This window comes from Xiphophorus hellerii, chromosome 5 (assembly GCF_003331165.1).
Source record: "Xiphophorus hellerii strain 12219 chromosome 5, Xiphophorus_hellerii-4.1, whole genome shotgun sequence".
Classification (NCBI taxonomy): Eukaryota; Metazoa; Chordata; class Actinopteri; order Cyprinodontiformes; family Poeciliidae; genus Xiphophorus; species Xiphophorus hellerii.
Window position 1 is genome coordinate 31,113,097 of NC_045676.1, and position 120,269 is coordinate 31,233,365.

Sequence of the window (120,269 nt, forward strand, 5' to 3'; positions counted from 1 at the left end):
CTTGTTGACATGTGAAACTGTCCTGTGTGAAGCAGCGTGTCCCTGACGCAGACATCTGTTTCTTGCCGATACATACAAATTCCCGGCATCAACAGTAATGAGAAATCATCCGCTGTCGGAGGTTGCCCTGCAAAACGACGGCCTCTTATTACAAGACTTTACTAATCCGGCCATGAAAATCCATGTCCAAAATGTGCCTTTTGTGTATAATCCTGACACAGTTTCTGTGGGACTAGGATTTAGCAAGGAAAAAAAATGACTGGTGGGATATAGCACATCTAAAATATCAGGAAATGTTGTGTTCAATTGTTGATTTATCCTGCAATGTGCCTTTTCTTCTCTTCTCTTTTCTTTCTTTCTTTTTTTTGCTGCGTCACATCAAAGAGCTGTCCTCTTGGAGCGGGTGGAGGGAGGGGGAACTGCATCGGAGATTATTTAATCAGAAAACTGTATGTTGACGTGCTCCCCTGCATGCGCGCAAAAAATAATATTTGCCCGGGAGACAACAGAACAAACCTGACAATTTATTCTCCGTCAGTCTAGTTCTCTGCTCCACGCTGCTCAGACAGGCTGCTCTGCATATGTAAGCAGTCATGGTAGGTTTAGTACTCCTCAAAGACAGGCCATTATCTTCCCAGGCCATCTGCTCCAGTCAGTGAATGAGCACAGCACAGTTCAGACTGAGGAACAGAGGGAAGGTTTCCTGGGGGGCTGAAAAAGCTGCTGCACCTCATCCCAGCTCAATGAACAAGCCAAATAACAGTTGGCTTTTTTTTCTTTTTTTTTTACTGAATGGCTGGGTGCATGTATTATTGACAACCATACTTGCCTGGTTTCATGATGATGGTCACACAGAAAGTAATATGCCCAGAATCAAATGCGGAAACCAAAGCAAAATGAGTGTCAACCTAAAGCAGAATCTTAAAAAAAAAAATAAAAAAAATAGTTTTAATAGGTTTTAATCAGAACAGTTTAAGAAGAAAAACATAAAACAAACGAGAATTTAAATGAAAGCATTTTAATTCTTTATTTTATGTGATTATGTTTCCAGCAAACTGTCTCCTAACAGTTTGCTGAATACAGACTCTGTGTTGGACCAGCAACCTGCCCCCTTGTTCTACATGTTGGTTCGTCCAGACGATCTGGACCCTCAGCGCTGAGGAAACGGTGACTTGCTGGAGGCGTTGTGACGGCCCCTGCTGTGCGGTCTTGTGTGTGTGTGCTATGTGGCCGGTAAACTGTTTGTCAGTTAAGGTCCTCGATTGTGGGAGGCGCTGGGTTGTATATAAGGAGCGCCGTTCCACCCATGAGATCATGGCCGACGCAAGAACCAGGCGCAGACGACCCGGAGATCCAGGCCCAGCCGAGATCTGGACCCAGAGATGGCGCCGGCAGATCGCTTGACACATTGTGGGAGCTTGGAGCTGAGACCTGTGGGGGCCAACCAGGTCCATGACGCCGAGCCGGGCTGTAACAGCGTGAACTCTGTTTAGGTTTTAAACGACTGGATCTGATTTTAAGTTGTAGGGTCACAACATCTTTGCCAACAATAAAATGGCTTAAACATTCTTTCAGCTCCGGATTTAATACCTTAATATTTGGAAGCAACACGACTCAATGGCTTCGTTCTTTTCCTCCGATGCCAAACTACAACCCTGTTAAAGGCAGATTACAATTCTAAAACATCACAGAAAGTCAGCGTCAGTGTTCACAACTCCTCCTTCTGTTCGCTGATTGGCCCGATTAAAATTTATCCATAGAAATCCCACTCAATGGGAGAAATTCCAGATGGAGCACTGAAGGGTGATGAGAATTGAGAGAAACTATGTCAGAAGGGAATATTTAGTGGTGCGTTTGATTGCAGTCTTTCAAAAATAATTGCTATCTAAGTCATTGTTTCAGTGTAGTTTTGCCTTCCTTTTTCAGCTTTTTACATTTTTATTTCTTTTCTATGAAGGCCACATTTAGTTGTGCATCTCTGCAGCTCCTCCATTGGCTCTCTCTGCATAATGCCGTCCCTTCCCATGCACTGACGAAAGAAAACAGGTGATCCAACTAAAAATGTGCTACAAGTACGGTAATCAAATTAACTTTAAGTAAATGTATTAAGTTTATGAATTTTTCATGTTGAACAAACATAAATAAAGTAAGTTTGACAAACTTGATTACATGTAACAAATTAACTAAAATATTTTTAAGTTGGAGCTCCAGTCTTTTTATTTCTCTTTTTTTTTTCAGTGTATCTTTGTGGTTTTGCAGTTATGCCATATTCTATTTTTTGATTTTCTCTCTACCTGTGACCCTCGGTTCTTCTTGTTTGATCACTAATATTTGCTACCAGAAAACGGAGGCCTTTTAAGAACAGCTGCATTCAAACTGACAATCAATTCATCTTAAATTGACTCTGTCTGCCTCAGCTAACCTCTGAAGTCAACTGAATCAGAATAAAGGGGGTGAATACTAAAGCACCCAACACTCTTTGGATCATAATCAGTAAAAAAAAAATAAAATAAAATTCCTTCCACTTCACAACAAAGACAGATTTTGTTTCCCAGAGATATGACATAGACTCTGTGGTTAATATATAAGTGAATATACACTGTATGAGTCCAGTTTATTATTTTTGCTGGATACAGAGAGCTGTATGTTTAGAGGTGTCTGAAGCAAACATGCTGCCTCAAAGGGAATACTGCCTTACAACTGGAACCCCCTGCACAAGTTTAAGATAACGCCACCATCCATCTCTGCCTCATTCTCTGTCATACTGACATGAGAGGGATAAGAAAGAGGAAAAAAACTGACACACTCCTTTTTAAAAACATAAATTATCACCAGTGCCCTGAGAGCAACATGGACTTTGATTTCCTTTTTTTTTTTTGTGAACCATAAAGCAAACAAAGCTGTGAATTACAACCGTGAGCCATCTGAGTCCGTCTCATGGGAGCGCAACCTTATTTGGACTACGAGCTATTGTAGCTAATTGCAAAGCAATCCAAGTCAAATGTAGAGTTTAAAGGAGGAAAAAGAGCTTATTAATTTCCCCGAGGACTCAGAACAACTCTTCGTGATTCTACCTTGCACTCGCACTCTCTCAAGACAGCAGCTCCAGTAAATAATGCAGGAGTGTTAACTCTCCAAACAGGTTGCTCCAGATATAGCTCAGTGTATTTTTGTGTCATCTTTTAGGTAATTACAGGAAGGGGCTTCAGTAAGCTAATCTCTTGCTTTGCTTGAGGCATCTCCGGGGATGAAAAACTATTTTCAGAGCACAGCAGTTTGTCTTTCGCTTCAGGGCGGGAAAGAGAATGTCAATAGTTTTTTTTTTTTATGATTTCATTTAAATTTCTTCAATTCAACTAGCAGCGGCTCCATTATGTAAAAGGCTAAAGCTGAATATAAAGAGCTCTGGCTTTTGAGAAATGTGCAATATTGCAAAGGTCTGGTTCCCCAGAGAGCTTCAGCAGCAGCAGCCGCCTCCTGTTGCAGGTCAGTTTATGTACATGCGGACGCGTCACAAAGGGATGGAGGCTCAGTTATTCCCATCTCGCTTACAGTTAAGCTCTGCCTCAGGATTCAGATTCGATCTGCGCTGATATGATGGTGGGGAAACAGATACCTAGGTGCTCTGGTGCTGAAGGCACAATACTAATCACTTTTATGTCTCCCTAAGCTCCCTCCACTTTTAAGTAGCAGGAAACACAGAGCTTAAGACATTAGTCACAGGCTAAGGAGACGACAGTGTTTGTCTGATCTGGACATTTCAATGCAACTAAATTGTACTGTGCTGCTACCACAGGACGCTAACAGAGGTAAAAAAAAAAAAGAAATCGGCAACTCTTTGTTGGAGAACTACAGCAAAGAACGGCATCGTGGGGTCAAAGAGACATTAGCAGCATTTCCATAAACCATAAAATTGTGCAAATTGAAATAACAAAAAGAAATCTGTTTAATGGAAACACGACAATTTAAAAAAAAATCTCATTTTTTGACGCGTTTTTGCACTAGGATGAGTTAGTGTTTGTCTTGAATGAAGGGTAAATCACAAAACTTCAATGGAGACACTTTTTGCGCATCAGATGAGACACGTGATCAAAAACAAGAAGTAGCAGGAGGATGATGGCTTGTTTTGGGTTTTTTCCAGACAATGGGCAGCTGGCTCCACCAGAGTTCTCACAGCATCACAGTTCATAAAGAGATGTGTGCCATCCCAACGTGTTGCACCCGTAGCTCTAATGTAAAATCACAAACTACAAAGCCTGAATAAAATGCTGACGTCTCTGATGAATGATAGATAATGAGCATTAGTACCACGGATGAATTATGAATATATTTCTTGTAACTGTTTATGTCTGTCTCTACCGTGATTTTTAATGACTTATCACATGAACTAGCCTGTTCACATGTGATGTTATTTTAATTTCTTATTTTAATGTATACACCACAGCTGTGAAATATGGGTTTCTGCGATATTAGCAGAATATAAACAAAAATCTGCGCACATTTGTAATGGAAACGCAGCTACTGGTTTACTTTTAACCCTGCACACTGCGCACATATTTACAAGACGACCCTATATATTTGATGCATTCCTGTTCATATTTATAATATTGCTTGTTTAGACTCAGACAGATATAGTTACAAAACGGATGGATTACACCAAATTATCCACTGCTGAGTTCAAAACTTCGTCCCGTGAAACAACCGGGACAAAGAGGACGGAGGTGTTTCCCCGATAATTAATCTGCTTTATAAAGGGCATTTTAAGTTCAAGGCTCATCGAGAGAGTTGTAATACAGATGAACTGCAGTACAATAGTGCTTCCTACATCGGGGCTCCCAGTAAAATGGTCAGCTGTAAAATGTGAGAGCAGCTCACTTAAAGTCATTGTGAAGAAAATTGGAATTAGAAAGGTGATTTCCCACAAATGCAAAAAAAAAAAAACAAGTCTTATGAAGACAACACAAAGGAAGGAAGGAGTTACTTTAGGACTAATCCCTGACATGATGTTACGAAAGAGTTTGACTCTAGCTCTACTTCCCCATGAGGATTCTACAAAACTATCGTAACGTTTTAAAATCCTTCGCACAAACTTAACATGCTCCTTCGTGAGCAAAGAGAGGACCGTCTAACTGATACATTAGCAGGGTTTTTATTCCAGTGTCGGGAGGGTATATTCAAATAAAAAGGCCACCCGAAATTGGATTTCCTGCTCAGTAATGCTGAGATCGTTCTGCAGTCCTCACTCCTGTAAATGATGACATTTTACAAAATCACCTCACAGCACAGAATGCCGCCTTTTTAATCTCAACCCATTTCTGCATTTGTCTTGTTTAAAACTCCTCTGTTAATAATCATTTAAGGTTCAAGAGACCCCTGTGTCTTTAGAGCAACTTTTGTATTTTTTATTTTTTCAATACGGAGGAGCCTGAAATGACACAAATGTTGTGCAGAATTTGATGTGTACATTAGAAACTGTGTATTGCCACCCCATAACATGTCTCATTTGCATAGAGCCATGGAGCAGAACATTGAAGGGAACCTGAAGAAAAGGCCGTTAAAGTGAGTTACCGTATCGTTCACATCAGCAGAACGAGGATGAAAACGATTCTGTCCTCTTTTGTCTCCCGAATTCAATCAGAAGGATTTCAGATCAGCTTAGTAACTTATTCCTTCACATCAGGCTGCATTGCCAAACAAAGTCACCCTGGTATCAAGTCAGGTGAACAAATTAAAACAGTTTACAATCAGCTTGTTCCATCTCCACTCCATATCAAAACATCAAAAACTCAAGCTCATTCTCTCTGCAGTAGGTTTTGAGACTGACTCATTATTCCCACTTAGACTGTTCATCTCAATTCACACTGTTATTGACCACACCTCTCTGTCCAAACTAACTTGCCCAGGATACTGGTTAGTATTATCCGACTCACATTCGAATGTGCTCCTTTCATCCAGACTTTTATGCCTAGAAGAAAAAAAATATAAAAATTCATTGGTATTCAAGTCCACTTGACCTGACATTCCATGTCTTCTGTCCTTGGCTATCACAATCAAGGTGCTTCTAAAGGAGATTTAAAAAATAATTTTGGGTTCAATAGAATTTCATAAATTGGCTTTGCCCCCCACCCATCAATCTTAGGGATGAATTTCCTGTCAGAGTAACTTTGAAACAAGAGCAGAAGGGAATGTTGTACATTTAGAGCATCTGATTTTAACAGTCAAGTACAATGAACAAAATGTGCTTTACATATTGAAGCATTAAACGGAAAAAAAAAAAGTCTTATATGCAACCAATAGGCTGGTGTTGAGATTTCAAATTCCTAGTTAATAAAGTAACAGATGACAATTTCATTTACTAGTCATTTGAAAAATCCAGGGAAGAATTGTCCAGATAAATCTCTCTTCTAAATTGTTAAATCAAACTTTAATGAATGTATTCGGGTTTGGTGCCGCTATTTTTCTTATTCTGGTTCCAAGTTGTAGGATGCAAAGTTTTTATTAGAGATAAGAACAATTTTTAGAGATGTTAAGAGGATGGGAGTGACTTCTTATGGAGGCGAAGCTGCAGAGGATTCAGCCAGTGGACAGTAAATGTACCCAGAATGCAACCTGCCTGGCGCTGATGTTCATCCCTTAAATAACAGGATTGATATAGAAGATCATATAAATGTCATTTATTATCCCACACTGGGATGCAACTGGGTAGAATGCGCATGTGTGTTGAACATTAAAAAGACAACAGAGTATTTATAGTACAATCACCCAAGTTTCTTCAACAAGGCAGTTCAAACTGCTTTATGTCATAAAAACATTTTTTTAATAAAACATCATACTTTTGATGATGCAAAGAAGGATTCTTCATAAAACCAAGAAAATGATGGAGGACACTAACCATCCTCTTCATGAGACTGTCTTGGGAAAACCGAGTGTCCTCAGTCAGAGGCTTCTTCAGATTGGCTGTAATACAGACCGCTACAAGAGAGGCATCACTATCTACAGTAACTACTTGAAGAATCTGAATTGATATGAGATACAACAACACTTAATTTCGCTTTGGGATCAATAAAGTATTTTTGAATTTGAATACGGTCACCAGTTGTGAAACCAAATAACAAATATTACAGTACAGTAGCATATCAGTGTAGTGCAGAAAAAGCAAATGTACAATAACAGCAATTACTTAAAAATAATTGTGAAAGTGCCAACAGGAATGTAAACACTTATTGAGTTTGTTGGGAGCAGTGATGGCTCTAAAGTCTGAGAGGAAGGATCTGAGGTAACGCTGCTTTGTTCACTCAGGATGCAGCAGTCTGTCACTGAAGGGGTTCTGCAGTTCAGCAACAGCTTCATGCATGAAGAGACGATGCCCGACAGTGATGTTATTTTAGCCAGAGTCCTTCTGTCTCCCACCACCTGCAGTGGGTCGCGGGGGCATCCTGGGAAAACACGACAGAGATACTTCCGCTTGTTTTGGTTCTTTGTAGGGAACTAACATTTTTCTGTCAAGATGACAAAGTGTCGACTCAACTGCAAACCCAATATTCTGAAACTGTGGCATACATTTGAGCTAAAACCGCAACAGCAGAGCGTAAGGACCGCCAACCCCTTCAGGACCTTGTTGCCATAGTGACTGGTCCCAAGCCAGTGAGGAGGCATTGCTATCTTGGAGTCTGGAGATTTATTATCTTCCTGCTCCTTGGATGTCAAAAATTGTGACAGGCGCTGTATTCCTGTTTAATCTCCTAACATACTAACTGCTGTCATTAATAAACCCAAGACAAGAGAAATACTGTAGAATCACTGTGTTTTCACTATATACATGTATTTATGAATTAACAGATTCTCAGTATGAAACTTCTTACTTAAAAATGGTCTTCTTCTAGTTAAAAAAATGATATACTGAATTTGTTTTTTGCATTTTTTTTTGTAAACTTGAGTCATGTGAATAACTTTCTTGAAGCTAGAATAAGGAAGGTGTTTGTGTACTCTGCACATCTGCAATCGTTTGGCTTTAATACCCTCCCTGCTTAGGTCTGCAAACAGGTTAGACTGCATCCTTGGAAAAGTACAATTCCCTCTCCTATGCTTAGAGATTTCAGATTATATTAAATTCCCACTGAGTGGTGGATTTAATCTGTTGTTCAGGGGCTAGAGTTCCCCCACTATACCACTACATAAGATCCATAAGGCAGAAGGACCTGACCCACGCTAGCCAGGACTGCAAACACTTTGCCAGATCAAAGCGGTGGAAGCCGCCCAGGGCATCACCTGACCTGAATTCAATTAAAGCTTTACAGGCAGATCAGAGAGCAGCCTATGAAAGAAAATTGCAGCCTCAGATAGCGCACAGGACAAAACTCCGAGAGAGAACAAACAGAGCATCATTTAAAGAAGACAGCTGAAATATTACACACTCACTCTCGGACACAAAAGGCTTGTTTTCATCTTCCCTCCTTCCCTCTGTTCCACAAATCTGCCCAGCAAGCCCATAGGTCTCCTTCGTTTACTCAGCCTGTGGGCATATGGGACTTTAATGAGCCAATGCTGAACGGACGTTAGGTAAGAATTCTCACACACTTGCTCTGGCTCAACTGCCCCTCTCTTTGCTCTGGCATTTTTTTTTGGAAGCCCCCCTCCCAGCATGGTGCCAGGTTTAGCTGTTGGCCACATGTTCGGGAAGACGTTCGCTTCAGCAAAGTTCACCACTAAACTCTAGATGGGGGTCACAAGAGCACGTCTGTTAAAAGAGGAACTTGCAATGATAAAACAATTATGGTTCATCCATTTCCTTTATCGCCAGATCCCAGTGCAGTGTTTGAGGCAGCTAATTTCAACACACAGATCGAAAAAAACAAAACAAAACAGGATGTCTTTGGTGCTGTGCCAGATTCATTCAGTTTTTACCTCCATTTTTATTGTTATGCTTATTTTTAGTGCCTGTGCTTCCATTTGTCAGGTTGCCGCTATCGCACTAAAACTCCTCCACTGAAGATACAATTATTGCATTCTATGCAATGTTTCTTCATAGACTGGGATCAGATCTAGATCAGGGGTTCCCAAAGTGTGCTCCACGGGCCGTTTGCAGCCCCTGAAATGATTTTCTCAATCAATCAATCAATCAAATTTTATTTGTATAGCACATTTCAGCAGCAAGGCATTTCAAAGTGCTTTACATCATTACAAACACAGAAACACAATACAATATAGAATCAATCATTAAGTCAAGTTCCATCAATAAATTTGTAATTGATCACATTTCAAATACAATTCTAAACAGGTGGGTTTTTAGTTGAGATTTAAAAGAAGTCAGTGTTTCAGCTGTTTTACAGTTTTCTGGAAGTTTGTTCCAAATTTGTGGTGCATAGATGCTGAAAGCTGCTTCTCCTCGTTTGGTTCTGGTTCTGGGGATGCAGAGCAGAACCAGAACCAGAATACCTGAGAGGTCTGGAAGGTTGATACAACAACAGCAGATCTTTAATGTATTATGGTGCTAAGCCTTTCAGTGATTTATAAACTAACAACAGTATTTTAAAGTCTATTCTTTGAGCTACAGGGAGCCAGTGGAGGGACTTTAAAACTGGTGTTATGTGCTCTATCTTCCTGGTTTTAGTGAGAACGCGAGCAGCAGCTTTCTGGATCAGCTGCAGCTGTTTGATTGATTTGTTGGACAGACCTGTGAAGACGCTGTTGCAATAATCAATATGACTGAAGATGAATGCATGGATGAGTTTCTCTAGATCTTGCTGAGACATTAGTCCTTTAATCCTGGAAATGTTCTTCAGGTGATAGAAGGCCGACTTTGTAACTGTTTTTATGTGGCTCTGGAGGTTCAGGTCAGAGTCCATCACTACTCCCAGGTTTCAGGCCTGATCGCTGGTTTTCAGTTGTAATAACTGAAGCTGTGCATTGACTCTAGATCTATAACTCTAGATCGTTCCTCTTTAGGTCCAAAAATAATAACTTCAGTTTTGTTTCTGTTCAGCTGGAGAAAGTTTTGGCACATCCACACATTTATCTGTTCTAAGCATCTGTTCAGTGATTGGATGGGCTCTGAGTCACCTGGTGACATCGTAATGTAGAGCTGTGTGTCATCTGCATAGTTATGGTAGCTAATATTATTTCCTGTTATAACCTGAGCTAGTGGGAGCATATAAATATTGAATAAAAGGGGTCCTAGGATTGAACCTTGGGGTACCCCACATGTGACCTTTGACCTCTTTGATGAAAAGTTTTCAATTGAAACAAAGAAATCCCTGTTCTTTATGTAGGATTCAAACCAGTTTCTGTGGCCCCTAATTGAAATTTGAGAATGAAACTATTTTGATCCACAAGCAAAAGTGGTTGGCAGAGATGGTATTTATTTTTTTAGGAAAAAAATTACGAGAGAAAAGAAACAAGTTAGGCACAGCACTAAATATTATTCCAGCCTTTTAGCATTTTCTCTAATTGCATAGTGAATCAGACTGCATGCATCCAGGGACTTTTACTCTAAACAAACTTTAATGCACCCACATCTGCATTTGATTAATTTAGAATAGAATAGAATAGAATAGAATAGAATAGAATAGAATAGAATAGAATAGAATAGAATAGAATAGAATAGAATAGAATAGAGGTACTTTATTCATCCCAGCAGGGAAATTACTTCGCAGTTACAGCATAGAGACAAGACATTAAGCTTGACCAAACACAGTGACCCAAATCCTGTTCTTGAGCTGAAAATGGACACATTTTGTGTGTACTGTTTTCCAAATGAGCCTCAAGGAATTTGCAAATTGAATATATTTTCCTTCTAATGTGGCTCAACATTGCTCTACACATTACTTTTCTACTTTGCTTTATTAAAATATTGCATTCTGAGTTTATTCTTGAGCAGATAAAAGAAATTGACCGAATTTTCTTTTTTTGTAACGTTAGCTCTGAGAATACTTATAGTTTTTGGCCCATTTGTACTTTTGTCTTGATGATTTTGGTCAATGTGAGAAATTTAGATCTAGATGAACCATGACCATCTGTGGTCATGGTTCCGCAAGGCTCTATCCTCATGACACTTTTATTCATTTGTTCAAATTCATCTGTTAAGGAGAGGAAGGGTCAGATCAGAATCTCCTCTATTTTAGTGCAGGATGAGCAGAAGTCTTTTTGTTTTTGGTGGAATAAATGCCTGCTTAGAGATTAGCACTAAACTGAAATTTAGGAACATAAAGTCCACAGAACATAAATGAAACTTTTAACAACCACGTGAAGTCTTTTACTAAATCGGACTACGTAATGGAGCTGAACCAACTGAGTGTTCTTTTAAAGCATTTTCTTTATGTAACAGCTAAAACAGACAAGAAATGGAAGAGAAAAAAGAGAGATAGACAGAGAAAGAATGAGAGAGGATAAGAACCCATTTAAGGAAATTGGTTTGTTTAAGTGAAGTTGAGAAGTTTTAGGCATTTAGTAATTTTAAGTGGAGTTAAATTTGTATCAAGCGGTCTGCGATAAGATTTAAAAGAAAATACGTTTTTGTATTGATTTTGTGCTGAACACTTAAAATAAATAGCCTTTTCTCACTCACTAATCTTATGACTACTTTGCTAAAAAAAAAAAAAAATCAGGTAACAAGTTTGCATGAGACCAAGTAATTCGATTTTATAGTGTACTGCCATCTTTAAGTCATTGCCAAAATAACATATCTGTATATATATATATATATATATATATATATATATATATATATATCATTTTTATTTTTTTCATAAAATTTAGATTTTTGTTGTGGTGTCTGAAATTCTGAAAAGTGGGGCATGTGCTCTACTTTGTATTGGTCTTTCACATGAAATTCCATATAAACAAAACAAAACAACAACAACAACAAAAATGCTGTCGTTATCTGGCAAAAATGATTTTTACAAGAAACTGCACATGCATCAAGGCTTTCACAAGCTTCAGCAGAATCTGCGCAGCCACGAATTTTAATGACTCCCACTAGGTTATAAACTATCAGCAGGAAATGATCAGATAAGCAGAAACCAGCGCAAAAACATCCACCCTGATATCACCGATGCTGTTATCTTCTCCCAGTCCTGCATCCTGCTGAAGGGAGAGCAGCCACACCGCAATCTTTACTGTTCTCGTCCGCCTCTGAGCGCCTGGACGGATCGCGATATTTCCGAAATCACCTGAAGGTAGCAACAGCATGCCACCCCACCTGTGCCATTCTGCTGGAGAGACGCGGAGTGAGCCACATCTCCTGCTGTACAGCAGCACTATGCAGGATCAGTGTGAGCGGGTCGAACCTGAAGGACTGAGGAGGAACGGAGCTTCCTGCTGAACAGGAGTCCGTCATGTGAGACAGCCGGGATTTATGGGAGGTAAACTTTAGAGGTGGGTAAAAATGTATCCTGGTGTGAGCTTTCTCGATGATTTCTTTTATTTTTTTAATATACTTTTTTCAAACTTTCGACTCAGCGGCATCTTTAACAGTGCTTTAGTCCGCTCGCCCAGAAACGCGCACGCGGACACGTACACTTGTAGACGCATGGCACGCGCGCACACAGAACACTTCATCACCAGCGGATGTTGACAGGTTGTCAAGCAAGCCGCGAGCAACACAGGCTTTTTCCTTCAACGGGGGTGGGGGGGTCAGCTGGATCTCCGCGGTCCGGACCAGAGCAGTGACACAGCGCCATCCGCCGCACAGCAGCTCCGGCCAGAAGAGGGAGATCCGGAAAAGTCCGGGTGACTGACCGGAGAGGGGGGCTGAGTGCGTCTCCATGCTGCGATAATGGCACGGCATCACTGCAGGACGCGTTTCCAGCCTGACCACTGGATATTGGGAAAAAGAAAAAAAATACTCAAAACGTCCAACACATCATACAGATAGACAACTTTTTAGCAATTGGAATCATGGGGCAACTGAATTTAACTGTATTGTTTTATTAATAGGATAAAATTGCAGTGTATGTAAGATAGATAGATAGATAGATAGATAGATAGATAGATAGATAGATAGATAGATAGATAGATAGATAGATAGATAGATAGATAGATAGATAGATAGATAGATAGATAGATAGATAGATAGATAGAGAGAGAGGTTTTTTTTTTTGCCAAAGCAGCAACAACAGGCAAATATTCATCCATCCATTTTCTGTACACCCTTGTCCCTTAGAGGTCTTGGGAGGTGCTGGTGCCTCTCTCCAGCTAACAGGCAAAGTTAAACATTATTAAAAAACACACACAATATGTAAAATATGATTACCTTTACCTTTTCTGAGGGAAATGGATTGAGAATACTTTGGAATAAAGTAGATTATACAAAATATCTGTTTTAATTTGGCAATATACAAAAAAGCTGAGTTGAATAAATATGGAAACCTTTAATCTCAAAAATGTACAACAATTACCCACCTGGTAATCCTCATTTGGGAAGACTGGCTGTGCTTTCTTTATAAACGTTGCCTTTTTATCAAATTAAGCTAAACAGAAATGTAATTAAAATAGATCATGTTCTTATTGCCTGGAAGACATGCACAAAGTAGGCTGAATTGAGGTTACGGAGGAATTATCTCTTGTTGTAGCAGCATAGCAAGGTCACACAAACAATACAGAGTAAAATTGGGTTCTTTATTAGGGATGTTAATTTCCAGTGGAAATTCAATGATATTCAAGATTATCCCTATTTATACATCAAACATTAATCTGACTTTCATTAACTTCAAAAAGCGCATGATATTGGCCATTGACAGATAATGGTGAGAGATTAAATTTTTAAGGCATTTAGTGAATATGAAAGAAAACAATCTACTTTTTCGGAGCCAAACAAGGAAAACAAGGCCAATTCCAATCTTTGACTGATGGTTGGTGCCTTTATAGCTGAATAGTATGAAGTCAATGATGACATAGAAAGGGTTGGTTGTCAGTTGGTTAGCCTAACTAATTCAATTATCACAAATTGGCATTTTTTTAAGTTGGAAAACAACAGCTTCTCCAAGTATTATTCAAAATAGCTCATAATAAATAACACATTTAAATGCACTACAAATATGCAGTAATTGATACATATTTTGTATCAGTTGTTACACGTTTGTATTATTAGACGGCATCCAATCAGACAGGTTTAGCAATTGACAAAAATATTCCCGGTTAAACAGAGCAGGGAGAGCCCGGGCCCGGGGCCCGGGGCCGGCGGAGCGCCTTGCTGCTGCCGCCGATGCCAGCCCGGTAAGTAGATCCGGACGTGCGCAGCGCGGAGAGATATTTTTTCAAGTGGAAGAGAGAAAGGAGCGCGGTGGGGAGCGAGTTAGTGAGCGTGGAAAAAACAGAGCCTGCCGACTGGTGGCAGAAGGAGTAACGGAGAGGAGAGGAGAGAAGTCCACGTATTACCATGCGGAGATTTGGACTAAAGAAACTTCATGCCAAACCTCCGAATCTTCGAGATTATTAATAATAAGAGAGGTACGTTGTTTCCTATCTTAACGGGCTTCCCTTAATTGGCCGCTTTCGCATCTTTCTAAGGTGGAGAAAAGTTGACGCTATTGTGAGCTTCGGGCTGTGAAAACCAGCCGCTGCTGCGTGCCTTCTCCGCAGAAGTTTGCTTTGAACAAAACAAACTATTTAATTCCAACTTCGAGATTACAAACGCAGATATTGGTCACTCTGAGGAAGGTTAATGCGCTGTTTGCTCCTGTGCTGTGGCTTTTTAAAAAAAGCAAATCTCTGCCCAGCGCTCGGCTGCCATCGTTCCGAGGAGTGAATGGGGAGAGTTGGGGGATGGGGTTAGAAATGAAAGACTTTCCAGGCACCTAACTTATTATCTTCAACTGTTAACTTTTATTTCTTAACAAAAGCAGCTTAAGTTCGTTGCCAGATGCATTCAAGCAAATGCTTCGAATTACATACTTTTTTGGGGGGGGGACTGGAAATAGAAACGAAGTTCTGTGCTTGATTTGAAAATTTCACAATGCGCTTCCTCAAGATGGTTCTTCTCATACCTGCAGGGAGTATTTTCAGATTTAAGGTGTGTTTGCTCTCGTACCGCGTCACGTATTAACCCCGCTGAAAGCGTTAATAACTAAACCGTACGAGGCTGATTTGTGACACGCCAAAAGTCAATAATGTAGGGTTTTTATGAGAAGAATTCCTGCGCAGACATGGCAACGTCTTGCTTTTTATTTGTCTTTGTATGGACTCCCACACAGCCAGGAGGGAGGCTGGAGAGCGGCTCCCAACAGTTTCCCAGCCGCCTCGGCGCTGATTTTTCTTTAACCCCTTCATGCTGTACAGAGCGCCTCTATTTATTTTCCTTCAATAATTTTTGCCTGCATTTATTATATTGTAGTTTTACAGCTACTTAAGTGGCTTTCTGTAAACTCACAGTCACTTGAGATTTAGATTATCACCTGCAGAACATGAACATTTTCTATATTGGCTTTGCTGTTTTGTTGCAAATGAAAGATATATATTGTAAAAATATTTCTTCTTGAAAGTCAAGCTGTTATCCATAATTCCAGTGACATCACAGAAGGCATTAGGGACCTTATTGGAGTGGTTTTTCTTTTTTTTTCTTTTTTAACTTGCATGTTTTCAATCAAATGCATCTTTATGTTGCATTTGATTGTTTATGCACAGTAACACCTTTGAGCTATGTGGCAACTTTGCATGGATTTTCACCAAATTATGCAACAGTCAAACGCATGAAAGCGGTTTTTAAAGTGGAGCGGGGCAGAATGGATATGCCAGATTACATTATCTGTAATCATACAAATGGCAAATGTATACAAAAACTGATTAGTAGAAATCTGTGCATAATCCTTTATGAATTTTCCATCTAATGTTGTACTTTGCTTCACCGCTGCATCCATCATGGAGAAACCGCTTGTAACTCAAATGCAACTTTAGTGCTCCACAATCTGCATTAAAATGTTTAAAGAAACTGCTCATCCTCCATAATGTTTATGAATGCCAGCTGATCAAGCGTAAAGTTGATGCCTCTTGTGATGTCATCAACCCATATATGCACAACACTATACAAGTGTTTTCATGGTGCTTCTTAAAAACGGAACATTTTTAAAATCCTGCAGTGGAAATCTACACTTCACTACCCAGCTTACATTTTATTTTAATAGTCTACATTTTATCAGAGTAAAAGAAAATGCACACAACCTGTATCTTTAAAAGTCAGGAGTGACTATAAATGGTGTTTTCTGCCTTATTTTAATTCCAGAAAGGAAAATCTGTGAAAAACATTTTACCCCTTTTTATTTATTTTGGCTATGATTTACACATTTGAGTTCAATTTAACATTGAGAAGGGTGTATGGTTGCTATCTTGGCAATGTTCTCATAATAGGCGCACTGCCAGCTCAGATCTGTCATCCGATTGGCTGCTCTGCTTCATCCTATTTCCACATGGAACACATCAAGCCACTCACCAGCCTGGCCCACATTTGTTAAGTCATTAAAGGCAGTCTGGTTTCTTGCAATTGTTGTCTTTAATTGTAATCCCAGCTGATGTCTTCTGTCTGTTGACATTAACGTTTTTTTTTGTTGTTTTTTTTTATGTTGCTCTGTTCCAGGTGGCTCTGTGAAGATCCCGGTACGATGATGGGGAAGTTCTCAGTGGCACTGCTCGTTCTGCTCCTGCAGCTCTTCTCTGGCTGCGCAGGAAGCCAAAGGTTTACGAGGGCTGCCTCCATGCAGTTCACCCACTCTGTTTACAATGCCACCATATATGAGAACTCTGCTGCTAAGACCTACCTGGAAAGTCACACCAAGATGGGGATCTTTGTCACGGACCCAACATGGGAGATACGGTACAAAATAATCTCTGGGGACAATGAGAACTTGTTCAAAGCGGAGGACTACTTGTTGGGAGATTTCAGTTTTTTACGAATAAGGACCAAAGGAGGCAGCACTGCCATTCTCAATCGGGAGGTTAAAGACCACTATATGCTCACTGTCAAAGCTACAGAGAGGAACACCAACTTGGAGTGTCGCACGAGAGTGAAAGTGCAGGTACTGGACACCAATGACCTGAGGCCTCTCTTCTCACCGACATCCTACAGCATTTCTCTACCAGAGAACATGGCCATACGCTCAAGCGTGGCCAAAGTCATGGCGACTGATGCAGACATCGGTACGAATGGAGAGTACTACTACAGCTTCCGAGAGTGGACGGACATGTTTGCCGTTCATCCGACGAGCGGAGTGGTGACGCTCACTGGCAAACTGGATTACTCCGAGACAAAGCTGTACGAGCTGGAAATCCTGGCCGTGGACAGGGGCATGAAGCTGTACGGCAGCAGCGGCTTCAGCAGCATGGCCAAGCTTACCGTGCGGGTGGAGCAGGCCAACGAGCACGCACCTGTGATCACCGCAGTAACCTTGTCGCCCTCCGATGCAGATCACGACCCGACGTATGCTGTTGTGACGGTGGAGGACAAAGACCTGGGACCAAACGGAGAGATCTCGTCGCTGAGCGTCGTGGCCGGCGACCCGCTGCAGCAGTTTAAGGCTGTAAGAAGCAGCCCTGGGAGCAAAGAGTATAAGATAAAAGCTGTGAAGGAAGTGGACTGGGACAGCCAGCCATTCGGATACAACCTCACCTTACAGGCAAAGGACAAAGGCACCCCACCTCAGTTTTCGTCTGCTAAACTGGTACACATCACCTCTGCGGAGTTCCAAAAGGGTCCTCCGGTATTTGAAAAGGCTGTCTACAGAGTCAATCTGAGCGAATTTGCCCCTCTTCACACACCTGTGATGATGGTGACAGCTGTGCCGCGATATCCCCATCAGAATTATGCCTTTAAACACAGTTCTGACAAGAACAGATTCAGCATCAATGCAGATACTGGCTTAATCAGCACAGCAGGACCAATCAATGCTGATATTTCGGCACAGTATGAGATAGAGGTGATCACAAGTGACAAGAAAGCAGCCACGAAAGTGATTGTTGATGTGATTGATGTGAATAACAATGCACCGGAGTTCCAGCAAACATCCTACAAGGCCAGTGTTGATGAGAATGTACCTATTGGGACCAGTGTGGTAGCAGTGAAAGCCACTGATCTAGACAAAGAGGAGAATGGCTATGTGACCTACAGCATTACCAACCTGAGTCCCCAGCCATTTGTCATTGACTACTTTTCCGGTGTCATCAGCACTTCAGAGGTCCTGGATTATGAGCTCATGCCCAGGATTTACAATCTGAAAGTCAGGGCATCTGACTGGGGATCCCCTTTCAGAAGAGAAGTAGAGGCATCGGTTACCATAACTTTAAATAACCTGAATGACAATAAGCCTTTGTTTGAAAACATTGACTGCGAGGTCACTGTGCCAAGGGATCATGGGGTGGGAGAGCAGATTACAACAGCTTCTGCCATAGATGCAGATGAACTGCAGCTTGTGCGATACTTCATTAAATCCGGGAATGATCTTGATCTATTTGAAATGAACCCAAACTCAGGCCTGCTGTCGCTGAAACGCACGCTTGGTGAGGGGGAGGCAGCTAAAGTGTCATTTCATAGTTTACAGATTGCTGCTACCGATGGCGAGCACGAGACTCGGCCAATGACCATGAACATAACTGTCATCACAGCACGCAAGCCTGTCCAGGTGAGATGTGTCGAAACGGGTGTCGCCACCATGCTGGCCGAGAAGCTGCTCCAGGGAAGCAAAATCCACGGCCAGATTGAGCCAGAGGATAACTATATGGACATTTATTCAGTCAACCGGTACTCCCCTCTGTTTGATGAGTCTTTTCCGAGTTTTGTTGAAGTTAGAGAGGACCTTCCTGTTGGAGCTCGGGTCATTCATTTAAGTGCAACAGACCCAGACAGTGGCTTCAATGGAAAATTAGTGTATGTCATTTCAGGGGGAGACACAGAAAGTCGTTTTATTGTTGACATGGAAACCGGTTGGCTGTTGGTTTACTCTCCACTTGACCGTGAAATGACAGACCACTACACCCTCAACATTACCGTTTACGATCTCGGGATACCGCAAAAATCTTCTTCACGCCTATTGGACGTGAAGATCCTGGACGCCAACGATAACAGCCCTCAATTTTTGAAAGATTCCTACTCAATTGAAATAAGCGAGAGCACACTGGTTGGGACTGAAATTATCCAGGTGGACTCAACAGATAGGGATCAGGCGGACAATGGAATTGTCAAGTACTCCATTTTAGGGGGCACAGATCATTTTGCCATCAATGAGATAACTGGAGTGGTGACTGTGACAAAGCCGCTGGATCGGGAGCGCTATCCGTTTTATGTTTTGAAGATTGCAGCACGAGACCAGGCAGTGACTGAGCCTCAGTTGGTGTCCACAGTTCCTCTTAAAATTACCCTGGAAGATGTGAACGATAACCCTCCCAAATTTGTTCCTCCTAATTATCGTGTTAAAGTGAGGGAAGACCTTCCTATCGGTACTGTAATTATGTGGCTGGAAGCGCACGACCCTGACGTTGGTGCTTCCAGTCAAGTACGGTATAGCCTGATTGATAATGGAGATGGACACTTTGAAGTGGACAAGCTCAGTGGAGCTCTCCGGATTGTCCAAAATTTGGACTATGAGACCAAACAGGTGTATAACCTGACAGCCAAGGCTAAAGACAAAGGAAAGCCAATATCTCTGTCCTCGACCTGTTTCATTGAGGTGGAGGTGGTGGACGTGAATGAGAACCTCTACAGGCCTTTCTTCCGGTCATTTGTGGAAAAGGGATTTATAAAAGAGGACGCCCTCATTGGGACTTCTGTGATGACGGTTTCAGCTGAAGACGAAGACTCAGGACGAGATGGAGAGATTCGGTACTCCATAAGAGATGGATCTGGCTTAGGATTTTTTTCCATTGATGAAGAAACTGGTGAGTGTTTGTGTTATATACATCTACATCTATTTATTAATCTAGGAAAAGTCAATAAGTCAAATAGTGTTGGTTGATTCATTTATTGGCAGAAAATAGTGGTACTTTTGGTTTTGTTGAATTTCATGAATAGCACAAAACATCAGATTTGTCTGTATTTCACCTATCAACTGCCAATTAACCAATTAGAGGAAACCTGGCCTGTTGCCAAATGATTGGTACATCATTCAAGAAAGTTTGGATAGTTGACATGTTTTCCTGTGTGAAACTTTGGTCTAAAAGAGTTTCCTTTTACAGGCTAGTTTCTTATTCCAGTCATTTTTTCCTTTTTGTGAAAGAACTGATGGCAGGAACAGATGGAGCAGCTGTTTCTCAGACCTTTGTGTGCATTCCCGTGTAGTTACCTTGGTTGTAAAAAGATTTGGAGTGATTTCGCTTGCTTTCCCCTCCTCCCCCCAACCAATCTTTTATGATACAGATGCTTCTCAAAGCAATTTTGATTTAAAAATTTTCCAGTTTGCTTTGACTACGAAAATCAGCTCAAACTACACTCTATTCCTTCTCACAGTGTTGACTGCAAGAATTATTTTATGGATATAGCTAAATTAACGTTAATACATGCTTTGCTGTCTTTAATGATTTCAACAGCTGACTCAAATTATGTCCAAATATTCAGCCTGGAATGCTAATAAGACCCCTGATCACCTGAGGTAGAGATGAAGGACCTCCTTTAGCTGCCCTTGTTTTTTTTTATTTTTTTTATTTCACTCTTAGCTATCTTAAAGTGACTTTTTCTCTATTTTTAATTAAAGCTCTCTTTCTGCTATACATATTTAATATCTGAATGAGGCAGTGAAACTTTATGTATAATATATTGGCTTGGCACTTGCAAGTGCATGCTGGTTCATCTCGACAAGGAAGCCAGGAAAAAGCAATTTATCAGTTGGCTGCTTTACCTGTTTAAGAGACGGTTTATACCTATGGGTCAATTGAGATGCATGTGAATAATTCAACAAGTTGACAGGAAGTCTCTTCAGGGAAACTCTGTGGGAAAAACCTAGCTGGTAAATTCAGCATGGGTTGAGTACTCCAGGTTGTTTGTGATTGTTTCTGTGATTGTTCTGAGATATCTAAAATGCAACACAATCTTGTTTTATGAAGATGGATGCTGGGGTATATAAACCTTGGACTTGATTTCTGTGCACTCATCACAAAATCTTTCTGTTCAAAATTAGAAACTGTGGCATATGTGGTAATGAGTTGCAGAAAAGATTTCTGTATGGTCTCACTTTTTTATCGCTGAGTGCCATTTCCAACGTCTGAACAGCTTAGAGTGTGAGAACATTTGGAGGGACAATTATCAGAAAAAGAATTTTTGTGTTGTGCTTTTTCAATATTGCCATAATGTACTACTGACTTGTGCATGTCATATAAATATAAATTCTATTGCCTCGTTTCATGTCTGATGTAAAGTCCTAAAGAAAGCAGAGAGGCACTATGTAAAGATTCATTGCCAAAGTCTGATTTTTGACCTGCCAATACTGATCTCAGCAGAGTAAATTTTTTCTGTAACAAGACAAAACAACAAAATTGAGGTTAATTTCTTCTAGTCTTTCTTGTCTCTATAGTTGTTAATTTTTAAATGAAGATGAGTCATCAGCAAACTCTACACCGGAGGTCGTCGTTTTTAAGCTGAGTTTTACTATCATGACTAAATCAACTTAAATTGGTGTTGTGAACCATTTAATAATAATGAAGGTTAGCGATTAGTGATAGTTTCTGATGATTCCCTAAAAACAAGGTGGCTAGCTTGAATTCCAGCACATCCGAGGCTGGCCTAGGATGAATGCTAAGAAGCATTAAACTAAGAAACGTAGTACTCAGTTTTACCCCTTCTGTTATCTACCAAAATCTGTCTCAAGACAGTTTGACTCTAGAAAGGTCTTCAAATATGGTAGAAAACCATAAAAATGTTTACAATTTAAGTAGTTGATTACATATCTTCTTAATGCTGAAAATACTTAACTTTGGAAATTACCATGACATGGTAGAGGTTAGCTATGGTCGGTACTCAAGCTGGGAACAAAGCATATTGTTTTTTTTGGTTCTGGTCATCAGCCCATTATCATGGTGCTTCTTTACAAAACACAGGTAAATTAACCAACACCTTATGTAACTTTTTTTGTGCCCCGATTAAAATCCACTTTGTGGTTATTCAGTAGTATTATTATTATTCAACATTATATCAAAATCAGAGATTTAGACTTTTTTCAACCTAGTACTAATCTCTGGTTGTCTTTGAGGTCTGATCATATTTTAGCATATTTTAATTGTAATAAACAATTTCCGTTTATCATTGTATGCAGTGATTCTGTATGGCATCTGTGTAAATTTTGCTCATTTTAGCTGGTAAATTGGAACAAATATCAAGCAAAAAAGAATGAAAATGGTTCACCATATTTAATGGAGGTGGTTGTCTTACAGGTAAGTTGGATCAATGACAAAGTGCCTGAGACTGGCAACCCAACAGCTACAGGATGAACCTCTACCTCCCGAGCCAATGCTGCTATAGATGTATTCGCTGTATTGTTTTAGATGGAGCCATGCTTAACTCACTCATTTTTTCAGATTTGCAACATTTTAAATGCTTGCTCAAAATTCTCACAAAAATTCAATGAAGACAATGCTAGTGAATATACAACACTCTTCAGTGCGTAGGTTGTCACTGAACAAATAAGAAAGTGATATATTGTTGTATCAGTTGTTTTAAGTGAATTTGGGAATGTTTGTCTTCACAGAATTTTACTTTTAAGGTTCTGCAAATTTCTTTGAAGTTAGCTAACTTTCAATTTAACCAGAACTTGTAAAATAAGCACAAAATCTCTGATTGGTGAAGTGTACAATTGTCTTTTTACTAGATGTAGGGTAAGTAATTCTAATGGTCATACTGATTTAGCTTATTGGCCAAGAAAATATTATTCAGTTTATCCGTTGTTAAATGTGGAGCACAACTAAATTTATATGAACCAGTGAATACCAAACACAGCAAAACCAGTTACCTGTAATTTCCACTTTTAGTTAATTTTGCTCTGTTTGCATACTACAATAAAAACAATTTCCATTTAAAATTTTAATTACAGCCAAATTAAAACTGCAAGGAAATTGGTCCTTTAATCTTAAACTAGAATTACCAGAGAAGGGTCATTTAACATTTCTACCTATGGAGCCCAGAGACAGGTCGACTGACCTGAAGGATTTTAGCTAGCATCCTATAAGCAGGTTTGCATGATTTTCCACTCCTACCTTTCTGGCCTGACGGTCAATGGCCACATTTACAATTGAAGAAGGGATGCTAATTTGAGCCATCAGAATCCTCAGTTTGGACTCAGGTCTTTTGACCCTCTTTCGGGACTTCAGGGGAGAGGTCGAAAACCCTGGTAATTCTATGTTCAGAACAGGCTACACAAAAACAGCAAATTTCACCATTATTCTGCTTTGGAAGCAACATACAATTTTAACTACTGTTGGGTTTGATGAAACCATCACCATCCAATCAGCATTTGAAACCTGTTTCACATATGGTGTGACATCACAGATTGCAAACATACAGCCCGTTTGGTTAGCCTCTGTTTTATGTCTCTTTAGAAATGTTATTTGACAAGCGAGACAACAGGAAGTGAAGACATCAAAGGAGATGAAGGACAATAGCAATTTTCTACAGCTGCATTCTGTTGTCTGTTGCACATGACTGAAAATCGGACTGCTTACAAAGAAAGAGAAGCAACGCTGGCAGAATTTTGGAAGATTTCCTTGAACTGTGGCCAAAATCAGCATATTTGTCTGATTTTATGTGACACACAATGAGCTTCTCAGAATAAAGTCAGGAGTTTTGGATCGATGAAATTATAAATGTTACATAATTTACTTTGTTATCCTTGAAGTCAGATCAGGCACTTTCACAAGACTGAAAGGCCACATCTAACATCAAATCTGCAGCGAGACACAAATTCTAAGCCCTTAGCTGTTATCATCTACTTAATTTCAGAGGCCTTTATTAAGTGATTATCAAGAGGTGCAATAATAGGCTTGTCTTGGGCTGGGTCCTGTTATTATGCCGTATTTCTGAGGTCAGCAGACAACTAAGTGCAGCCGAGGTGGCGATGCCCCTCCCAAGACTTAACTAGATGAAGGGTGAGGTTTGTTAAAGGAGCCACATGTGTTTGGAATATACTGCATGTTGTGAATTTTAACCAGAATGGTTTAAAAGCAAAAAAAAAAAAAAGAAACTACAGTAATACATTTTTTTTGAGGGAGTCTGCCCAAAACCAAACACCATCCACCTATGAAATGTGTTTCCCAGCATGCAGTGGTGAAAGACACACATCACCATCTTTTTTTTTTTACTTAGATGTGTGTAATCATAAACACATCCACAGGGTTTCCCTCCAGAAAACTTGCTAGGCAGGGTGGTAGGGGTGGTAGGGCAGTCATCCAACAACCTGTCATGTTTTTGAGTTAAAAATGTTTAAATTTGACAGGAAATTCAAAAATATGACCACATAGTTATGTGTTATTGGAAGACATTATTAATAATACCTTTAAAAAAACAACTATAAAGTCTTAAAGAAGGCAATAAAATATAATTTTTTTGACTTGTCGCTTTATTTGCTGAAGTTATTAGCATGTAGACCGGTAAAGACAGGAAGTGGTTACGGAGCTCTGGTGAATTTAAAAAAGAAAAAAGACACCTGACCTCAATCTTGCTGTGTTCACATACTGACTTTACTATGTTGCCATTGTGCTTCCAACATTTCACTAAAGAGAGTCTTTAACCTGTCACTGTTGTGGTATATAACAAAAACTTACAATAAATAAACAAATAATGCTTAGCCTGGTGGGGGAGCAAGTAAAGCCTGGTGACCCACCAGGCTTACAACACACTGGGTCAAAACCACATGCATATGTGTTTGTAAAGACCATTACTAAGTTTAGTTGTGAAGCAATTTAATTTATCACCATTTCCAGGGATGAAGAAACCAAACCAGTAATCCATCCATTATCTAACACACTAAACCTTAGTGAGGTTGCGATGGGCGTTCGTGCCTACCTCCAGAGGTCAACGGGTGAGAGGCGGGGTCACCATGGACAGGTCACCTGTCCATCACAAGACTTGCATAATGCTGCCTCATAAATAAAAGAATCTCTGTCTTTTGCCGTTTCTAGCTGGTCTGAATGAAAATGCTTTCAACCTGATAAATGAATCAGTCTAACTATTCAAGGACATTATCGATTTATTTAAGACACAGCAATTATGATTCAACATTGTAAATGTTGAATAAAATAAATGTTTAAATAAAAACATGTAAAAAAAAAGTTTAAGTATTTGATGTATTGGTGCTGTGTGGGAGACTGTACTACAATTTCCCTGAGGGTAAATCCCAAAGGGATGAATAAAGCATCTATCCATCCATCCATCCATCCATCTATCTATCTGACATTTCATTTTTATCCACATTGACACGCCTAAAGCAAACCCTCCATGTTGTCGTCATCTTCTGCCGGTTTCTTGCCATCAGTCCGCCCGGGGAGCCGATAGCAACTGTTTTCCCAGACATTCTCTCCGTTATTAAAAGCTCTGTGGTCACTGGATTATTGCCATTTTAATTTATACAGTCTCATCATGGCTTCCTCCCCTGCTGTACACCACATTTACCTTCCAAGGCTTCTATTGATATGTTTGCTTCAAGCGATTTTCAATCAGTGGCACGCTTTCTAAGTGTTTAAAGAAAATGCAAAAGTTTCATCAACAAACAGTATCAGTTGGTTTAATTCTTAAATTGAACTGGACAGTAAAGTTCAGGTTTTGCATTGAGAGCGTGCTCTGCTTGGTTGATACTGATATTTAGTTTTCTTTCAGGTTTAACCGGCTAATTCTAATTGCAAACATTTGAAGACTTATTTGAGGTATAACAATTTGCCGCATGTTATTTGACAGATGGAAGAGTTTGAATTCAGCCAAAAATGAAAGAATTACAAGATTATTCATGTTTATATGGCAGAGTACTTGTTACCAACATCCATCTGATATTCATAAAAGCACATACTGTTTTCTGATACCCTTATCGATCAAGTAGGAGAGTGTTATTTTACAAGTAAAAAGTATTTGACCTTCTAGTTGATCAAAGCGAATCAAGAGGAAATGGTTCAATTACGTTCTCTGATGATGTACTTACCTTATTTTGTAAGGTAAGCTATTTTGTAAAAATGCTAAATAGCAATGTGTAGGAATGGAAGAATTTGTAGATGATCAATATTTTTGCATCTGACCATTTGACTACATTTAAATTTTTTCTTAATGTTCACCACTTTCTATTGGTTGATTAATTTAAAGACGGAAAATTGTTGGTATTCAGAGTTTTGATGCACTAAAAGATTAGATATTAAAAACACAAGATTTTTATCCTGATGGAACTTTATTGAAAATTGACTTGTAATAAACAATTAGTGCAGCCTAATAATGCAGGAAGTACTGTTTTTGTGCAACAACTGCTAATATATACTGTATATATGGAAGTACAATATTTAAATATAATTTTAGTTTCAAACTTTTTATGTCTCTCTTGTTTATAGATTGACAGCTGTAACACAAGCACCCCGCCCCCTCACCTGCAAGGAATAAGTAAAGTTCTTTTAGATTTAGATTTATAAATCACAATTCCACAACTCCGAATTTTAAGCTTTGGAGTCGATCTACTGCAGTGGAGTCCTGAAGAGTTTGCTTCCAAATGAGCTCTTATTTTTCCTCCTTCTTTTATGTCTCTTAAAGCCATTTTGTCAGACTTCACGTGAAAACAACCAATTTGCTGTCTGAAGGGCCGACGGCGGCAAATGAGCTACTAATCTTGTGGTTTACAGATGAGTGCGGTCGCAGCAGAGCTAAATTTAAGGATCTTGCCGCAGTCAATCTTTGTGTTTGCAGAGATCACAAAGGCAGGATGCAGCAAACTGAACAGAATAAGGAGAGATCCCGAAACCTTTACTCCCTCTTACCTCTACTTTATACATTTACAGTTTTTTATTTCAGGTTTTTGCAGGTTGACTTGAATTGATAAAAAAGAGAGAAACAACATACCTTTATTTAACAAAAAAGTCAGGATTTTGCATATTAAACCCAGTCCTCCTAATACCGATTTTTATAGCTTTGCCCTCACCATGTGATGCTAAGCTAAGTATCTGGCTGTAGAGTAAGCCACTGGAGCACTACATGCTATATGTAGGTCAGGTGTAATCTTGGAAAAGCTGTCTTTGCATGTAACGGCCTCGAAAACATGTGTCTGTTGAAAATAAGTTGCAAACATTTGAAGTGTTAATAAAAGTCCCAAAAGTGGGAAGCAAAGAGAATAATATTAGATTGACCTCATAAACAGCCCAGTTAGTTTCTTAAACTTAACATACACTTTTGTTAAAAGTAACTACTTTTAACAACTGACTAACAGTGATTGACTAACTAAAGTGTCAGCTGCTGCAGTGGTTGAGGGAGATTACTGATGCGAGGAAGAACTAGAGTCTCGTTCGTCATCGTGTCATTGCTCTGTGACCCAACAAATCATTTCTCATATGTAAAGCTGCAGAATGTAACTTATGTAAAAAATGTTTTTTTTATATATATTTGCTAAAACTGTTGCTGTGTCCTGGCAGTACAACATGAAACAGATGATCTGTGGAAAAAAGGAAATCATCTGCCTTCCCCCTGTTTTGTTGCTGCCATCTGTAGACCAGAAAAAACGGTCAGAAAAAAACAATCAGAGGCAGGAAGAGGTGATGCCAATCATATTTGTGTATGTGCTGCTCATTGTGCTAATAGCGGAACAACCAAACATTACAAAAAAAAATGTTTATCTGCTGCCGTCAGTGGCCATGCTAAGTAGCCGGAGCATTCACGGCAGACTCAAATGTAATGAAATATCTGTAGCATATCAGAGAGCAAAGGGGAGAGTGTGTGAGCAGCACATACATAAAGGTGATTATATATATTCCTTTATTTAATCAGGTAAACCCCGTTGAGATCTAGATCTCATTTTCAAGAGGGACGTGAGCAAAAAATTTGCAATACATAGCAACCTGGTTACAAGATAAAAACAATTAATACATATGCACAAGTATAAAACAATAAAAAATTGATAGAGCTATGACCCTCCTCCTGACTCTGATTGGTTGTTTCTGACAGACTGGAGTATTTCTGCAGATGGCAGTAGGAGGAAGCAGAGGAACTAATTTTCTTTTTTTTTTGTAAAAAAAGTTTTTTTTTTGTTTTATAATAATGACTTGCTGCAGCTGTAAGGTGTACCCTAGACTTCAGGACATCAACAACAGTTGTTGGTTTATGTACAGGAATGTGTGCAAAAATCCAATCAAATTTTTTTCCCGTAGCTTTCTTTCAGATGTCTGGGAGGCAGAGCACAGCAACAGGTGGGGGCGGGTCACTTGTGTACCTTTGTACTACATAGAGTTGGATTACATTCTGCTCTGATGTGGCGTCTCATTGAAAGCAGGACGGCTCCATACAGCTAGCAATAAAAGAATGCTTATCTTGATGAACCCGGACAAGCCCCCACTCCTCAAAGCATGCCTGATTCATCTTGACACACCTTAAATCAGTCAACAATCCACTGATAAATTTTAATTCCAGTGAGTAATCGTCTGTTCATTTGTACTTTTACCTCTAGTCATTTAGTAAATCATTTTTGTCTTAGAGCAGCTTTCAGATTTAGAACATTTAGCTTTGAGTGCAGTAAGACAAGCTGATGTAAGCATCAAGAATGAAACCCACATAAAGGACAGAGTGCAGGGAAGAGGCTAAAGAGGTGCAACATAAGGAGAAGACCTCTTCTTTTTTCCATCTGTGGAACATGAAAGAGAGTTTTTGCTGTTTGAGGAGCTGAGCTCCAATTAATTAAAAGGTCACATAGCTACGAGTAAGTCCCAAATAAATAAAGGGCCAAGTTGCATATTGAGTAATTGTGAAGCAGAAGATGCAGCTGCAAAGTCTGCAAACAACATAAACACATTTCAAGAAAATCAGGATTAACTTGTCAACTCTTAATCCTTCACCTTAAGCTCTGCTCACAGATTTCACTAGTGATGTTTTGGTTTGAGATGCTGTTTAAAATGTTCAGTGACGCCCTCTGTTCTGCTTTGTAGCTGTTGCTTTTCCTTCGCTGCGCCATTCTCACGCAGAAAAAGGGCAAACAAATGCTGTGGTGATGAGAGCTTACTCTGAAAATGTAATCAAAGCTGTTGTGTCCTGGCTCGAAGTGAAATCGTTGAGTGCACAGAGTGACCAGAGCAGAGAGCGCTCATTGTACATGAGAAGCAGATGCTAGCTGTATAATGCATGCACTGCCCTTTCTTCCTGGATAAAATATGCATTGGCCTTTCACTTGAAGCTGTTCGCAGCCTGCGCCGCGAAAGCTTTCTTTGTGAGAGTAAATGAAAACAGTTTGACGGGTAACGAGGAATTTCTCTTCCATTTCAACATAAAATGACCTCTTTCTGTTTTATTTTCAAGCGCTACGTGTTGTACGGACTTCTTTCCTCAGAAAACACGAGCCGCTTCTAGTGCATCAGCTCGGCGTTTAAAACTCTGAACTGTCGCTCTCTGTCCCTCATCTTCCATTTATCTGAGATAAATGTTGGGCTGCAAAGTGGCACAGGATTCCAAAGAGTCATTGCTCGACTGCTGTTACCGTGGAGATGGGACCAGGAATGTGCGGTGGGACAAAGTTGATTCTGGGTTGCTAAATGAATAACACACTTTCTCCTGTTAGAAGTATGTTGGACTTTCAGTCCATTAAATCTTTTTAAAGAAACATGGCGCAGCCTGCAGCACAGGATGTACCTCATTATGTGTTAATTTACTGCCATGCTGACATTCACCACTGAACTGCATGAATACGCTAAATAATTATAGACTTAAAAGAACATCTTCTTAAACATAAAGATTATTACAAGCCTGCACAGCCTTCTTCACTGCTGTAGTTTCTTTTTAATAATCTCAAGACGGGCAAGTTTGGACAAGCAGCTGAGAATAGATAAACCCATATCTGTGTGAGATGAATGACATGTTCTTAGCAACTTTGCTGTTATGTTTATTGACCTTTCAGACAAAAAAATGTTGGCATCGCCCAAAATCGGAGTTGGCATTTCAGGCTTTTTAAAGATCGGTAATCAGCCAGAAAATGTCAATCAATGAGAACAAATGCATTCACATTTTGCGTTTGCATTTTATTTTTTTGTTCTGCAACCAAAGATTTTCAATTATTCCAAAGCTTTTTAGTCATCTTTACTAGCAGTAATAATAATAGTTGGTGGTTGATCTTAGCTTTTGAAGGTGGACTCAACTTTTCCTCGTTCCACCCTGCTTTGTCATTTTAGAGTAGTCGTTTATTGATATCAGTGATGTAATGCTTGTTTAAGTTAGATATAAATGAATAAATAAATATTACAGTGTGAGAATAATTAGTTAAAAAAAATGGTTGGATTGTCCAATCTATAGACAATAGGCTCATTTGCAAATTTGACATGTTTGATTAACATATTTAGCTTTCTTCCATACGACGGAAGCAATAATCGAAACACCATCTCTAAAATTAACTAAATAACAGGCTCTACATTTGTTAAATACACAGAGAAAACTTGTATCTCTATAATTACAATTTTGGGCTGTGTTGAAATGATTGAGTCCTGTCATTGCTGTGGCGTTGGCGGCAACCTGCAGACATCAAACATGTCTCAGTTATAAAAAGTTTCATAATACTGGTGTTTTTGGTGCTTTGCTTATTTTCTGTGTTTTGTGCGCAGATTTTGTTGATGGTTTGGACATAATGAATTATTCTTCCGAGAAACTACATAATTGTAGGGTGTTGGTGAAAAGGTTACATTTCATGTAATGCAATGATAATAGAGTCGGGTATTTATAGAAAAACAAATCAATAAAGACTGCTCTGTGCAGACATCAGTGCTGGGAGAGAAAAAAATCCTCAGAAAATAACATAACTGAGATGTTCTTGTTACCAGAGGAACGCATTGCAAAAAGACAAAATCTTATGAAGTATTTTTGGTTTAGTTTCTAGTGCAAATATCTTAGTGCACTTGAAATTAGACAAAACTAACAAGTAACTTTTAAGCAAAGTGTAAAAGCAAATCATTTCTTAATATTCATAAAAAAGAAAAAGCTCCACTGGCAGATTATTTCACTATAACAAGACATTTTTTCTATAAGTGAAATAATCTGCCAGTGGATTTAGTACTTTTTTAATACCAATATTAAGCAATTATTCACTAAAAACAAGCTCCTAATAGTTACTCATAAGTTAGTTTTGAATTATTTCAAATATGCTAAGATATTTGCATCAGAAGGCAGACAATAAAACGTAAGACTGTGATTTTCGCATGCAGGCAGACAGTTTTCAGGGCTCCGAGGCGTACAGTCAAAGCCGCTATGAAATACGGCAGTGATTTTCTGTTACTCGTGCTTTTTTCTTTCCAAAGCACATTTACCAGGGCTCCATTAACAATGGAAGCTTTGTGTTTTCAACTAAATCTCAAACGCTATCTCAAGTGGAATTAAAGACATTCTTTAACATGGAAAATCCATTCAGTCATTTTATTGCGGATGTCTATCAATTCTTTTCTTTTTTTAAATCTTGGCTTACTTAAGTCTACAAACTAATGATTATCATGCTCTCATGGGATTATATATTTCAGAATTTCCATGACTGTTCATATAAGGAACCTGTACTGGCCCCAACTGGTTTATGAACCCCCTAATACACCACCCTGAATGCTTTTCTAAAAAAAAACAACAACAACATTGCTATAAGCTAGCTGCTGACAGCCGGTTTTTGTCACATTGAGCAGCGCCTGGTCATGCATGAAGTAGAAATAGCTCACTGATTCTAAAGGCTGTAGTACTTTGTCTGGTATGTAGAGAGAGATTTTAGAGACACGGCTTTATACGTCTCTTCATCATCTGTCAGATTATGTCTTTGACCAATCCCAATATTCTGACCTTTCTGTGCCCTGCAAACGGCCCAGACCAACTCATGCCAGTCATGTTACTCACATAAACGCTGCTTATGGTGGAGTAATGTCCAGCAGTTCAGCTTTGCTAGTGGAGCATTTGATCTGCTTAGCGTAGCTTCAGTATAAAGTCAAAAATCTAATTAATGACTGTTAACCTGTTGACTGAATCTGCCACTGAACAGAAGTGGGAGGGAATAAGCAGGCTTAATTTAGAGAGAATCCCATGGCTCACCGGCCACTTGGCATGAAAGTTTCATCAGCTCAGCACCTTCAGGAAGAGAGGAGGGATGACTTAGAGGGTTTGTTCTGGACCGAGGATGAAATGGGAGGGAAATCTGGAGGCAAAAAGGCTTACAAGCAAGTCTAAAAAAAACCCCCTTAGAATAGAATTTCATCTTCACTAAAAATGTTCTGCTGTCATATCTGCTGTAAAAAGACGTAATTTGATGGAGTCAGATGTGCTAAATTTGTTAAAGCTGGTCTTCCTTAACAAGCACAGAAAGTCGTTGTTGTTTATTTGTATCTTTTGCAAGTTACTTGAAGTATTTGCTCCCTCACTAATACCTGGCATACACTATGCCACGTCTGTGTTTTCATTGACCATATATTGACCCAATTTGACATTTCAAAAATAAATTTGCTTAATGGAAACAACAATATCAAGAAAATTAGTTTTTCGATAAAAAGTTTTGGTGTCAAAATGCAAAGTATTTTTTGGCCATGTCGGCCAATTTGAATTTTTTGTATCACAAGAGTCACATGATCAACAACGAGACGTTGCCACTGGCGCAAACCACGAAGAAGACGACAGGAAATTATTGGAGAATGATGGCTCGCATGTCTTTTAACGACTTATCGTGTGAACAAACTCACGCGTAATTTTAATTGCATTTCTTATCTAATGAAAACACAATTGCGAAACAGTTTTTTTTTTTTTTTTTTACATTAACGAGATATTGACATAATTTTCCATGCATTTGTAATGGAAACACAGCTGCTGGAGTTTCCGTAACTCTTTCCAGATGTCTGGATGTCAATGACTTTTCCTCCTTTGTCATTGAATCACTTTAAATCAGGACATGATTGTTTTTTAAGATCTCGTAGCCTCCTTGATATTATCAGACAGGATCTGGTTACATGATTATTTGATTCTGCAGTCGTAGAATTGGACCTGATTGTGTGGTTAAGTGAAAGTAAACCACTTAAACCCAGGTCATTTGTGATTTAACAAAGAGGCACATTTACTTTAACATGGTGTCAGATGAGGCTTGTATCCCCCTTTATAGTTTTTCAGATTTTGGTTGTGTCGTGTTCAAATATGCATGATGAACCGAAACATTCAAGTGTGACAAAAAAGCAAGAAATGAAGAAATGTGTAGGAGGATATAGAGGGGAATTGATAGCAAATCCGCTCTAACTTCTGCCTGGAGAAACTTAAAATCTACATTATGAAACAGGATTTAGAGAAAATCCCAGTCAGGGGGGATTTTTGGCCTCAGTACAACAAAGGTGATGTACACATGGAAACCATCATGTTAATATGCAAAAGTTCTTTTGCTTCAACATTTAGTTGATACAGAAAGGAAGATCATGTTTTAAAAATAATTCTAGATCGGACAATTTTCACTAAGTTACCATTTTGGTGATAATCTATTCAGAACAAACCTTTGATGTCATCCTTTCCACCTTGGACGACTTGACCTTTGACCCCAAGCCCATCACAGTTTTACTGTTTTTGTAGACAGAGACTTTTGTAAAAAATTAAAATAATTAGGGTGGAATGATATTAGGAAAGCACAATTTATTAAACCTACTATTGAATGTTGCATGATGACAATATCCTGGAGCAATGAGATGCTAACGTTTAAATCAGATGTGGTTAAAAAGTGAATCCATCCAAGTGACCAAATATTTTATTGGCAGGCAGGATTTTATTGGACAGGAGCTGAAATATAATAGCTGACCTAATATCTCTTTCAAGCAACTCTTTGTGATTATTCACACATAGATATTGCACTGACGGTTGTGATTAAATATATTGTGCGGCTTTAATTGACATTATGTTGTGATTTGGAGTACGCCTGTCACAATGAGCAATAAATCGATGAATTGCATGATAAATTAAAATGAGCATGATCATTTCCATTTGGAAAACAGTCATTAAAGAGATGCTCCGCTTTAATTGAATTTTAAAAAAGCAGGAATTTGAGAAATGCTGCAAACATTTGACACCCAATACGAAGCAGTTAGTTTGCACTACCTGACACTTTTGCCCCTTTTCTCTGTCTAAGCTGAATGATTATTATTATTTAAAATGCAATTTTGGTATCCGAGACTTCAAAATACATTTTAATTATTGATGTTTCAGTTGTTTTATATTTGTTTTAATTTGGATATTTAAAATGTTTTCCTATTCCAGTGTTAAATGTCATTTAGAAATCTTTGACAGGGTGTACTTGCTTTAATATGCCGTTATTGTTATTATTAGTTGAAAATGACCTCAAAATGACAATATCATTATTTATCACAATAATTTCTTACATTTAAGCAAAATGTATTGTGATGAACTTCAGAGAAGCTCAGTTCTATGTGAACAAGTCCTAAAATAATCACATTAAAAAAAGATTTCCCTTAAGTGTAAAGTCATTGCTTTAGATGACATTTTTCATATTTAACATCACAGAAGAATCTTGGAACGTTCTTCAGATCCTTCCATTTTTCACCCATGTTAGGTATTTGCTGGTTTCAAATCCTTAAAACTCAGATATGGCCCGCAGATATCTCGGAACTTGGGGGTGATGTGAAAACCAAGCTGCAGGGTAATAAGAAGCTAAGTTTAGGAGTCCTTCTATTACACTAGGCTCAACAACGAGGTAGAGGAATTTGAAACATTTTGCCAAGGCTTTGGGAAGGGGGTTGGGGGGTGGCGCGATACTGAGAAAGTTTATGCAAGCATGTGAGCTGGAGGCCTGAGAGGGCACAGGAATGTGGGGTAGAGGTGAGCAAAATGAACCGACGTGGCTCAAAGAAAGCTCGTTTACCGTCTTAAGCTCCTCAGCAAGCGGCGAGCTACATGTCCACTTATGTCTTGCAGGTCAGGAACTCACTCCGTTTTAGTATTGCACTGAGCATGTACTAAATTTTGAATTTTTCTTTACTGTGCAGCTCCTGACATTCAATAAGCATTGAAAGGAAAGCGCCTTATTCAAAACAAATAGCAGTGCATTGAAATAATAGACTGTTGAGTTTTTATTGAATAAACTGCAGACTGTGTACACACAGTCGTAAAATACCTGCTGGTCCTGATAGTTGAAAAATCTGCTGGCTGTCTGAGGACTCAACGGCACAGCCGCTGCGCTCAAGTAGCTTTGAAGAACAAAGCCAGAGGGAAAAGAAAAGAGAAGGGAAAAAAAGCGGAAGGCAGTCTTGGCAGAGGCTTTTGCGTGGCCTGTTTCTTTTTCCTTGTGGCCTTAGGGCAGGTTTTGTTCATGCCTTACTGGGTAGGTTAGTATATGGGAAGGGTGTGACAACTAAATTCTTCAGATTCATCTTTCATCCTCTTTGTTAAGGACTGCTCCCCCCAGAAGGAGTTGCGGATATATTTCCATATGTGCTTTTTCCTTCATTATTTTTTACTCCATTAAATACGTGTGAACAAGAAAAGAATCTTAGGTTTCCTAAAAAAAAAAATTGCAATCAAATGACAAAAGTCACCTTGTAATTGTTGGAAGTTCAGGATTAAGCGATCATTTGTATTTTAACATTTTGTAAGCAAAAACTGATCTGTTGTAAAAGTAGAAGTATTTCACAACAGCAATGTCTGTCACTCAGATCACTGAGCTCACAAGCTAATTGTACTCACTAATCCAAATTCACACCTTCACCTTTTCACATTTTTTCTATTTATGCCTTTTTTATTAACATGTAAACTGACATTTTCACTTTTATGTTGAACTCCATTTAATGTTCTGTCTTACTTCAAATACTGTTTAACCACGGTCACACTATTATCAGCCTTGAGTGGCTAAGATGTTTTGGACACATCAAAAACAATTCTGTGACAGCTAGTTCTAGCCTACATTCATGCAGTTGCTCTGTCTGTGCTGATGAACAGCACAGGAGAATTTGCTGCTAACTGATCTTCAGCTTGATCTTGACAGTTTACCAGCTGACAATAATACTTTCCAGTGTGGAAGCTGCTATGGTGGAAACAAGACTCAGTGTCAACTATTTTCATTGTCACTAAGAGGAGGATGGAGAAAACAAAAATGTCAGAAGCTACAAAGGAATCACTTTTTCTGTGAAGCTCAGGTCAACTTTTTCTAGGGAAAACATGATGACTGTGTTAGTCATAATTCAGTCACTCATGAACTGTTTAGACCATCAAACCTTTAGCTAAATGTCAGTAAGTATGGGTTAAAAACAAACAAAATATATATATACTGTATTTGTAAATAGAAAATGATAATGTAAGAACCAAAGTGTCAGCAGCTTATCTCTCACAAGTCTTTGCTTTTCTTATAAAGGGTGTAGATCCAAATATGAGGTTGCAGTGTTAAGATATGAGTCACATGCCATACAATTACTAAACTATACTACACTATAATCTTTTAGACTATAGTAGTCTTCCTGCTTTTCAGATCTTTTTTTGTTTTAAAGTGGATTGATGTTTATTTAATTATAAAAGTGATGTTTTCTTTAAATTAGGATTAGATTGAGTTTAAAAGCTCATGAAAAGTGTTGAAGGAATGCATGAGCGACACCAGAGCTTTAAGAAAACTTTGTATACAGAGTCCTCTCATTTGCATGCTGGTTGTGCTGGTGCTTCCTATCGTTGCCAAGGTGCTCTTAACATTATGGCAGTTCTTTTCTTTTTTTTTTGCCTGGCTACATTTTTGTCTTGCATCGCTTTGTTGAGAGAACTGTAATGATGACTGATGATGAGATAAGATCCCAGGACTAAACGCAAGAAAGATAAAGTGAAGCAGTGGTGTAGAATAAATGAGCCTTATTCCCCTCGTGAGATAAATGTCAGCATTTTGTGAGATGTCGTGTGGAGTATATCTCTTTAAAAATATCCATTACCCACGGCTTAAAGTTTGTGTGCATCACATTTCATTTCCGTAAGTTGGAGTGAGCAAACAAAGGCTGAAGCACAATTGAGATACTCTTTGTAAGCTATCGGAAATGTGTTTTTATGGTCTTCTGGAGGCTCCTTATCTAAGCCACCAGTGACTGGAAAGGTCCTAATGGCCACAAGCCAGCAACTGAAATTGAAAAACACATATCTGCTAATAATACTCTCCCATAGTAGGATTCATTTTATTAGCCTCAGATAACAGCTCACTCAAACACAACCATAAATTTCTTTTGCGATTTATGGAGGTTATTCAAGTGCTTTGACTAACAAAGGCCTTTAAAGGAACACTGACAGGGCTTCCATTGTCTTGCAGATATAATAGAAATTTTATTATGCCTTCATGACTGTACTTTGTGTTTGTTGAAAAAAATGGAGACCTTCAAGTGCAATGTTATCTGGGTAATAAACTGTTGTAATAAGAGGGATAGTTTTTCAGTAATTTAAGAGCTTTGCATGCGGCGCTGCATTTCCCAAGAAGGGGAAATAACTGTTTATCAGTTTAACCTCTGCAGAGGTTTATGGTCACTCAGACCCGACTCACATTATTTTATATATATATATATATATATATATATATACTGTATATACAGTATATAGAATCACTCCAGTTTCATATTGTCAATGGTAGAAGCAAATTCTGAGAATTGTCCTCTGTCTTTTCTACACCTACTCACACTTATCCGTCCCCATGCTAGCATGTGCCTGCTGAGCACCCGATGAGTGCTTCCCCAAGTGGAGTTGGACAGAGATAAAAAGCACAAAAGTAAAAGCAAATTCACTGACGTGAACTTTGCTTTTAGCTTTTCCAAAAGAAAGATCAACAATGCACTTTAACGGTGCTGGTCGCATTCAAACATCTCTCTCCGTTGATTGAGAGTCAGTGGCAGCTATAAGATCAGTAATGTGTGGCATCCGTCAAGCACATAGCCGTCCAGTTCTGTCACATACGTTTCTTTCATGTTGGAGGAGCTGCTCATTCAGCAGTGCATTCAGCCATTGTCATCCCATACCACTCATATGTGTGTTTGAAAGCTCTTTTGTTTGCTCAGCTGAAGGTTGGAGACCCTTCATGGCAGGGAAATGTAAACAGGAGAGCAATTGTTACCTCTACACAATGACTGGTAGTTGTTAATGTGCCACCTTGACATGTTGCAGGAAAGGGTGCATTGATGAATAAATTCCTTTTCATTTGAAGAACCACCTTTTTTTCAGTTTTGTGTATTGCTGAGAATAAGCAATAGAGATACATGATACCGATATGATGCAAAGATTATTCATTGTTTGTTTGTCTTTATGCCCCAGGTGTCATTCGAACACAAGAATTGCTGGATCATGAGACGACCCCGCACTACTGGCTAACAGTCTACGCGATGGATCGTGGTGTAGTGCCTCTCTCAGCTTTTGTTGAGGTTTACATTGAAGTGCAGGACGTCAACGACAACGCACCACAGACCTCTGAACCTGTCTACTACCCTTCTGTCATGGAGAACTCCCCGAAAGACGTGTCTATCATCCAGATTAATGCAGCTGATCCTGATTCGAAGGCCAGTGACAGGCTCAGCTACAGGATCACTAGTGGGAATCCACAGGGCTTCTTTGCCATCAACACCAAAACTGGTAAGATCTTTGGCAAAATTAAGACTATTGTTCACCAGTGGTCGCTGTCCCTTGCCGCAGGACGCTACCTCCATTCTTCAGCAAGCTACTGATCTGTTTAAAAGTTAGCGGCTGGCGCAGGAAAATGAGACTATTCACTTGCGTTAGTTTTAGAGAGTCTAGTGCAGGGGTCTCAAACAGTCCTCAAGGTGTCCTGCAACTTTTAGATGTGCCTCTGCTGCACCTCACCTGAATAGAATAATTAGTTCATTAAGGCTCTGGAGAACTGATCTACACAAGGAGGAGGTAATTAAGCCATTTCATTCCAGTGTTTTGTACCTGTGGCACATCTAAAAACTGCAGGACAGCAGCCCTTGAGGACTGGAGTTTGACACCTGTGGTCTAGTGACTTGCCTACCAAGGCTAGTCACTGCCTTCTTCCTCTGCTAGCCCAGATAAGATAGTGCTAACATTGGTTAAGCTGGTGTTAGCATTGGCTACCTCCTTGTCACAGCAGACTATATCCATGCCAAAGCCAGCTACTGATCTGATTAATAACAGGCCGGCACCGCTTACTAAGTGGCCTGGGTTAGCAAATGAGAAGGAGAGTGCTTAGTTGCGCTGGCTTTGGAGAGGCTGGTGACTAGCATCGATCGTTGGCTATCTGCCGAAACCAAAGCCACAATTGGGAGCCAACTTCAGCTCCGTGTTATACAATGTGTTTACAGATATTGTATGACAACCATTTTTCATGATAAACCTAGAGTCGTGGGTGACCGGTGTACGCGTGCTGGTAGCCAGCCTATTGAACGCTAGGTGCACAATAAGTCTGCATATAGGCGGTGAGACAGCACCATGGTCTCAATGTCAGCTTGCAGACTCATAGCCATGGTTTTATGGAATCTTGGGTAAAGATGTGAAAAGCAGACATTTCCAAGAATCCATGTACATGTGGTTTAATTTATTAATAACTACACTATCCTAAACTACAAATGTCAGATCTCCTAATTTCTGTGTCAGCGGTCGTATCATCACTTGAGATGTCCACAGATAAAATGAACCTGAAATAGCTCTTCAGCATCTTTAAAGGCCTCGAATGCAGCGGACATAATGAGCTCTTTACTGTGTGTGACATGGATCACAACTCCAGGCGACAGGCGTCAGTCAAGCTGCTGGTTGTTTGCTTTTAAAACTTTGCGCCGTCTGAGCAGCGTATTTTTACCCACAACAAGAGTGGGCTGAGCCTTTGGGGTTTTTTTTTTTCACTCTGACACTCTAAAGTGTGTTCTCACATGGTTCTGTGGAAGTGATGTCACGATTAATATTTCAGTGAGTTCTTTTAAAGCAGATCAGGCTGCTTGTGTTTTATGGTAGAGCAGCAAAAGGAGCTCTTGATAGATGGAAAGTGAAGCTTCATGTAAAGACAGACTTCTCTGATAAATCCACGTGTTTTAAAACTACGGAGAAGATATGTAATTTATTAAGACTACTGGCTTTCCTGCCTAACCTACCGTACTATTGATATGATACATTAAGTGTCATAATGTCTCAAAAACCCACCTGAAGAATGAATTACCTTTGTATTGATTTAAAAGTTGGGCTGAAAAGAAGAAGACTTCTATGTTTTGTCAGATTATTTATGAAAAGAAAACAGATTAATCAGAATTATTAACAATGACATTTAAAAGTTAAAGAACCAACAGACAAAAATCAAGTTTACACGCTGTAAAAAATAGTATTTTACCGTGAATTAGAAATTGTTTTTTTTACATTGCATAAACCAGCTGATGCTACTGATTCAATAAAACAAAAGTGAATAAATAAACTAAATCTACAGACTGCTTATCAACTACAAAACAATAAAGTTCTATCAATCAAAGCTGACCTTTGGAACATAGAGTTCGTAGTTTCTCAAAACCCTAAAAGTTACAAGTAAGGCCAAATTTATTCAGACCCTTTGCAGGTTTATTGATCTTTTAATTTCACCAGCATATTTCTGCTGACTGGAAGTAAGATTATGGTTTTTGGCATGGCCCAGCCAGACTCCTGACCCGAATCTGACAGTTGGTGCTGGGTGCTAAAGATTAAGGTGATGGACAGGAGGCCTTCCAAACTTGAAGATCTGGAGGTTAAAGTTGTTAAAAACAAAGAACTTTACTCAAAATTAGAAAACTTAGCAGAAACTTAACAAATTTGGAAGATCAAAACACACATTTCCTCAGTAGCAAGAACTTCTTAGGTAGGAGACGTCACAAGGAACTCTTCAGCAAATCAGAAGTGGTGATGCATTTTTTTAAAAAAAAGTTTGACCACAAAATCTGTGCTTCTCTCACATCCACTCAGAGATCCAACTGTATGTGGCTGCAAAGTATGAACAGCAACCTTCATAACTGTAGTGGTGTTTGTTATATAAGCAAAAATGGCTTGGCAGTTTGGAAGGCCAGAAAAACACGGATTCTTTTCAGATTCTCTTTTAAGAGAGACGCTCTAAAGGCTAATCCAAAGCTTCCACTGGGGTTAAATCTAAAGTGGACAGGAGGACAAAGAGGCTGCGCAGAGAAAGGTTAACAAAATTACGAGCTGTGTGCTGCAGCCGACTTGGTTGAATAGAGCTGATCAGGAAGCTGAAAGCAGGAGGGGTGTGTGTGGAGGAGCGGGGGTTGCAGAGCAGCAGTTGCTCCAGTTTGTCCTCGCTGATGTGTGTGGTCTTGTTTCTCAAGGTAGTCACATCAACAAACTGGAGTTATTTTTGTTGGAAGTGGCGATGGGAATTTTCAGACCAAATAAGGATTCATTATTTAAGTTACCTCCCAAAACAGACTTGCAGAGATTCTGCACTCTCCATGACAGGCAGGGAGAAAAAAAAAAGATAAAGAATAAAGAGACGTGAGGACTTTCCAGTTTGCACATATGGTTCGTGTTCTGTCTGCATGCATATAAAAGCTCAGCTTAGTCGTGCTGATAAAAGTAGTAAATGTACATATATGTATATATCTGCTAAAAAAAACAGTTTCAAAGCTTCTGAGAAATGTATTTAGGTTTTTCTGTTTATATTGAGAATCAACCCGGGATAAAATGAGATTATGGCATGAACAATTATTGACTCATATCTATCCACAGATATGACATTGTGTTTGGATTTCTCCTGAAAAAGGCTTTCTTTGTTAGTGCTAACAGATTTTCATAAACCATCACTTATTCAGCACTCAGATGAAGGTTCCTACCCCACATATAGATTTCAGATTATGTAATGAAGTCCCTGCTCACTTCCACCATAGGCAAAATCTCTTTACAGTGAAAATTTTAAATCTGCTAAATCTTTTATGACTGTCAGAGGAGCTCACTGAACAAAGGAAAAATGAAAACATAACATAGAAGCAGAAGGATAACGCCTATTCATACATGTCAAAGCATGTTTAAACTTTTATCAGCGGGATACCAGCGATGCTCACAGCGAGTTTGACTAACACTGGTTCACAGAGAGAAAGCCTCACCGAATCACTGCTCTCTCTCTGAGATTTAGTTCTTTTTTTTTTTGCAAGTCTGCTGCATGGAGCAAAGTGTTGGAAAACTAAAGAAGTGCAAGACTTACTTTACAATAGGAATTTAGAGACAGAGCTTTTTCACATTTAGTCATGTTAGCAGAATCAATTCACTTTCAGAGATTTTCTGCCTTGACTATAACATAAATTTTTTTGGGAAAAAAATGAATAATTGTTTTTTCTCCCAAAAGTATTTACATTCACACCGTCTCTCTGAGGACTAAATACAATTTAGTTGCCTTATTAGTAATGGCTGTTGGCCTGTGTGCAATTTAATCTCAGTAGAAATAAAGCTGTTCTGTGAAGCCCTGTTAGTTAACATCAGAGAACAAACTTCACCATGACGACCATGGAGCCCAGCGGACAGGGCAGGGATTACGCTAGTGTTAGCTTCTAAAACTACATCACAAGGTTTGAATGTCTCCTAGCATCATCTAAAAATGGACAGAGCAGCCCGACCATCATCTGAACATCATGCAACATGGTGAAGGCAGCATCATGCTGTGGGTAAGGTGTAATGTCTGCTGGGACGGGAAAGGTGATCAGAGCTATTGTTCAATGGTTTTATCAAAATGAGTTAGAAGGTCTAGTAAAAGTGCAGACTTTGACTTTTATCTGTTGTGTTGCTGCTGATTCACTGAGCTTCTCCACTGAGGGACAAATGAAGGAGTCTGCGGTTCTGTTCCGTTCCGTTCCGTTCTGTTTGTTCTGTTCTGTTCTGTTCCGTTCCGTTCCGTTCCGTTCCGTTCTGACTCCTGTGGCAGGACACTCGTCATCCACTGTGACTGAACTTAAATCTGGTAAATATGGTTGCGTCTAAAGCTGGTAGTGACAGCTGCAGTTTTGTTGACAGGTGACTCTCCAAGGTAATGACTCAAGCAAGCTGTCACGTGCATCAGAGTTCAGATGCACATGACAAATTTTAGCTACTTGTAAAAAGCATGTTGCAAACCACACATCTTGTCCCTCCACTTCACAATTATTTGTTTTTACAGACATTCCCCCCCCCCAAAAAAAAATGGGGGTATGAATACTTTTGCCAGGCACGGTGTGGGTTTACTTCTCCCACAAAACAGGATGATTACAATCATTTAAAAAAATGAATTTAAATCTGCGGTATTAAGCAACGTAAAAATAGTCCCAACACCTCCCCACATCATAAAGTCCATGCAGCAATCTCGCCGCATATTACGCTTTTTTTTTTTCTTTTGGAAAAGATTTAAATTTACTACATGCATCTCTGTAATTACACCTTCTAAATTTGCATTTAAGGCACAGGCAGTGTCCTGGCACATCTACAAAGGGGAGGGAAAAAGGAAAAGACATGCAGGGCTGTGTTTTTGTGCGGCTTCTGAAACTTCATAGACCTGTGTTCCAAGCTAAATAGATCTATCATGGGCTATGGTCTGCTGCTGCCGGCTCTGCCCTCACATATATACAGCACAAGCACTTCACGCCTTGGGTGGTGCTGGTCAACCTTTTTTTATTTATTTTCCCCTACAGATTCACTAAAGCCTTGGATAAAAGTCTGTATTTTTGCCAAGCTCCCTAAATCTATTTTGTCGTCTAAGTGCAAGCCCAGCTCGTCGGCCATTTTTTAATGTATTTTGTTTCACTTTTTTGCTGCCGCCATCGTTGGAAAATGCAGAACAAAACATCTTGATGTAACCTCGCTCCTAAAAGAACCCTGAAGGGGAAAAAAACCTGAGCTGCACAGAGAGAAAATGATCCTTGTCAGCTGCATGAATTAGCTTTCCTGTGTCAGTTCCAGATAGTTGAATCTGAATATTGTGCCAGTCTCACTTTTTAAAAGATGAATTAGTGCTGATTCATCTGCTCACATCTTATCCCCTCCAACAGTTGTTTTAAGCTCTTCAACTTTGATTGGACGCCTCAGGACCAATGTTATTACAATTCACTAAAACTCACACATTTAAGAAAACATTTCTGTGAAATCCAATAAATAAAAACAGTGATTAATGGGGAAAAACTATGGCTAACTGGAACTACATTATGCATTTATAGAACCACCTAAAACATCCTGGGATTATAGATATAATATCCTTCATTAAAAAAATGAAAACTACTACTGTAATTGCAAAATAAAACTCAAACTACAATGAAAAACCCAAAACTGTTCTAACCCTGCTAAGGAGAACTGAAAGGAGGAGTTAAAGCTGCAGTTTATTTGTATCAGTGGGATGTGAGAAAAATAAACTGATCTATTTCTCAGTGCTAGTGGTTGTATGGATGGAGATTCAAAGGAAGATTTAACACTTCGGAGGTGAAAGGAGAACAAAACAAAAAACAAAAAAACTTTCAGATGGCCGGCCCGCCTTCCGTCGACTTTTATTTTCTCTTCAGGCCGACATGTCAGCATTCCGAGCTTTCGGGGTTGTTCAGGCAGGTTTTCCACCTTCCTTCTGTGGGAGAGTGAGCAGCGTTCATTACCCGCTGAATCATTTGCTGCCTCCTCTGAAATGCCTGTGCTCTGCAACAGACTTTGACCCAAGGTTTTATGCCAGTGCAGACATCTGTGTTAAGGTGGAGTGCCCATGCAGAACAAGCAGTCAGAATCAACATCCACACACACACACACACACACGCACTCACACCCCTAGCAGGAAGCTTACTATACCTGATCGGAGGAGTTAAAGCTGCAGCAAAGATTTTTTACGATATGTCTCCTACCCCACTAAATGCTCATTATGCTACTTCCTGTTATTGCTATGCAACCTATACATAAAGCATTTGGACTACCTGTATCTACTCTAATAGCCCCAGTATTGACTAATTGACTTTTTCTAATAGATTATCATTAATTTATGACATGCAGACACGTGAGATTTCTGGTTGGTGCCGATGAAAACGTCACCTTAGACTGAAGGCTTATCGCTGTCGTCAGACCGTCAGGCTCAGCTGATAAGAACTTGTATCTGATCAGATATCTGAGCATCCATACGAGGTCCTTCTTACCTTTAAATGGCTCCTTTAACTCCAATCAAAACAAGTTTACATACACTATATAAAAGGCATTTTTTTCACACAGTCTGATGTGAAATCAGAATAAGCGTTCCCATTTTAGGCCATTTGCAATTACCACCTTTTTATATATATTTGCTAAGTGTCAGACTAATGGGACAGATTCATTTAAAGGCAATTTTTATTACATATACATTTCATTATTATGTGGTACCATTGACCTTAAACTGCTTGACTCGGGGTAGCCCTTTTGGGATTCCTTCTACAAGCTTGTGCAGGAGAAAACACCAACAGTGCGGTCTTATCTGTGGTTTAACAAAGCAGTGGCCACTGTCAGGGGAAGGGAGATAGGAAAGGCATACTTCCAACAACTTCCTGGTGTTTCCGGTAATTTGACAGCAACCGCTATCCACTGCTCTCTGGAGACATTTGTTTGCTGCTAGTGGCCTTTATTCATCTGTTGCTCAGCAGGAAAAAGGGAAAGGCCATGACTTTAGCCTCTGTGTGCTGCACCGTTTTACCACTGAGCCACATGGTACCCAAGTTCTTACTAATGTTCCCAGTATTTTAGGTTTTCCACATAGTGCCATTTTGTAGCACAATCAAGTAAGTTTCTTTCACTTTTTATAAAAATGCTGAATATATCAAATATGACTTTGAGTGTGTGAGTGGGTCATACATGGGCATTATTGGCAACACTAAGACCATCCTGCTTGCTCTGATTGGTTGTTTCTGGTTAGTACTTAGAGAAGGCAGAGGAGCTCCACTTTTTTCACCACTAGTGGCCTTTATTCATCTTATTATCTGTCTTACACTACGCTGTCATAACATGGTGACATCTGTCCATTATCTAACTCACTTATCCCTAGTGGGGGTCATGAGGGGTGCTGGTGCCTATCTCCAGTGGTCAGCGGACGAGAGGCAGGGTCACCCTGGAGAGGTCACCATTCCATCACAGGGCAATACAGAGACAGACTGGACAAACTCCCATTCACGCACACGCCCTCACACCTCATCAATCAACCTGACAGTCACAAGCCGGAGTACCCGGAGAGAACACACGCATGCACAGGGAGAGCATACAAAGTCCATGCAGAAAGACCCCGCTCTGGGAATCAAACTCAGGACCGTATTGCTGCAAGGCAACAGTGACAGTTTTAACAAATACGTAAGAAACATATTTTTCATAGAAGTTACATACTATTTCTTTAATTGCTGACTTTCAAGAAAAAAATGAATGCAGGTAAAGTTCAGACCCACTGTAAACAGTTAGTCTCTTTTGACACTGTTCATTTTCTTATTACTTTAATGTATTTATAAAGGTCTCTGCTGTAGCCTATGCAGACCTGCTTGTTAGTAGTAATCAATGTTTCTGAAGGGGGGATTAGTTTAGCAGCCAAGCATTGCACAATAAAAGTGAACATTCAGTATTTCCTGGTTGGCTGCATTTAAGAAAGAAAGAAAGAAAGGAAGAAAGAAACCAGGAAAGAAAGAAGCAAGCTCCTATTGCTACCACAAAGGTTTGGGTTTGCATTAGTCTACCACTGACTGATTTTTGCACCACATGGAAATGTGTGCAACTCTTAACGTTGCTAATCACAGTGACAGTGTGCCAAGACAAAGTACACCAACGGCCTCCGGATGCCCAGATCCCCCTCAGGTCTCCAGCTGAACACTCGCGGTAGCGCTGGAGGACATGGTGGAGAGTGCCACTGTTCCTTCGCTGTTGTTTTACTCCCTGTCTCAAACCAGCATGGCTGTAATTACTGTCAGCCCAAGTCTCTATGTGTGTGTATGTGTGTGTTCTTCTTTGGTCAGCTCTGGCTCTAAAACCAGTTATTTCACGGTACTTTAACGTTTAGGTAGTGACAGAAAGGTATGCACCTTTATTGACTAGAGCAACAGTTGCCAATAGAGTCTTGAGTCCTTCTCTGGTGACTGTCTGGCCCTGCTGGATTAATAACATCTTGGAGAGTTTAGCTGTGAATAATTTCCTGAAAGCAATATCAGTAGTTGAATATTACAGATCCTACAGTGGTACATAAAGGAGCCAGCTGGGAGCATATCAAACAAAAATGCACCAATGGCCAACACGAGTATATCAAGCCAAAACACGGGCTGGTTTACAGCAGCCACAAAATCAGGATTTCATTTCTGACTCGACTGTAACTGATTTTCCATTGTGGGGAACATGAAAGGCTGGAAAATAACCCACTGCTGCACAAGAACATTTCTGTTTGAATTTTTTTTGTTTTGTTTTGTTTGTGAGTCGACACACAGCTCCTTGTTTTCTTACAAAATATCCCCATACATCCTGAGCAAAAGGAAACTCTCTCTTCCGTAGTCTCTGACGGAGTTCAACAACTTATTGTGTTGTTTTATATTTCTTTAATTTTCAGTAAAATGCAGTATTTCAGTCCAATTTATTTGCCTTCACTTTGTTCAAAAAAGGTTTCAGATTCATGTTCCTTTGTTGTGGCTTTTAGGATTGGCTTGACAGGAACCTCAGTACATCTTCAACAGAGTTCAAGCTTCACAATAATAAAAAAAATATATATACAGTACAGACCAAAAGTTTGGACACACCTTTTAATTCAATGAGTTTCCTTTATTTTCATGACTATTGACATTGCAGATTCACACTGAAGGCATCAAAACTATGAATAACATGTGGAAATATGCACTAACAAAAAAGTGTAAAACAACTGAAAATAGCCCTTATATTCTAGTTTCTTCAAAGTAGCAACCTTTTGCTGTGATTACTGCTTTGCACACACTCTGCATTTTCTTGATGAGCTTCAAGAGGTAGTCACCTGAAATGGTTTTCACTTCATAGGTGTGCCCTGTCAGGTTAATAAGTGGGATTTCTTGCCTTATAAATAGTCATGAAAATAAAGAAAACCCATTGAATTAGAAAGGTGTGTCCAAACTTTTGGTCTGTACTGTATGTATTCAAATTCAGCAAATTCAGTGATGGCCATACTAGACTTCAGTTAAAATTTGCTTGCGTTGGCCTCACAATCAATCTCACAGGACAAAAATAAAAGTATAGCATTCATTGAGTGGGCTAGTTCTCCAGCTCAGCATTTCAGCTGTTTTTTCTGTAAAGTTGTTCATTATACTGCAAGTGTCCCTCACCAAACTGGGAGAACAGCACGGCACAGTAAGTACTAGCAGATGAATTTACCCAAAGAAGGAATTTGGCTCCAAAATGTTACAAAAACTGCCTAAGTGCTTGTGTTTAGCAGCTTAATAATACATCCAGCGCACCATGCCAAGGTCAAACAAATTTAAATAAGAATTTAGGGAAAACTAATAGTCTTTTCTCTTCTTCAAAAATCAAGTAAAGGTTTCATAGGTCATTCATGCACAAATTGTGAAATAGCCTCTCATTTTAAGTTGACAATAATAGCTTAAACTTAAAAGTCTCAGTCTGACAAAAACTGGGTAGCATCTTGATTCGTTTCGATTACAGAAAATCTCATGGTTCAAGCTCTGCCTTCGTGTGAGGTCAAACCTTTCACCTAGTTGAATAAACTCAACTGGAGTTAAACTGGAGCACATCACACCAGTCCTGATTGCTGTGGGGTACCTCATTAAACTTCAACGATTTTATCTATAAGGAATAAAATGCCTGATGGTTTGGTTAAGATCCTGAAAAGCTTCCACTCTGTGAAGAACTCACCCCAGTCATTTTAAGCTGTTTTGGGTAATATAAAAATAATTTATATTTTTCTTTGAGATCTAATGATGCTTAATACTTTGGATATGCTAGGAGGTCCAGGTGTTTTAAACATCAATAAGCAATGAACAACTAGCTGTGTTTCCATAACAAATGTGCACAAATCTTTGTCTATATTCTACTAATGTCGATAAAACACAATTTCGCAATGGTGGTGTTTGCCTTCATTAAGAAATTAACATTAATAAAATCAAAAACCATGGCAATGACGGATGTAAACAATTACATAATACATATTCGTAATTTAGCCGTGGCGCCAGCGCTCATCGATCAGTCCGCATTTTATTCAGACGTTGGAGCAACAAGCTACTTGGGAGCGGATCTGTATGCAGAGTTTTGGGGAAATTGTAGTGGGAGATTTTGCAGAAGAGTTTTGGATTCCACACGTTGGAATGATACACAACTTTTTATGAACTGTGTGATGCTGTGAGAGCTCTGGTGGAACCAGCTGCACATTGTCCAATAAGACGTACAAAAACAAACCATCATCTTCCGACTACTTCCTGTCGTCTTCCTCATGGTTTTCACCAGTAGTAACACCCGGCTGTTGATCATACAGCCTGTGTGATGTGACAAAAGTTTTTTCCATTGCACTTTTGCGAAATACATATAGTTTGATTAAAACCACCTCATTTCTAGCGCAAAAACTTTTCATTGAAAAACATGAGGTCATTTGATATTGGCGTGTTTCCATTGAGCAAATTTTTGTCTGTGTAATTTCAGTTTGCGTAATTTAAAGGAAACATAGCTGCAATTTTAGAAGGCATAAATTCTTCTTCATATCCAGCCCTTTGTTCTCTGCTCTCTAACAAGATCTTATTTCAAACACCTTCTCAGCCATACAAGCGGCTATAAACAGAAGGAATATACAACCTGTCAACACATTTGAAATGTAAGCCACTCCAATCACAAGTTTGAGTTTATGCAAAAAAACGCTCAGCAATTTTGTATTTCGCCAGTTTTGTTAAAATTTTGTTTCACGTAAAGGAATGACATGCTAATTATTGTTTATGTTTGTTATAAGATTTGTAGCTTTAACGGCGCCCACGTCAATGCTGATTAAGCAGCTGCTCTGCAGATAAATAATATATCAGATTTGGTGTGAAAAATGCCATCTGTATTCCACTGCAGAGTCCATGTAAAGCGAAGAGTTGCCTAACGCAGCGCACTGGGGAGGCGGAAAACACGATCATCCATCATCTCCGGTCTTGCTGGAGCACATGAATAATTGGTCAGTGTGGCCTGTTTTGATGCGGCACACCAGAACTATTTGTTTTGATGATAATTCTCGAGACACCGTGCAGCATGGCAAAGAATAATCTCAGCGTGAACCACACATTTATGCTACATAATTTGTGATGTCACCGCTGGAACATCTTGTTTCCCCCACTGCACTGGTAGAGTTTGTGAGGTTGGAAAGAGAGAGGGAGAGAAGTGTTTTCTATTTCTCCTTATGTACATCTTTTTTATTTAAATTTGTAATTTAAGTTGGAGCTTTTGCAAAATGTAAATGAGCCCAATGGTATTGGAAAGTAGAGCAAAATATATATATATAGGTTGCACCTTCAAGAATTAAATTTTTCTGAGTAAATATGAGAGGACTTACATCTTAGCAGCTCACTCTGAAGATTAAATAAAGCCTAAGACCGAGAGGATTATATAAAGAAAAAAAAAGAGCGAGCAGTGGTGCCTCTCTCATATCCCTCAATCTCAGTGCAAGGCATGGTTATTTCTGTGGACCTATAAGTTGTGGCCGGCTATTCTTGTTGCAGGCATGTGTGCCACTGATGGGCTTGGGTTTCCGAAATCCTTTGCTTTATGCTAATCAAATGCACTGTGGCAGGCATAAAACTCTGGTGCGGTCGGAGTTGGCATGTCTACTCTACACTCAGTCTCTGCAAAGTTGCAATTACAGTGGGAGTGCTGAACGCTGCCTATAATGGAGAATGGAGCAGTCCCCCCCCCCCCCCCCCCCCCCTCGCTCTTTCTGCTCATGCCTTGTTTGTGTCTTTGGTGCAAAATTACATTAACAAGAAACTCAAGACTCCAGTTTGTACTTTCACTATTAAGCTTCTCTCTGGGATTGATGTCACATGACATCAGTCAGCTTTTTTTTTTTTTTTAATCGAATGAAAGAAGTCCATTACAGCATCCAAACTAACAGCAGAAGCGTTTCTAAACTTTCTGTGGTGTCTGATGTCTGACTGAGCCATCTATTTATTCAGCTTGTGGAGAAACTAAAAGTAGGGTGTCAGGCCTGCGCTGTTGTATGGGTACTATTTGCAGATCTTTGTGATATTTCACACATGTCTCAGTATAGGGAGTGGGAGCTGTCTGGCAACGGAGAAGACCACAGGCAAAGTGCTCCCCCCGACTCAGACATGTCGCTCAAACTGATGAGGTAACCAGCGGGATTCGGATTAGTTCACCCTACGGTGAGCTGTAGCATTGTTAAAGTTGTTTTCACCTCTTTTTTTCAGTCAGATGCTGTTGCCATCACTTTCTACCATCCCAGTGTTTGCCAGCTGTTATTCCCCCCAGACTAGGAAGAAACAATTAATAAAAATGACAGTGATTTCTTACTTAGTGGCATTGTTTTACAAAACGTACTGCAAAAAATGACTCTACCAGGAATGGCTGTCTGCACTTCAAGCACGAAGAATTTTACAAGAGAAGCACTATCAAAACTACTTCCATGTTTGCATGCTTTGTGGTGATGCAGTTGTTTTTCACAGGGTTGCAACAAACAGTTGCAACATGTTTTCATCAGTGGACTTTAAACTATAGAGACCAAAAAATGCAGATATTTAAGCAACATTGTCAGAAATGTCATTATGAAAAACTAATGAACATTCTCACTTCAATCAAGTCAGTCTGGGCCAAACTCTGGTTCCGGTTGTCTGTCACTGGGCTTCTTTATGCTCTGTCACAATAAACAGTAAATCAGTTAATTGCACGGTAAAGTAAAAGAAACTCAATAATTTTCATTTGCTTGATTTATCTTTTTTTTCTTTTTTTTCTCTCTCTTTTTACCAAAAACTGAATGATAGCAATCTTCAGTCTGGTGTTTTGGTCTCAATTATCCCTTTTTTAAAAGATAATTTTGTTTACGGAGGCTTCATAATTTATTTGTTGTTTCTATTGTTTTCTTGATTTATTTTGGATATTCCAAATGTCATCTAGTTGCAGTGTTTAAATGTTCATTTGAATTTAAAGTTTATTGATCTTTGAGAATGTGTTCTTGCATTTTTATGCCGTTATTACTATTGTATTACTTGAAAATGATCTCAAAACAACAATGTTGTTATATAACTATTATAAGTTCTGGGACAATTTATTGTCCAGCACAATTTGTTATCACAACAGGCATACTCACCTCACTTAATAATAGAAAGTTAGCCATTTCTTTTTATTATTTGCATCACTAATTTGTTTTATATTCATATCTTTTAATGTATTTCCTTTGTTGTTAATTGTTTCCAACAGGTTTGGTTTCCACCACGTCGAGGAAACTTGACAGGGAGCAACAAGACGAGCACATACTTGAGGTAAACATTTTATTTTGACTGATATTTCCCTCTCGATCTTATTACTATGAGAATAACTTAGTTTGAAATTAATTAATGTACAATCATCATAATAAGGGGAAATGGAAAGGTTAACATATTCAGCTACTTAGAACAAGGGAGAGGAAAAAAAAACACAAAATTGAACTGGGGAGCTGGGGATTTTCCGTCTGTGAGGTTTGGCCTTTCCAGGCCAACTTTGACCGAATGCCACATGTTCCCAACCGAGAAGTCTTCATAGATATGCAAGAACGGTCTTTCAGGAGTCATTTCTCCTTCTGATTTCCAGACGGAGCAGAGAGCGAGAGAGAGATAGAGACAGAGGTGTGTGGGAGAGGCTGGTGACTGTTCCTTTGTTCTTTCCCAATGTTCCGTCTCATGGAGGATGGAGCAGGCTGAGACAGGAAACTACTGTAAACCTACCAGGCCAATGTCTAAACTTGTGGCATTTAATTGAGCACATTTCTGCCCTCCCTCAATGCCTCCCTTCCTCTTTCACACCACAGAGCCAGTGTTTGTAATCGCTCTTTTAATTGTATTTTTATGGATGACAGAGACCAGATTGATCACCTTTAAATTATTGTTGAAAGCAATGCAAAGCCGTGATTTCTTTGTTACATTTAGTGTCTGCTGCGTCTGTTAGAGTTGTAGCTCACATTTTGCTCTGCTCCTTTTTCACTGCACCAGCTAAACTACAGGACTGAGAATAAATATAGGGAAGTATACAGTGAAGGGTAGAAAAAACCATTTTACAGAAGACCTATGGATTCAACACGTTGGAATGACACGCAACTTTTTATGAACTGTGATGCTGTCAGAGCTCTGGTGGAGCCAGCTGCATGTTGTCCGAAAAAAATAAAAACAAACAAACCATCATCGTCCAACTACTTCCTGTTGTCTTCTTTGTCGTTTCTGTCAGTAGTAACATCCGGTTGTTGGTCATTTGACTTTTTTTTTTTTTTAATTGGTGTGTTTACATTAAGCTGGTTTGTTTTCATAATTTCAATTTTGGTTAATGGAAATGCAGCTATAGATGAGGGATGCCCCAGAACTGTGATTTGAGAGTAAACTGTTATTCTTGCAGTTGACACCACAGGGATACCAATGTTCTGATTAGTATTCAGAAAACAGAAAATGTGTTTCCCTGCTCAAGCTATGTCTGTCCAGTTTATACAAAACTGTATTAAAGATGCATTGAATGGAGATTAATTTCCCATAAAAAATTTGAGTTTTACAGTGTTGTTGACTATCACTGTGTTATTTTGCCATTCAAAACTGCAATAATCTGCTTTTTGTTCTTTAGACAGAATTATTTCTGTCAAAGTTGCTTTCTAAGGTGACGACCTACTCGCCACAACAGGACTTTGAGGATGTGTTTCACAACTTGGTCTCATCCATGTTTGCTGAGTTATTGGTAACTGTAATGTTGTCCTGGAACTGTCTTCACTTTGTTGCTAGAAAAGCCTGCAAATTCCAGCCTCATGTCATCTTACTGTAGCAAAATAATCCAAGTTTCCTTACATTAGGTGTGTTTCCACAAATGAACCTTCTCCTAGTCTTAGGATTTTACCCCAGAAACATGCTCTACTTAAGCATTTACTCTGAACTTTTAAATGGAGGTTTGTGTAAGGAGGAAGTTAAGCATTTCAACGTTCAAAATGGCCTAAAGTTCATACATTCTGATATGTTCAGCTGTAAAAGATATCACCGTCTGTTTTCAGCTGTATGTGGTGAAAGAACAAATAAATCCCTTATTTAGAGTGATAACTAGAGATTTAATGTTGGGTTTTAAAGCCGTTTATTTTCTGTGGCAGAAATAAAAGAACCACAACTACTGTGGGTCCTCAGCAGATTTATAGGAAACAAGACTCTGCTGCTGCTGCTGCTGCATCTGCTCTTATGCCTCTTTGGTACACTCCCCAACGTTTATTTATGAAATATGTATGCAGATTGCATCCTGTCCTGATTTGATGTGATTATGATACACTTTCACATTTTGTTTCTGAGAGAGTCCTGCACAAGGAGGAGCTTCTGCGCAGCGCAGACGGCCTAGGAAAACAAGTTCTGGAAAAAAAATATCCTGTGTTCCTAGTCAAAGTGGACCTAATAACATCTGTGTTATTTTAGGATCCAATATAAACTTTGGATACTTTTACATGTTTGCGTGTTCATGCTAAAAACCAAAGCAGACAGGGCCTTTAGATCTGTCTGGGACTATGAACTATTCCCCGCAGGAAGTTTTTTTCTCGTGTTCACTGGTTCTGGTTTGCTTTTAATTAGTATTTGAACTGTGCTTTACTTACTTATTGGTTTTCTTTTATTGGCTACTTATAATTATACTTTTCTTGTGAGGCATTTTGTTGGAACTGAGTTTATTCTTAAATGTACTTTACAAATTATTATAAATTACTGGATCACAGAATTTTAATGAGAGATTTAGTTTTCGAACACAAAAGCATTTTTAAAAGTTTTATACCACATTCCATTTAAGTGGCTTTGTTATTCACTGTGAGTGGGATAGTTTCAAGAAAACGAGTGGTGTCAGCTTTGATATTTAATTGAAACCATAGCAACTAAGGCAATTTGTTCCCGTTCATCTTGCATTATTTAAAATTCAACAGAAAGCTCTTTATGTTGCTATTTAAGAAACCGGCGGACTTTCTTCTGCAAGACTGGTGGTCAGTGCAAAGTGTTGCTGAGGTGTTCTACTTCTACAGCGACTTGTTGCAGGAGAAGAAACTGAACATGTGGAGCCATGTGGAACATGCACAGCAATTAGGGTGGGGGCAGTGTCAGCATTGTTTTCACTAAATGCCAAGACGAGGTGGAGGGAACACAGCAGGCCTTCAGCTTTTATGATGAGGAATATGGGGGTTGGTAGCTGTCGTTTGTCTGTGTGTGTGAGGGAGAGAGAGCTAAAAGCAGTGGGGGAATTTCAGAAAGAGGCAAAGCTGCTCTTGTTGTTCCGGGTCTGGGCTCAAGCGGCAGGATCAGAGACCTTCATCCACAGGAAGGGGGTGGGGGAGCGAGCGAGAGGGGGTCGAGGGGCTTGCTAAACAGCAAAAGTGGGACATGCCAGGACATGCCGATTACTCAGGCCTGGGACTGCAGGGAACTATTGTGATGTTAAAGCAGAGGTAAATGGGCCGTTCACATCTGGTGCCTGGAGCCTTTGCCAACATGCACCCCCCCCCCCCCCCCCCCCCCACACACACACACATATATATATATATATATATATATAAAGCATATATATCTACACTGCTCAAAAAAATAAAGGGAACATTTAAACAGGTGTTTAACACTTAAAGTGTTCCCTTTATTTTTTTGAGCAGTATATATACAGTTTGGACATACCTTCTAATTCAATGGGTTTTCTTTATTTTCATGACTATTTATAAGGCAAGAAATCCCACTTATTAACCTGACAGGGCTCACCTATGAAGTGAAAACCATTTCAGGTGACGACCTCTTGAAGCTCATCAAGAAAATGCAGAGTGTGTGCAAAGTAGTAATCACAGCAAAAGGTTGCTACTTTGAAGAAACTAGAATATAAGGGCTATTTTCACTTGTTTTACACTTTTTTGTTTAGTGCATATTTCCACATGTTATTCATAGTTTTGATGCCTTCAGTGTGAATCTACAATGTCAATAGTCATGAAAATAAAGGAAACTCATTGAATTAAAAGGTGTGTCCAAACTTTTGGTCTGTACTGTATATATATATATATATATATATATGCATCCATTTTCTAACACACTTGTCCCTAGTGCTGGTGTCTATCTCCAGCTAACGTTCTGGGCGAGAGGCGGGGTCACCCTGGACAGGTCGCCAGTCTGTCGCAGGGCAGCACAGAGACAGACAGGACACACCGTCAGGCACACACACACTCACACCTAGGGAGAATTTAGAGAGACCAATTAACCTGACATTCATGTTTTTGGACTGTGGGAGGAAGCCGGAGTACCCGGAGAGAACCCACACATGCACAGGGAGAACATGCAAACTCCATGCAGAAAGACCCCGGGCAGGTTGTCGCTTAAACGTTTCTCCTCCATTAGCACATTGAGCAGCGCTGTCATTCTAACTAGCCTGAATATTCTATCTTTAAATGTTTTCAATATTTTCATTAGCCATAAGTTGAAAAATTCTCATTATGAACAAAAATAAAGGCTTTAAAATATCCGTGTGGAATTAAACATATAATAATTTTGCCTTTGTGAGTTGAAATAAATTAACTTTACATTTATATTCTAATTTTTCAAACAGAGGCAGGACTGCTTAAATCATTTGAAAACTTCTCTATTTAGCCGTTTTACACACAGTTTTTCCAAAAGAATTTCTTTTAGATGTTTTTTTCTTAACAAATAGTTGTTTCCAGAAAAGTCTTCTTCCACATTAAAACGTCCATCATGATCCGAAACGCCTCAGAAACCACGGTGGGGTCTGGGATGTGTGCTGCATGGACATCAGAGAAGGTGTGGTGCGGCGGGCTCATAAAGCTCAAAGCTTGCAATGTGCTCCGATGACATCATCACATGTAAAACCCTGTTTGTTGGTTAGCAACCCGAAATCACCATTAAAGAATTTCCAAACAGGCACTCTGGCTTATTTGATGTATATTAGCTTGTTTAATGCGCGTATGGTTAAAAATAACTAGCAAATCACGGCAACAGCGAAACAGCGACAGCATTCATAATGGTACCTTTTTTCTTTTTTTTTTTTAACGCCATGCAGGATATCAGGCATCCAGAGAGCTGGAAAACAAATTTGTTTATAGTCTGTTTATCGCGACATTTTCCGTGACACTGGGCAGGAAAAGCACCCCCTGCATCACACCCCCTGCATCATCCCTCGGAGAGACATTCTCGTTCAAGTTTCTTGTCAGCCGGTTTAATTGACTCCGCTCATGTGAGCAGCATGGACAGCTGCAGACACTGCGAGAAAAGCAGAAACACATTGCTTTAGTAATTGAAAGTATGGCAGCAAATGGCGTGTGTGTGGCTGCAGACTGCTGACTGTTTTGGTAAAGTACTTAGCAGATGGTTTTAAATGACTGTGACATTTGTTCCTTCACTTAAATTGTTTTTTTGTTTTTTTTTCTCAGCTCAGAGCTGGAAATGGTGGCACTTCTTCCAGCGCCCAGTAATCCCTGATCCCATTTTTCTGTGGGATTTAGTTTTGTTTGTTTAGGTCAGCCTGTGGCTGCTTTTCTTTTCAGTAAGCTTCAGGGATTGTGACAAGCTCATCTGACAAAAGTCATGATGACGTGGTGAATCATTGTTCCAAAAAAAAAAAAAAAAAAGCCTTACAGAGCAACTATCAACATATGACTTCAATCAAGGCTCTATAAAGGATTTTTAAAATTATTTTCACATTGTCTTTTATCTGGAGCGCTTCAGAGTATGAGCAACAATAAGTCACTTTGTTTACTTTCAGCTCAGCATCGGCTCAGCAGAGTGAGTGCAGCTGGTGCTGCAATTATGTATATGAACAAGTTTTATACCTCTGATAGATTTAGGCTTAAAATCATTTTCAGTAAACCAAAAAGTTTATACTTTAAATGATAGCAAAAAGAATGATCAGTTTTAGCTTTTTTTTTTCTTTTTTTTTAACTTTTATTAAAAACTAACAAGGGGAAATTATTCAGATGTTTATTCAATAATCAATGGAAACCTTGGTTTTCATCCCCTCTTCTTGCTATTATAAAGATTTATCCTTTGTGATGAGCTCCAGGTCACTGAGGTTGGAATGCCTCTTAGTCATCACCCTAATCTTTAGTTTCCTTGTCAGATTCTCATAAAGTTTTACAAAACATTCAGAGGCTTCTGATTGACTATATACTGTGACCATAAAAAAATTCAGATTATTTTCAAAGTCCACTCCCAGGTTATGACTCTAAAAGACAGAAAAGAGATGCTGAGAATGCCAGAGATGGGGTGTGATATAAAGTTGGCTGAATAAGATAATATTTCAACTTCCTAGTTTTAAAAATCTTCGTCGTGTCTCCTCAGATAACCATCACCGACCACGGCGTTCCTCCCAAAACCACCACCGTCCGCGTCATCGTCCAGGTGCTGGACGACAACGACAACAGGCCGCTCTTCCTGGAGAAGATCTACAAGATCCGACTGCCAGAGCGCGAGAGACCCGAGAGAGAGAGAGCCACAAAGAGAGACCCTGTGTATCGGGTGATCGCGTCGGATCGGGACGTCGGGCCCAACGCCGAAATTTCCTACAGCATCGAGGAAGGAGACGAACATGGCAAGTTTTTTATTGAGCCCAAGACCGGCCTGGTGTCGTCCAAGAAGTTCTCCTCTGCCGGAGAATACGACATCCTCACGGTGAGCGTTTACCCAGAAAGGTTTATGATCCCGATTCCGCACAGAGTCACTCATTAAGCTGTAAAAAATGACAGCAGATGCTTGTTTATTATTTTACTGTTTTATTATCCTGTTTTTCTCTCCAGTTGCAAAGTTTTTCTTTCGTTATTGTTTTTCTTTGCCCCACCTTACTCTGGTGGAAATTCAGTGTTAATTAGTCCACATGCAGACTACAAGTGTGGAGGAACCAGAAAGCAGATTTTATTCCTTGTTTGTCTCACAATGAGCTTCTTTTCTCATGTGTTGATGCGACATTACACTTCAACTGTCAAATGTCTCTTCACCGTGAAACCGCAATACAAAGATCTTTGTTTCAAAAGATCACTTGGAAGTAAATGTGTTATGTGTGTGAAAAAACTCTGTTTTATCTTTTATTCTAAGTTCCTCCATCACCTGTTGCTGGTAATGATTGACTTTTTGTAAAGTTGTTGGTGCCCTTTCTTAAAAACATATTCTGCTGCAAGAAAATGCTACTTAATAAACTTCAGTTCACTTTCAAGAGAAAACTACACAGAAGATTTAATACACAAAATGTCAGATATTGTGTTCGAGTTCTGAAATATCTGATGGTAGGCCCATCACCATAACAAATTTTGCTGGATGATAAATTTGTTCAATTTAACTTTAAGGTAAGGTGTGTTCAGAAGCTCATTTCCAAGTTAAATCCTAACACAGACTTTTTTTTTTCTTACCCCTTTTCTCAGATTAAAGCGGTTGACAACGGGCGGCCTCAGAAATCGTCTACTTGTCGCCTGCACATCGAGTGGATTCCCAAACCCGAGGTGCCAGCTGATGCAGCTCCCCTGCGGTTCGAGGAGTTTCCCTTCACCTTTTCGGTCATGGAAAGCGACCCGGTGGCACACATGGTGGGCGTTGTTGCCACCGAGTCCTCTGATGTTCCGGTGTGGTTCGAGATCACAGGTAGCGCCTTCTGTTGAGGCATTATTGCTTAGTTTATGCATGCTGAATAAATGCTGGCTTGTAGTTAGACAACACCGTAGGACTAATATAGTGAATGGGTTTCTTCTGCTGCTTGAGTGTTTAATGTTTAGCTTTTAGCTTCAAAACAGTGCAGACCGTAAGAGGCTTGGTACTTTGTGATAAGAGCACATAGATTTAGGTAAGGTAGATTGAGTAGAATGGAACTGACAGCTAAATTAGCAAAAGCTAACATTGCTCCTTAATATTTTTCCAATGTTATTTTACCCAATAATATATTTTAATTACTTTGATGAGGACAGTTCCATAAAAGCATTTTGTAGATTTTTGTGAGGTACACTGAGTAAAATGAAACTGACTCCCTGACATGACCTTGTTGCTTATTGTTGAATTGCTAACTGCTGCAGGTTCATAGTAGCTAAATACTAAGATAGGCATCTCAATCATAAATAGAGTAAAAAGTTCAACTTTGACCATTATGCATGTAGCAGCCATGTTTGATTTTGGATAGGGGGCCTCCAATTCATAATTATGACTTGAGTTGGGATTTTTCAGTTTTGGAAACCAAACATCCGCATTGAAAGTAGCAGTTTAAGGTGATTCAGGTTGTGTCCTGGATAACTCATTGGGAGGTTTAGCAGGGACATTCAACTGGTAGAGGACCTAAGAGCCAAACCAGAATATTTCAATGCCCCCTTTTACCTCCACCACCCAATCCCAGAGAAGCAACTAGAAAGTTCTGACTTCAGAGGACAAACTGAGTTCTTGATCAGCAGCCTTTAAGAATGTCAGACAGGGCCTCCTGATGGAGAACAACCTTAAACCTCGCTTCACAATAATAGATGAACAAAGTAAGAAATCAGGTTAAACTTCAAATTTATGACACAGCTGGGGAATATGTATCAGTTATCGTCTTGATCAACACCACCTTCATTTTGCAGGTCTGAGCTATTAGTCCACAAGCAAACAAATTAAAAGGTGAAAAAACATTTTCCCTTCAAATTGATATTTTTATGCCACTTTTGTCAACAATAAGAACACATATTGCCACATAACCACTCTGAAGCCGCACAATTTCCCTCAGTCGCTGTTTTTGTTCTTGATAGTGTGACTCAATTGAATTTGCCATTCCCTTTACGATCTTAATTAATTTACTTTCCTCTTCTTTTTTCTGCTTAAGCACACTTTACCACATAGCGGTGTTTTTGAGTGTCCAAACATAATTCTTCTCCTCCTAAGTGTCCCTTTTTAACTCTCAACATCCACTGTACACATGAAAAGATTTCAAAATGCCTTCCTTCAAAAAGAAATGCCGGCTCCTCTCCCTCTCCCTCTCCCTCTGCCTCTGCCCGTTTTCCTTCTAATCAATGTCTGACTGACACGTCTCCTTTTTCTCTTCTCCTCCTCTTTGTGCTCTTTCATTGCTTTCCCTCTTTCTCTGGAATGTTCTGTTTGGTTGGATTGTTGCAAGACGGCAGTGAGGATTCTGAGATGTTTTACATCCTTCAGATGGCTTGTGACCACAACTGTACAGCAGAAGGTATCTGCTGGGATCTCCTAATAGGCTGTGCTGTATTAAGAGATCATGTGACGTTGTCTGTCTCTGGTGCTACCTGTTGGTTGTGGTTGGCATGCGGTCAATGTTTTCAGTTTTAGGTTCCATCTGCTAACGTGTAATTTGTATGGTGTTGCTACAAACATATTAGTTTGACCACGCTATTGATACTTAGCTTAAATAAATGAATAAAAGTAAATCAATATTGCTAATTAGTAACATCAGCATTAGTTTGCGTGTGTGTTAAACATTGATATTTATGTTCTGCTCTCTTAGTTTCTCTAACCTTGTGAAAACAGAGATGCAGCTACATCAGGAATTGCCTCTAATCTTTTCATTTCCTTTTTTTTTTCATTGTTTGCATGAAAAAAAAAAATCGCAGGTGGTAATTACGACAGCCGCTTTGACGTGGGCAAGGCCAGTGGAACCTTGATTGTTGCACGGCCCCTGGACGCAGAGCAGAAATCAAATTACAACCTGACAGTGGAAGCCACAGATGGGACACGAACTGTCAGCACTCAGGTAATTGAAACACTAATGAAACAGTTGGAGGCTGATGAGGCAGTTGTCATGGTTCTGTTTTCCTCATGTGAGGAATGGCGGGAGTTGAGAGACGGGTTATTAGTAGATTGAATGACCTGTTGGCTGATAATGATGTTATGATGCTATCACTGCTTTGAATTGGTGAACAGGTAAAAGAAAAAATGCGTTTTTAGGTTTAAATCTGTTCTTTTATTCTTAAAGAATGAGAGGACATTGTTTAAGAATACTTCATTTGGGAGTTTGCTCCAGCATCGGTCTCTCTCTTAGTCATTTCTGGTGCAGAGTTGTTGTAATGCTGCGGCTGGCTAACCTAAACTTTTTCTTAGGGATGCACTTTTTTATCACCATGGTATCAGTATCGAGCTGTAAAATTTATATTAGCCATTCCATCAAAATAACTCACCGATATAAAAGGTGTTGTTTTTGTATGTAAACATAATGCAAGATGAAAGTGTTACATCATTTTCAGCCTCCTTTAAGCATTTGCTTTTGGTAGCAGGCTAAATTGACAAAGATAATCGAGTATTTTAATTTCACAGTAGAGAAAGCCATAAGGTTTCAGTAAGTAAGTATAGAAAAAAATATCGGTATTGGTATCGGCTATCGATCAAATGAGTTATAGTATATCGGCATATTGGATATCGACCAAAAATCCAATATCGTGCATCCCTATTTTTTGTGTTTCCAGTGTACATTTTTGAGCTCCTCATCACTTGCTGTGCTTCTCCTTGAATCAGTCAGCTCACCCTCATCTTCTCTGAAGCTGCCTTTTCTGAATAGACAAATAACTAAATGTGGAATACCTTGCCTTGCACCCCGGCTAAGTGCCACAATAAAAGCTTTTAAGTGTGCAAGCCGCCTTCGGTTTTTGTTCCAATGGTCATGCCTTGTCCATGAGATTTTCCGTGTTTTTTACGTGGTAGTTTGGGCCGTGCGGGATGGTGACATTCAAAATCTTTCGTCCTTTGTCCCTCAAAGTGGGGCTTCCGAGGACTATTACTGGAAAATAATGTATTTGTTGTCAGTCCGTATGAATACAGCCTTTCATCATCTGGCTGTTGTGCTCCACTGAGCCTAGGACGAGGCGCGTCTTTGCTGGCATTTTGGAGCTCGTCCGCCAAAGCGGCATGTCCTTTAGAGCAAACCCTTAAAAACAGCTACACGGTTCCTGTTTGCTCAGATGAGATGTTTTCTCTCTGTTGCGTACTTTGTCAGAAGCTCTGGCAACAGAAAGTTGTTTAAAAGCCCCTTAGCAACACTTTACGCTGTGACATTTTAAGTGAGATTATTCACGTTTAAAGGTCGGGGCAGATGGCAATGCCTCCTGAGTCTGTTTGGTGGTCTCATCGTGTTTAACTCACTTCTCCTCCACGGTGTCCTGCTGCGGTCTGCATGATGCCTTTAACAAGAAAGAGATTGAAGAGTTGTAGAGATTCGTTTGTTGACCAACTTCAAAAAAATTGCATTTTATCATTAATCATTCTCTAAATTGAATTATATTTCTTTTAATACGTTGTAACACGCCTAAACTTGAGTGGATTGAGTCAAATTCATTTAGAATTCATGTACATTATTTTAAAATGGATCTTTTTACTTTATATAAAAATACTGAAATAACTTGGTTTTACACGTTACTGAAATGAATTAAATGAAAGAGGAAAACTGAAATTGAAATGAACTGAACTTATTTAAACCAGATTGAGTTTAACGGAGCTGAAATAAATGCATTCAAATGGATTAAAAAATAAAATCAGTTAGATTGAGTGAGCTGAATTGGGCTGAATTTAATTGAACTGAACTGAATTGAGTCAAACTGAATGTGTCTGAAACTTATTGGAATTAACTGAACTGTGTTGAACTTAAATGAATTGAGTTAGAACATATATTAAGTTTGGATTTGAAATTAATGAAAATAAATTGAACCAATTGAGTTCAATTAAATTGAGTTGAACTGAACTGAAATGACAGTTTGAACTGGTCTCAACTAATTTCAACTGAACACTACTGAATTGCTTTGAATTGACTTGAATTTAAATAGTTTGATTGAAAAAAAAAAACCTCTTATTTTTATTTCCCTTTGAATGAAAATAAGGAAAATATTTGTACATATTTTTTATTTGAAATGGCTTTATGGAGAACAAAGGAGGACCAAAGTCAAATTTCTTCTTTAAGACACAAAACTGGCAAATAAAATAAATTGCTTTGGTCTAAATCGTGCCTTCGAACCAGATGTTGCAGAACAAATGAAGTAACTGACAGCAGCAGGCAGCTTTTCCCTCACAGCTCAGGTTTAAACATGTGTATTGTCAGAGTGGCAACTGATCCGCTCCTCTGCTGATGAATGCTCATGTGTATGACAATATAAACCCAGATTACTGTGGGTCAGCTGTTTGGGAGAGGACATACTGAATTTCTGCTCTACACACACCACTTATTGCAAAATAAGTTGCTGCAATTGACACAACAAATATAAACCAGACCAGGTAAGTAACGTGCCAGTTCACAAACCAGATATTCATTATTTTCTGCAAGAATCTTGGAAAATTAACAGTTGTTCCTATGTCAAAACAGGAAAAAGTTAGTTGCTGTGGTGATAGCAGAAACAAAAAAAAAAATGTTATTGTGGTGTTTCCGTTAAATAAGAAACGCAATTAAATTCACATGTGAATTTAATTGTTCACATGTCATTAAAAACAATCCACTCCATCATCCTACTACTACCTCCTGTTGTAGATCATGTGACTTGTGTGATGCCAAAAATATGTTTTTATTGGAGTTTTGCAAAATAATCTCATTTCGATATGGCCAAAAATCACCTCATTCTAGCAGCAAAACTTTCTATCAAAAAAGGAGAGGCTTCTCAAAATTGCCGTGGTTTCCATAAAGCGTATTTATTTTTGAAATCTCAAATTGCATTATTATATGGTCAGTGGAAACGCAGCTACTGATACTCTTTTTCACTCAATAACAACTACTACACTGAAGAAAGCGTTTTGTTAGCATGATCTGGTAGACGTTAAATAGGACATGTCCACCTATCTGGAAAATACTTTTTTTTTTCAACTTCCAAAAAATTATAGACTGGGACAGCCCAGGCACCAATGAGGGGTTCCGATAATCAGGCTATTTCTTGCTATTGGATGTTTTAAACACAGACCTAAAGATATGGATAAAATGATTCTTGAAGTAATTACTGAAAAGCAAATGGTGAAGGAACATGTATGTATTTTGTTCCACGTTGTTTTTTTTGCAAGTCACACACTTAAAGGTTCGCATATAACACACAATAGAGATTCTTTCACGTTGTCAATCCACAACTGTAAGTTACTTACCTGCTACAACAAGATGAAACGGCAGGTTAATTGACGGGTCACATTACAGTGAAGATTGTGTCAGGTTGTTTGTCTTTTTTTGGACAATATGGTGCAACTGAAAAGGACAGTAAAAAAATCAAACAATAGTTGGTTTATTAACTCTGGACTTACTCTGTTTGGGTGCAGCATGGGATTTGCTTTGACAGAAACACAGATTCCCCCCCCCCACCCCGCAAATTGGATCTAGACTGTCATACACATTGTACCTCGTGAAGCTGAAAGTTAGACTTATCTATTCCTCAAATCAAAGTCATGAGGAGGCTGTGCTGTCAGACAGGCTGGCCTATTTTCTCTCTCTTAGGAATGTTTCCTCTCTTTTTGTTCTCTTTTGCTCTCTAGTCCTCTTTGTGTTTCTTTCTGCTGCACTCCCTCTGAGCCTCTTCGAGCTGCTCTGCATTTATAGGCCAGATGTGAAAGACCGATGATCAGCTTCAAGAGCAAACAGGAGTGCCAGACCTCGGTGGGTTGTGGGCGATGGTAATCCTGTTTTGGGAACATTGTTGATCGCTCTGTGCCAGTGGCCTGGCTTTGCCCGGAACCTACCACCTGGCAGGGGGCTTGGCTTCCTGCACAACAAGGACAATGAACGTTCCCTCATGCCCTGTTCTGGATATTACACAAAGGAAGTTTCCTGCTTTATAAGGCTCCGTTTTAAATTTCTTCCCTTGTAGTGTTCGGGAATAATTTCAAATTATAGTAGCAAACTGTTCTGAAAAAATGTAGAAGATTTCAGATCTAAGGCTCCAGGGATCCATCAGTAATAACAGTAGAATTAATTCTGGCCTGTGGGAAGTCTACTGGAAGCAGTTTGCCACGATTCTGTGTACTTCTCATTCGGCCATCGTATTTCTATGAAGGCGTCTCTAAAGAATCAGCTGATGAAGACGAGGGGAGCCACATTCCAGCTCGGGCACCTCATAGCCAGGAGCCGCGCCAACAAGGCAGCCTCGGCATGCGGCCCAGCCTCCCCTCCCCTCCACTACCCTCCCACTTCTCAAGCTATACAACATCCTCCCTTGGCTGTTGAGAAGTACCTCAAGCTGTTCTGCTCACAATCTGTTCCTGGTCTCCTGTTTCTCTTGTTATCTTAGCCCACATTACAAAGCCTTTCTATATATTTCACTTGAAGGTTTGCTATAATTACATATTTTGCTGCCGTGAGCATCAAAGGTGATTATTGTTCCTCAGTGCTCATTTGCAGTTCATTCCCAGCTACAGCTAATGCCTTAGTGTTGATTTTAGAGGGCATATTTTTCTTATATTCTGTTATTTTTCAGTAATGCTTGGGCTTGTTACAGGGAATGCAAGGCAGCCAAGAATGTAACTGAAACCTGCAGCAAACTGATGATGTTACTGTTGCATGATGGCATCAACGCATAACACAAAGTCCACTTGAGACCAAAATGAGGGTAGCTTAAATTTGACTTCATAAAGGGAAGATTTATATGTTGATGTATCAGGAGGAAGAAGTCAGGAAAATTGTTCTTTGTCAGCAGTAGTTTGTAGGGATCAGCCGATTTACACTGATTTGCTTTTTTCACTTCCAATATCGATATCTGAGGTTTTATATCAGTCGATGCTGATCTGATACAGAAAAACATGCTGAATTGACTTGAGATGTTTCTTTTTTAAACACACATAAGTGTACCGAATTACAAATGTGTTTTCTAACTCTGCATCAGAACAGTACACTTAAATACACCAACAGCTTCACAAGCTTGGTCAAACACGTAAAACATTAATTTGTTCAGTCAGGGCAATTAGTAGTAAAACAGGCAATGGAAAATAATGAAGAAACTGACAAAAATTCATGTAAAGATAAACTGCGACAAACCTTTTTTTTCAAATAGTTCATAAAGTGCAAGTCAGAGTTTTAAAGATGAAATAAAATAAATAATAAAGCATAACGTCACTCAGAGAACAAAGCATAGAATTAGACTGAATAGATATGACATATGTATAGGGCGCATTATCACCAAGAACCGATTTAGAACTTTTTCCAACATCAGGACCATTAGGATCAGCACTCCCACCTTTCCAGCCATGCTATCGTAATAACCTACATAATATTGTCTAAACCAGGCTTCAATTTGTAAGTCTCACTTTTCTTCACTAGTTCATGTTGTACTTCACTAAAAACATGTAGTACCTGTCTGTTAAAATGTTATTCCACAGACACTGTCTGTCAAGCCACTAAAACTGAGTCAGTCTGCAGTTCCTTTTTGTCACAACATGTCATTAGACCTGAAGTGTGTGACGTCACACTAATGTCACATACAGGAAACATAGGTGGTGGATGGCAGGTAATACTCACGGGGCATCTGTAGCTCTCACCACCATTTAGCTCAGACACAGAGAAAACAAACAAAGCTGCTACAGTTAGATACTGTGGATGAACACGAAGTAGAAACTTTGGTGGAGACAAGTGAGATCTGTGGATCTCTAGAAAGAAATCATTTTCTTACTTGATTAACTTTTTACACACCTGTAGATTCTTTCATCGATAGTCTGACTTCCTGCTCAAGCTGAGGCTTTATGCTCATTTGTCAGCTTTAGGCTATTTCTCACTCTTAGAAGAATTTTTTCCAAGAATCCATTCCTGCAAAATGCATTTGCATTATGTTTTAAACAAACAACACATTGGCCAATTGTGATTCAGGTGGCTTTAGATTTATTTTTTTATTTCTTGCTTTTAAAGATGTTTTTAAAATATCTGCACTTTGAAGGCTTATATTAAAAGAAGTCACCTGCTGACAGGAAGCAGGTGTAGCTCTGGAAGACAGACTTTTGTTTGAGGAGATTTTATATCCCTTGTTATACCTATACTTACAGTATATTTCAATTGAAGTCCGATTAGAAATACATACATATGTTGCTGCTTTGACTATCAAATATGATTATGCTTGTATTTTATGTTTCATTCACACCCACAGGCCCCTTTGCAAGTTATCAAGTTGATTTTCATTTAATCCCAAACCTGACCGTCACCCTGAGCGTTTCTTCGTTTTTTTTATTGTCGCTTATCTCCCTGACGCTCATCTTTTTTCTTTAATCTTCAGTATCTCCATCTGTCATGTCTGTTTCTCAGACCTAGTTGTGTTTCTCTTCAGCGTTCAGTATGGAAGTCGTGCACAAATACTACAGAGCTTTTCTTTACACCAGTGCAGTCAGGCTGCATCATTCTGCTTTGTGATGCATTGGGACAAAGAGCCTTTGAAATGTTGCTTCAGTCTTTCTTGCAAAGGAGAAATGTGAGTTTGTGTGCGTATATGTTTGATGTGGGGGTAAATAGGCTTTTTGTGAGACTTTATAATGCACTGTAGATAGATGTACTGTAGATGAGGGTGACCAGGTTTCACTCCTTTTGGTTTCTTTGCAGCACTATCAGTTCTTTCCACCCTTCTTTTGCTTTAAAAAAAAGGCGTTATCTGTTGCTGGCCACATTGAGAACGGTTGTATAGCCTCTTTTCTGTGAAGGCACATGTAAAAGTGCAGAATTGATGTGCTTGTTTTGGTGTGAGTGGGAGGTTGGGTGCGTGCTCCATGTGTAGAAAAGGTGGATTTGGAGACACCGGGGATCTGGCGCTATACATCGCTTGGCCCAACATCAGAAGGCGAGCTTGGAGTGAGACCAGATTGTCACACTGTTTGCTTCCTCAGAGTTAACATTGATTCAGAATAAACGCACTTGTTTTAACTTTTCACGTCCCGATTAGCAGCGTGATATGGGGTTGCTCACAACAGAGGAGCCGTGGAGCGCAGCCAGAACGCGGCTCTTGCATCCCGGCGCGCCCCCTGCAAGATGACATCTGTGGGCTTCAGTAGCAATGCCAACATCACAGCACACAGCAGATTGTAAATGTTATCAGTCCTGTCAGGTTGAGGCTATATTTGTCTCTTGTATCAGCTCACAATGACTAACAAACACTCTTAGCGGCATAAACCAAGCGGCCAATTGTTTAGACCAGAGATCTGACAAACCCTGGTTAGCTAGTGAGCGGCCACCTGTTCAAAGCTTTTGTGTCCTGGACACCCCCGCTTCCACCGAGCCGGCACCTTGTAGCTCGGCTTCAACAGTTTTCCTACATGGCATCACCCCCTGGTGTCTGGTATGCAGGTGTTTAATCTCGGCTGATCCCTTTGTTCCCCATGTTTGGCAAGGGTGGAAGCCCCTCGCTGCTCTGGGAAGCAAAGATGGCATTCCGGCAGCTCTCTGTAATCCTCTGTCGGAAGTCCAGTAGACGAGTGGCTGGTGTTGATAAAACATGCTCTCAGAGGAATTTTACAGTTTTTAGGCGGAAGATTTTTAGTTTACAACGAGGAAAAGATTAATTGCTCGAACAGTAACGCATTTTTCCAACACAAAAAAAGTTAGTACAGATGTGAAAAAAACTTCTTTTTTTGTGAAGAAAAGTTCACATAATCTCAATTTCTGTCTGAATAGAATGTGGTTTTATTTAACTTAAATAACAAAAATCACTCTTGTTGTACTCACTAACAATCAAATTATCGATAATCATTTGTTTCCAAGTTGGGTTAAAAAGTTAGGACCACGTACTCTGAAATAATAAGACTGACCCTTGAACTTCATAGATGTCTTGCTGAGATTAAAATCTGTTGGTTGGTATAATCTACCAGTCTTTGACATCCATGTGTGAAATATCTGGCCCACCCCTCACATTAAGTTTTGAGACATTTGAGGGGTTCCAGTGTTTAAAGCCTCTATTTTTTTGTTCACAATTGATATTAAGTTTGGATATACCCAAATGTGTTAGAAAACTTGCAGGCTGCTGTATGGTGTCCTATGTTTCCACAAGATTCTGTGCATGTGCTGTTTCATCAATTTCTCCTTAACAAAGACATATAAGCATGTTTTGACTCCTTTAGTCATCACAACATAATGAAATAAATCTTTTTGTGCAACTATTGGTTTCCTTTTCACTGAACCTCAGTTCTTTAGTCTGATTCATAAATTCTTTTCTCAAATAAATGCTTCTGCACAAAGCTTGCAACTCATCAAGACATTTTATTGGTGCATTGATTTTGTTGTTTAGCATCAAGCAGTGTTCACTAAAAGCTTTTCTGTCTTAGGTATCAATGCAGATAGTTGGGCCATTATAATAAAAAAAGTTAAAATGTATTTATGCGAGGAAAGAAAGAATAAAGTGACTGTGCAGAAATTTGAGAAATGAAGAAATAGAACAACTATAAAAATAAACTTCCATAAATTGTTATTGAACCTGGGTTTCTTATAACTCTGGATATTGTGGGGTTGTGTTGGTTGATCGGTGTGCCTTCGCAGCATTATGCTCACATCAGGGGCAGTGCCCCCTGGATTGGCATATTGGGGTTTTGGCTTCCCTATTTAAAAAAGGCGTCTGCAGGGTGTAGTCCAACTACAGAGGAATCACACGCCACACACTGGTAAGGTCTATTCCGGGGTTTTGAGGAGGAGGGTCCAATGGATAGTCAAACGTCCAGTTCAGAAGGAACAGTGTGGTTTTTGTCCTGGCCGTGGAACACTGGAGTTCTCCCAACCAGTCTACATGTGCTTTGCAGAGTTGGAGAAAGCATTTCACTGAGTCCCTTGGGGAGTCCTGTGTGAGATAGGGTACCAGACCCTTTGACCCACATCGGTGCCAGAGCTTGGTCCACAATACGGTGTGTAAGTCGAACTGAGGGTTGGACTCCATCAAAGTTGCAATGGTCACTGTTCATAACCTTTATGAAGGGATCTGCTTTGGTGATCTCAGAGTCAAGTCTCTGCTTTTTGCAGGTGATGTGGTCCTACTGGCTTCATCAGGTCATGATTTACAGCTTTCACTGGAGCGGGTTGCTCCAGTGTGAAGCAGCCGGGATGAGCATCAGTGCCTTCAAATCCGAGGCCCTGGTCTTGCATTGCAAAGGGTAGAGTTCCTTCTCCAGTTCTGAGAAGAGATACTGCCCCAAGTGGAGGAGTTCAAATATCTCAGGGTCTCTGTCCATCTTCCCTTTCTTGCTACAATAATAACATTTTTCTACAGCTTGATGCTATCACCATGATGTTTCATGGTGGTCTTGATGTGACCACCAAACAAACATATCTCTGCTATGTTTGTTTTCCAAACAAACATAGCAGAATTCTTGATATGCTTTCAAGAATTAAGAGGGGTGAATACAAATGCGTGCCACACTCTAAATTTTGATTTGTGACAGTTTGTGAAAACTATGTAACTTTGTGTGTTTCTCCTACATTAAGCTTCAAGACCTTGTGAAAAACATCAAGGTCTATGAAAACGCTTTCAAGCCTCGTGCAAATACTTGCTTCATTTCAGTTACCACTATCATACCATGGCCTTTCATTAATAAATGTAGCAGAAACTTTAACTTTAACTCTTATGTTTAAGTGTGAACATAAGATCATAATCACTCAGCGTATGAGTGCGTGCGTGAAAGGGTGAATGACTGGCTGTAGTGTGAAACTCTTTGGGGTACTCTGGACTTGATAAAACACTATACAAGTACAAGTGCAAGCTGTTTATCAGTCAACTCAGATTTTTTTACGGACCATCTAATTTATAATGCAATTGCTTTACTCCTTCAGGTGCTCATCCGGGTCATCGACACCAACAACCACCGGCCACAGTTCACCCAGCAGGTGTACGTTGTGAACGTCCCTGAAGACGAGCCAGCGGGCACCGAGGTCCTGCAGATCAGCGCCGTGGACAGAGACGAGAAAAACAAACTGACCTACACGCTCCTGAGCAGCACCGATCCATTCAGCCTGCGCAAATTCCGGCTGGACCCAGGAACAGGCATCCTGTTCACCACAGAGCGGCTGGACCACGAGACCATGCATCGCCACATCCTCACTGTGATGGTAGGAATCAGTTGGAACACTAACAAGAGCACTTCTTCTCTGAGAGGAAAATAATCTTGGTACATCTGGTTGGTCAGAGTTATTTTGAGGCTGAAAATAACTCAGTTTATGCCAAAAATGAAAAAAAAAATGTAATTATGATATGTATGAATGTGCCTAGTGTTTACACCCAGATAATCTCATACTCTATTTTTCTTCCATTCGTTTTCCTTTTTATTATGATTTTTTAAAAATATACATCTATTTTCAGGTTCGGGATCAGGACATTCCAGTCAAAAGGAATCTCGTCCGTGTCATTGTTGACGTGGATGACACCAATGACAATGCACCTTGGTTTATAGGGACGCCTTACTCTGGTCAGGTGTTTGAATCAGCTGCCATCGGCTCAGCTGTGCTGCAGGTCACTGCTCTCGACAAAGACAAGGGCTATAACGCAGAAGTCATCTACAGCATCGAGTCCGGTATGTTGCCACGGCATCCTAATGAGCCACACTTTCTAAAAGTTTTTCTTTTATTTGATGTTGGATAGTAGAAAGCTTCCTTTGTTTTACAAAGCAAATGAAATCAGCTCATTAAACATGCATGAGTCATCAGTCGTGGAGCCTTCTGGACCGTGATCATGAATGAAACACTGTGCACAGAGCAGGAAAGTTTTTGACAAAGTCTTTGTCATTTACAAATGACAAAGACTCTCCAGAATGTGTGTTTCTCCTACATTAAGCTTCAAGAAGCATGCTGCTGTTTGTCTTCTGTTTGCAGACAGGCATGTTTGAGATAGCTGAGATGGTTTTAGTTGTTGTGACAGACTATTCGCCCCCTTAGAGATTCAATGCTGCTGCATTTTTGTCACAGTTAAATATTTCACTGTTTGAATCCTGATTTAAACGGTACAAAAAACTGTGTAAATCAGGATTTTAGAATGAAAGAAAAACTACTATTCAAGCAAAGCTAGCCCTGTGTAAAAAGTAATTGTCTCTTGTTGCTGAATTAATGGTGATCATCCAAAAAGTTTTGTCAAATTTCACTCACCACACCAGGGATGGATTTGCTCCCAGACCTTAATCAACAAATGACTCAAATGGAACCCTATTTAGATCTCAAAAAGCAATGCATCATGGTCTGATCTGGAGAAATTCAAGAACAGATGAGAAATAAAATCATTGAGACCCATCAGTTTTTAAAACTTTACAAAACCATAAACCATCTAAGGCTTTGGGACTCCAGTGCACCGCAGTGAGAGTCATCATCCACAGGAAACAGCAGACAGCATTCCCAGAAGTGGTCATCATCCTAAGACTTATAATTCAACAGTAAGAAAGAAACTGGGCAAAAAAGGCATCCAAATGAGTTCCATGGCCAACTGAGAATCCAAAGTATGACCTTAAATAAACTGATTATGACTGAAAACCCTACAGTGTGACTTAATTAACATTATTCTGCAAATAAGAGACACATTCTTACTAAAGCAATGTCTAAATTCTCGCACAGATGTCTGTTGTTGAAGGACAATCAGTTAAAAACTTAAGGAGGCAATTACTATTTCTCATGGGACCATGTTGTTTCTAGAACCTTATTTTTTACAGAATGGGTGAAATTACTGTCTGAAACGTGTTTTTTGTCTTTATTCAATTTCATCCTCGTAGATATTAATATTTGTTTGATGATCTGAAACAATTAGGTCTGACAGTTATCTAAATTTCTGGTACAACATGCTGAGTGTTTCATTTCATCTTTCTCTTGCAGGAAACGTTGGGAACTCTTTTGCTATCGATCCTGTTCTTGGAACAATCACAGTGGCCAAAGAGCTTGATTGCAGCAGCAAATCAGCATTTGAACTGGTCGTAAAAGCCTCTGATAATGGAGCGCCGCCATTATTCTCCACTGTCACCGTAAACATTGCTGTTACAGTCTCTGACAACGCAGCCCCCAGATTCACTGAAAAGGAGTTTTCTGCCGAGGTCAGCGAGTTGGCCCCTCCAGGAAGCTTTGTGAGCATGGTCACAGCCATCAGCCAGTCTTCCGTTTTCTACCAGATTAAAGGAGGCAACGTCCACAACGTGTTTGACATCAACCCAAACTCAGGAGTGGTCGTAACACAGCAGCCTTTAGATTACGAGACCATGTCTGAATACAAGCTCATCATCCAGGGTACCAACATGGCCGGACTTGGCACTAACACCACCCTTCTGGTCCATCTGAAGGATGAAAACGACAATGCTCCGGTCTTCAGTCAGAGGGAATTCAAGGGAGTAATCAGTGAGCTGGCCTCCATCAACAGCGTTGTGCTGACTCATGAAAACACCCCTTTTGTCATCCATGCCTCTGATGCAGACTGTGACCAGAATGCCAGACTAATTTATCAAATTGTTGAGCCTTTTGCTCATAACTATTTTGCCATTGACTCAAGCACCGGAGCCATCAGAAGCACAGCGGCTTTGGATTACGAACAGAGACGCGTTTTCCGCTTCACAGTTCAGGTTCATGATCTGGGAATGCCTCGCCTGTTTGCAGAAACGGCGGCCAATGTGACCATCGAAGTAATTGACGTTAATGACTGTCCACCCCTTTTCAGCCAAGAACTGTATGAGGCGGCCGTCATCATGCCGACCTACAAAGGAGTAGAGGTAGTTCAAGTGAATGCCACAGACCCAGACTCTGGGCCGAACTCCAAACTGCTTTTCTCCATCTCCGAGGGAAACATAGGCGACAAGTTTAAAATTGATCCGATCACGGGCATCATCTCCATCCAGAACGTCACACAGCTCAGGAGCAGATACGAGTTAAAGGTCAGAGTTTCTGATGGTAGATTTGCCAGCGCAGCTACAGCGAAGGTCACTGTAAAGGAAAACAAGGAGAACAAGAGGAAGTTCACTCAGGAGTCATACCAAGCCTACATTCAAGAGAACTCCTCTGAGAAGAAAACGCTTGCAGTTATCACTGCTGTTGGGAACCAAGTGAATGAGCCTTTGTTTTATAGAATATTAAACCCGGACAACAGGTTTAAAGTCAGCAGCACCTCAGGAGTCGTCTCAACCACTGGGATTCCTTTTGATCGAGAAGCTCAGGACTCCTATGACATCATCGTTGAGGTCACCGAAGAGAAGAAATCAGAAGAAACTGCTCATATTTTAGTTACTGTTACCGTGGAAGATGTAAATGACAACAAGCCGATGTTTGTCAACCTGCCCTATCATGCCCTGGTGCAATTTGACGCTGAGAAAGGTCATATCATTAGACAGGTCACAGCAGTGGACAAAGATATAGGCCCAAATGCAGGCATCCATTACTCTCTAAAAGAGCCTGAGGATCACTTTGAAATCCACCCATCTGGTGAAATTTTGCTCAAAAAGAAGTTTGAGAAAGACTCACTCGACACAAAGTTTGTTCTGGTTGTTGTGGCGAGGGATAATGGGAAACCTCCTCTTTCAGCTGAAGTTGAAGTGCCTGTAACAGTGGTGAGCAAAGCAATGCCTGTGTTTGAGAGGCCTTTTTACAGCATTGAAATCCCTGAAAACATTCAGCTGCACTCCCCTGTGCTCCATGTGCAAGCTAATGACTCAGAGGGGCCTCGCATCGTGTACACCATTACTGAAGGAGACCCTCTCAAACAGTTCTCAATTGATTTTAACACTGGGGTCATTCACATAATCCAGCCTTTAGACTTTGAGAGACATCCTGCTTATAAGCTAAACATAAGGGCCACAGACTCTCTGACCGGAGCTCACTCTGAGGTGTTTGTTGATATCATTCTGGAAGATGTAAATGATAATGCCCCGGTGTTCCTGTCAAATTCCTACTATGCCAATATTTCCGAGGCTGCTGTTATTGGCACATCGGTGTTGCAGGTGGTTGCCAGAGATTCTGACACCGGCAACAACAAGGAAGTATTTTATCAGCTGGTTGAGGAGAGAGGGAAGAGCTCAGACTATTTTACTATTGACCGTGAGTCTGGAATAATCTCCACAAGTCAAGTTCTCGATCATGAAGAAGTCCAGCAACACAAGTTGAGAGTCCGGGCCGTAGACGGCGGCGTCCCAGCTCTGATAAGTGACATCACTGTGACGGTAGACGTTACAGACCTGAATGACAACGCTCCTGTTTTTACTCAACACACTTACCAAACCACCATCAGTGAATTAGCCCCACGTGGGCACTTCGTCAGCCAGGTCCAAGCTTCCGATGCTGACAGCTCAGATGTAAAAAAGCTGGTTTTCTTGATTATAGCTGGAAATGAAGAGCAGAACTTTGCTATCAACAAGCAGACCGGTGCCATCGTCATTTCAAACCATCGCCAGCCACACATGCAGCCTTTTTACAATCTTACCGTAGCAGTGTCAGATGGTGTATTTAGAAACTCAGCTGTTGTTATGGTGACAGTTATTGGGGCCAACTTCCACAACCCCACCTTTTCCCAGACTGAGTATATGGTAGAGGTCATTGAGAACTCACCTGTTGGCACCCTAGTAGCAGAGGCAGAGGCAACAGATGACGATGAAGGGATCTACGGCCAGATCACATACCACATTGTCAACAAATTAGCTAAAGACAAGTTTTCTATCAATGGAAAAGGAGAGATTTTCACCCTTCAAAGTCTTGATCGTGAAAACCCAGTTGAGAAGGTAATTCCCATATCTCTGATAGCGAAAGACGGCGGCGGGAAAGTAGGCTTTTGTGTCGTCAATGTAATTGTCACAGATGCAAATGACAACTCTCCACAGTTCAGAGCAGCTGAGTACAAAGCCACCATTGCATCAGATGCCCCAAGAGGAACAATTGTGCTCAAAATTGCCGCTTCAGACACAGACGAGGGAAGTAATGCTGACATAGAGTACTCCATTGAAGCAGACGTTGGAAATGTGGGGGAGAACTTTGAAATCCACAAAACCTCTGGGGTCATCGTTACCAAAGAAAGCCTGATTGGACTTGAAGATGAGCTCTATGCATTCTTTGTAAAGGCAAAGGACACTGGGAATCCACCCAGACATTCAGTTGTCCAGGTTTACATCAGGATTGTCTCACCAGAGTTGCCACTTCCCAAGTTTGCAGAACCGTATTATCGGCATACTGTTGCTGAGGATCTTCCTATTGGAACAGGAATAGATATAATTCAGGCAGAGAGCGAACAGCCAGTCGTTTACAGCCTCGTGAGAGGCAGCACTCCAGAGAGCAATGAGGATGAAGTGTTTGTTGTTGACAGAGATACTGGAGCCTTGAAGCTTGAGAAAAGATTGGACCATGAGACGGCCAAGTGGTACCAACTAACTCTGCTCGCTCAAACTAAGCATGAAACTTCTGAAATAGTTGCTTCAGTAAATGTAAATATCCAAGTGAAAGATGTCAATGACAACAAACCAATCTTTGAGGCTGACCCTTATGAGGCTATCACTGTTGAAAACCTTCCAAGTGGGACCCAAGTTATTCAAGTCAAAGCCACCGACCTCGACTCCGGAACCAACGGCCACGTCGTCTACAGCCTGGACCCCACACAGACCTCACAGGAGATCTTTGAGCTGTTCGCTGTTAGCAGTGAGACAGGATGGGTGACCACCTTAAAGGAGCTCGACCGTGAAAAAACAGAAAAATACGTTATCTCTGTTCTCGCCACTGACCAAGGCGACGCAGTTCAGCACGTTACCAGCACCAGTGTGGAGGTGACTGTGGCCGACGTGAACGACAATCCGCCTCGATTCACCGCAGAAATCTATAAAGGCACGGTCAGCGAGGACGACCCCCCGCCCAGTGGGGTGATCGCCATCCTCAGCACCACTGATGAGGATTCAGAAGACATGAACAAACAAGTGAACTACTTCATCACAGGTGGGGGTTTTTCCTCCCTCTTAGTGTAACGGTGTTTCTCGAATGAAACATTTAAAATAATGACATGACATGGTGTAAAAGTCATTTTGCAATTCACAACTATTGTCACCCGTGGTAAAGAAGTGTAAAAAGAAATTAGATTTTTTATAGTAATATTGTCACACTTAAAACAATTGATTCAAATTCCAATTTGAATTCATTTATTTGCCAAAGGAAACAAGTCCCAAGCTAAGTAATACCTGATTTTACAGGCAACAAAAGAGAGGTATATTAATCTGATATGAAGTGATACCGAAACTGATTTCTCTTATGCACTCTTTAAAATGGGAAGGCTTTTAAAGAGTGCTAACCCTGTAGATTGATTTTCATAAGTCAGAAGATGGTCAGCACGCTAATTACAAAGTTAGAAAAATCAGAAACTAAGATAAACAACACTGGATCAGAACCTAAGCCCATCTTTCCATCATGCACATTGAGCAGGATGGTAAGGAAGGTTAAGCTAAGCTCTCGGTTTGGGAAATGCAGCGAAGAGAAGCATCTTGGATGTGACTAAGTCAACATCTATTTCCAGTGGTCTTACCCTACTCGTAATGAGGTTCCATTATGGGTAGAAGGTGCCTTATCTCCAGATTCTACAAGCCTCTTTGCAAATATTAAATCCTTTATAGTACAGATGTGCACAATAATGTTCTACAGAGCAGGTAGAAGATACTGACCTGCTAATTACAGAAGACTTGCTCTAAAAACACTTATAATTGCCTTTCATTCGCGCAACAAAAATTATCTTAATGTCTCATCCATACAATGGAAACCAACTTAGCACTACTGCAGAAGCTAAAACTACAGTTTTTCTTACTCTGTTACTGGGGCTATACCTAGTAAAAGCCAAAGACACAAATTGTTTCTAGGTTTCTTGTGTTTAGTTTAGAAATATTTCCTTAAGAAGTGAGTCTACATCCTTCTACGTTGTTGGTCATGCTTCACTGAGATATGTGTCATATCATATAACAGGAGGGGACCCACTTGGCCAATTTGCCATTGAGCACCTGCAAAATGAGTGGAAGGTCTCTGTCAGGAAGCCGTTGGACAGAGAAGTGACAGACAATTATCTCCTAAACATCACCGCCAGTGACGGCATCTTCACCGCTAAAGCCGTCGTAGAAGTCAAGGTGTTGGATGCCAATGATAACAACCCAGTGTGTGAGAAGGTAAAAAGTGATTTCCCTTTGTTGTTGCTTGTTACTTCCTGCTGTCGACGTGAGCTTCTTTCCCGCTTTAACATTCCATGTCTCTTTCCTCTTTGTGTCCTCCAGTCCATCTACAGTGAGAGCGTCCCAGAGGACTCCCCGGCTGGCAGGCTCATCCTGCAGGCTTCTGCCACAGACGCCGACATCCGCTCAAACGCCCAAATCTCTTACGAGCTCCAGGGAGCTGGATCGGAATATTTCATCATTGACTCAGACACAGGTGTGTATCCATGCAGTGACAAATACCAAAGAAGAAGAAGAAAAAGAATGAATGTATCGTATCTCTTCTTCACAGTTTGTCACATTACAACTAAGAAATGTTACTGATTTTATGAGGCAGTGGGACCAACACAGCAGAGCACATCATTGTAATGTAAAGTGAAAGTGTACATAGTTTTCAGACACTACCAATTTTTGCTGCCTTTACTAGCTCTGCCCATCTATTTATGCGGTAAAGAACAAAGCTTTGCAGAATAACTGAGACTCAGACAGATCGGACGGAGCATCTGTGAATTCTTGCTACAGATTCTCTTTTGGATTTAAGTCTGGACTTAAATCCAATTCTAAGACACCATTATGCATTTAATTAAACTTTTCATTCCACTGTAGCTCTGGATGTGTGTTTGCGATCACCATCACAAACACACATCCAGTGAGTTAGTGTGAACCTGTATCCCTGTATCAGACTGTTAAGACAGTTTCCTCTGAGGTGAAATTACTTTCAGGTGGATTCCACTTAGGGATTAGATAAAGATAACTGGTTGTACTGCATTCAGCTTAGAGGTGTTAGACTAAAGATGGCTGAACACAAACACACACTTTAATTTTTTATTTGCAAAAAAGAAAAACATCCTTCTAGTTTACAATTATGTTTATGTACATTAAATTTGGGGTTTTTCTTGGGACTTTCTCCCTCTTGTGGAGGTTTTTGGGTTGTCGGGGAGCAGTTTTTCAGGCACTCGTGTTAAAGTCTGTCATTATTCAGCCTTAAGCAGCTCAGCAGGTTGATGCTCCACGTGAGAATTGTCATTCTTTTGGAAAGTCTTTTGTTTTTGTGAGTGCGCGTCTCTGATAGTGTCAGCCCCAGAAGAGGTTGGGAAGTTTTACCCGGTTTTTATTTACTTTTTATTTATACATTTTTAAAAAGGGCCCAGAACATTTCCCTGCTGTGCTTCTTTGAGGCTTTCGGCGGCACAAAAACACAGGCGAAGCACACTTGGGTTGAATTAATGTCTGCCTTACTTGCAAATTATTTCCTCTGGGAACCATGATAAATTAGACGTTCCATCTGGCTGGTTAGGGTGGAAAAGCAAACTGAAGAAATAAGAAAGCCCCAAAAAGAATAGCAGTTGATCAAAAGCAACCTGTGATTTTAGATTCTGTGCGGAGTAAAGGCAAGGGGAAGCATAACGAAGTAAGCCAGTAGATTTGAGCAGCTTTTCCTCACATCTGCTGTCGCACAGACAGAATGAGAGGAAAACGCCATCCAGCTGTCTTCTGGCAGGACTCAATGCTGCTGCTGTGGAGAAGGATTTCTTTTTCTTTTTTTTCACAACTCAGACAAGTAGGAGAATTGCTGATTATGATCGCTAAGAGGCTCTGGAGTTTTCCACCCTGCTTGTGGTGAAGCTGGCTGCTCTGCTTCCCAAGACACTTCCAGACTGCTCTCTGCTGCCAACTCTGATGTTTACCCCCCTACCCTCCCTGCCCTGCCTTCTTCTACCACCTACTGCACTTCAGTGACTTATTCATTTTTCTCTCTTATCTCTTGAAAGCCATTAGTTTTTGAAAGCTTTGTCTTCACCTGCTGAGGAGCGGATAAAAAGTTCTACTGTGAAGCTCAATATTTCACTTGTATATTAGTTTCAAATAGGGGTGAGCGATATTAACTTGTAGTTTTATCACAATATTTTGTGATGCTATTCTTATAATAAGAACTAGTTATTATGTCTCTCTTTTCAGGTAAGTATGTGCCTGTGACTGCATGGCACAGCAATCACCGCCCCATAAACACAATTACTGCTCTAGAAAAACATTCTCATTTGTACTACGTTTCTTTAGGACACCAGTCACATAAAAAGTATGTTTGCCTCACTAAACTGCGCACTGTAAGCGCCTTTAATCATGTTTTCAAATGTACTCAAAGTAGAACAAACCGTGGAGAAAATAGTAGCAAAAATATTTCTGAAGGAAACTGCCAAAGTGTGCTTTAGTCTGACCCTAATCAGGTGATCTGATGCTGAAAATTAGCAGCAATGCCATAGTTAGCTTAAATGTAACCAGTAGCATGTGGGAAATTACTAGCATGTTGACTACCAGTGACTTACTCGACTCAGTATACATTAGTGTAAGAACTAAAATGAACTAAAATGCTAAGATTAGCTTAAATGTAGTCAGTAGCATGTAGGGTATCACTAGCTTGATGACTTCTTGTGACATACTCTACACAATATGCAAACATTAGTGTATAAACTACAATTAACTACAATTCTAAGATTAGCTTAAATGCTGTCAGTAGCATACGTGGACTTAAATTGACCTACTCCATTTAGTATGCTAAATGTGGCTAATACATCCAAAATTAGCTAAAGGTTACTGTTAGCATCAGGGTTGTCACTAGCATACACAGTAACTAGCATGTAAAGACTACTAATAGGATGAGGGTTAACCCTAGCATGTTGACTAAAATTAAATTAATTCTCATGACAAGAAATTTATCACGATAAATCATAAACGATACGATAAATGCCCACCCCTGGTTTCAAGCTCAAATCTGACCTGCATGTCTGCATTTCTAACCTCTAGGAGAGTTGAAGACCTTGCAGCCACTTGACAGAGAGGAGCAAGATGAGCACAGGTTCAGAATGAGAGCAGTGGACGGAGGAGGGCGATACTGTGAAGCCGAAATCCGCATCGCCGTGGAGGACGTCAACGACAACCCGCCGCAGTTCTCATCCGAGTCTTACTCCATCACGGTGTTCGAAAACACCGAGACCGGCACACTGGTTGGAAGACTTTTGGCGAATGACATCGATGCAGGTCAGCTTTATTCCTCTTTGTGCTTCAAATAGAAACTGAATCCATCATGTTCCGCTGGGAGTGAGTTTAAGCTCCTCTGCATTGCTTTTGCTTCCCTTTTTAAGATGTGATTGCAAATGCACAGTTTGGCTAGTTAGGCCTGACTTTTGAATCTACTTTCCTGCTATAGCATAGAGGTTTACATTCTCACGGAACAGGTCAAATTTATGATGCAACGCATGGTGATTATGGCCATGGTTTCCCAGGAGACAAAACAAGCCCTCTCATTTTCTCAGATTGATGCCACTGGTCAACAGATTAGAACGCAGAAATGAGACGATGAGACGTGCTTTAGTTTTATGAATCAGTTGAAAATTGTCAGTTGTCTGTTTTTTTTCCCATTGTCACGGCTGACTCATTTTAAACGGAAAACCATGTGGAAAGGTTCTTAAGTAAGAATGAAAACTTGTCACGGATAAGAGGACCCTATTTTCTTCCTCTATCTCCATTGATCCGTGAAGGAGACCAGGATCAGCACCTGCAGCTCACATTTTTAAAAGATTTAAGAGGACTTCAGCCTTAACCAAGCCTGAAAGAAAAGGGAAAAAACTGGCTAACTGGCATGAGTTGAGAAATGATTCACAATCAATACCTAAAGCTAATAACTAGATGACTTAAGTGTTCCCATACAGTCTGGAAATTTATAGAATTTAGCTGGAGTATTTTCCAGGTGTGGGCGAGTCTGGAAAAATGTTTGATTCAAACTATTTTAGAGTTTTAGATCCATCCATCCAAATTAGTGGGATTGGCAACAAAGTTGTAACAAAGTTTTCGTTGAAGGCAACATACAGTTTTCCTACCTGAAACTCTGTCAGAATTTCCTGTTAATATTTATTTCCAACTTGGAAATTAGAAACTCAAATATCAGAATAAAGATGTTATGCATGAATAAACTACATCAACCACTACGCAGTGGCAAATAAAGCAAAACTATGTCAATATTCTTCTAATATCGAAAAAAAATCATTTTTGCTGTTTCCATTAAATAAGAAATGCAGTTAAAATCACACATGGATAAGATTGTTCACATGAGAAGTCATTGAAAAACTTGTCACAACATCCTCCTCCATCTTCTTCCTGTAGTTTTCTTCGTAGTTTGCCCCAGTAGTAACGTTTGGTTGTTGGTCATGTGACTCGTGTGATGCAAAAAAGTGTTTCCATTGCAGTTTTGAAAATTTTGCTAATTTCGATACTACCAAAAAACACCTCCTCCTAGAACCAAAACATCATTACATTTACATTTGTGTTGAAAAAAGAGGAAGTCAACTCAAGTCAACCTCAAATATCTGTATTGTATCGAAAGGGAATAAAGTGGATCAGCGCATCCCTAATTTTGTATTCAGTAATAATCTGTCATATTTCATAAGAGTGAATTAACTGCAACAAAAAATAGCACTAATATACATTAAGTCTGAGCATTTTATGTTCCATAACGTTCTGCAGGGTAAATACACTGATACATAATGGTCTAAACCAAGTATAAAAAATAATGAAACGGAATTTTAAAGGAACAAAATGGAAACAGAAACCGAGTCCAAGTTCAAAACAAACAAGTCCTGCTGCTTCACAATGACTGGCCTTAAAGTTGTATTTAGAAAACCTGGTGCATCTGTCATAAAGTCCACAGTTCAGTATGGCTCCAAGCTAATTGTTGGAGCCTGAAATTGCCAGAGAAACCTGTGTACACTGACTTTGTTTCCTGCTGTGGCCATAAAAGTTAAGTGGCAGGAAATAAAGTCACAAATGCAGCAAATTAGCAGCCAGCCTGCGTATTAATACAGTTCACAAAGAAACACTAACCTGAGGTGAATGTACTCTGAAAATCATTCTGTACCATTAAGGCGTTTATGCGTTCATTTGGGCTCTCTACTGACTCACTGGGCTCCTATCATGTGTTTTTTTGTTTTTTTTTTTTCTGTAGAGCTGCGTTAGGTTAAATGGCACGGGGGGAAAGGATAACAAATGTGAAATTTTATGAATGATCAACCCCTGAAATTAAAAGCTCCATTACACTCTAATGAAATTTCTCTCTCTTCAGGCTAAATTCTCAAAAGGGAGGATTGCAATTTTCCATTTACCTAGCGCATCACCATGGGGGCCACATATTTATCTCGACCGTCTCCTCCTTTCAGCAAACATTGCCAATCACTAAGAGGCTCACACATGGATGGCTCCGACAGCTTAAAACCTTCCAATTTAACAGCCGTTGGAATTACTTTGAGATTTTCTTTCTCGGAGACTGGTGGACCTGCCATTCCAGATTGCTTTCGGAGTTTACTGAAGCAGGACACCCGAGCTCCAAGGACCGTTTCAGATTGTTGACTGACAGAGAATCAACTCTGTCTGCCTCGTTCTATTTTCTTTCCCCCCATTTTTTGGGGGGAGCGGCGCTGCTGACAGAGTGAATAACACGCCTCAAATGGGGCCCCTTAGAGACAAATGATAAATGGTGTACACAAAGCTGGCATTAAGACTTCTCGTTGCGCAGGCTTGGCTTGCAGAAATGTGTTTTGGATTTTACGTATCAAGGGCGAGAGCAGTTTTCGAAAGGGCGGCGAGAGCGACATGCACCCCGACAGTTAGCCAGTAGCAGTAATTATTAGTTACTTGGTGCAGGCGTGGATGGGTTTCACAGCTCGTAGATGCTTGTATATTTAAAGGAATGGTTTTGTTTTTTTGTTTTTGTCTGCAGTGTTTCATATTTAGCTGCGAGCATGAAGCATTGCATATTTGGCTCAGATCCACTTTCAGAGAGCCAAAGAAAATCAGTAGGTTTGACCCAGTTACCACAGCCTTCAATCAGTTGTCTTTCCAGCCAAGCATCAAAATTTAAAATCTAATGTAACCCTCCTCCTCAGAGGAAAATATTGCATTATCCTCCATACTTTCTGCATATTTTAGAGTGGATTCATTCTTGGCGCTGCTCGCTGTGTGCCACAGCCTCTGTGATCTCTCTATGATGTCGGTTCCTCGCCCACATAGTTTGCTCCCCCAGTTCAGCCTCCCGTTACAATCTCTGAGAGGCAGCACTTATCAGTGCAGAATGATTATGAACCAGACAGAGACACAGAAGCAGACTGGTGCCCTTGATCCGTGATAAACTTCTAAATTCCCCCTCTGATTCTGCTTTGTCCTTTATCTCACCACCTGGGTTTGAGTGTATCTCTTGGCCCCCGGCGCTGCTCTGCAATCTTATTTCGTTCATTCCGCTTCTAGAATTTCACCGTTTTGGAGGAATTTGAACGTTTTGTGCTTCATCCCCCTTTGTTACTTTGTCAGAGATCTTCAGAAGCTCACTGCAGTCAAACTTTAAGATGTCTTCAAAGAGCTGGCCCTGCCTAAAATGAATGAATAACATGGCTGAAAAACGTATCATGATATAAGCGTTTCATGTCAATAATTATCGTTGATTATAGATTTGTTTTCTTTGTTTTAAATATCTCTCCTCTTTTATCCACTGTTTTCCCTCCAATCTGTTTTTTTTTTGTTTTTTTTTAAGAAGTTATGAGGCACGGCGGCAAACCTGAAACTGCCGCTTGGCAAGTTAAATTGTTGCTAGGTAACCGAAGAGTGAGTTAGTTAATCCCACTCACCTTGTTTAGCTCAGTAGGCAGAGTTTTTCCTCTGCCTACATCACCCAGAATGTTATGCTATGCAGTGACCGGAGACTGCTCCAATAGCAGCGAGAGAACCATAGCGCCGGGCATTCTGGGTAAATACAACCAAAATAAACATGTGTGTCTGGTGCTGTGGGAGAAATAGCTCATGGTCTTTTACCAAAGACAGAAAAATAAAAATCCTAAAACTGCTAAAATCTGACCTTATGTCTTCTTCAGAGGTTTTTGTGTCGTTTCCCTCAGTAGTTCTTGGTGCAGTGCCTCCACAGGTGAAGGGGGGAACAGCTTGCTCAATGGGTTTGGTTCATTTGACAGTGCAGTGTGAAAGAGAACCACACCGACTGAAAATGGAACAAATGTTGCAATTTTGGTACTGAATCGAACCGAGTCTACTGAACTGTTGGGTGTTAAAACACCCTTAGAGAACAAACCCAGCTCGACATCAATAAGATTTCATATAATAAAGTATTTTATTCTTAATTCATTAAAAGTGAAGAGACAGCAGCCTTTTCATTTCCTGCGTATAAAGTAACAGCTTAATTAACCAAATGTTTCCAGCTCAGTTTCATTTTCAGCATTTCTGCCAAGGGACCAAGACGAGCGTCATTACAAGTAACCATATAAGACAATATAGGCAGATATAACTCTAAACAATTCTCCTAAGTATCATCAAGCAATCGTCTTCTAAACGTTCCGACCGGATGAAAGTGATGAGGATCTATATAAGCGGGGTTCCCTACGGTCATCTCTCCATCGTGATAATGAGATCTAGACAGGATGGAGGGCACTCACCTGATAAATGGGACTATAATAGCGGATTCCAAATGGGGACCACCTGCAGGAAAGCATTATGATTATTATCGTGATCAGTCTCTGTCTTGTTTCCGGGTACATCACACTTGTGGGAGGACATGAGTTATGAGGACGTGGCAGATCAGGCGGTTAGCACCAGCGCTCACAGTGAACCATGGATCATTTACACCAAAGTATTTGTACTGTTTGAACGTTGCACATTTTGGCATTTTACAACCACATGGTGGAATGTACTTTAAATGGGATTTGATGTGACAGACCAGCATTCTGTGAAGGTAAAGAAACAATCCCCCCCCCAAAAAAATGTACGACAGAAAAACTAAAAAAAAAAAAACTCACACATAATCTTTATCTAATCTGACTAAGGATAAACTTTGTCATTATAGATTTGGCACAAATTTCTATCTATGAATGTGTGAAGCTAGCCTGGCCATTTCCTTCCTCCGCAATTCTATTCGATTCTAATATCTCTTCAGTGCTCCATCTGGGTTTTTTCCCACTGACCTTGATTTCTTATGGTGATTTTCAACTGGGCCAATCAGCAAACAGAAGGAGTTGTGAACGATTACACAACTTTTGGAATTGTATTCTGCCTGTAGTTGTAGTTTGATAATGACAGCGGAGGAAATGAATGAAGACATTCGGTTCGTGTCGGCCACGCTTCTAAACATTGAGCAGTTAAAGTCGGATCAAGACGAATTTCTTAGGACATTCATTTGTTGCCAAGATGTCATTCGACTGGGCCCTTCTCTCTTTTTGGTGAGGGATGGTTGTCAACAACGCAATCAATTTCCAGTAAGCCTCATAGCGTAGCTTCCTTCACCGCTGAGCTGGCGCATCACATATGTCACGTCCGAGTGACAGCAATTGGGTGAAATCAGATCCAGTCGTATAAAACTTTCAACGGAGTCCACATTTGTTGAATCTCTTCTCAGCAGCCGAGCGTTCAGACCCCCCGCACAAGGCAAAGTGTAGAACAAGGGGCTGGTTTTTACCAGGCATGTAGAGGCAAAAGACTTGAAATTACAGCTGCAATTGCATGAAATTGTGGTTCTACTTGCCACACTTTACAGTTTTAATTTTTTTTAATATATGAAAATCACAATAATATATATTTATGTCTATTTATAATGTGACGAAGAAAAACTGATGTGCCACTTACCTGAGTTAAATGATAATTGCTACACCGGGGGGAGTTATAATTAAACAACCAGACTCTGAAACTAACTGTAAACTGAACTTTGTCATTTGATGAATTAAAAGAGTGATTGTTGAAGTGTCATGAACAATTCTGAGTTTTTTTGGTCATTCTAGGTCATAACGGTGACATCATCTACTCCCTGGCCGACTCTGCTGATGGTTTCTTCTCCATTGACGAGCAAAGCGGCGTGATCACCCTGGAGCGCCCCCTGGACCGCGAAGTGCAGTCGGTGTACGAGCTGAAGGCCCGTGCCAGCGACCGGGGCTCTCCACGTCACTCCTCGCTGTGCGAGGTGGTGGTCTCGGTGCTGGACATCAACGACAACCCGCCGGTGTTCGAGCACCGGGAGTACACGGCCAACCTGTCCGAGGACGTGGCGGTGGGCACCCAGGTGGTCCGAGTGCAGGCGGCTAGCCGCGACGCCGACGCTAACGGGGAGATTTCCTACAGCATCATCAGCGGGAACGAACATGGCAGGTTCAGTGTGGACCCTCATGCTGGTATGTGACCAAGCTGGTTTTACTTTTATGTAATCTGAAGTTTTCTGCTTGATTTTTGTGTTTTATCAAGTGAAATTTTATTAAATTTACTGGGTTTTTTTTTTAGTTTCCAAAGTTAGTTGACTTTCCAAATGTTATTTTGATTGTAGTGCTTTCTAGCCATGGATTTTTAAAAATTCTTGATTTGTAAACTTTTATTCTGTTATTTAAGTTCCACTTCCTCTTGCCTTGCAGGCGATGTATTTGTGATTGAAGCTTTGGACTATGAGGCGTCTCATGAATACTATATCACAGTGGAGGCCACAGATGGAGGCTCCCCTCCCCTCAGCGACATCGCTACTGTAAACATCAACCTTACCGATGTCAACGACAACAAACCCATCTTCAGCCAGGACGTCTACACTACAGTCATCAGCGAGGACGCCGAGCTCGGGAAGGCCGTATTAACAGTAAGGACTAGAGGTGTCAACGTTAACGAATGCAATTAATCTGAAGATATTAACTCGCTGATATTACATAATATAGATTAGTGAAACTACCTATTTAGACCTAAAAGCTTCTCTCCGAAAGAGGGTTGACTAATTAACAGCAGCGCGTTATGCATTCGACACACGTGGATCGAAAGGCGAAAGTTTTCTGCGATAACTGACAGCTACAAAAGTTAAAATTTTTTTGACTTTCTTATGTTTCGTCTCTAGCCCTCGTGTTCACATCTACATGTACTAGCTTGAAGTTTCACTTGCTTGAATTACGCCATTTACTCTGTTGGATGATAATCATCTGTCGCCTCATTGCATTAATTCCATAGAAAATGACCAGAAAAGCGACTTTAATAAATTCATGTTTAAAACAACATGACATCATTTTAACCTTCCTGCATATAAAAACCTGAAAAGCTGAGAATCTTCAGACATGCTTGGTTTGAGACAATGAAACCAAGCATGCAAACTTTAAAAAAAAAAAAAACATGCATAAAGTTTTCGATATGGGCATTTGCTCAGGGCCGCATCAGAAAGGGGTGGTGCACTCAAGTACTGGAAAGTAATATATAAACTTATCTGTCAATTGTCCCCTGAACAAGTTTGCTATGCTTCAATGCATGTGTAGTAGAGCAAGTTTCCTATATTTACATTTCATGCTAATAAAGTTAGGCATAGTGATTAATTGTGATTAATCACAGCAGCAGAGTGTGATTAATTCATTAAATTCGTTAATTGACTGACAGCACTAGTAAGGATACATGTTCTTCCTGAGATATGCTTAGCTTGTACAGAGCAGATGACTTTTTTTATTTTACTTTATTTTGCTGTGGTTACCCATAATCACTCCAAAACCATGTGAAGGGTTTGACATTTTTCATCACTCCTGATTTCCCTCCAGCCAGATGTGTCAGTTCATTCACCTTCTCCCTCTGTGCTTCATTTCCTCGCTCACTGCCCGTCTCCTCTCCGTCCATTATTCGCTGAATGCACTATCACATATCTGCACCTGTGGCAAACCACCATCTGGTGGAGCAGCTAAATTAGGACCGCTGCTCTTCATGCTCACTGCAACGCCACGTTCTGATTCAATATCTCACACACATATTAAAGCCGGAGAATGTGAACGCATGTGACTCATTAGGCCTGCTATTCAACTCAAGGTATTTGTAACCTTTAGTCCGTCTCACTTTAACTCCCTATTGATTTCTGTCTTCCCTCTGTTTGAAAATGATCCCCACTCCCAGCCCTTTATCTGTACATATAAGGTACCTGAATATAAATGAACCGTCAGAAAATTAGATTTTAATGCATGCCATTGTCTCATACCTGTAAATCCTCTGTGTGCTAATTTCCCCAGGGATCCTTTTTTTGTATTTGACATTTATTGAGGTTTTCAGTGCTATAGGATTTGTTGTGTGGGCGTGTGTGTGTGGGTGGGGGTGTGTGGGTGTGTGTGTAAAGCTGCATAGCTAAATTAATTTTGCATTGGCTCTCAAAAATATACCCCTGTTAAAATGCCATGATTTTTGATGTAAGAAAAAATCATGGCAGCTTGATAGAGAGACAGCTTGATAAATAATTTTGCAACGTTTTCCACATACGATATGATGAGCCATTTATCTTGTACAACTCCTAAGAAATGAGAATGTTCTGTTGCAGATTTCTTTATTTTTAGCAGCGTTTATATATATATATATATATATGTATGTATGTATATATATATATATATATATATATATATATATATATATATATATATATATATATATATATATATATATATATATATATATATATATATATATACAATTGACCAGTGTTGTATAAAATACTGAAATCTCAGAGTCAAGTAAAAGTATAGGTACCTCTCCAAAATACGACTTTGGTAAAAGTCCAAGTCACTGACTGAAATGTTACTTGAGTTAAAGTCTTAAAGTATCTGAAACTTCTTGTACTTAAGTATGGAAATTACTGTAAAAATGGATGTACTCAAGTAATGTAATGAAAAGTACAAGTAAAAAATAAAACAAGGCAAATGCAGTTTGAATGACTTTTTTTATATTTTGGTAAACTTGTCAAATAAACTTAAAATAATGTACCCAACCAAGTGCAGGCAAAATTAAACCTGCTAATAAATTGTTCCAGTTTTAAAGAGTAGCACATGTTAATGGTTTGTGGTTTTGAACTTGCATGCCTTTCCTATATTCGTTAAATTTAGTCTAAATTGCTATCGCTATGGCTTCTGTCCCCCCTTGAACAGAGGAGTCTAGGTAGCCTGCTACAGTCAACATTAGGCCTAAGCTAAATACGCCACGTGTGGAACTGAAACAATGCCAAACAAAGTTCATTTATGGTCAAGATTTCACAATACAATAGTGCCTAGTGACCAAGCTATAGTTACTGAAACAGGAGGATTATAACCATTTCATAAGACGTTACCTCGATGTGTTTCTTCAAGTTGGACGGGGAGTTTTTGTAAGATAGAATTTCCACATCTTTGGGCAGGAATAACATAAACTTCATGCGGTACGACGAATCTTTAACACCCACGAAAGAGTATATTGTGTTTAAATAAGGCCATGGGCTCTCATCACCAGCTGGTGGTTCCCCTGGAGCCGTGTCCGACGTAGTTGCAGTCGTTGTGGTCTCCGTCTCCTCCTCCATTGTGGCTGCTGCTGATTGCGAGACTTGCTTTGTGTTTAATGGGAGAAGCGAAACAGGTGTATCTTATTGGTGGTGATGAACAAGCCCAGGCAGGTAGGCTACGGACTTTGTTGCAGTCAATCAGTAGGTGGGGTCAAAACACTTGCGTTTCTCTCTTTCGCTTTTTTGTAACGAGTAACTAAACCACACATTGAAAATGTATCGGAGTAAAAGTATGCGATTAAGTTCGGAAATATAGTGAAGTAAAAGTGAAAGTCATCAAAAATTTTCATACTCGAGGAAAGTATGAAGTACTCCAAAATATACTTAAGTAAAGTAGTGAAGTATTTTTACTTCGTTACTATACAACACTGCAATTGACAGACCAAAAGTTTGGACACACCTTCTCATTGAATTCAATGAGAAAGTGTGTCCAAACGTTTGGTCTGTATTGAGTACAGTACTGTACTGTATATGTGTTGTTAACTGATTCTTTGTGGAATTCTCTTTGACTGAAAGGTGATGGCCGAGGATTCTGATGGACCGTCCCACAATCACATCCGCTACTCCATTGTGGACGGCAACCAAGGTAGCCCGTTCACCATGGAGCCGCTGCGGGGGGAGCTTAAAGTCGCTCGCCAGCTGGACAGAGAGAGAGTAAGTGGAGCAGCCGATACTTCCTGGCTGTTCTCATGCAATGTAATCCATTGAGGAACTAATTGCAGTGAATGCGAAATCCAATCAGACTCATGCCAACTTAATAGGGAGGCTTGTTTAGTGATTTGCATTATTGCTTAGAAGAGCGCTTTTGTTCATGTACAGTAACTCCTGCTCTGTGTTTCTCCCAGATGTCTGGGTACACTCTGAAGGTGGTCGCCGTGGACAACGGGGTGCCCCCTCTCTCCAGCAGCGCCATAATCAACATTGACATCTCAGACGTCAATGATAACCCACCCCTTTTCTCCCAGGCCAACTACAGCCTCATCATCCAGGTGAGAAGGGGTAATGGGGGGGTCAGTGACGATTGCTGATTAGAGTGAAAAAGATAGATGGAGAGGGAGAAAGAGACGAGGGGCTGCAGGAGGGATCGCAGCGGACACGGAGAGAGATTAGGAGAAAGAAATAACGGAAGGCTTTGCGAGCAGAATATCAAGGAGGAGGATGGAGGAAGAACAAAGGTAGGAAGAAGGGAGAAGCAGGGGGATTGAAAGACAGAGGTTGAATCTTAAAGCACAGGAACACAGATCAGGGATGGAGGGAGTGAAGGAGAGGGAAATCTACAAGGTGGAAAGATGAGAGGGGATGGCTTATTAGAGGAAGGGGGGGGAGGATAAGAAACATTAAAGGGAGCTGCATCAATAGATTGGCGGAAGCTCAGTAGAAGAGAGAATGCTTTCTTCCCTCAGCATTTAGCAAGGATAGTAAAGCGACTGATGCACTAAAGTTAACTGATGAATGAACTCAGCAAGTTTAGACCTTTGTGAGAAGGATGAAAACGCTAAACTAGTGGAGCATGCCATTAACTGATAACTATATCTATAATTATGAAAGTGAACATCCAAAGCTCCTACATGTCAATCCTACATCCATAAATCCATGCAGCCTTTGGCCAAACACGCATCATGAAAATGACTAGAACACACTAAAAGTCTATCCCAGAATTTCTAGCAAAAATGTGTTTGAACCCCTGGCGGTGGAATGAGGAACACCAGGTATGACACTAAAATTAATTATCAGCTAATTTAATATAAATGAGACGATTTTTGACTGTCAGGGTTTCCAAAGAATTGTATATTTACTTTATACTGTATTCAATTTGCAACTCATTTATTTATGTAACCAGTGGACAAAACACATGCCAGCTTGCTGCAGAGCATCAGATCTGAACATTGCTTCACCTCTTCACTGCCTGCGTTTTATGGCCCATTAGGGTTTGATCAAAGCATTGCAGTAAATTTTCTTAAATCAACTATGAGGGGGAAAATCCAGAGCTACACATACTGTACACGCCCACAGGAAGATCGATAGCTTTTTTTTTTTTAGCTCTGCAGAATGAGTGTAATGGGTTGCCAAAGATTCAATAGATGTCAGATGTGAACATTATTCAGGCACAAAAAGGAGAACACTTTCTTTTCAAACTCATGCTGTTCTTTTAACTTTTACTGTCTGATCAGTCAGAGCCAACAGAAACTTTAGAAACATAAAGAATCATGGGGGTAGCTCTTCTTTTGTCCAGTTGGAAAAACTATAAAAAGGTCAGCATTAAAGCAGAACCTTCCAGAAGCCGGATGCTTCAAGCTAAGTTCTGTTATTCACATGTCATTTACATTAAGTAATTTCCCTGCTGGAATGAAAAAGTACTTCTATTCTATTCTATTCTATTCTATTCTATTCTATTCTATTACTCACAAACTATTTTTAAAAGAACACAGAGGTTTCATTGATCTGGTCTTGATTTCCATTATCATTCCGATTGACTGAGATGCACCTATAAAGCAGGTGGGATCAGTGGAGGTGGGATCAGCTTCAGATGGCCTTTTGTCCAGCTCAGCGATGCTCCTTCAGTCCACAAAGCAGCATTGATGCATTTCAGAAGTCAATGACTTCAAGCACAGCACGTCTTCTCATCACACGTCTTGTGACTCTCAGGAGAATCGACCAAAAGGCACAAGCATTCTTCAGCTAGCCGTGAGCGATCGAGACGCTTCACACAATGGCCCACCTTTCACCTTCGCCATCGTGGAGGGGAACGAGGGCGGCGTTTTCCACATCAACCAGCAGGGAGCGCTGGTGACCACGGGGGTGCTGAGCAGGAAAACTAAAGAGCACTACTTACTTCAAGCGCAGGTGAGTCGCAGAGCCGAGGTGAGACTAGGGTCGGCGGTTTGCATCGACTTAAACTTTCGAGCTTCAGCAGATTTCTGTTTATCCACATTCTTTTCCCTCCTGCCTTCCATCGCTTCTCCAAGCAGTCTGCTCACTCCCCTAAAACCCCCTGAAGTATTTTACTGAGAGCTTGCTGCACCGAGAGTAACTTTACCGGAGAAGCTGAAGTAAAATCAAATTTGATGTGATGTGATTTGAATAGAAGTAGATATCAATCAATTAATCAAGTTTGTTTTTATAGAATATTTCAGCAACAAGGCAGTTCAAAGTGCTTTACATCATTTACATTAAAACATAAAAACATCAAAAACACATCAACAGTTGTGAAAGTTGTGAAACAGTTGTTGACTAAATAGGACAGAGAGCAGCTTTGATTGGCTCTGTCGCGTAACCAATATTGCATTTTGTCATGAGTTATTGTTAAAATTATCATTGCACTGCTAATATGTTGGTCAATGTTTTATTAATTATGACTCCAAAGCAATACTAAATAGGTGAATTTTTAGTCTTGATTTAAAGGAACTCAGCATTTCGGCTGTTTTGCAGTTTTCTGGAAGTTTGTTCCAGATCTTTGGTGCATAGAAGCTGCATCACCAGAAAAAGAAGACCCGAGAGGTCTGGAAGGTTGATACAACAATAGCAGATCTTTAATGTATTGTGGTGCTAAGATGTTGAGTGATTTATAAACTAACAGAAGTATTTTAAAAGTCTATGAAAGTCCACAGCTGCTTCACAGCACCTTATAGATGACTAAATAGGACAGAGAGCAGCTTTGATTGGCTCTGTCCTCAGTGGAAGGGAACAGAGGAGAAATGTGTGGGCAGATGGGACATGAAAAGTGTGATGTCGTTGTGCACACAAGACTCAAGCTCTGATTTGAGTCATTGCTGTTGGTTGTTTTCCTGCAGAACCAACAGCTAAATCCCGTGAAAGTGTGGTTGTTAAGATGTTTGATCTTGTTAATGTTTTGTTGGCTCTCTGTATCTGGTGCATTTGCAATGTGTGGATGCTGTTAGCCGAGGGACTGAGGCAGCAGTGGAAGAGTTTGATTGCCCTCTGGTGTTGGAAGGCAGGTAACGCCTCACCGTCCTCTTCTCCTGTGCAGGTGTCCGACAGTGGCAAGCCCCAGCTGTCCTCCACCGCCTTCATCAGCGTGCGAATCATCGAAGAGAGCGTTTATCCCCCCGCCGCACTCCCGCTGGACATTTTTGTCTCTGTTGCTGGCGATGAGTACCCCGGGGGGGTGTTGGGAAAGATCCACGCCACTGACCAGGACATCTACGACACCCTCACCTACAGCCTCGCTGCTCCCGCTTCCACGCCAGCAGACGAGAGCGGAGCCTTGTTTTCGGTGTCGGCCTCTGACGGCAAAATCATCGCCCTGCGGCCGCTCGACGTGGGCCAGTACCCTCTGAATGTGACGGTGACCGATGGACGCTTCACAACGCCGGCGGACGTCAATGTGCAAATTCGCCAAGCGACTCGTCAGGCCTTAGACAACTCCATCGCGGTGCGCTTCGGAAGCATCGCCCCAGAGGAGTTCATCGGGGACTACTGGAGGAATTTCCAGCGGGCGCTCAGGAACATCGCTGGGGTCCGCAGGAGCGAGGTCCAGTTGGTGAGCCTTCAGCCGGAGCAAGGGGATCTGGACGTCTTGCTGACTCTGGAGAGATCTGGGAGCCCCTACCAGTCCCAGGAGGTAAGACCAGCCGGAATAGGAAGTTTCAAAAGGGTGTTTGTTATTTTTCACTCATGAGGTTTTATTAACTTTGCATCATTTTAAAATCAGCGGTCTAAATTATGATTTTTAGGCAACCTATGTTTTTACTATTATGTAAAATCGACTTTTTAGTATAATGTTATTTTGTTCAGAAAACGACCACAAAGGAGAATTTTCCATTAACAAGCAGGATGAACCAAATCTGCTCCTGGAGGGCCGGTGTCCTGACAGTTTTCAATGTGTCTCTCCTCCAACACGGCTGATTCAAATGCTCCAACTACAACCTCAGTATGTAAAGCCTTTAGCAGAGGTCTGTCAAATGAACCATCATTTGAATCATGTGTGGTGAGTCAGGGAGAGAACTGAAACATTCAGAACACCGGCCATTGAGGACTGACTTTGGACACTCCGGTCACACTAATCCCTTTGACTGAGTCATTTCCTGCTGAATTTTCATCAGGTTGTCTTCCGCAAGCTTAACTCCTCTGCGGCTATGATCGAGGACATGATCGGGGTCCGCATTGTGCGTGTGGTTCAGAAGCTGTGTGCGGGTCTGGATTGCCCGCTGCACTTCTGCGACGAGGTCATCTCCCTGGATAAAACCGCCATGTCCACATACAGCACTGCCCGCCTCAGCTTTGTCACACCGCGGCACGTGAGGACGGCCACGTGCCAGTGTGACGGTACTTTGATCACATAAACACACACATTGGGTGTTTCCTTTAACTCTCTTGTTGATAACCGCGATGTGTCGTGGCATTTAGGCGGAAAGTGTCCTGTCCTGAACAACCTGTGTGAGAACGGCCCCTGTCCAGAGGGGATGGACTGCGTGGCTGACCCCAGAGACACCGTCTACAGCTGTGTGTGTCCGGAGGCCAAAAAGGGCAAATGTTCCGGTAGGAACTTTTCTTTTTTTATATTAAAACCTTTTCTACATGAACCACCGTCTCTGGAGTTAAAACCATTACAAAGTTTCAGTGCATTAGCTGACCTGATATCTGTGCACATAGCGTTTACAAAAATAAATTAGCTAATTGTAATCATGCAATGGAAATTTTATTTAATTTTTTTCGCATCACACAATTCACATGATCAACAACAGATGTTACTACTGTCAGGCAGAGGAGGAAAGAGGAGGAAGACGACAGGAAGTGGTAGAAGGATGATGGCACGGCATGTTTTTTAATGACTTATTGTGTGAACAATTTTTTTCACATGCAATTTTTATTGCATTTCTTATGAAAACACCATAATTTAAAAATTGTGCACACATTTGTAATGGAATTAGATTTAGCAGACAGTATGAACTGGTGGTGCCACTCACCTAAAACGCTGAAAATTGTCCCATTTCATTGGCCGGCTGATTTCTTTCTGCATCTAGAAAAAAAATGTCTGTACTTGTTTGTAATTGTTTGTGTGAGAACATTTTAGGTACTCAGTAGATGCTGAGAGACAAAATATAAACATGTCGTCAACACTGTAAGAATGTCATGACAAGCTAAATGTTAGATGCTAACAGTGCTAAAGTAAACTATCGGTTCCATGGTTACTATTGATGCTAAAGTACGAGGCTATTTGGCTTTCTGAAATTTTTTCTGTGCAAAACTCAAAAAGAAGTTTCTTTTTGATAGCTGTTGGTCAGGTCTTCACTCCTGAACCCCGTGTCATTTTATCTTGTCTCCTGAGCTGCATGTGTTGGTTTCGTAGTGCTTTGCTGCTCTTGCTGTTCTCAGTAAATTATTTTATTTTTTGTTTTTGTCTCAGATGGCCACTCACTGACCTTCAGTGGAAACGGTTATGTGAAGTACCGTCTGATGGAGAACGACAACAAGGAGCTGATGAAGTTGTCTCTGAGGCTCCGGACCTTCTCCAACCACGCCACTGTCATGTACGCGAAAGGGACAGACTACAGCATCCTTGAGGTGTGTTCAAACTCATTATGTAGCCGCATCTTCGGATTTGAACCTTTGTCCTCCACATTTAAAGAGCCACATAAGGAAACAGACCTCGCCCTTTCTCTGAGCCCATTCTGTCTGTGTACAAGGGCTGAAGGGTTCAAAAGGGCATTTAAAAGCTCCATTCACACGCCTGACTATGGGAATGTGGCTAGCTGGTAGGAAAAAAAACTAACGCAAGCTATTTTAGTACTGAAGGGAAGCAGACAGGAGTTTTACACACATTCCTTTTCAGTGTGTCTGGAGGAGCGCTCTGCATACCAGACAAAGAGGCGTTCAAGTTTCAGGCTGCCATCTAAGGATTTTAACACCAATTGTTTTCATATTTTAGATGTTTGTACAAAAGTCAAAGTTTATCAATGAATAAAGCTTCCTTTAGTGTCTAAAGGAAGCTTTATTCATTTAGACGCTAGGATTAGACAGTTTTCCGGCTGTATGAAAATGAGTGTTTTCCTCAAAACTGCGAACAACAGTTTTGCGAGCTGAGGCCAGGTTACATGATTGGCCTGCTGACATTTCCTGCACATTCAGACTTTGTTCCGACTCTGGAACTCAGCAGCGTTTCGTCTCTTGGAACAGATCGTAAACGGACGCCTGCAGTACAAATTTGACTGCGGCAGCGGCCCTGGCCTGGTGTCGGTCCACAGCGCCCAGGTTAACGACGGGGAGTGGCACTCCGTCTCCCTGGAGGTGGACGGTAATTACGCCAAGCTGGTGCTGGACCAGGTGCACGCCGCCTCGGGCACGGCTCCAGGCACCCTGCGCACGCTCAACCTCGACAACAACATTTACTTCGGCGGACACGTCCGTCAGCACTCCTCGCAGCGCCTGGGCCGCAGCCTGCCCGTCGCCAACGGGCTGCGCGGCTGCATGGAGGCCATGGCGCTGAACGGCCTGGAGCTGCCGCTCAACAGCAGGGCGCGGCGGGCGCAGGCCGTGCTGGAGGACATGGTGGACGTGGCCCCGGGCTGTGCCCTCGCACCTGAGGAGAGTTGCTCCAGCAACCCCTGCACCAACGGAGGGAGCTGCGTCTCTTTGGCCAACGGAGGTGAGTCTTTCTCTGCTCCTTTGATCATTTGCACCGATTCACATCAACCCTAAACCAGAAGAATCATAAATTATATACAGAAGAGATATATCAAGGCAGTCTCATCTGCAGATTTTTTTTTTAAGAAGTATGCTAAATTTGTTCAGATTTACACGAAACATCTGCATAATTAAAGGACAAAAATCCCATTCCTCATCAGAATTCTGATTGCAAGAGTGTTACGCTCAGTGCTTCGTCCTCATTAGCCTTCTTCTTCCTGAACTCCACAGGATACTTCTGCAAGTGTCCTTCCTCCTTCATGGGCTCCCAGTGTGAGCTTGCAATAAGCCCCTGCACCTCCAACCCCTGCCTGTACGGCGGCACCTGCGTTCCCCGCGCCGACGACTTCTACTGCCAGTGCCGAGGCCAGTACTCCGGACAGAGGTAATGTGTTGCTAATAAATCAGCCCAGCTTCCATGTGTGATTTCTAATGTACAAAAACCGTTTCTCTCATGTGTAGATAAAATGTTTTGGGGGAAGGAATGTTGTGTTAAATTGAGGATTTTAGTGATTCATTTGATTGAAATACTACAGTAACTTTTGAAAAACAGCCACTGGATGCAACAGTGAATTTGGTTATTTTTCTTATCCAAAAACAGTCATGTCTATACATATAGGCTCAAATTCAAAACATGAAGGTCCACTACTAATAATTAATGGTTGCTTAGGAACCATCCACTATACCCTTCCATAAGCTTGTTGGTTACATTTGTTACTTTACACGTACTGGGATTTGATGTGTCGGTTTAATAGGAATGGTATTTCATTATAAAACAGGAGGATAAACACATATAGGTCAAGATTCTTTGCAAATAATTTTCTGAAAAATGTAGTTTTTATTATTTTTAATTCTTATATCGTTGCAAAACCTGGACATAGAAAAACCTGAAAAAAAATTCCACTTTTTAGATGGTTTTGTGCAAGTCCCCTGAAGATGAAAATTTTCTGCTTTGAGATTTCTTTTTGTTTTTGTTTGAGTAAGGCTTTTTCAAAATTATAACATTATAAATGTAATATTAAATATTTAGCATTTTGTGAAAGTGTTGCACATAAATTATATACACATACATATTTTAGACGTTATAATGATCACCCCAAAATTTCTACTTGTTGGTTATTCTGGTTCAGTAATCACAGAGATCCTGCTCAGTCAGGGTTTCTCCAATTGTGGTATGTTTTTTTGACCTTATGTGCATTTCCTATCCAATAGCATTCCAAGACTCAACAATAGGGTTCAATCTCTTAATTTTGAATAAAAAAAACAAAACGAAAAGTCAACTTGTCTATTTTTTAAATAGAGATGTAATATTACGATACCGGGTCTTATGGGGTTAAGATCATCTAGAGATCTTTAATCCCTTCTGCTTTGCCAAATAGTTCAAGCTCAGTCAGACTGGATGTGATTATTTTTAAGGTAGCTGATTGTACTAGGTTTTATTTAGGAGAGTCAGAGTAAAGGAGTTTGACAAATACACATTTTTCATATTTGAAAATAAAAAGTACATGTTATTTGTTTCTCCATTTCACAATAACCTACTTCCTTATGTTGGTCTATCACATCTAATGCAAATAAAATACAATACAAAAGTTTTTTGTTGTGATGTTAGAAAGTCACCAACAAAGCACATTAATCCGTTCTTCAGAGTTGTAGATTACAAAATGATTTCTGTCAACACATCTCAGAAGTGAAGCTCCTGTCCATCCTCATTTCCCTCAGGTGCCAGTTGGGGCCGTACTGCAGAGACAACCCCTGTAAAAACAGCGGGACATGTATCGACAGCCTGGATGGTCCGGTGTGCGAGTGTGTAGCTGGTTTCCAAGGAGACAGGTATGTCTGTTTGGACTCAAATTCTCCATCTGGATCAGCTCGACGCTTTGCATCAGAACCTCACCGAGTCCCTCTTCGTTCTGTCCAAGGTGCCTGAGCGACGTCGATGAGTGCATCAAGAACCCTTGTGCTAACGGAGGCCAGTGCCAGAACACGTACGGCTCCTTTAAGTGCAACTGCTCTCTGGGTTTCCGCGGGCAGAAGTGTGATCTCCCGGAGGAGGTGCAGAATCAGTTCGTCTCCACCCCCTGGAACATCGGCCTGGAGGAGGTGATCGGCATCGTGGTCTTCGTGTTCAGCATCTTCATTCTGGTCCTCCTCTTCATCATCATCCGCAAGAGAGCATGCCGCAGCAAGTCGAAGACGGGCGGCGCCGACAAGCACCCCGGCAGCTCCGGCGTGCCTCACTCCTTCCTCCAGAGGCCGTACTTCGACTCCAAGCTCAACAAGAACATCTACTCTGACATCCCCCCGCAGGTCCCCGTGCGCCCCATCTCCTACACTCCCAGCATTCCCAGCGACTCGCGGAACAACTTGGACAGGAACTCGTTCGAAGGCTCCACCATCCCAGAGCACCCGGAGTTCACCACTTTCAACCCGGATTCTGTTCACGGACACCGGAAAACCGTGGCGGTGTGCAGCGTGGCGCCCAACCTGCCCCCGCCTCCTCCATCCAACTCTGTGTCAGACAGCGACTCCATACAAAAACCCAACTGGGACTATGACTATGACAGTAAGTCTGCTTCCCTCTGGCTGCTGTTAAATCTAACTTATAACATTGTGTGGAAAGTAGGGCTGTCAAAATTAACACAATGTAACTTTAATAAAAAAATATATTTTTCACATATTTGTTAAAGCTGTCAGTATGTTTTGACAGTATGTTATTTGTGAAAAGATCAATCTCCTCCTTCAGCTATCTTTACTGTATGGAGAAATGCACAGCTCCCAGTTGGAAACAGCCAATCAGAGCCAGGAGGAGGGGCTTAGTGCTGCCAATCATCCATGTGCATGCACTGCTAATTGTGCTAATGAAACGACCTTTACAGGAAAACTGTTTTATTCGCTGTCATCAGTGGCAATTCTGACTAGCCTAGCATTCACAACAGATCATTTTAGCTGCTGGATAGGAAGAGGGGGAATGAGCAGCGCCACATTTGATATTTTGATTGGCAGCGCTGAACACAGGAAGGAACCCAAAATTATTTTACTGTTGTAGACAAAACAATGTAGCAAAATATCTTTTTACATTCAGCTATTCACGACTTAAGCAACACTAAACTGTTACGAACAAATAAAAAACATGAACAATTGTAAAAACAAAGCATCAAAGTCACGAGAAAACAACTGACAGCCCTAATAAAACGATTTGTAAATAAATAAACTTATTAACATGAATAAACTATTCATGTTAGCAAGTATTTAATCGGGATTAATTCACAGCAACCCTGTTGTTCATCAGATTAAATGTATTCATCGTTTGACAGCCTTAGAGGAAAGCGGTGATGCCCAACCTGAATTGAGTATTTATTATATTTATCTATTTGAGTAAACACATGCCTTGTGTATCCCAATGCTTGGTTGATTTGCTTCTCTGCAGCTAAAGTGGTGGACTTGGATCCCTGCCTGACCAAGAAGCCAGTGGAGGAGAGCGCCTGTCATCTGTACAACACCAGAGGCAGCATGTCTGAGGTCCACTCACTCAGCTCCTTCCAGTCAGAGTCATGTGACGACAACGGTACGCCGCCGTCAGTTCAGCACTCGCTAACCTGACAGCTCTACATTTTTAACATTCAGGCGTTCTGCAACGAGTTTATTCCTGTTTTGTGTGATGCCTGGTAAATTTACAGCTAACACTTAGAATTTTTTAATTTTTAATTATTTTTTTTTGCATGTGCTGAATAAATGACCCGGTAGTGGCTGTGGGGTCACATGACTTTTGTTTTTTTTCTGTTCCTTTTCGCTGCGGGGCTTCAGCTCCCATATGGATCAAATCGGTCCACAGATCCAGAACCAGGTTTTAAGCAGGGGGTCCGGCCTGTAAGTCCTCAGTCACTGTCCGTACAGACGGAAGAATCACAAGTCCCCCGTCTGATCAGTTCTGCTGAGATTACTGATTGGAAAACATAGAAACCATTTAGAACCCGGCTCTTTGTTCTCACTTTGTGACGTTATCTCAGAAAGAAGACGGTTGTTTCAAAGTCGCTCATCGCTTCCTTTGATTTGACATTTCTTCCTTCATATACTTTATTTTGTCTTTTTCTGTTTCTTTCTGTTCTTCTTTTTTGTTGAATTTAGAGACAAATGGATGTTTAACATCGAAGAGTATTTTACCAGGGTACTCTTATTTCTCTTACGTTCTCCCATCTTTTCATTTAATTTTTCTCGTTTTCACCTACAGGTTCATCTCAGTCAATCAGAATATCATCTAATAGTATTTATTTTTAAATAATACCATTCAAATTGTCAAACTTATCTCTATTTATCACATAGTGGTATATTTTAAGCATGTACTGTTGAGTAAAACCCACAAATTCATTTTCGCGTACAATTTCAATATTACGGAAAACATCTAAAAAATACATACTTTTAAACAGAATTGATATTTTGAGTCCATATTTTGTCCTACATAATCAATGGGAAAATGGCTGACTTGACAGTGATTCAGCAGTGACAAAGCCCCAAAAGCTTTTTCCAACAGAAGTTGGCAAACATATGAATGGAAAGTTTAGTGGAAGGATAAAATGTAGTACAGTGATAGCTGTAGTGTTCAGAGGATTGTGAAATTTTTTTTTTTTTTTACAGTTTTGAACAGGTTGGTAATGGAAACACAACCATCATCACAACTAGCAGAACAAAGTAAAAGGCTTGAACTATATTTCTTTGCTATACTTAACACAAGTTTCAGTTTTTCCAATGAAATTACTGAATAAATTAACTTTTTGATGGTATTTTATTTGCTGAGATGCACCTGCAGATGATGAAGGACAGTCCATCATCATATCATTCATCCACACCTTCAAAAATCAGAACATATCCTAATCTGACAGAAAAAACAGTTTATGTTCAGATCTCTGGGGAATTTCCCTGATTCTTCCATCTGTACTGTGAGTGGCTCCCTCTGGTTCTCAGTATATAGTAGCTGTATGTTATGTTGCACAAACAGAACCTGACCTCCCCCGCCGAAACCCCCTCATCACCCTCGCTACAGTGTTCCCCTCTTACACGGTCTCATCCCCAGCCATAACCCCCTCAGACTCAGTGCTGACGCTCCAAAGACTAAACGTGTGTGAAGAGCGACCAGGACCCCGGTGTGTGCTGCCATCACTCCGACCACATTCCATCTGTGCTTGCTTGGTTTTTTGCTTTTTTGATAAATGAACAAGGCTTTCATTTTTACTAATGTCAGGTCTCTTTGATCCACTCTCCCCCCAACCCCCCTCTGCCTCTCACAAGCCTCCATTGTGACAGTAATCCACCTTGTCAATTCTGTTGTTGACACTGTGGAAGGAGAAGGTACTCTTCTGGCCTGTGTCCACCAGTGCTGTTGTCCCTCTGTGTTTTGGTGTCCAGTGCAGGTTGAGACTCTGTCATTGTCTTACACAAACGGCCCTCGTCAAACTCTGACCTCCTCGTGTTTGGATTGAGATCGTTTTGGTCAGGAATGTGATGATAATTTGTGGAATTTGGTGATTCACTTAAATTCTTCAGTCGCTTTTCAAAAACAGCCGTTGGAAGAAAAGTGAATTTTTAAAGGTTTTTTTTTTAATTCGTACAGAGTCAAATCTATACATACAGACTCAAATTCAAAACATGATATTTTTAATGGTTGTATTAATGGTTAATGGTTGCTTAGCAACTTGTACATCAACCACACACATTTTTTTAGCTATCCACAAGGTTGTTGGTTAACTGACCAGGGTTCTTAGCAGGATGGTCAAAGTTTGTCTAAATTGTCAAAGGAAAAGTTATGTAGCCTTCATAAAACGTTTTATGGGCATCATTACTGGATGAGTGGGTGGGTGGGGCGATGGATCGATAAAAACTGTATCTCTAACCATAAAGTAAAATACATTCTTACACATTATTTTTGTTATTATTCTCCTGTTGAAACTCCATGTTGTCTCCAGGTTTCCACCATTTAACCCAAACTTAGATAAAAACTCAATGTTTAGCATCTTGTGCTGAAAAAACTCAGCAGAATCAAACTGGTGTTTCTAAAAGTGTGTGGTGTCTCTGACTCTTCATGATATTAGGAGGCTGTATGTATATATTTGAGCCCATAGCTTATAAGCTGAATCAAAGAATTAAAAGTTGTTTTCCCAATTCTTGTTTTTTTTTTTTTCTTTTTTGCCGTGTTATTAGAAATGAACTACTAGACGAATCATTTAGGTGAATCATTCTGAGCCCAAAATGAATCAGATATTTATGGCAGTGATGGCTGAATATAAAATCTTCTGACCAAAACTGTGTGTGTAGAAATTACAAAAGGAATATAACACACCCCCTGATGTGTAAGAAAATGACAAAGCTGCTATGTATTTTTTTATTTGCGTCTCATTCCGTCCCCTCCTCTGTTTTGTTGTTATTCTCAGCATATTGTTGAGGTTTTAACGTGACCTGTTGTTTCTCTCTCTCCCCCTCCTGCCTCGCATAAAGAGTCTTTTTTGGCTCATGATCTCAAGAACCCAAGAGGTGACTTTTTACACGTTTGTTTGTCTGGTGGTCTCTGTTGCTCCCGATCCCATCCTGAAACGCTTTACCACTAACTCTCAAATCTGAAGTGAGAAGGTGTTCGCTGTGAGGTGAAGGTGACATCTTCTAAAGCGCCACCTCGCATGGTTTGAGGCCGTGACGTGTTGATTACTCAGTGCCTAACCGGATGTATTCCCACTTGTGTTTGTGTCTGTTTTCATTTTATTTTAATGTTTCCAAAATCTCACATTTTCATATTCTACTATTAGTATTAAAGGGATTATTATGTTAAAACAAACAGATCTGCATTAAACGGATAATCTAGCAGAAGCAGTAATCTTACTTTATCACATCATTTCAAAGTGTGATTTTAATTTACTATGGGTTTATTGCCGCACGTATTGTAATATTTTTGTTTCAAGATTCCAATTTTGGAATAGGTAGTAAAAGTTTGAAATGCTGTAGTCATGTTGACAAACATGACCAAAAAAAAAAAAAGTCTTAATCATTGTCTTTGGCTGCACAGCATATCGACTCCCACTCAGGATTGTAATATTGACGTTTGCAATTCATAAAACAGCTTCTTTTATGAATCCTGATTTGGACATTTACTTTATTAAAAAAACTGGCCAATTTCTTCAACACAAATATTCACCAATCAATAAAGGCATAACATGATCACGTTTTCCTCGTTTAATGCAGTCATAATAGAAATGTTTTCAAATGCTCCAGTTGAACCTTTGAGAGAACATTAGCACTGACAGTGGATTTAAGCAGCTAAATACGTTGTTTTTTATGTTTAAGTTCACTGTCGAGTCACCGTTTTATAAAACCCACTGTTTGTCTGTCTAACTTCTAACTGTATCACATTATGTCATTGATTTGCACTCAAAAAAAATCCAGAGAGACTCTAATCTAATGAATGAACTGATAAATAGCTGTAAATAAATATAATCTATACTCATTAGTTGTAAAATTTTTAAAAATATTGCTATTTATGAGGGATGCACCAATCAACTTTTTAACGTCCGATACCGATACAGATCTCTGAGGTTTAATATCGGCTGATACTGATCTGATACAGAACAATGACACTGAACTGACTTAAAACCTGTCAGTTCATAAATGTACTGAATTAAAACTATATTTTCTAACTCCGCACCATTACATCACATTTAAATACACCAACGGCTTCACAAGTTTGGTCAAACATGTAAATATAACTTTAATTTGTTCAGTCAGTTCAATTAGGAGTAGGACAACCAATGGGAAATAAATAATAGAGAAACTAAAACGGAAAAGAAAAACAACAGGCTGAGTACGTTGGTCAAACATGCAAAATTAAACTGCAGCAAACTTATTTCAAATGGTTCAGAAAGTGCAATTAGGAATTCTAAATATGATGTCGAACAAATTATAAAGCATGATGTCATTCAGAACACAAAGATTAGAATTAGACTGAATAGATCTGCCACTGATACACAATCTAGAATTTTTGTTAGATAGGATATTGATATTGGGTTGGTGCATCTATGCTATTTATTTGCCTCTGTAACACGTTAATAACCGGTGTGACCCAGAAGCTCCATGTTCTACTAAAACCAGCTTTTTATAACCTGAACATGGCAGAATGTGACAAATGTCTGCAGGATGTAGAACCTCTTTGTCTTCACACAGCGGCAGCTCCAGCATGACTTTGATTTTTAACATGAACATGTCTGACGTCTCCACTGCAGAGGCCTAATCTCTGTGTTTGTGCTGCGGCCTCTCTTTATCCGACAGGATATCACTGGGACACATCTGATTGGATGCCAAGTGTTCAGCTTCCTGGAATCCAGGAGTTTCCGCATTACGAGGTGGTGGAGTCTCCCGCGCCTCAGTACAACGATCCGAGCGCCATGGACACCGACTACTACCCCGGCGGCTTTGACATCGAGAGCGACTTCCCTCCACCGCCGGAGGACTTCCCCGTAAACGACGACCTCCCGCCGCCGCCTCTGCCAGAGTACGGCGACACGCTGCGCTCCCTGAACAGAGAGCTGGAGAAGCCCGGCTCGGGAAGCTCCGGACGCCGGCGCCCGGCCCGGCCACAGCTCTACAGCCTTACCCAGTACCTGCCGCATCACTCCTACCCAAGCGGCGGCGGCTGCGACGCCGAGAGCCAGGGCGCATCCTCCGCTTCCGCCACTGTCACCCCGGCCTCCACCGTGGGCAATGGTGGCTACAGAGGGGAGTACGCCTTAGGCTGCGGCCGGGACTTTGACTCTTCCGCTCTGGACGACATGTCCATGTCTCTGTACGCCTCCACAGCCTCCTGCTCAGACATGTCGGCGTGCTGTGAGGAGTCGGAGGCCATGATGAGCGACTACGAGAGCGGTGAGGAAGGCCACTTTGAACAGCTGACCATCCCGATGCTGAACTCCCAACAGCACACTGAAGTCTGACACTGGATCCAAACAAAAGTGCCTGAACCCACAGCTACACATCCCACCGACACTAATAACACACAGTATGTGGACACCAGAGAACACCACACACACCAGAGAGCTGACCGTAGTTGGAAGGGGCGGCTGGGGGATTCTGGGAGGTTCTGCTCATTCACTGCTTCGTCGTTTTGTATCTTTCTGGATTTGGTTGTTTCTTAGAACGCTATGGGCCCACTTTGACAACAAATGATTCAATGTTCATCTCCATAAGCTACTGATAGTCTGCGACAATGAAATGATTATTTAATTTCAGTAAATAACAGAGAGATTGTTTGAAATGATTTCCTTGTGATCGGTGATTCTAGGATGTCATCTTTCTTACAAAGCTGGTAGTTTGAGCATCGGTACGAAGCCGTTTGCTTTTGATTGGTACGAAGCTGATGATGGGCCAAAGCGATATAGCTTATCTTATTTAATTTCTCTTTGGGATCAATAAAGTATTTTTGAATTGAATTGAATTGAAGTTGCTAGCTGATTCTCAAAGTCATTTCCGAAAATTCATTGAAATGTTATGGTTCATCAAGGCCCCTCATTTACCTGAGGTTGTCCTACATCAAACCTACACACACAGTAAACAGCAGGTCGCTATGTCACACGTTTCTCTTCATTTAGAGCCCAGTGAATGTTGGCCGGACAGAAATGGCCGAAATGACAACTGTTTGGTACGAAACAGAGGCAGGAATGAGCAGGAGGAGGAATGAGAGGCCAGAGAAAATATCAAGAGGTAAAAGGAGGCGTTTTGTTGCTTCTCCCTCTGCCCCTTTAAGATGACATCACCAACACTTTAAAGGAGACCTATTATGCTTTTCTTTCCTGTTCTAGAAATAGAATCCCCCAGCTTTTATGTAAATCAAAGTTTAAATAATTTTTAAAAAAGAAAAGAATGAAAACAGTTAATGTGAGCAAAATCAGTTCAGTCTGAATCTGTTAGCAGCTCCGGTGCGTCCATCAACATCTAACCAGCCTGGAGAAACATTTGAGCAGAGTGATGTTATGACCTTCTATGCACTAAAACTACTGAGAGGCACACCGTGGAGCGTTACTGCCTGGAAAACCTCTGGTGTTACAGGGAGCTGGTGGCTCTTCGGTTTCCTCACAAAAACACCTGCGAACTTGGGCATTTCTGAAGAGTAGCTGCAGGATTTAGATTGGAAGTTTCATCTTGCTGCGCTGTCACTGTTACAGTCCATGTTGTTGCAGTTTTATTCTTTTACATTTCCGGGGATGTTGTCGCTTTAGCTGGAGCTCATTTACAAAACAGATTTAACTGATTAAATCACTAAAACAAAACCGAAATACACGAAACTAACAGCAAATCTCAATGTTAATGGGTGAAAAAAGACTGGATTTTTTTTGTAAATTGTGTAAAAAAATTTAGAATGGAGCAAAGTGGAGCTATAGGGGGAAAAAAAGAAAGAAAAGGCTGAAATGGAGCATAATATGTCTCGTTTAAGTTTAACCTTTATCTTGCTAACAAGGTGAGTTTTCTGAAGGATCAACATTTCAGTGTAGGACAGAAAATCCTAGAAAATAAAAATTGCAACAATATTTTTGTTTCAATAAGACAAAAAAAAAAAGACAAGCGAGATGTTTTTATACGAATTCTCATTTTCAGTGTAAATCTATGTGTACAGTTTTGATTTCAAGATTTACTAGGTTTTGTAGATATTCTATGCTTTTATTTTCAATGAAAAAAAAGTGATTAAATGGTGTGAAATCAGCCATTCTGTGCTTTCATTCACAAAAAAAAAAAAAAAGGAGAAGCGAGGCTTTTCTGATCACAGTGTACTCGTAAAAAAGTTTAGCGTCTAAATGCTCTTTGCAGAAATGGGTCTTCAGTGAACGACTGCATAATCTTTTTTTTTCTCCTTCTTCTGTTTGTACATTTTGATTCTGAAACTTGTTTATTTTTCCACCGAGATAATGGGACCCGATATATTTATAGTGCAGAGTTATTCATGGGCACCGGGGGCGTTTTTCATGTGTCTGTGTGTGTCTGAGCAACGCTATGGTCTTGTTAAGGTTTTTATTGAGTACTGCCACAAGCTCACGCTTTCCTACTGGCAATAAATTATTCCTAAAAATGCAAATGATTCTCTGGTGTGCTTTTTATTGTTGGGATGTTTTCATAACCGGCTTTTTGATGCGTTTGTGAAGCAATTCCTCTGTAATAAGTCTGCTTCAGGGTTTTTGTTCAAAATAGATTTATTGTAGACACTTTAGTGACTTTATCTTAATGTGACAGTTCAGATTTTAGTTTTTATTTGAGGCTCTGTCAGAAGGATAAAGGAAGTTCAAATCCTATCTGCAGTAGATGACACATGGAGCAGATTTAATTTTTACTTTAAATGATATTATTTTAGATAAATAATCAGTGAAATACCTCCACCAAAACTCCAAGAAACTATTTTTATTCTAAATTTAAAGAAGCAAAGGGATTCTTCTTAACAGAAATATATATTTATTTCAGTCGAATTAGATACACATCATAAAATAATAAATGTATTATTATTTACACACCAGTTTTTAAAATGACTTAGCAAAGTGACACCAACACTAATTCTGCAATTTAATATTTCAAAGTTAGGAGAAAATTCCCATTTTGAAATGAACATTAAAGAAGTTGATTTCTCTTTGGGTTTTAAAGAAACAAAATGTAGTCCAGTTGATCAGTTCGGATATCTGAAGTTAAAAGTTTCAAGATAAAGATATTTTGAATCATAAATAATTTTCTTTCCACTTCACAAAAGGAAATCATTTTGTTTTGGTCTTTCACATTAATGATTGTGATTCTAATTGTGTTTCTGGCTTAATGGAAACACCACAGTTGCGAAGTTGTGTTTTTTGGGGTTTTTTTTCGACATTAACGGAAAATCCCTCCAGAACCAAAGTGGATGAGAGAAAAATGCTCTTCAGTCACTGAGTGAACATGTTGGGTAGAAAGAAACTCTGTCCTCTTTCCATTTGTCTGCCTGCAGCCGCTTGTATCAATAAGACATGGGCCTGATTAAAATGACAGGACCTTGATACCTCCAGGCTCGGTCCAGAGTTACAGCCGACACTTCGTTGTGTGTTTTCCGTTGGCTCTGTTGCACCGTGGAGTCCTGATCGACAGAGCTGTGTTTCCCCCTCTGAAGAGCCTGCAGAGGTAAGAAGCTGACTCCCTTTAATGAGTCGCAGTGTGAGACGAGGACGACTCGAGCACAACGCTCTTCTGTTGTTACTGAAGTCAAACAAAGACTACAGATTCCTCACAGGAATTCTCTGCATGACAGGACAGCAGCTTTTACACAGCGACTCTCTGCTGGGACAGAAACTATTTCTACCAGAGAGCTGACAGCCTGTCATGAAGAACTTCTGCTTTGGACTGGAAAATATCACCAAGTCTTTATTTACAGCCCATCGGTTGCTTTTACAGAATAAAATCTAAATAAATCATTGATTTAAAAAATGTGGACCCAATTAAATAAAATGAGAATAAAAACCAAAATATCAGCTTCTGTTATGATAAAGTAATACATGTTTAACTTTGATTCATGCAACTATTTTAGAGCAAATAATATTTACGGTATTCTATTTATTTCTCGTTTCAATTAAAAATGTCATGTTTGTCAGTTTTCAACAAATCAGAACCAGTTTCTGTGATCTTTCCGTTCCATTCATGGGGAAATGTTTCATCTTTCTGCTTCATCAGACATTTCCACAGTAAGGAGTGAGACGAAGACCTGAGAGCTGGAAGGTGACGTTAAAGTGGCAAAATTAAGAAATAAGAAACCAAAAAAGATTTTTTTAATCAATCAATCAAATTTTATTTGTATAGCACATTTCAGCAGCAAGGCATTTCAAAGTGCTTTATATCATATCAAACACAGAAACACAATGCAACATAGAATCAACAATCAAAACACGACATTAATTCAGGTTCCATCAATAAATTTGTAATTGATTACATTTCAAATACAATCCTAAACAGGTGAGATTTTAGTGGAGTTTGCATCCATAAAGGTTTACCTGTTACACTCCTACTGTGTTATATGGAACAAAATACCTGTTGCTATTTTTATTCCCACTCACTCTCACAATCACACAGTTTAAAACAATGTAAACAGCATTTTAATGGGCTTCTGGCACAAGGCTCCGTACACCTCTTTCACGAAATTTCGAGCAGGGACTCCGCCGTCCCTCACGGATTTTTGCGCAATTCTATGGTACCTGTTAGTGTCTAGAATTTACAGGGTTTGTGTTACGCGCAGTACACCTCTTTCACGAAATAAAAATTTAAGATTTTAATTTGTCCGCACTGTTTCTGAAAGAACTCACATCGGTGAAAATTGCACCTTAACGTCTTTCTGTGTGTATCTGCATCAACAGTTTGAGTTGGCAAACCACATTCCATTGTCGCACAAAATCATTCCGAGGGCCACAAATGGCCCGCAGGCCACAAGGTGGACCCCTGATGTAGGCACAACTCTTAAAACACACGGTGAACATTTCAAAAACCACATCCCAGCTTCATAAAGCTCGAGTTGTGTGGCAGAAAGCTTTCCCTCAAGATCAAGCATCTCAAGATGCTCAACTGTTTTCTTCCTCAAGTGAAACTCTTCCTCAGTTTGGGAGACACACTGAGGTGAGGGATCCATCCCAAACGTCAGCCCGTGCTGGCTAGCTGCTCATGAATCTCATGCGTGATTGATTCAATTAACTCTGCAAACAGCAGCAGGTGTTTTCCTGTCACTGAAATAATCGAGCATATTAATGCATTATTCGCAACGTGAAACCATGAAAGCGGCTCTGAGGGAAGCAGGAGGCGTTCAGCTTCAGCTGTAATGTTCACTCAAAAACATGGGACTGTGTAGCGCTCTCTACCAACCACAAGATGGCAGTATATGGCCGTTTTTTTGATGCTCTAGGAATGGAGCAGGAGAGTGACGCGTCCCAGATGAGGTTAATAAAAGTATTTCGCCTCTAGTTGGGTTAATCACGATAAATTAGAAACAAAACAGTTTTATCAGTTATGTTGAAACTTTGTATAGCAATTAGTTTTCTCCTCAACTTTCTGAGGAAGAGACTGAGCTTCCTCTTCCACATGTTCAAGCAAAACTAGACATTAATAATAGATGAAATTACTTTTTGTCATATGTGCACTTTCTGATCATGCGGATTTTAAAGAAGCTGCGCCTGGAGCCGTGGGTCAGCCGTGGGTCAGCCGTGGAGCAGCGTCCATTGAGCAGATGAGGTTAAGCCAGCTTTCCTGTGCTGAGGCTTGAACTTTGGCCTTTTAATCAACATCAGAATTCACAACTCACTGCAGAAAGGAAGAGGACACCACTGAAGGCTCAAATCAAGGTAAATACACTCACTGGCTACCCTATTAGCCTGTTAGCTACACCTGTCCTGGTCCTGCGCTGGACCCCATTTTGCCTTCAGAACTCCCTCAACTCTTTGTGAGGTTGAGGCTCAACAAGGATTTATTCATATTTTTCAGAGATATTTCTCTATATTTACATGATAGAATCATACAAAGTCTGCTGATTATTCAGCCACACATCCATGATGCAAAACGTCCCATTCTAGAACGTTCATCTATAGGATGACAATCTGGTGACTGCAGAGTCACAGTAATCATCAAACTGTTTATGTTCAAGTAAACATAAACATAAGCAGTTTGAGATGATCCAAGCTCAGTGATGTAGTGCATGTTCCTATTGGAAGGAGCCAGTCGTGAAGGATGGACACGGTCAGCAACAACACTCGGGTAGACCGTCCTTTTTACCCAATGCTTGTTTGGGACCAAGGAGATTACAGTGGTGAGAAAATATCCCCTAAACCATAATACCAACCTGGACTGATAAAATAAGACAGGATGGATCAATACTTTCATACTAAATGCACCAAATATTCACTGAACCATCTGAATGTTGCAGATAATAAACTCATTGTACCAGGCAATGTGTTTTTTTTTTTTTTTTTGCTGAAGTTTAGTGAGAATTGTATAACTCAGTTTCCTGATAGCTGACTGGAGTGGCAGCCAGTGATTTCTTCTGACTATCAGCCCATCAAGCTTCGAGGCTTGACATGCTGTATACAGAGATGGTTATCTACGTTAGTTGTAACAAGTGGTTATTGGGGCTAATATGACATTTCTCTATATCTTCTTTGACCTCTAACATGATTTTTTTCCCCCACATAGCTGCCACTCACCAGATATTTTCTCTATTTTGATTATTCTCTGTAAACTGGTTCTGTGTGAAATTCTGAGTAGGAGAGCAGTTTCTGAAATACTAAAATCAGTTGCAAGTATCCTACTTTAAAATCGCCAATGCTCAGTTTGATTCCCAGCAGGTTGTCTTTACCACCAGATAAGTTGAGTTGCTGACATGTGATTGGCTGATTTGCTGTTTTTGATAAGCAATTGAACCTCCTAATGTGTCCAATCACTATAGGCCAGGGTTTTACATAAAGCTGTCTCTAAAAGTTACAGCAGCACATCTAGCATCAATGTGTCTGATAGGTCCTGAAATGTAGCCTATAGGCATAAATTCAAGCTGTGAGACTCTCTTCAGCCTACCGGCATCATCAAATACCACTACCTCCGCCTCAGCCAACCAGCACCAGATTGTCGCTCTGCTCTAGGCAATCACCACGCAAGAGCTCCTTCAAAAGGCCTAACAACCACTGATCCACCTGCTTCGGCCGCGCTTCGACCCACCTCCTCCCCGTCTCCACCCTCATCTTCCCGGGCATCTTCTAGCCTCCCCCCAGGCTCCTTCCTCTCCAGGCTCCACTCCACCGCCAGTGTCCAGGCCCCGGGGGATGACTACCCTGAGCTTCGCCCCGAGCCGATCAATCCAAGCTCACGGCGATTCTCAGCATCCACGTCTTCTGCCGCTGTCCGAGCGCCAAAGAACCAATAAAACTTTCCAACTGCTGCTTTTTCTCTGTGCGAGTCTCTACAGGTTGAAATGAGCAAGTTTTGAATTTCCTGCAAAATAGTTGTCAGAGGAAATTAATTATAAATAATCAGATGAAAATGTTCAACTTTCCATATTGGTCGTACTTTGCTCTCTGTTGGCCCTTACAAAAGCAGTGACTAACTAGAGGCTGTTCAGTTATTTAGATTCTACACATTACTGAGAATGTGCAGTCAGTGGGATCGGGGGGTAAAATAACTCCTCAATCCAACTCTTGAAAAATCTACCCAGTCATTCATGAGAAATTCTGTGGAAAACCCCGTCAGACGTGTGTGATCTGTCCAGACGCTGTTCCTGATGCTGACCCCGCAGAGCTTTGGAACTCTGCAGCCGGCAGAGGGAAGGTGAACCAGCCGCCAGCTAATCCCTGCTGCCTGCCTGGGAAGTCTGCTCCGCTGAAAGAACCCGACTCCTTTTACATTGTAACAGACGAACAATTGATTTATATTCAGTGTTCGACTGCAGCTTCCACACAAATGACCAAATACTTGGAGAATTATGATTTTAATGATTTTATTCTGAGCTTTTAAGTGATGAAATATTGTTTAGGAGGAAGCACTTCCCTAATCTGTACACGTTGAAGTAAACACTGTAGAGTTTATCTGCTGAAAAGAAAACGTCTCTCTCAGCTTTTAGTCTCTGGGTGTCTCCGATACATTTACTTCCCTTTATTTAACTACATCCAGCTCTACTGAAAAAAAAGAAGAAAAAAAAAACATCCCCATAGCATAATGCTGCCACTACTTTGTATTTGGCCACATCTTTGGGATGTTGGGCAAAACATTCCTCACCAGAGCAAAATTGTCCACCTGGTTTGGGTTGAACAACTTTATTCTTTCCACTTTCCCATGAAGGCCAGGTCAGTGAAGGACACGAATATCAGCTGTAATTAATTCATAATGGCAATTAATAAATAACCTATAATTAGTTGCATCCCGTTCCCCGTCCCAGTCGAAGAACTGGAACGGTGCTGTGCAGCGACGCTTTTCACTTGAAGTAGTTTCTGATAGAAACTGGAGGAACAATTTCATCAGGAAGAATTGTGCTCTGAGAAGTTTTTTTTTTTTTTTTAACTATCTAGGAATGTTGGAGTTTATCACAACCAAAACAATGCCAGACATGGAATCCACTGGTGTAGAAAAATAGTTTCTGCAGAGTGAAAGTGAACTGGATCAGTTCCAGGATCCACAGATGACCGTGTCCATTCAGGTCCAGCATCCGTCGGTATGCGCGCCTGACGCTGTGGGAAAGCTCGGTGTGTGAATGTGCGTGAGAGGGACAGAGGCACATGCAGAGACCACTGACCCCAATAATCCTCTTTCTCCCAGCGTACACATCTTTTTTTTTTCCTGGGTGGAGCTCTGCTGTTGTCATGGCGACCGGCTGAGGGGGAGGATGAAGTGGGTGGGGTGGTAGATAAAAGCAAACACTCTTGTTTCTCTGTGGGACGCAGCGATGACCAGTGGAGCGGCAGCGACATGCCGAGCCCGTGTTGAGACCGCACTCATTACATTACTTCTGTCTCCTCTCCTTCATTTTGCTGACAGCTCGCTCAAATGAGGATTGGGGGTGTGTGTGTGTGTGCACCCTCCACTTCTCAGCTAACCTCCCTCCCCTTCCCATCATTCACAAACAAAACTCACAGCAGCTGTTAAAGCCGTCTCTTTATTGGTTTTAGATGATAAAAGCGCCGTGCGTCGCACCGTCAGCCCACCTTCCTCTGGCATTTCACTTTATTTCCTTAATTTGGCCGAGGGAATGAAAAGAAGGCTTAACTTTTATGAAGATTAAAATCAATCCCTCTTCCCCCCCCACTTTTCTCAACAAAGTCCCTTAAAATTTCAGAAGAGATCTGCAGCACCAAATCCAGAAATTTAACAGTTTTCATCTTCCTACTTGTGATGCTCCTCTGAAGACAGATGAAGGGCTCAGCCTGTGCTGCAGCGTTCTGTGCCACAGCGTTCTGTGCCACAGCGTTCTGTGCCGCAGCGTTCTGTGCAACAGCGTTCTGTGCCACAGCGTTCTGTGCCACAGCGTTCTGTGCCACAGCGTTCTCATCTCCGCCCTTTTTAGCAAACGTAAGCTCGACTGGACCAACAGCGAGTCTCTGAAGACTGAAGGAGACAAAACAAAACGCAATCCGACGCACTCCAGCACCCTGAGCTCAAAACTTCACTAACTATGATACTTTCAGTTGTTATGACAACGCTATGTATGTAGCTTAAAGGAAATTTGATTTGCGTTATAGCCGGAACTGTCTCTTTAAGAAGCTCCTACTCTTTGAAACAGAAACAGCCTTTATGGTCCAAAGGGGAAAAAGTCAAACTTTCTGTTCACAACTCGAGTTTTAGAAACAAATTATTTCATGTGACTTGACTTCATAGTTCCATTTCTGTCCTGGTTTCAAAAGTCACAGTCAACTTTTAGTTTTTCTGAAGACATTTGTTGACAGCTATTCTTCTTCTGTCCAATAGTTTTTTTTCCCAAGAGCTACTAAAGCAGATCAGACGCCTTCCTGCTCCTCTGCTGATCTTTAATCTAAAAATATTCCATCCTTGGGGTTGGAAGAGTAAAAGTATGTCCTCCTGCTCCTCTCTGTCCTCTTTTTCCTCTAAGCTCTCCTTCTCCTGGGAAAGGCTCAATTAGTTTTGACATTAGAAGTATGAATAAGGTCAAAAGTCACTGGATTTTGTCACAGGCGGGGGTGGGGGTGGGGTGGGGGTGGGGGGGGGGTTGGGGGGTGAGTTAAGAGCCTGGAGCTCAGCCTATGAGGTGCCTGTATGTTCAGCCTCACCTGTGTGGCAAATCCAATAGAAAGATCAATATGATTGATTACTGAGGTTATGGTGCTGGATGCATAAATATGTGCAGCTCATCCTATTGATGCTCATATTGATGTTGCTGCATCATGAAGCTGCAGGTTTTCCATAAACATAAAGACCGCTGGGTCTCGGAGGAAACGGCAGCGCTCAGAGGCCACAGAAAATTCAACTTAATTCAATTGATTTCAAATCATTTATTGATCCCAAAGGCAAATTAAAATGTTGCTGTAACTCATATTAATTCAGAATTCTTCAAAGACTTACCTATATGTTATAGATAAGTAACATGCACCTCTGCCGCAGTCCTTTCCTCCCTTCTCTCTGCCACCTTTCTGTCAGATTATAGTGAAATAAAATAACTTTTTTTTTCTTTTTTAAATAAAAAGTCATCTCTGGTTTATCTGATTGGAGCCATACGGGCTTCCAGATGGAAAAACGGCGAGGAGATATGGATAGAGAACTGAATATGATGAGGCATCTTGCAAAAACAAAACAGTTCGAGAAAACTTGCATAAGATATTATTTCTCATTTCTATCCTTAACTGCGGAGCTGCCTCTGGTAGGAAATGGCCACAGTGGAGCAGGCAAAACCAATGTCGAGTTTTAAACGGGCTCAATTTCTATAGAGCTGTTCTAGACACGCTGAACACTCAAAGCCACATGAACACACATTACAAACACATTCATACACCGATGTGCAGACCACGGCCATGCTAAGAAAATAGAGATATATTTTTTTATTTGACAATATTTTATGGGAATATAGTCATAAAATCACAAAAATAGTCAAAATATTACAAGAAAAGTCATATTATGAGAATAAATTCATACCAGAATGAAGTTGAACTGACACAAGAATAAAGTGCTTTTATGAAAATGAAGTCACAATATTATGACTTTATTCTCACATTATTTTCACTTTATTATTGTACAACATTATTCTTGTAGTAAGCCTTTATTTTTTATTTTATTTTTCTTAGTATGACAACCACTGAAACACAACATGCTAGAGCTTTGACTAGATTGGAAAGATTGTCACATTGTGTTGACTGATCTTTAATTCAAACAGGGTAAAGATTATACATACAGATTTAGACTAAATGTCCTTAGCAAGACACTCAAGGTATTTGTTTATGACTTCATTGCTAATTACATCAACATTGTACTTTTCTTATTGTTTTGTTTTACTATTCTTATTTTCTTTCCTTTTAGTTTTAGTTTTGCACAGCACTTTTGTTTAGTTTTTTTTAAAGCACTTTATTGATGACTCATCAAACACATCTTTTGTGTTCGATGAGTAAAATTCCAAAATCCTTGGCAGAACTAGTAGAAGTAATTTAAATTGTTTTATTATAATTTACTCATTTATGGAAGAGAGAAAACTTTTAAGCTTAGTCAACAAATGTTAAATGGTATTGTGCTTGGGCTTCAGGCCAAACTATTCTAGAGGCTTCAAATTCCTTTACACGTTTTATTTCAAAATCTTTTTCGATCTGTGTTAGAGATCATTATCCTTCTGGCACACTGCAAAAACACAAAATCTTACCAAGTATTTTTGGTCTAGTTTCTAGTGCATATATCTTAGTACACCTGAAAGTAAGTTACTTACTTACAAGTAAGTTGTAAATAACTTTTAACCAAGATATAGGAGCTTGTTTTGAGCTAATAATTCATTAATATTGATGACAAAGTTCTAGTTCAGATTATTTTACTTACAACAAACACAACATATTTAAGTAAAATAATTTGCCAGTGAAAGTAATGGTTTCTAATCAATATTAGGGAATTATTTGCTTATAATAATCTCCCTACATCTTGCTGAAAAGTTACTTTTAACTTAGTTTTGTCTTAATTCAAATGTAGTAAGATATTTTTTATTAGAAACTAAACCTAAAATTAGACCAACTATTTTGTGATTTTACAGTGAAGGATCAAAGGGTTCAGCTAAAAGAACAAAAGAAGAAGAAAACTGGTGATGGTATTCAGAATCAGCTGGAAACTGCTGGACCACTTAAATATACATGTTAAACATGAAGCCACTTTCACAACTCAAAGGAGTAGTGAAAACCAGCAATTCACTGAAACTTGTGCACCAAAAATATTTTTCTTTAAATATAATTTTTGTTGTATGATCAATGCAATCTGGAGAAATAGTTGAAGAAAATCATGAAAAGACCTACAGTATATTTATATCTATATTTAGCAACCAAAGAATCGCACAGAGAAATAACTAGAAATCTAATTCCATCTAGTATCTTTTCAT

The 120,269-nt window shown here is 40.2% G+C and overlaps 1 protein-coding gene across 8 annotated transcripts; it reads left to right on the forward strand.

Moving 5' to 3' along the window:
• The first annotated feature begins 12,215 nt into the window (after window positions 1-12,215).
• fat1a (FAT atypical cadherin 1a) lies at window positions 12,216-110,303 on the forward strand. 8 transcript variants are annotated; one of them, XR_004339307.1, is made up of 32 exons: window positions 14,313-14,445; window positions 16,565-19,854; window positions 38,381-38,695; window positions 52,427-52,488; window positions 58,522-58,851; window positions 59,595-59,811; window positions 61,301-61,369; window positions 61,767-61,906; window positions 71,885-72,160; window positions 72,411-72,621; window positions 73,904-77,977; window positions 78,989-79,185; window positions 79,291-79,444; window positions 82,030-82,263; window positions 88,047-88,433; window positions 88,668-88,882; window positions 92,078-92,215; window positions 92,407-92,550; window positions 94,208-94,405; window positions 95,550-96,143; window positions 96,625-96,847; window positions 96,929-97,060; window positions 97,929-98,086; window positions 98,699-99,167; window positions 99,437-99,590; window positions 100,925-101,035; window positions 101,125-101,768; window positions 102,633-102,770; window positions 103,010-103,072; window positions 104,489-104,548; window positions 105,692-105,727; window positions 107,510-107,574. XR_004339307.1 is itself a non-coding variant. In XM_032563054.1 (30 exons), exons 2-30 carry the CDS (start codon window positions 16,590-16,592, stop codon window positions 108,169-108,171), a joined length of 13,947 nt encoding a protein of 4,648 aa, XP_032418945.1. In that variant the 5' UTR covers window positions 12,216-12,372; window positions 16,565-16,589; the 3' UTR covers window positions 108,172-110,303. The 8 variants fall into 8 exon arrangements, 5 of the variants coding, with proteins under 5 accessions (XP_032418945.1, XP_032418944.1, XP_032418946.1 ...); XR_004339308.1 differs by lacking the exon at window positions 107,510-107,574 and adding an exon at window positions 103,331-103,370; XR_004339306.1 differs by lacking the exon at window positions 104,489-104,548 and having other exon boundaries at window positions 107,510-107,590.
• Window positions 110,304-120,269: the final 9,966 nt, after the last annotated feature.

Bases quoted from the DNA above. Each gene is read 5' to 3' on its own strand.
- fat1a (XM_032563054.1), top strand. From the start codon at position 16,590: ATGATGGGGAAGTTCTCAGTGGCACTGCTCGTTCTGCTCCTGCAGCTC. The intron at 82,264-88,046 runs GTCAGCTTTATT...TGGTCATTCTAG, and splicing joins GGCGAATGACATCGATGCAG to GTCATAACGGTGACATCATC. The intron at 98,087-98,698 runs GTGTGTTCAAAC...CTCTTGGAACAG, and splicing joins CAGACTACAGCATCCTTGAG to ATCGTAAACGGACGCCTGCA.